The following is a 144,179-nucleotide window of genomic DNA, read 5'->3' on the forward strand; positions in this document are numbered from 1 at the left end:
CATAGCAAGTAAATGATGTTCCTGAAGGTGATCAAATCTTCTGACTTTCCTCGTGAACAATCAGATTACCATACTCTGTGGAAACCAGCCAAAATTACAAATGTTCATGACTTCTGTAATTCTTATAATGATGACATTCATGAGGGGAGATGCATACTAGAGAGGTGCATTTAGATGGAGACATTCTTTATGCACCATTGTTAAATATACCGAATTCCTCCATAAATTAAAGTTTGTCAACACTGTCATGACTTCTAAAATTTTTCAGGAGTTACTGATTCATGAATTTCTTGGATTTGCTGTACTTTTTGTGACTGTACAGCTGCAAGTCACACTACTTCGAGATCCTATAACCTGTTTGGAACATAAAAGATGCTTTCTAGATATAACTGTTGGCTTTCCTTTAACCTTTTAATGAATATTACACCTTTAGAATGTGTTCTGTTTCCCCCAAAAGGACAGATAGAAGAGAAGCTTGCTGAAAGTTTCCACACACAGTACCTAAGCATGGGTGCAAGTATATTTAGATAGTATTTTTATTCTAATGCTTCATGAATAATTGAATTACAGTTTTGCAAGCGTTAATGGAAATGTTCAGTAGTATTTTGCCAAGTTCAAAATATATCTGATGTCTGGTTTGTAGACAAACATCAAAGAAAGAGTATTTGTCATATTTCTTTTCAAAGAGTTTTTTATTTTTTGTTGTTTATTGAGGTTGACATCAACTTAAAGACAATGAAGTTTTCTCAAAAGTTAAATGCTTGGTTTGAAATATTTAAAAAAAAAAGTTCACATTCAGAAAAAAACATTAGTTTAAAAATGTTATTTTTATTTAACAGTTACTACATCCCTTTAAAATGAAAACAAAATAAGAATTTAAGAAATTGATTCTCTCTGACTTCTTGTATTTATTGATTCCCTTGTTGTTATTACTATATTTTACATTTTCATTTATGTGGAATGTGTCTTTTCAGCCAGTTCAAGCATATTCAAATAGAGTTTGAATAAGCTTCTAAAAAACTGGAGTGGCAATAGAGAAACCCACGATATTTTGTTAGAAAAAAATTGTATTCACATGTCTCCTTATATTTGCTATTATCTCCTTTTGTTTTCTATTTACATAATGGGTTTGGATGTAAGAGATAAGACTGTTATGAACATGTGAAATTGTTTTAGCTTGAAGATCTATCTGCTCATCTTGCTGTAAACAGATTACTGTTGTTGATTTCTGTGCTGTTCAAGTGAGTCTGATTGATAGCGATAACACCATGTTTGAAGGCTTCTGGGAACTTTTATAGTCAGATCTCTAGTTCACTCATTTGACAAAAAGTAACAAAGCCTAAACTCTTTTGTTGATATGCTTATATCAGTTACGTTACCAACTAGCTTCCTAAACAGTTCATTCATCTTTTGAATAGTTAGTGATGGGCCAAAAGAAAATAGTTACCTTTTCCCAAATGTTGGATAAACCTAGAACACCATCAAAAATTTGATTTCTGTTAGAATAAAGGCAAACCAGTCTGAAACAACCTGGTGCAGTGATTGGATTCATCTCCATCATTCACGATTAGCAGAATGAGCAGCTCTGTAGCCCCCAACAGGTATTTTTGTAGTTACTCCAGTAGGATCAAATTATAAGAGGTTTGAAGGATAATAAGGTAGTAAATTTGGTTCTTTTTCTTCCAACTTTGTGTGTTAGGTAGCATAAGAAAGATTTAATAAAACATTATAGGAATATCTAATTCAAGGACAATAGAGTCACACTGGAAAATAAGCGAGAAGAATGATGGGTGGACTCTTGGCAGACAGTAATGTAATTGCTGAACAGTTTGGCCTGGGAATAGTATTACATGTGGTCAGAGGAAAAATGGTGGAAATGTGACACCTTGTAACTGTATGAGTGAAAAACATATACAGGGCTATCAACTGGTGGATATTACCCGATGACGTTCAATATGTGGATTTTCTTGATTTAGGTGCTTGTTTTATTCCCCCCTTTTTTTTTTTTTAAGTCTATTTAGACAGTTCATATGATTAACCTTTTCCCTGAAGGCCCTATGAAATATTATTTTTGTTATTAACATAACATCTTGTACACGAGTCCTTTGACAAAATTCCTTGGGGGGGGGGGGGGGAGAAAAAAGAAAATAATGAATTTTTTGCTATAGACTAAGAACGCTAAGAACCTAGGGGGTCCAGTAGCTGCAGTAGTTTTGATATGTTTCTGAATTTGTAAGGTCTGTCTTGCAAGTCAGTCGTAGATTCCATCTGAAATGCAATATTAATGTATTTTCTCTTTATTTGGTGTGGTCCTGTGGTATTTTTGCCATCAGAATGCATTGAAAAGTCATTCAGACTAAACAGCATTAGAGTCTTGTTTACTGCACGTTATCGCATTTTCTTCAGTTTCATAGAATTTCACATGGCAGGGCTTAGCAGGTACTACTTGGGAAGCAGGTATCCTATTTTACATTTTCTCCAATTTGAACTGTCTGGGAGTTTTACTTTCCAATTCCTTACTATTGAAAGGGCTCCAAGAAAGACATTGGGACAGTGTCCTTGATTCGTTTCTTCTCGCTTTCCACGACATCTGATCCTCATGACTTTTATCTTTTAATACATGGCCTTACTTTTGACTAAGCTGTTATGACTCATCTCTAACATGTAAAAGCACGGAGAACATTGTTTGTGGACTATTCTGTGACTGTATGTAATATTAACAACTGAACTCAGTTGCTTAAAAGATCTAGTTCCTAAAATAAATTAGATACAAGAATGAATTATGACTTCCTGAATGCTCTTTTGTGATTTGTCTGCACAGATGACTGGACGTTCCTATGTCCACTTTCACTAAACTGAGGTATTTGTACAAAAAAATGGTATATATTTGCACAGTGAAATGCTATTTGCACATGTATAGTGCTGAAAATTATGTTTTTTCCTTCTCCTAAAACATACTGGGGAATAAAACTCCAAGGATATGGCAAGGGGTAAAAATAAATTTTCATTTATACTATTTATATAATAATTTTAGTTGTATGTTTATATGTTGTTATATAGTTCCACAATATATACTACAATTTTATTTAATAATGCATTCAGGATTAAACACTAGGTTCAGATTGTGCTGAACAATTATAAAATAATTTCCTTAAAAGTAGTGATAGACAAGTACTACACAGTTATTATTTGAAAAGAAGTACTGTAATGCAAATCAAAATAATGGTCTTATTTGACATTTTCTGATATGTTTAAGGAGTGAGGGAGCTGTGTGTATTTGTTTTTTCTTTCTGGAAACAAAACAGAGATTCTTATTGAGTTATATTTAAATGTGTTGGCTGGACTTGTTCAACCAAAATCTTGTTATTAACAAAGAGGTAAAACCCAGCTGTATTACAGCCTATTTTATCTTCTGTCCTAATACATACTCAGTTAAATATGTAGCATGTCAATAGTCTCAGTGTTACCGCAGGCAGAAAACACTATTGGAAGAGTGCCTTTTGGCTATTTATGTATTTAATGGACAAATTTTCTTTGTTTGCTTCTTCCTATTACATGTTGTTGAAGAGCAAATGGAGATTAGGAAGGAAGGAAGAAAGAATTAGGTCCCTTTCACTAGATAATCATAAAGAAGATCCGTTGCTTTTATGGCCTGTATGACTTTTACAAAGCTTTGTAATGCTGATCATCTAAGATGTTTCTTAATATTCTCAGAATTATTTTCTATTCAGGTATATAGAAATTCCTTGGTTAGTGAAAGTATTATTGAGTGAAATTACGAAAAATCCATAATCTTCATAGTTTCTTAATAGATCAAATAGTTTAACTTGATATCAAGTCAATAAAAATTTTGTCTCCATTGCACCAAAATAGCTTTCATAATGGCACTGCATTCAGCTTTCAACTTCATTGGACTTAATCACTCCATTAAGGAGAAGAAATATCAAATAAGAATGCAGCATTGAACTTTTGGAGGAGCTAATATATTTTCAGTATATGTTGATTTTATGCTAGTAAGAAGTTAAGAGAGACAGAGAAGGGATGATCCTTTAGATATACTTCTTCCATAATAAATAAGTAAATACAACCATATACCATCCTGCTTTTCCTCTGAAATTATTTCATCTCAGCAATGTTTCACAATCACTGTGCTTTTTTACCAAATAGATTTGCATAATCTGAAGATTGAAAGAAAGAAAAGACATCTTCAAATGTCTTGGGATACCTACTTTGCTTTGTGATAGCTAAAGTATGATTTCTGTTACAGTTGGCTAGTTACTCAGGTTTCTTTTTAGTAGACTTTTCCAAGCTATCAGAAAACTCAGTAAATGGGGAGTGGGTGGGCGTGTGTGCGCGTGCTATTTTTTCTGACACTTTGTCAGCCTTCAGCCTGATGGCTTTAAAGGAGATTAGTGTACCCTCAGATGGCTGCAAGACAACACATGGTAGTTTGTCATCAAATGATTTGTCTTTGGAAAAGGCTAGTGCTTAAAAATGTTTGTTTAAATATCTTTTTAGACTTTATCCATTGAAGTTACAGATCACCTCTGATGATACAATCATGATTCAAAATGGAGAACTATAGAACAAATAAACTCAGTTTTTTAGATGAATTTTCTGTGTTTGGGTGGACTACATGTACCAGCATGTCTTTACAATAGGGTAATTCCAGTTGAGACAATTTTGTTTGTCTTTCTAGAACAGAATATCATTAGTTCAGCTCAAAAATAAAACAAAATTTCCTTTAAAATGACAAGTGTAGGAAGTAGCACTTTTGAGCAAGCAAATAGGTCTGTAACTTGATCCTCTTCCGGTGAGCACAAGCACTTCAGACCGTGTTAAATGTATGGAGAATACTGCAGCATAGAAGTACTGTTGGCTATGCTGTCATTGGAGAAATTTCATGTTCTCTTCAAGCCTGGAATTCATGGCCAGAACAGGCAGGCAAGCATTAACATAGTTGTAAAAACTGGTTTATTTCTTAAAAATAAATACAAAAATATAAATATAAAACATTGGCAGATAGAATTTGATGAAATGAAGTTGCACAAACTTTTTTTTTTTTTAAACCAGCTGCATATTACACTTATTAACACCACGTGTACATTTTGTTTTAATTTTAATGTACAGAACAGGACATACTGGGTTTTTTCTTCTTTGCCATCTTAAAAGCTGCACTTGCGGGGATAGGACATGTACCTAACAGAAGCGGCTTGTACATGAGGTTGCTGAAGGGATTATCACCCTGTTCAAATTTCTGAAGGTAAGATATTATTTATTTTACTTACTAAAATGAACAACACTGAATTTCCATAGCTTTGGGTCTTGGAAGGTGGTTAAATAAAATGCTGTATACATTCCAAGTGGCATCCTACTAGAAAGAATGAATGACATTAATGGACAAATTTTAAATAAATTTTAAAAGGAAACCATTGTGCTGAGTGGCAGGAAAATATTCCTGAATATTAAATACTGTTGAGTGCAGAAGGTGTCTGTAAAATTACTTCCGCTCAAAGGAAACAAAAATGTAGTCTACTGTAGGTTAAGAAGTGTCTTTGTCACTTTCTCCTCCACCATACATTTCAGCTAGCTTATTAAACCGAGGGCCCCATTCTCGCAGGTAATCATAGTTTTGGTCTCCTTCAGTAGTAGCTGACTCTAATGAGCTCAAGGATTCAGCTATTGAATCATTCCCTTCATAGGCATAGGTTGCAAGCGAGTCATACGGCGGTGCAGAAGGATCAGTATCATGCTCTTTTAGCCTTTGGTTAATGAAATCTCGGACATCTGTATTATCTGGTACTGAAGGAGTCCTCCGTGGTATAAATAGTGTTTCAGGGATAATGTCTCGTCGAAGCTTCTTATCTTCAATAGCTGCAGGATTCCTCAGTGTGCCAATATCAAAGGCTTGGGTGTCTTCCTCTCCACCACCTTCATCATTATAACTCACAATGTTGTCTCTGATGTCCTCTTTAGAGAGGATCAAAGGCTCCTTCTTTCGTTGCCTCTTCAGAGCAGCAAACAGCACCACAATAACTTAGAGAGAAACAAAGAATGGGTAAAGATCTCTCTCTCTAACAATTTCTTAGTAGCAAATCCACTAGGTACAAGAGCTACATTTCACCAGTTTGTTTCTGTCTGATAAATGGATAAACACATCTATCTGTATTATGGTGGCACAATAAGGTCTATATCAAAAAGTGCTATTTTGCACACACATTGTGTGCTTTGTTTTATAGAACCATAAGCTTGTCTACATGTTCCTTCTGTAACTTCAATGAGTTTTAAAATAGCCAGGCCTATTCTGAAGATCCTTTCCCTTTTTTTAAGCTCAAAGTATACTGTTAAAAACTGATTTGAGGTGAATTACAGGTTATTATGTGATATTCTGAAAACCATAAAATGGATGTTTTATAAAATTTAAATTTTTTTTATTACGGCACAGAAACCTCTGAATAGGCAGTGCTTTAATCTAGTAAAAATACTATTTACTGGCATCTTCTGATTGAAATATATACTGCATGCTGACTTCAGATAGTTATTTAAATAAAAAAGAGACATTCCCTCAAAAAATATTAAAATGAAAGACATGAATTTTGATTATGCTCTTCCTTCTCTCTGATCTGTTTTGGACAACTTGATGAAAGAACAACAATGAGCTTCTGGTTTCACAGTGATAGTTTTAACAGTCTGAAACTGGAATTCTTATTTACAATGTCCAATTCACAGGCACACAGGTTTTGCCCATTTTCTTTTTTTCTCTTTTTTTCTTCAAGTTGCAGTTAAATTCTTCTCACAAAATCCATGATCATTAATTTTCCCAACTTGCAGTTTTGTAAAATGAGTCAGGCCTGAAGCATTTGTTCATGGCAGGAAAGATGCCTTTCTTTTTCTTACCTAGCAGGATAATGATGCAGAGGAGAATGGCAACCAGTGCCCCTGTGCTGAGTCCAGCAGGGAGAAGCAAGGCCTCAGCATTGCAGGACTGCATGTTCCCCCGGCTGTCACAGGCACACACTCGAATGGTCAGGGTGCCAGTGCTGCTCTGGATCGGGTAGTCGTTGTCTGATATCACCACTGGTAGAAGGTAAGTACTTATTTCATGTCGACTAAAGCCATTCCTTCTTGTCAAAATTCTGGCAGTGTTATCTAGATTGATTGAAATATACTGTTGTAGAGTATACGAATATAAAATGTATATTTACAGTACATGCAAACCATCAGCATTTTGAAACTGTTCCTGATATCATAGTGATATCTCTTTTCCTAACAACATTCCCACTTGATCAGAAAGCTATTTATAAGGTTATATGTACATCTGGCCTGCTCCTCTGTGCTTCTGCATCACCTTTGAGTGTGATTTGAAAAGAGGATTTCTCAAAGCTTAAAATGTTTTATATATTAATGCATCCAGTGCATGGCACAGTTCCAGTTCAGGGCTGAATTCCTGAAATGAAGTGGCCAATTGAGAAAAAATAACCTTCCACTTCACACTGTTCAACAAGAACTCTGTTCTGAAAGATTATTTCTATGGATCTTCTCTGACAACACCCATAGGAATGCTACCTGCAAACTCAGTATGAGATTTTCCACACCAAAACACTTTCAATATATTGTAAAACAATGAATTATGTACCTTGGCACATGGAGTATATTTTTGGGGGTAAAAATTGTCTTAGGAATTCAGAAAATGTGAAAGATGGTAGGTATTCCTGCACCATTTTGAGAAGTGAATTTACTAATCTCTATTTGCAGTAGACAAATCTTAATTGTATGCAGTACACTTCAGTATCAAAACCTGTTCACTGAGGGGCTAGAGGGCAGGAAAGGAAGAGAAGGAATGAACAGGGAGAGAGTATTTCTTCTAGGGCCACAATACTAGAGTGTGAGCCAACACCTGAATTGTTAACTTTTTAGTCCAAAAGAGAGAAAATACATATTGTCTTCATTAGAAGGAAAAATTCATTTTCATCATACTTGTGGATCTCTTGAGGTAAGTCATTAGCTACCTTGCCAGCCAACTTCAGGCTGAATTAAAGCAATCCATGTGCAAAAAGAATTACAGATAGAAAAGAAATAGCTAGGTCTGTACCTCTATACACTCAGGACGTAGGCATCTTTGTTTAAAATGTGAATTTTATTTTTTTCATACCTTCCACAATGTGAAACACAAAGTTTTCCTTTATTGGATACTTCATTGGTTTGGGGTATTTGGATGCTATTTGTTTTCACTCAACACCAAAACCAGTGTCTGACATCTTTAAATTACTGTTGCTGGGGATTTTAGAAAGTACCCAAAGTATTTCAATCCTTCAGTTTCCCTACTGTTAAAATCTTTTTCTGCTGTTTTTTGCAGCCTGTTGTTTCCTGAAATCTTCAGCAGGAAAAGAGGATTGCTCCTATTGCCTTTATGCCTTTAACACATTTGAAGGCCGACACCATGTCCTCCCTCATTTATTTCCTCTGAAATCTAGAGGCCTCTCAGTTAGTCATACTGATAATGAGGGACAAAATGGATGCATAGTCCCCTTCCCCCAACAGAACCTTCTGAAAATTTTCTCTGATAAAGAAAGATTGACAAAGGATCAAAAGAAAAGCCAAAGTGGCTATGTGCTCAGAACCATTATTTTCATTAATGGTCAGAAAGAAGAAAAACGGAAGACTGCAGAAATCAGAACTATGCAACAGAAGACTGAAGAGAAAAATCTGAACTTGTGAGCTGAAGCCATCTTTGAAATCTTTTTTATTCCTTCAGTCAAGCATTTTATCTGGCTCTTCATACGAAACCAACACTTTTACTGATTTTCTTTATAACTTCTTTTATCACATTTTTGCCATGCTAATTTTTGCCATGCTAATTTTTGCCTTCCTTACACAGATAAAAATGTAGAAATGTATAAGTCCTAAACCACAGACATTCAGACAAAATTATTATTCTTGCTAGCAGCAGCCTTAACAGCTTCTCTATATATTGATCGACATCAAAAGCAGATATGTACTTCAGGAATGTACGCCAGACAGCAAAAATAAAACTCTTTCTATGAAACAGGCATGAATTTTACCTTCATTATCCTGAACAGTGAAGTTAGGGTTAACAGCAGCTAAACTGAAGAAAAATTTTTGTCCACCAAGAGGGTCATCTTTATCTACTGCACTTATGGTTTGAATAAGCTGCAGGGAAAAAAGCAAGCAAACAAACAACAAAAAAACCCAAATACACCTAGGTTTTTGATACAGCTGTGTCATTAAGAATACTAGAAGTTAGTTAGACAGCTTCATATTCAAACTATACACATATTGACTTAACACTTAATCTGTAGGTCATATTAACTGAACAAATGTTAAACAAGTATTTATAAAATCAAAATTTTTCTATTTATTAGTATACCAAAATACCCCAGTAAGATTCCTGAGATGAAAAATGCCAGTTGGATTATAAATATATTTCAACTCTTGTAAAACATTGTAGCAGACTTTACAGATGCACCACCTCAGAGTGGGATGAGATTCTGATGTCACAATTCTCAGAGTAAGATGCATCAGGTCAGATCAATACTTGGATTGATTGCTTTCTGCAATGACTACAAGAAATTTGGGTATTTTGGGGGAAGTAATGGCAAGCCCTTTATCAGCACGGATCTGTCAGGGGCGTGTGCGTGTGTGTGGGGGTTTTTTTTCACTGAAATTTCTATCAAAATGTCATTTCCCAAACAAAATGCATTTTTTGGCATGTTTATTGCTTTATTTCAGAGTGGTTTATTTTTATACCATAGCAATAAAAACTGTACCTATGGCTGAATTTTTGTACAAGCAGGCATGAATGTTCAGTTATGTTCTTACGTTTAACTTGTAAAAAATAGGTTAATCTTTAGCATAGGTAATTTTTATTATTCATTTCTAACCATCATTTTAAATTGCGGTGTTTTTTCAAGCATGGAATTACATCCAATTTTTGACACTACTTATTCCCTGTGTCATACTTGTTAAACCCTGCTTGTTTTTCCTCTTCCAGTTCTTCCAAATGCAGCCATTTCTCTTCATATCACAGCTTTTGTCAGGGTTGATCATCTTCAACATCAATAATTGCAATGTACTCCTGTTTGCCTTAAGAAATGCATGATTAACTCCCAACTTCTTTCTGTCCATCCAGAATACAGCAACGAATTTCTTCATGAGGCAAGAGCTGGATTTCTTTTAATACAGCAGCTTGCTTGCTTTCTCAACTGGAGTTTTGTGTTTCTCTAAATTTGTTTTCTCATATAAACCTCTAATAACTTAGTAGATGAAAAAAATCCCAGATAATACACGCAAAGAATACTACCTGGGTTGAAATAAAGAACCTCTTAATCATTTAGTGAGCAATTAGTAAATAAGTATTCAGAGATTTTTGCAAAATTAAGTCAAGAAAACAGTAGTCCATTTTACTTCGTAACTTAAGACGATGAATGCAGTCAGTGAAAATCAACTCCTCCGCTTCTGAGTGCCCATACAGTTTAAAAGGAGTATGTAGAATCTTTTTGTAGCCTAAAGTCTTTTACAGTTTACAGGAATTGTTCACCTAGTATGGCACTGCCAACCAGTATCCCTTATCAGAACAACAGACAGCAAGAAAAGAACTCCTATTAATTCTTCCATCCCTCATTTGTTGTAGCAATTAAAGTTCTCTGGGAACTTGTCTGTTCAAATAATGACCAAGTTTAACCTTATGAAATATTTTGGAGGCAAATTCAGCTAACTTGCTTGCATTATGGATTAAAAAAACTTGCTTGTGTTTTTTGTTGCAAGCATAATTTAGATATGAAAATGTAAGGATAATTCAAAAATGTCAGCAAACATTTGATTGACTAAATATTATACAGTGTCAGTTTATTTGCTGATACATTTCATTAAAAGGCAAAGTTTTAAGGACGATCTTAGTGAAAATATTTAGATACATTGTGACATTTACAGCACCTCTAAATTCAATTGTAAAAATACATCAAAAACAAAAGCACTATTTGCTTTGCTATTCCTAATTAGAACCTAAACTTTTAAAATGTAGATTTATTTTGCAAATGAGGATATTACTGGAAATTCGCACTGGAAGTGTATTACTAGCTCCTTTTCAAATAAGGCCACATACACATTCCAATAGACCAAGTACTCATCTACTGTTTGAGTATGGAAAGTTCTCCCTGCAGTGTCAGTGGTGCACTCGAGTTCCTCCTGTATGTTGTCACAAGGAACATGCTATTCACCAGATTGGGAGCTCAGTGTGGGTGAAGTTTATTTAGAGTTGGTTTTTGGTCTTTGGAGTGAGCAGCATCTTTCTGTTAATTTTTTGAAGCTCTGCATGATCACTTGTGCACTTTCAAGGCCTGTACATGAAGCAAGCTTCAGACAACACATACAAACACAACATAAAAACGAGCAAGGGGGAAAGCAGATTCCTCTTGCATTGCTGAGAAGCAATAAAAGTAGAGATGTAGTCAATTATATAGGTTGTTTTGGTGATTTCTTTGCTAGCCTATTCCACCTTTCTTGAAGACAATTATAGCAGCATCACAGGTTTGGATATTGTAAGGTATATTTGACTTCCTGATGACTTGAGCAAAAAGAGTTTTGCCAAGCTGACTCAAGCAAAAAGAGTTATCATAGCTTCTGTTTGAGAGAAGGTTGAGATCTGGAACGTGGATTTTTTAAATTTTATTTTTTTAGGTTTTTTTAATTATTTTTTTTCAAAATAGCTCTGATTTACTTGTTTCCTGCACTCTCCTTTATTTCACTGCTTCTGATCAAAATGAAGGTGAGGAGACAATGAGGATCCCAGTGTGGTACAGGAAATGGCAGACAGTAAACTTTGCGTTATAGGTCATCTACAATGCAGTGTTAGAGTAGGGCAAGGTGGTGAACAACCAAAGAGAAATAAAAGAAAACTAATCAATTTCCCATTTAAACATCACAATATACTTGCACCACGTGCAGGTGCCCATGTGCTGTCAGCACCAGCAGCAGTGAGGCGCTGCTCGGGCGTCGCCTGTCCGGAGCAGCGGGTGCTGCCGGTGCCGGACACAGCCGGTCCCAGCCGGCTCCACTGGCCCCAGCGCAGGGCAGAGCTGAGCCCCGCAGCCACGGGGGGGCGCCTCCGGGAAAGCCTGGGTAAGGAAGGGCACAACGCTGCCCAGCAGCCAGGGCTGAGGGGAACCGGGTGAGAAATAGCCCTGCGAGCCCCGAGGGCAGAGCGGGAGGAGGGCAGGAGGGGCTCCAGGCGCCCAGCAAAGATGCCCCTGCGGCACCGGGAGGGACCTCGGTGGAGTCGGGGTTTCCCTGCAGCCCTGGAGAGGACCCCATGCTGCAGGAGATTTATCCTGGATGACTGCAGCCTATGGGGAATACCCACACTGGAGTTGGGAAAAGCGTGAGGAGGAAGTGGCAGAGAAGAGAAGGTAGAGGAATCAGCAGCTGTTGTTTTTTTCTCGCCGTCCTGTTGAGTGGCTGGGGCGGCACCTAGCTGCTGTCCAAGGTCAACTCATGCCTTCTTTTTCTTTTGGCAGGTCATTTACAAAGGGAGAAGAAGGGGCCCATCTTCTGACCATTACTATAGTAAAAATGAATATGTATAAAAACCATACTCAGCTTCCATGTACAATCTCTCTAAAGCAGGACTGAATTCTGCTTTCAACACTGATTCCTGTCTTTTACCTTAAAGGATCTTTGGAAGTTGGGCTGCTGAGCTGGCAGATGTTTGGCAGCTGGGAGCTGACAAAACCAGTGGGAATCCGTCTGCCCAGATGCCCAGCTCCTGACTGTTTTCACCTAGGGGTGGAGGACAGCTGAACTTTGTGCACAGGACTATAGCAGTCTGAGAATTTCTCTCCTTCTTTCCCTCTACTCCTACTGTGTCAGCCTTGTACAGTTCACATGAATGTCTATGTCCCTTTATGTCATCACACCAAGACTGTCCTCATTTTGGGGGGGTCAAAAGAACAACAACCATCAAAATGACACACATGTCTATATATTACAGTGTGTGTCTATATATGTAAGTGTCTATATATGTGTGTATATTCTATATTTACTTCTATACAAATTACGTAAATGGAAATTTCAAGGGGAAATGAAACTGGAAAACTATAATATTCATTAAAATGTTTGTCAGTAGGAGATAGGAAATATTTAAATGAATACCACAGAATTCATGAATGGTGAAATATTATAATAGTTTCAGTGATCTAACAGAAGATTTAAATTTGATCACAGATCAAACATAATTATGAAAAGGTGAAAGGAAAAAAAAGTATCATAAATGTGGGAGGAATCAAACCTAGAGCACCATGTTCAGTATGGATTGGTTAGATTCAATCTCAGGAGAGACTGAATTCCAAAATAAGTCTTATTTAAGATCTACCAGTAAGCAAGAAGAATATAATTACATTCAAATGGACTATTCATGTTATGTTTCATTGCAATTCTTTCTTTTCCTGTGGATTTTTTTTTTTTTAACAATCATATGCAACATAGATTTTCTTAAAAAAAACAAAACGTTTATAGCCTTTTTAGTAAACTTGGCACTTTTTTTCTGATAAAGGAGACACTACTGAGCTCTGTAACAATTTGAATAAACATTTATGGATACATAAACTTAACTTAGGTTTTCATTTTGGTCTTAAATGATTAGTGTGGGTTTTTTCAACTTTTTAACTGATGGCTTTTTCTGAGTGCAAACAGAAAACCAGCATAATGCGAAAATAACTTTTATATTTACTTCTAAATTATACTGACCTGAATATTCTGGATAGCTCAGAAAAATTAGAGCTCCTCGAAATATGTCTATATGATAATATAATTTTCTATTGAACATTTCGTGTTCCCTCTATAGTCAGTCACCTGGACAGAGTAAGATTTGTGGATTAATGCATTTATTTTTTTACCCAGAATACTTTTCACAAAACTGGAAGAGGAAAATTCAGTGCTTTTAATGTTCCAATTCTTAATCCACATCTCGTATTGAAAATTATTAAATATTATTTTAGAATTTATAGAAGACACTGCAACTGTCAAAAGTTCTAGATGTTTAGCCAGTGATTTCTATTTACCTAACAGCTTGAATTCTCTTGTAACTGTCATACCAGACAAATGCCTTTGCTTACTACCGTTATGTATCTTATGCTTTATAAACTTGGGCCTGTTCTAATTTCCAGCTGATATTACTTTAGAAAGAAGAATGGCAACCTGAATGTAAAATTTGTAATACAACCTTAATGCCATGCCTGTAGGACTCAGACAGTTAAGATAAGCTGGCACTTCTCCCACATTCGCTTCAAAGGTGCTGAAATGATTGCACTGAGGTACTACTGCTACCATTTTAAAGGATTTGTTATTGGCTGACTGTACTCTTGGACATGCTGTGCTGTAATAGGAAAAAGGTTTTTTAACAGTTCTAATAAGCAGGTGGCTATTAGGAACTAGATAATAAGCAGCACAGCCATTACACTTAAATTGAAGTACACATTCTGTAGCCTCTAAGAGGCAAAACAAAGTATTATGTTACCAGTTCAAAAAAAGTGCGTTTTCTTTTCACAAGTTTTTGGTGCTATAATAAAAGATGTCTAACATTAAAAAAAAGGTGTGACATGTAAATGTATGTAATCACCATTAGCATGGATTGAAATATATCTGAATTATGTTATTTGATAGTTATTGAAAATATAGATCAAACATTTTATAGTTGCATGTAACATTTTACTTGGTGAAGATAATAGCAAAACTAATTATGACCATGTCTCTTGGACGTACCTAGTCAGGATTTAACAGTAGTACAGGGTTAGGTAAAGGAAAGTGGTAATTCACACCCCGATGCTGTTGTAATATATTGATATTTCACTCTAAGCCTCACCTACAGAGCTACTTTGCTTTCATTTTTAACCTTCAATACCTTCAAAAGCTATTTCGGACATGATTACTCCCAAGTGACAGGCATGATCTACAGTTGAATGCCATAGAAAAACTGGATAATGGGAAGTGTTTATCAAAGGCATACCTGTCCAGCTCTTGCATTTTCACAGACAAAAGTATCATAGAATACTGCAAACTCTGGGGCATTGTCATTAACATCCAAAATTCTTACGTAGACAGGAACACGAGTAGCATCTTTGGGGTTGTCTGACAGAAGAGAAAAAGAAAGAGTTTATTTTCCTATTAAAAGTTTTCTGGTTTCTTACAAATTTCATGAGCAATAGTCATAGAATCATAGAATGGTTAGGGTTAGAAAGGATCTTAAGATCATCTGGTTCCAACCCCCCCTGCTATGGGCAGGGAAGTCATGCAAGATTAGGTATGAAACAGATCAAAATATAGCATACAAACTGATATCAGGTAAGAATCAGACCTCCTGAAAAGTAAGATGTTTTGCTTAGGGTAAAAAGTAAATTAAAAGTATTGATATCTAGTGAGCAATTAAAATTTGTACATGAAAATAGGGAGTACAACTGTTAATGATCTATGCAAATATAGTATATGAAAAGTATGCCCACTACTATAATGACATATTCGGTTATTTGGTTATTTGGCTCAAGAGTATTATTCTGCTGTAAGGTTTTTATTTTAAAATTATTTGTGATTTGTTTTGTTTTACACAGAAAAGATGTTACTGACTTTGTGCATTGTGCTGGTTTTGGCTGAGGAAGAGTTCATTTAAACCACAACATGCATATATGTTTCGAAAAATTTTCAAGCCTGACTTTCCTCTCTTGTGCTTTAGTAAGGAAAGAGAAATTACATCAAAGCCAATGAAACCATCCCCCAAATAATGTGGTAAAGAATTTATTAGAGTCAGAGTTTTTATGTTTAAATTACCTTAAAAAATATGACTGTAGATTTTCAGACCTTAGGTTAAGAAACAAGAATAGTAACCTCCCCCCCCTTGCCAAATGACAAACCCCTATTATTATTTAAATGAGTTCTCATTAGTATATGTTAATTCAGGAATACAAGTGTCCCTGTTCTCATTTGCTGATCTAGTTGCCATGTCAGGTTTTGGGCACTGTTTTTCATAGCCTTTTGCATTTTTATACTAACTTTCCAAACGAAGTTCTATTTGTAACACTACTTTCCCATTGTGTCATGGTTTACAGGTAATATTTTTAAAGTTTTAAAGACCTAAATCTTCCCATTCACATTTTTCTCTAAAACTAACATACCTCTTTGGAGATTGCCAGCCACTCCAAGAAGGTCCAAAATGTAAATTTGTTCAAAGTATCCCAACAAGGAAATATGTTTAGCACTGTGATATAATCATACAAGGATACTAAGTTTTTTCATTATATAAATACTTCTGAAAAGTATTTGTAGAATGTTGGACAGCACTGTGAAGGATTGTAAATTCAGGACAGTGCATAGCAAAGAAAAAAAAAAAGGAAAAGGCTTAAAAAAGCAAAAATACACCTGTTGGGTGTGCTCAGTACAACCAGCCTATTAGTCTGGGCTGTAGAAATGGGAACAGGCAGGCTAAGAGAGGTTAATTGCCTGGACACAACGTTCCATTTAGTTCCCTGCAGTGTAGGTCTTGCCAGCCCTGTTTCACTGCTGATGAGCACTCTCTTCTTTTTTTTTTTTCTGTTTTTTGACCAATACAGAATTAACCCTAAAAACCCCCAGTGTCTCTGAAAGCAAACGATCCTCACTAGCTGATTTAAAAAATCAGAGCTTTGTCCCTTAGAAAATTTTCTGTTGGGTGATTATTATTAGTTAATAATGTAGCAGGCTTAGGAGGATCTCTGCTTTTCTATTTGTACTTTTAACATGAAAATATTCCAAGAAATGCTACAGCGTTGGGATCGAATTGAGCATAACTTATCAGATGTATTGATTGCAAGAGCTGTAAGCGTAGATACCATAGGAAGAGATAGTGAAATTATTTATAAGAAAATAAGGAAAGCAATAGAGACAAATACGTGGATGATCATCCTGACCTCTGCTACCTTAAGAGCAAAATCATGTCATTGTGCTCAAAGAAAAGTAAGAAAACATAATTATTTAATTGGGTAACTTTTCAGAATGAACTTGAACATTAAAAATCGGTGTTGGATGTAGGTGAGAAACACAACAAGGAGACAGCTGTTGTTATCTATGCCCAATTTACTTTCCCAGAATATCTAATAGAAAGGGGCAGGAGGGAAGGAAGCGAGTGTTTTTCTCATGAAGTCACAGCTGTAACTTTGCAGGCTAAGGAAAACTGAAAGGAAGAAGAGACCAAATTGGCTTACTGATCTCAGCTGCTATAACGCTAAGATTGTGCCATTGTGATATCTCACGGTCAAGTGGCTTAGAAGTATAGATGGACCCATTTCCAGAATGAATATTAAATATCCTGTCAAGGTCAGTGTGACGATCCAGAGAAAACCTAAATATGGATAAAGAAAGAAAAAGTATTGTCAAAATGATAGAAAATGGAAGAAAGCATACATCAATACAGTTTTTAGGTTCTATGTATTACATTACAAAGGTTAGTTTTGAGAACGCATATATTTAGTTTCTATAAACACTTATGAAAATTCTCAAGGTTAGTTCCACAGAATAAGGAATAAAAATTGCAAGAATTTAATAAATATACAATGTATCTGAGCTTTTATAGACATAAGAGAATCATAAAAAAAGTCAGAATTTCAATATAACAATTACAGGATTTTTTAAACCTGAAAGGAAAATTGTCTTTGATGTTTCTTCAGACTGAGACTGACAGCTAATTTATGAGCTTTTCAAAATTACTGTTATAAGCTCAGCTTCTGCACTTTAGAATGTATTAATTTGCTAGAGCTCGAGTTAAAAAAAAATCAAGTTAAATAAAGTTCACATGCAGAACTTTCAGGAATACAGCTATGTCAAAGGACACTCTGCGTTGCTATAGTTGCTGTACTTCCACAGGCAAATCTTCTACTAATACAATATGGCAGAATGTATTTTTCTTTCTTTTTTTTCCATTTTTTCTTTTTTTTTCTTTTTTTTACTAATATTTAACACCACCTTCAAAGTTAGGATTGAACCTTTGATGTGGAATTTAATGTAGGATTCTGGCAGAATTGGGCCAAATTAGAAAAAATGTCTGCTAGTACACTTTTACAGTGCAATAGATACACTTGATCATATTTCCATGAACTTTTATGAGTGATGTAAACAGTTCATGAAGTGTATCTGGTTTTATTTACAGTACTTAACTAAATTGAGACAAATGAAAAAATCTATAATATGAAAATAATGTCTGTAACATTTTGGTGGGTTTTGTTTGCTCACTCCACCATGTACAATAACGTAAATATGTAAAACAAACAAAATGTCAACAAATTAGTGCAACAGAAAGCTGTTTGCACTCAATTTATAGAAAGCCAAACTTAGAGTTTTAATAAACAGAAACTAATATTTTAAAGTAAACAGAAAACCAGAAATAAAACCACAAACCTGAATCAATTTTACAACCTGAAGCCACAGTATTTTTTTTAATAGCAGTATTAAAGTATTAGACAAGCTTCCCTAATTTCAAAATATGACAATTTTCAAAATCCTTTTGTTTAAATGTTAGCTGTTAATTTCTGGGGTAAACAGGTAGTACTTTAGTATTGATATCGTTAACAAGTAAAATACTGTAAATACTTATTCTAAGTAATTATTGTTTGAATGAATATACAAGGTTGTTTTGCAAGTTGAGGAATAGAGAAAATACTAAAGAGAATTTGATCTGTGCTATGCAAATTGCTTTAAAGTTCTTGTCTTCAACTCGATAGCATTAAATGAAAGCTAAAGAAATGACTGTAATATGAAGAGCCTTATCAAATATATCTTTTATTTTTTTCTTCACGCAAATTAAATCTAGGTTCAGTGGTCCCTTTCACTTTTTAAAAATTTCTTTGCCCTTATTATTGGTTTGCCTCACCTGCCTCTTCTAAACTTTCTATAGGAGAATGAAAAGAAACATAGACAAAACATAGGAAAATTACATAAAATAATCTTTAGGTTGCTACTCTGTGTAAATAATAATGATGATACCTGCCACATGTATCATCACTACTCGATTCATCAAGTTATGTCAGAAACAAATTAAGCTAATGCTCCAAGTTTGTTATTTTTCCAGTCACGATTTAGAAAATACAACTACTGAAACTGTCAGTTGTCTCATGCAATTAGAGTGGGTAAAGATGTAATTCTAAGTTATTTTTATATTCTTCAATTTCAGAGGCTTGATGTTGTCTCCTATCTTTTCCATACACACAAATCACCACAGGAGAAAATTAGATTCAGTTTCATTTCCTAATCCAGTTTTACCAGCTGTGCCTCATTAAGAAATATGTGGCAATTGACTTTAGAGTCAGTAAATAAGGTTGTTTTGCCAGAATGTAATTTTTGTACTTTGTTCGGTATTTCAAGACAACACATGTCCAACTTGGACAGTGTTGCTTACCTGTTTCTTAAGGCTTATATATATAGCAAAACAAACACACACCCACCACCTTCTCCCTCCCCCAAAATATAGCTTACTACATTCAGCTAGATGCACTGTAGCATGTAGCATCTAGTAGTAGTAGAAATAAATTAAAAGATATTAATCTTTCAATGTTTAATTTCTTACTGGAGTATTACCTTATTGGACTTGAGGCTGAATCAGGATCCCGTGCCATTACTGTTCCTATTATTGTCCCCAACTCAATATCTTCATGAACCTCAAAGAGGTAAGAAGATCTGCTGAAAATGGGAGGTTCATCTACATCTTCAACAGAGATTTTCACAATAGTTGTATCTTTGAAAGGCCCAAGATAATAGAAACGTGGATCCACATGGGTATTCTCAGCTTCTACTTTCAAGGTATAAAGTCGTCTTGTCTCATAGTCCAGTGGCTAAAAATGAAGATGATAAAATTCATTAAATTACATTACATATTGACAGACGTTGACTTATATACATAATGGAAACTGAAAAGGACTCAAGCTTTGTCAGATACAGTTTAAATTTTCCACAGCAGAGGGATAACTTTCTCTAGTGAAAAATTTCCAATGTTTTTAGAGGAAGTTCCTTTTCCTAAATATTATTGAATTATTATAGCACCACCAACAAAAAGATTTTTCAGTGCAAATCTACCAATTATTTAGTTAATTTTTCAGTTGTTTCACAAGAATATGGGTTTGAAATGATCATATAAGCATTTAATATACTTGAAATATAGACTTAGAAATACTGACATTTCAGAACAAGGTAATTAATACTAATATTTCCCAGGAAATACTATAAACTCTTGGATACACAAAATGGCCTGAGTATCCTTATTGTCAAACAAATGTAGCTGGCCTTAAATATCAGCAATGTTTTAGGTTTCTTTTAAGGAGGGGAAGGTGTGTCAAAGTTCTCAATATCTAGAGAAACAGTAAAAGCTTAATATTTTTCCTTTTTGTTTAATTTAATGAATCCAACATCAGGGATTTTTTTTTTTTTTTTTTTTCGAAATAGATTTGACATTTTTGTCAGCAGTTCCTTTCTAAAATGGAAGAAGGAAAGGTTCAGGATTATAATTAGAAACCATTTTCAGTAGAAAAGAACCTTTATTCCTTCAAACTTTTCTGTCATAGATGAAAAGTGTTAGCTAATTAATGATACTGAGGAAATGAGCAAGCTGAGAATTTACCTTTTTGACACAAAGAAGACTTCCTGAACTCCCCCAAAATCTCAGGGAGATAACAAACGTGGTTTTCATTCACCAAAATGGGTGGTAGGAGACTTGGGGTTTTTTCTGGCTAACTGCTTTAAAATACAAATTAATGTTCATGAAAGATACCAGAAATTTAAATATTCAACTTAAAAGCAGAAAGATGCAGCCGAGTGAAAGAATGAGTTTCCCCATTGCCTCCAATATTTTCTTTTCAATAGTATTTAGAGCAGAAGGGAGAATATCTACGAATATAACAGAAATGCAACACAGTGCTGCTATTTAACCTAGATCTGAGACTATCGGTACGTTTATAAAGTGCAGCATGCTGCTGTTAAGGGATGCTGGTGTCAAGCCTATAAGAAAGAAGCCATGTTAGTCCTCCTTTATTCTAATCAGCTGGCTTAATTTGCCAGAAGGTGTGCCATGAAGATGTAAACTTGCTACGAGTACATTCACATCCAGTTTGGACACATGTTCAGGCTATCCTGCAAAACATAGATTATACAGGTATTCCAACATATCACCAGTAATTAACAGAACTGTCCCAAATACATGCAATTGTGGCAAAGCAATAATTTTGGCTGTGAGAACTTGTTCAGGAAAACTTGTACAGAAAAAGCTCTATTGCAGCAGGTATTAAATTCAGACTTAGTAATCTACGGGCTCAGTAAAGGAACACTAGCTGTAGTTGTTCACCACTGAAAACATAATCAGTGTGGGGAAATAATTAAAAAATATTTGCATAAATGAACAAACTGAGCATATCTTCTTCCTTGCTAGTTAATGCTGTTTTCTGTGCTGTTTGAATAAACTATTTATTTATCAATATGAGAAAGCATCCTGAAAATTGCAAAGTGTGTTAGATTGCTAATGATAAAATGAGAAGATCTTATTCATTAGTATTTTTGGTGACATTTTTGGAGCTGCTGTGTTATAACTTAGGATTTTTTTTTGTGCTTGATCAAGTTATTAGACTGCTTTTTCAAGACTATTGATTCAATATAACAGCAGTGGGGTTTTATTCAGTGTGAAAAATCTGAAGCAAGCAAGCAAGGAGCATCTCAAGGGAAGCCTTTGCAAACTTCTAGGAAAGGAAAAATGATCAGGCCCCAAACTCTGTATTTTAATTCCTTCCCAGATAAGCTGCAATGCTGACTATGAACATAGAAGAAAAGAGAGATTTAAAAGGAACACACTGATCTTTGCAGAACTTACCTTTTCCTTGTTTGCCATATCAGGAGATGTTCAGATATATTTTATAGTAGTGTTTAATTCGCTGTTCTGTGCTTAAGGAGATTTGTTTTAAAAGCTAATATAAACAGTATTTTATGTTAGAAAAACTGCCTGAACTCTTCAGAAACACATCTCAAAATCCGCAAAAGAAGGACTGAGGGACTTCTAGAAAGGAAATTCATTTGAGAAATTGTTGAGGAGCAGGTGAATTGCATTTCTAAGTGTGAAATCTTACACCTCTGGAAGTGCTTTGACATGCAAGACTGAGGGCAAAGCTAAAGCTAGCCCTGAAACAGGGACACCGTCATTTATTCACTGCTGGCATGTTAACCAGCTGACATGTTGGAAACAGGAGCAAAACAATATAGCTTGCTACTCCACTTCTGTGAGTGTGTTTGTGTTCTGGCATACATTGGTAACCTCACTTGATGAGAATATCCTAGATAAGGAAAACGTCATACAGTGTGAGTGAACTTCATATTGCTTGCTGAAGAAAATAAGTTACATGAATAGTAAAGAAGTGTATTTGAAATCAGAGAGATAATTAGTACCAACACATTTGGGATGGGCCATTTTTTACGTACTTTTCTGGCAATAATGCTTTAAACCTATGCTGCATCTCAGATATTGTTACCGCCTGTTACAGTTCATCTTAAAAGGAAATAGTACCTCACTGGTGGGGGATGCTTGCAAACATTAAGCCGTAGAACATGTCATCTTATGATCTAAACACTTTTTTTACAATGAACATTTGTGGCATAACGTTGACACAAAAATCATTTAGTGAATGTTGTTAACAGACACCTTTCTCACAGTTATGATGCCTTCCTGTGTATCCTTTTGTGTCACAATATCAAACATATCTGTTCCATCGCCATCTATTATTCTGTACTCTACTTCTGCATTTTTTCCAGTGTCTGCATCTGTGGCTTTGACGCTGCCAATGACTGTCCCAACTGGGGAGGACTCAGGGATGCGGAGGTGGATAGTACCTAGCAAAGAGACAAAGAACCACTCAGGAGCCCCATAGGTTAAGTAACATTGTGTCACATAGTAGCTGATAACATATTGTTGTGTATCTTTTATTCTAGAGAACTTTTCATTTAATACTGGGGGGTGGGCAAAATGTAAAGCAGAGAACAATGCAGAAGAAAACTTTAGGTAAAAGATTGAAAACAAAACCATAGGAAAACAAATTAATTGAAAAATAGTATTGAAAAGGACCTCTATTCTATCTCGAAGAAGAATCAGCTAGGTCTGTACTCTGCTGGTCTATGTCATCCCTGAAACATAATCTGAAAAGACTGCTCTCTGTTCTTTTCAGGCTTCACTTGCCTTTTTCCCCTTAATATCTAAGGTATTTGGTTACCTTCGGGATACATCTATATAGGTCTATACATTTATATTTGGGATACAATAGATTTTACATCTATTTTATCATGGAAGCAATACAAAAAACAGAATCCCCTTCTCTGGCCAAGTCTAAGCAGCAGACTGACATTTCAGCTTTCAAGTTTAGATAGTCAGATACAATATTAAATAAATTTGAATGACATCTTAATGCAGGATAGGTTTTTGAAAATCCACAAGCAGACAGTATGCCTATACTTGTTAAACCAGTTAATTCATACTTAAATAAGGCTTATGAATATTGCAATTTTGGTTTTGTGCTACTTTTCTAGCTCAGTTGTACCCTTTATTGTGGTGTCATAGAGCTGATAAAAAACATAGGAATAAAACTGTCACCATTCAGACATGCTGCAATAAATTGAAATAAGTATCTTACCATACATTTTAGTATTCTATGTCCTAGCCTTACTGTGAAAACTGTAAATAAGGGTTGAGATCTTTGGTCCCATCTGTCAGAACATACTGTAGGAAAACACGTGGGACACATTATGCACTATGAAGAACTGTCAGAAAAAGATTTTTAAATGGATGCAGATACACCTGTCATTAGAAAGATGAAAGTTAAGTCATCAAAGCTCTATCGAAAAACATTTTCTTCTCTATCCTTAGTTAACTGTTCCAAGATTTGCTGTTTTACTTAGAGACTTCCTAAGGTAAGTAAGGTGAGTTAGAAACACAGTAAAACACAAAACACAAAAGTGGAAGTAGTAAAGGCCAGCAACCACAACAGAAAAAAGTTGAACAGGCTGCCCAAAAGGCAGCACATTCGTAAGTCACTACAAATAAGAAGTACAGAAAAGTACATAAAGCGAGTCCTTAGTTTTGTGCAATCAGGAAGAATCATAGGCAGATAGCAGTGGCAAGGCAGAATGGGAAGACCACTGGCAACATGATCTTGTAATATCTTCAGGAAAGCACAGGTAAGTCATGTGAAGATTATAAGTGTCTCTCAACAGACTATATTACAAACAGGCTACAGAGTGACGTAGGAACTGTTTTTGTTTTGGAGAATACTCGCTGAAAAAAACCCCTATTATTTGTTGGAACATTGAGACTTTTTCTCCTTCTACAGAACAGTTTTTTTCTGTTTCATTATGCTATAGTTTGCCAACACTAACAAATCAAAAACAAAAACCACCAAAACCAAAACCAGAAACAAAAACCAACCAAAAACCCAAAGCCCCAACAAAATTAAAAATAAACCCAAACCCCACATTCACATTTGTAATTAAATGTTGAATGAAAAATATTGAAATTTCATTTCTTCATACAATTTTACTTAGGCAGCTTTTGACATCAAACTGATATACTTTATGGCCACATATACTCCACATTCTAATTATATGATTGATTTTTTTTTCTCAGTTACATTTTGATGTTTCAGTCGAGTGATTTATCTTGCATTTGCTCTGACATTTTCATTACCTTTCTCTAATACCTAAATCTGTGTACTTTGCTATGTTAGTGTATAATCTGTCTGTAATCGCCTGATGGTTAAAAAAAACCCAAAGCAAAACCAGAAGAAAAACCCCTCTGTTCCCATTTAGTATTTATTCAGTACTGTGAGCCTATGATGAAAGACCACTTTTTTTCCCAATTAATATTTATACGTTAAAATTAATTTTATGGTGTGTAACATTCCCCACATTTTCTTCTGGATTGTTTAAAACTACATCCCTAAGCTATGCTTTTGTGGACACTGCTTTGACTCTAACTGCAATAACCAGCTCTACGAAGTGGTAAGGGCTCATATCTTGAATTACTAACAAGGCAGTTGAAACAGAGAGTGAAAATAACCAGAAACCTATAATCTGAAAGATAATTTTATAACTAATCTATCCATTTATAGAAATCTTCACTATAGAAATCTTCACCATAAGTATGACTTTGTTTTATTATTTTTGTCACTGAAGATATTTAATGCGTTGACGAAGTATTGGATGCAGTGCAGCTTTAGACACTGTATCGGAACACAAACTATACCAAACTATAATTATTCTTGCAAAACTCTGCTGTCCACCCTTTTTCTCTCACTTCTTCCTCAAAGAGAGTAATTGTTTGCATTTACTCCAGTGAGAAATGTTCTTTCGTTTGTCTGTCAGGAATAAAAATGGGAGGAATCAAGGAAAGGAAAAGATTTTCCATATCCTGAGGGGAGTGAAAATCAGCTGGAAGATTAAAGTCTATGCACTTGTGTCTGGAAATACTTCAGTCAGTCATAAAGAATGAAAAAGTAATCTTATTCATGTTTATCCTTCTTCCCATTTACCCTTGAATAGGCATACAACATAAAGGTGAATATTTTTATAGAGTAAAACAGGCTATAGTTTCACAGAAGATCCAAGTTGCTATAACTCAGATGCACTGAGTTTCAGTCAGAGTCAGGCTCTGAAGTCTGTAAACAACTTTTTCCATTTTCCATTTTTTCCATTTATCATTGGCCAACACCATTTACTTACTTCTGACAACACCTGGAATATTACAGTTGAAACAAAGATCCAATATCTGCTACATCAGATCCTTATCGGCCTCAAATATGACGTTGGACTGCCAGATAAGTCATGTAAAATTGGTCTAGAAAGTTGATTCTATCATTCTAAGTATTAATTTAACGCACTGTTTAAGAAACAAGAAAAAAGGCCAAGCCCAGATGGGAGTACCAGCATTCCTTGCCTCTACGGCACTCAAATTACCATAATCCTCTATATGCAAAGGGAACAAGACAAATTGTGAATCAAAAAGTTGTGGAAATACCGAGAACATAAAATAACAAATTACCAATAAATTCCATCTTGAATAGGGTCTGTGTGGAAACACACAAACTGTAAGTATTTAATTGTTCATGACTTTGATATGAAATCATGTGGTGATAAACACAATATATATTAACTACGACGCCAAAATGAACAAAATTGCATACTGCATTTGTGCTCTAAAGAGCATGTAAAAATCAGAATAATTTGAAGCTGGTTTTTTTATTTTGAGCCTGAAGAGTGATCATCAGTAACTAGTGGATTCAGTAGTTATACAGAAGAAAAAATAGTTGGTGTGGATACTTTAAATACTTTAGTTATTAACTATGTCCAAACCACCAGCAAAAGGCTTCAAATGTATTTAAAATGCTTAACCTTTAACAAGCTCGATGTGACACAGTTTAAAATTTCCATTTTCCATAGAGACCAAGATTGTTTTTATATTTTAATTTGAGGATACACAGTCTTGATAGCTGTACTATCAGAGGCTAAAAAGCATTATAAAAAGCATTATAAAAAGCATTGGTAAACTGAAGCCGTAAAAAAAAAAAAAAAAAGTTAAATGCCTCTTACTTTGGGAAATTTTCTATTAGGTTTTGTAGCACTGTAACTGAAAAAGTACAAATCTGCCTGATTCCCTTCAAGCAATTTCTTTTTCCACGTTCTTCATGATTAAATATTTAAGCAGATACTACAATTCAAACATTTTTGAATATTTAGAATTACTACATGTTTTATTTTCCAGTGGGGGCGTGTGTAGGATTTAAGCAATAGGTAAGGAAAAAGAACATTGCTCTAATGCTCTTACAAGTCCACCTACCACTCCCTCCCATAGTACTAGAAAGTATTTCAGGTTTCCTGCAGTTATATTTGACCATGTAACTAACAAGCAAATGCTGTAACATTTAATATACTGCTTTAATAATAGTGAATAAATCAGTACATAAGCCTTTAGTTCATGTGTGCCCCATAATCTAGATTTACTCTAAATTAAACCAGATGGTGATTGCTTAACTCTTTAGTTTGAAGCTCTTACAGTGCAAGGCAACTATTAAATGCAGCTTACTCTGAGGGAATCGAGGTGGATTGTCGTTGACATCAGTCAAAGTGATGTTGACAGTGGTGGTCCCTGATAATCCACCCATCTGGCCTCCCATGTCCTTTGCCTGGATAACTACTTGATATTGCTCCCTGTTCTCTCTGTTCATGTTTGGCAAAGCAGTCCTGATGATGCCTTAAATAAATAAATAATAATAAAAATGTTAACAATCTCTTTATTTTTGATGTGCAGCAATCTGATGCATCTTTTTTGTATTAGTCTGTGAAATATATTTATAATAAATATATTTATAAAAAATATAAAATATTTACATTTTAAAGTACAGATTTCTGTTCATAAGCTTTATAAATAGCCTTCAGTACAGACTATCTCTTTGTTAAACAAATTTGCTCTACATCACAGCTCCTTTCCAGTTTACATTTCATGCTAAAAATGATTCAAGATATTTATGCACAAGTTTTATGAGTAGAAAGAACACCTTTTATTAACCTAAGTAGAACCATTAAGAAAAAAAGAACATTTTCTAGGACACAAACCTTTATTCTTGCCTTTATCAGAAATGTTGCTACTTAGATCCTAAGCTATCAACAGTATCACTGTAAAGTTATTTATAATTCATAATGTCAGCTGTAATAACTGAAGTTTTTGTATTTATTATAAGAATTATAGATTATGAGAAAAAAACAAGAAAGATTGTTTCATTTCAGTTAGGTTTTTTTAAATAATTTTTTTAGATGATATAAGATTTTTAAAATGAAAAAAAGTCAACAGTTTCTGCTAATGGAAATAATGACAATTTTCCTGACCTGTTTCTGGTTCCACAGAGAAATATGGCTGTCCCTGAAGTATGCTGTAAATTACTCTGGCGCTGTTTCCATATGAAGGGTCATCAGCATCAGTAGCTGTAACTTGCACCACGGAAGTACCTGAAACATCCAAAGACAGCTTAGTTTCACATGGTACTAGGTGGAGGTCCAAGAGCATAATTTTCCATTCAAGCAGACCACAAAGAAAATTTCTAATAATGTTGATTGGACTTCTCAAACATATTTACCTATAGTTGACTTCAGTACATTCTTCTCTATTTCCTACATAAATTGAATCTAAACTTCCCTAATCCCACAAGTGTGCACAAATACAGGCAGGGCAGAGACTGGATTACAAGCGTTCTTGAGGAGAAGACCTTGGGAGTGTTTATCAATAAGAAGCTCAACATGGACCACCAGTGTGCACCTGCATCCCAGGAAGCCAACCTCATCCCGGACTGCAGGTTGAAGGAGGTGATCATGCCCCTGTACTCCACTCCCATGAGACCCCACCTGGAGTACTGTGTTCAGCTCTGGGGCCCCCGAAAAAATGACATGGACCTGCTCAAGTGAGTCCAGAGGAGGGCCATGAAGATGATCAGAGGGCTGGAGCACCTCTCCTGTGAAGACAGGCTGAGAGAGTTGGGTTGTTCAGCCTGGAGAAGAGAAGGCTCAGGGGAGACCTTGTAACAGTCTTCCAATACCTAAAAGGGGCCTAAGGAATGCCGGAGATGGACTTTTTACAAGGGCATGTAGTGATAGGACAAGGGGGAATGGCTTTAATCTAAAAGATTTAGATTAGATGTAAGAAAGAAATTCTTTACTGTGTGGGTGGTGAGACACTGGAACAAGTTGCCCAGAGAATTTGTGGCTGCCCCATCCGTGAAGTGTTCAAGGCCCGGCTGGATGAGGCTTTGAGTAACCTGGTCTAGTGGAAGGTGTCCTTGCCCATGGAAGGGGAGCTGGAACTAGATGATCTTTAAGGTCCTTGCCAACCCAAACTATTCTATGATTCTATGAAAATAAATCTTAAACAATTGTATTTGCTATGTAATAAGATGTGTGTAATAGTTACTGTTGCCTTAGTCATAACACACATTAATTAGTGCAGTACACATACACATGAAACAGAACAAATCATATCAGCTGTCCTCTCTAGCTGCAGTGAGTGTGGCTGCATATACTTCCAATAAAATCGATCACACACTTCTTAAAACTGTGTGATCCTTTTCCCTTTAAAGTCTGTGTGAAAAGATTTGGGCTCTTTAATTCCATCACTCACACAGCATGGTTTACTCAGTGGGTTGTCCTCAGGGTAATGTGTATCCCATTACCCAAAAGCAGCAAGGATGAAATATACTTTTAATGTTGCCTCAGCTCTCTGGCTTTTGCTTCCACCAGTCAGGTACCTGGTAGGAAAAGTGCAAGGACAACACTAGACTTCTGCATTTCATTCAGGAAGCAGAAGTCACCACTTTCATCTTGGCTGTTGCTCGTAAGAGGAAGAGAAACATGCTTTCTAGGCTTACACTGAGGGATGAGTGATTCCTAGGAAAAAACTGACTGAAACCACACAAAGAAGCTAACAGGAGGAGTATATCAGTATATAAGTTATGTTGTGCACATCAACTGTCAAACCATCAGCTTGCCTTGCTTTGCTTCAGTTCACTGAAGTCACTGAATATGCTAAATACTATAAATACACTGATCTAATCAGAAACTCTGACCGGAAATCTGAAGACACTGAATATGATCAGTCTTATTGGGGTTTAACAGCTGCAGCATCAGTGTGACTTAGCATGCACTACCAGGTACGGGTGTCGCTCTGTCTTTTACATAGGCACAGGTTGCTTCTGATGAAGTTTGTAAGAGTCTAGTCTGAACTCTATAGGACTGCATAAAGGAGACAGTGACGTGGACAATCTGAAACATATAACAGCATTACAGCAGCTATGTTATTAGTAAGACCTATGAATTCTCTAATTTTCTACTTGTATACTTGCGAATTTATTATACAGTAAACTAGAACTATACAGTGATGAACTAGACCCAGAAATAAACAGTCATTTGTCAGATTATTGTAGTTCTCAGAAGGCGTATTTTAACATAATTTTAATTATAATGTTTGAATATCCCTAGGGTCTGGTACTATAATAGTAATTAATGTATTTGGCCCTTTTTAATGTGTTCTTAGCAAGCGTCTTTGAACACCATACAACTATTAATGACTTTGACCTTACAATGTAGACAAATTGATAAGAATCACTGAAGATAATTAACTAGAAAAAGAATCCACAGAATATCCATTGTAAAGCAGAATTTGAAACTTACATTTCCTTTTCCTTACTCCCAATTGAGTTATGTGATATTTAACTAGAGCATGTACCCTCCATAGTAAATTATCCATACAAATAACAAGTTGAATTAATAGAAATTTTCTGCTCTTTCTATTGGAAAAGAGAGGAAATAATAACACATTCTCTCCCTAAAATAAACTGTTTAATGCAGCACAATAACAGAGAAGAAGTGGAAAGGGCTCAATTTTCAGAGAAATCGGTGTCAGAAAGGTCTTTAGCTATATGGTACTCCTGTAACTTTGAAAAGAATAACTGGAAGCAAGTACGTCAGTGGATATTTCCAATTCTTTTATGATGTTCCTTTTAAAGAAAAAGTGTTTAATCTTGAGTTGGTGGTTTGTGTTTTTTTTCGGTTGGTTGGGATTTATTTCCTTTTTTGTCTCCTCTCCTGATGGTAGGATTTGGGTGCAGAGCAAAATCAGAGTTTGTAAAAAATCTAAAAAGTGTAATACAATATTTTGAGTTTTCAAAACCTGTCATTGATATTATAAAATCATAAGTCAGAAAATGCAAAGGATTTGGTGATATAACTGTAAAAGGAAAAAAAAATCTTTGTTTATAGGAAAAAAGAAGGAAGTACTATAAGATAAATGCTATGGCAGAGAGGACTAAGGATTGGGAATTCGTGGAATAGCACCAATGAGGGACTGTACAAAAAACCCTATGGAGAAATCAAGCAATAGTAGCTCTAAATGCTGTCTAAAGAGAAAGGCAAAAAGATATCCACAGGTAGAGATGACATGCTAACTGTAGGACACCCAACCTGTAACTCACATGTAAACCCAGAGGGAGATTACATTTTATGAAGCATATATTGATATCACTAAGTCAGAAGCAGAAGAGACCAGCGAGGGAGTATGACACATAGCAGAAACAACACTGAGGATATGGGATGCAATAAAGATAAGGAATGATTAGAAATACATAGGCTACAAGAGATGAATAGAGAAACAGCAACAAATCAAAGAAAGTATGTGACGATTGAAAAAAAAAAGAAGAAAATAAAAAGAGGTCTAAATAGCAGGAAGTTCTGAAAGCTTGTCTAAAAGATACCAATAGGCAAAATCCATGGGAAAAGCTGTATGGAGGAAAATAGGCTGATCTGCAGTACTGAAAATAAACCTTCAAATGAGCAGAAACAGATAGGTGAAGAATATGATGGACGGAAGATTTCTGTTAAAACCATAAGAATATTCTGAGTTATAAACTTTGAAAAAAAGGAAAAGAAAAAAGTAAAAGAAAATATCCAGTAATCATACAAAGACTTCAGGAGAACAGGATGTCTTTGAGGATACTGATCCAGGTGCAAGATCCTAAAGTTGGCCCATTTACCTCTGCCTTTACTATGATTAATGAGCAGGAGGAAAAAGATGAACAAGACCACAAAGAATTAATGGGCCTTCCTCAAAACACTGGATTTGACAGTAGAAATAGCCGCATTCTCAGGTATCCATCTGACTAATACCACAGCTTGAGGAAGAAATCAAGAATTCTGGTTGAGGTCTGAAAAAGGCTGGTGTACAGCTACATCATGATTTGGTAACTCAAGGATGGGTGCAGATGGAGTAGATAAAGACTTAATAGTCTCTCACCTCCTGGCCCCCTTTTAGTGCCTTATAGTACAGGGCATTGTAGGATGAAGCAAACCCTGTAGTCCGAGGGGTGCACAGATTTCAACTTTTTCAAGCTGATGTGCTTCTTGCACATTTTTGCTACTTGTGCACTGCGTTTGATGCTTTTGGTGAAGAAAGAAGGAGAAAATTAGGAAATAAAAGCCTTCATTTATGAATTAGTAATGAAATACTGGTGATTAAAAGTTTATCAATTTAACAGGTTATTAAGTAACAGAGATGTGGTATACTGATGAATGATATGTGCAATCTTGCTGAAAACATGAGAAAACCAGTATCTCTCAACTCCAGCTCTTATCTGCATTATACACTGTGACTCTAAAAGCAATGAGGCATACAAGTGAACTTACATAGTAAGATACACTACATGGCTGTCTTCTTTCTGGTATTCAGGTAAGTGCATACAGAACATATCACTGTGGTTGAAGTACAAACGTGTATAAATAGACAACACAGTTGCAAACATGCAGAATGGCTGTTTTATTGACACTTCTTAAAATAGAGATAAGAAGGGACCCATAAGGATCATCAAGTCCAACTTCCTGCTCCTTGCTGGATTACCTAAAACTAAAGCATATTACTAAGAGCATCATCCAGACACTCCCTGAACTCTTGACAGGTTTGGAGCCATGACCACTTCCCTGGGGAGCCTGTCCCAGTGACTGTGTACCCTCACTTCCCCTGATGCAGCTTCATTCAATTTCCTCATGTCCTATCATAGTTCACTAGAGAGAGAAGATCAGCACCTCTTCCTTCACTGACTCCCTTAAGGAAATTGTAGATTTTAATGAGGTCACCTCTCAGCCTTCCTTCTTCAAGCTGAATAAACCAAGTGACCTCAGCTGCTCCTTGTAAGTCTTGCCTTCAAGACCTTTCACCACCTTGGTTGCCCTCCTCTGAACACACTTATAGTGTGATGCCTTTCTTACACTGAGGTACCTAAAACTGCACATAGAACTCAAGGTGAGGCCACACCAGCGCAGTGTAGAGTGGGACAATCGCTTCCCTCATCCAGCTAGCTACGCTGTGCTTGATGCATCCCAGGACATGGTTGGCCCTTTTGGCTGCCAGGGTGCACGGTTGACTCAAATTCAAGTTGTCATCAATCCAAACCACTGGGTCTCTTTCCATAAGGCTACTCTCCCAATTTGTTTGCACAACCAGGAATATTCCATCCCAGGTGGAAAATCTTTCACTTGCTGTGGTTAAATTTCATATGATTGGTGACTGCCAGCTCTCTACCTTGTATGTTAAGACCTCTCTCCCCTTGAGGAGCCCAGCTCCTCCTAGTTTAGTATCATTGGCAAACTTACTTAATGTAATTTGACTCCTGCATACAAAACATTTCTGAAAACATTAAAGAGCACTGGCTTTAAAATTGAGCCCTGGGGACCCCCATTGGTGACTAGCCCTGAAATAACCTCATTTATTATAACACTTCGAGCCTGACTCATCAGCCAATTGCTCACTCAGTGTATTATGGACTTGCCTAGCTGTGTGCTGGACAGTTTATCCACAATTTTATCAGGCAACGAAGTGAGACAGGCCTGTAATTACCAGGGTCTTCCTTCTTTCCTTTCTTGAAAACTGTGACATTTGTATTCTTTCAGTCAACTGGGACCTCTTCAGACTTCCAAGACTGAAGAAGACTCCCAAATTTCTAATGAATTCTATTTGCCTCAAAAGTTCTATGCAGTGGGTGCTTTTAGAACGTTTCTCCCCTTCTCCATTTAGCCTTTAGTTTTGAGATTACAGAGTAGATTTTTTTAAGTTGGAAAATTCAATCAGAAATGAATCAACTTTGAGGAATATCTTTTAAAATCATGTCATCCACTCATGGACCACAGATGAACATATGGCTCTAGGGATCAGCCATAAAACTAAAAGCCAATTCTACCTATGAGATAGTTAGTAGTCTAGCAGCTGAATTACCACATTTGTCAAATCCAGGAACATGGTAGATTTTAACCTAGTTACAATTCTCTAAATCGTGGTAATTTTATTGACAGAACAGTCTATTTGTTTCAGCACAACTATTTGGGTAAGATACAGAGTTGCTACTGTAAATGCATCCAAGATTTTTTATTTTTTTTTCTCAAGTATCGTCCTGGGTTCAGCTGAAACAGTTCTTTTTCTCCTTCCTGTGGCTGGTGCCATGCTGTGTTTCAGCTTTAGTCTGAGAACAATGCTGATAAGAAACCAATATTTTAGATATTGCTAGGTAATGCTCACTCTGATCAAGGACTTTTCAGTCTCTCATGCTCTGACAGTGAGGAGGGGCACAAGAAGACGGGAGGAAGCAGAGACTGGACACCTGACCCAAACTAGCCAAAGGGGTATTCCATACCACAGCATGTCATGCCCAGTATATAAACTGGGGGGAGTTACCCGGAAGGCCCAGATTGCTGCTCAGGTTGGGCTGGGTATCAGATGGCAGGTGGTGAGCAATTGTATCGTGCATCACTCATCACTGCTGTTTATTGTTTTTTGTTTTGGTTTTTTTTTTCCCTTTCCTTTTTAGTTTTATATTCTCTCTCCTTGTTATTTCCCTATCATTATTATTAGTAGCAGTAGTAGTAGTTTTGTATTATGCTTAAATTACCAGACTGTTCTTATCTCAACCCGTGTGGTTTATATTCTCATGATTCTCCTTCCCATCCTGCCCAGAGATGGGGAGGAAGGAGGGAGTAAGCGAGTGGCAGCATGGTTCTGAGTTACCAGCTGGGCTTAAACAATGACAACTATCAGTGTACTTTTTGGGATATTTTGCACTTTCAAATTTTTATGATATATGTGGATGTACAGATACTCTGGAACCTCGCATCCTGAGTATTTCAGAATCACTGAAATAATGTATTGGATATTTGAGAACACTTAAGAAAAAGATGATCTTTCCGGAACTGAGACTGACAAAAGTAGGAATAAACAGATCATAACTGAATGTTATAAAATAGCATAGTATTTAATGAACACACTGAATCATTTTCATAAAATCTTTCCTTGAATATTTTAAGCAATGCCTTCTGGTGTTTATAGAAAGAACATAAGAATTAAAGTGGAAGCTTTAAGACATCTTTTTTCAACCCTATTGTAATCTTGCCATATGCTTCTCTAGAAAATGTAGCAATGGTCTTTCAACATGCTCTGCCTGAAGCTATATACATATATGGAAATGCATGATTCTAGAGAACTGATCAGTAAATTAAATAAATCAGTATTAAATTTTGTCTATTTTGGAACAGTAAAGAAAGAAGACTTTTCAGTTCTTCTCTTTATGTGGACTAGTTCGATGGGATTCCAGTATGGCCCTATGCAATCATTTCTCCCTCAATCTTTTTTTTTTTTTAATTTTTTATTTTTATTTTTCCTTTATGCTAAAGCTTGCTTGCTGAATGTTCGGACTTTTAAAATTATTCAATCACAAACTAAAAGCAGACTGAATATCTTATGAAGAATAGAAACACGCATTGCTGCACAGCTTGCTGGGACCATTCCCTTTCAGTAATTATGTATTTTCTTGCTCTTTTAACACTTTCAAAAACCCATGAAACTAAGTACTAAAACTTCAACACCTGTACATATAAAACTCTTTGATCTAGTTCAAGCAGTGACAGTAATTAAAATTGTAATAATGGCCAAAAGATGTATTGAAGATAGTGTGTGTTTTCTGAATATTTAGAACTTAGTATTATATCTACAGTTATACAATGAATAAATGAATATTTTTAGAAATAAACTCTATATGTTTTTAAGCTTTTTAAAATTCTTGCTAAAGAATTGCATGCACTAATTAGTAACAGTTCATATTCCAAAATGCCATTGTTTATGAATCTGACAAGCTGGCATGATCTAGGCCAGAACTTTGTAGTTAAGAACTGAAAATACATTGAAAACAGAAGAAAGATTAACTCAAGCAGCTGTTTAAGATCTGTGAAGCTGCCATTCATGAGTGAGTTAAGGGAGGAACTGAAAGTGCGAGAGGATTTGTCCATACACTAAAAAACTGAAAGCAAAGAGAATAAAGAGGCTGTTTACTTTCAGGCAGTGTATCAACAGCACATGACTAAACATGTAACTCCCTCACCCACAGAAAGTGAAAGCGGAGACAGCTCTCCATTCAGTATTTAGCACTGGGGACCTCCAGTGAACATGAAAGAAAAAAATTATTGAGCTTTCAACACACTAATTTAGTGATCTTATTTTAACAGTTCTTCAGGAGGAGGGTAATTCACCAGTGACTACTTTCTATTTATATTTATGTTTGAAATCACTGTAAATTAGTAATTTAAATAGTCCAAGTAGAAATAGATCTTAAATCACAGAAATGTCTTTCTGGATGCAATTCCAATATTTGAACAAACAAATCACATGAAAAATACTTCACCCATCAGGCAGAATTCTGAGCATGACTGACTTTTCAGAGGATGGAGAAACTATTCATCCAGCAACACAGCACATATATGCCTCAGTATAAAGCACTCACCCACTACTGACATTTCAGGAACACTAGCACTGTAAATTTCTTCTGGAAATGTTGGTTCATTGTCGTTGATGTCATGGATTTTGATGACAAACTCAGATTCAGGTTCCACTGGTCTCAGAGTTCTTCTATTAATAGCCTGGGCACGGAGGGTGTAAAAGGCTTTCTCTTCTCTGTCAATTCTCCGAGTAGCATGAATGTCACCTGTTTTCTCATCAATTATAAAAAGAGTACCAGCCCCATCTCCTGACAAAATGTATTTTAGGGATCCATCTCCCTTGTCCTGGTCAGAATGAAGCTGAAAAGGAAGAAAAATTAGACCATTTTATTTAGAAGTAGTTTATTTGTTTTTAAAATAATTATTCTAAATAATATTAAATATTAAATAATTCTGTGTACAACAAACATGTTTAATACCAACAAAGCACAGTAATCTCCAGTCCCCATTGACTGGCAGTCATGATGACATACTGAAGCATTTGTTTTCTAACAGCTCCAAGAATCTTTTGACTTGACTATTGTGGCAGATTTCAGCTTTGCAGCACCACCTGTTCTCTGCTAAGAAACCTTTGCACCACAATTCTTAAAGATTTTTATGTTAATACTGGCCTTTTTCTTCCTTGAAGAGATCCTATTAAAAATTCCCAACCTGCTGTGCTAGTTGTAAATTACTAAGTAGATAAAGAACATGACAGAATACGTGACAATTAAGGAAAATAGAACAACTGGTTCGATGTCATACTAATTTAAAAAAAATAGAAATATTTCATATGATTTCTATTTCTCCTAAATTGGAGAACATTTCATATCAAGTTATTATCATTTTCACTCCATCAACTAATGTAGGTAGCCTGAAGGAAAGAAACAAATTTATTAAGCATTCAGTATCAATTTAATATTCATTATGTAAGTAATATAAAGCTTAACTTCATCTCTTAATGACCTGTAGTACTGACTGATTTTAGTACACCCATAACAAAAAAGAAAAATCAGTATTACATTGCTTTGTTCAGTACAGTAATGCGGTTGGCTCATTTGATTTGATTTTGCATACACTTACCAGAATTTCTTTTGGAAAGTTCCTTCCAATTTCATTAATTGCATAATTAACTGAAAGAATTTGGCATTCAGATTTATTTTCAGCAAGAAATGTATACTTTTTTATTTTGGGGTTCAGCAGAAGTTCCAAATCAAGTAGAAGCTTTGATTACAAAAATGAAGTGCAAATATACTTTTTAAAAATCACAGTCAAAAAATATCAGAATGTTCTAAAAAGTTTGACAGAACTAGGGTAATTTTTTCTTTTCTAAAAATATTTATTTGAACACACATTAACAATATCAGTTAGAACTACATCAAGATCATACTTAGTCATGTAAAGGGTTTTTGTTAATTTAAGCTCACATTTCATATTATGAAAAACATTATACACGTAGCTTAGTATAAATATCCCCCATTGCATTTGGTTATGGAAATATTCCTCTTTTTTGTTTATGGTGCCCTCGTATTGCCTTCCATAGCATCCGGTTTAAGTCAGTATCAGAGGTAGAATATTCAAATACTAGGGTTTTGTGTGTGGCTTTCCTTGCCTTTTGTGCTGAAACCAAACACACAGTGGACTGGTGGGATAAGATGAAGGCAAACAGTAAACAGTTCCTGCTATGCAACATTTTCAGACATGGAGTGTTTCCCACACACTTGCAATATGTAGAACAAAAGGAGCTCGTGGAATCTTGGATCGAAGCATTTTTGGTAGAAATTTAGAAAGCTATCATGGTTCTGAACTTTGATTTTCTATATAAAAAAATTTTCTTTCAGTTCAGAAATAAACCTTGTAAATATTTACCAAAGAATGACAAACTTTACTTACATTACATATGTGTATTTTTACTTTACAAAATAAGCATTTTCTAAATCTTTATTTCATTCTATAATAAATAGGAAGCTCCACCAAAAAATGAAGAGTAGGAAAGCAGATGTTAAGAGGAATCTTTCGCAAATACATCTTATTTTTATTTTGCCTTCTGTTTTGCTGAATTCAAATTGAATGTTTCAAACCATTCTTACTCCTTTTTTGCAAATTTTTACTGTGAACTTTAACCCCTCATGCTCTTCTTTTGATGGCCCATTAAAAAGTTGTGACTTTTCACCTTCTTAAGTAACATTCTTTTTAGAGGACTGGACAGGATCTTGCAGGCTGCAGCCCATTCTGTAATGTCATTTAGTGTAACTAGTTCTCAAAAGATTTCAAGTGTTTTCTTCTCCAGAGAGGAGACACGACCTTATCTTCAAACATGTTGTGGTACCAGAGCTTACTAGTGGTCCATGACCACTAGATACAGTATTTTTACAGCAGAATGATGAAGAGCAGTTGTAGGAGGCTGCTCCTCCTTAGAAATGTGTGCTAGAAATACAAAATAAAAGACTGTTTGAGCAAGAAAGACTGGGGAGAGGGAGGGCAGAAGGGAGTCAGGCAGAGAAAATCTTTAAATTAAATTCAGTTTTCCCATATGCTTTCCAAAGACAGATCTGGTATTATAAATGCTTATAAAAGTTGATGATAGTACATTGAGGCTGCAATGTCTGTTCTTTTATTCAGAAATCAGTTAGCAGAGTCTGGAAAAATCCATTCTAATAAGTTCTCTATCTCCGCAATAGCATAACCCCATGCAAACATTTCCCAGGGATAGTATCTGGCCAAATTTAACTCATGAATCATGCATGGAAATTGTTTTGGAGAGTGATACTTAGCAAAAGCATGCCAGGAACTTGTAAAAAATATTTAGCAATCCCAATAACCATATTCTGGTGCCTGAGAATGCTGCTTGGCACTGGAAGCACAAGCACAGCGTAGTGATCAGAACTAAACCAGAAAATGAAGAAAACCCCTACACCACATATATATGAAGCTTTCAAACAACTATATTTAGATCCAAATCTGGATTTGGATCTAAATATTTTAGCATACTTATTTGTCTAATATGTAAGCTACCATCAATGTTAATGGTTTTCTATTGCTCCTCCTGTAGCTAGGTGTGTGTCAAAAATTCTTGCTAAGCTGATTTGGAAGTTTACTTACTAAGTAAAAAATTCTTACTAAGCTGATTTTTTACGCTACTCACCTCTTACCTCCACCAAATTTAAACTTTATAGCTTTTTTCCCACCTATATTAGCCAAAAGACTAGAAAAGGAGCTGAATAGAGGATTTTGAGACATCCACATAAAGGCTTTTAGGGAGCTGGTAGTTGCATTTCAGAGTGACATATTTATAAGAAATATCAACCTGCATAGTTTAGAAGAATACTTTAAGCTATAACACTTTACATTTTCTAAAGAATGTTGGTAATTTCACTTTGGATTGGTAATCCAATTTGAAATTTATGTCTACACTTATCAGTCCATAGTTGTTGTAGAAAAATTTCAAATTCAGAATGACATTTCAGAAGGTCTTATGGGTGACCAGGAAATTAAAAGCTATATATACAACAAACAAGGCTTCCAGAGATAATTAAAGGAGTGAAAATGTGGCTTATGTGTAAATTAGGAAAAATAATACCTCTTATTTAATTTCTTAGCTCTTCATGCAATCCAGATGTTGTTAGAGGACTTAAGATGGCTAAAGACCAAGTGCTTGACAGCCTTTAACACTGAATCTTTACCCAGTTCTGAAATGCATGAGCAATGTGTTGATCAGCACTGCAAAGTTTTGTCATTTTACCCAAGTATTAAAAAAAGAAAATTCTGCAAAATATTTCTCTGCTACTTTTAGTATAAAGTGTTTCCTATAGTTATTTTGGCTAATGGGCATCTGTGATTCATGTCAGCCAAGCCGAGAAATGGAGAGACATCTGTTTCATTTAGAAATTTTATTGCACAAAATGATCAGCTGTGAAGATGCGGTTTTGTTTTCATATCTGTCACTGGTATTTTGCAAACTCCTGTTTCAGTGAATTTTTTGCTGTTCTTCCACAGAAACACTTCCCTTTTCAGCTGTCAGTGAAACATACTTTATATATAATTTTTCTCACTGTATAAAAAACCAGGGCATCTGTTGGTTTTATTATATATAGCCCCATTTCATCTTACAGGAATTGCAATTACTGTGAAACACAATTTTGCGTATTTGTACATCTACCTAAATTGGTGGAACAAACTTTTAAATTGAGAAAGATTTCACACACATGAAAAAAGAACGTATTGTAAATCATCGGATATTATTAATTTTGCTGTTAAACAGAAGATAGTTAATATTTAGAGAGAGTAACAAAACGGATTGTTATGTGAATGCTTAAAAAAGTAACCGAGTTACCAATCCAAGAAAGAAAAACATGTTTTAAATGATGGATTTCTTTTTTCCTTAATTACAAGAAAAACACAGTTTATTAATATATATTACCTTACTCTTAAAGGTAAATGCAACCAAAAATAAAATGAGTTAATGAAAAGATGCCACAATCAAATTCAGCTCAGTATCTTTTTAGATCTGTAAAAGATCTTTGTGAAACATCTTTCAGAAGTCTTTAGATGAATAACATAATAATTCTGCTTTGAAAATTACAATGCATGGATTCTATGTTAATTGAGTTCCAGTGATCCAAATCAAACCTGCCTATTACAGCAGTGTGGGTTTTCTTCCCTCCACACACTTTGAATTCCACCACAGTCTGAAATCTCCTAATTGAATATGAAGGTCATGGACCTTTTTCCAATAGCATAAAAAGTGTTAACCCTATTTTCATGAAAAAGCCAGAAGATGCCACTGCGAAAAACAAAGAGCAGATTAGTTTAGCCAGATACATTTTAACATACAAACTACTTCTGGAATTTGAAATTATTTATGACAATGACAGAGGAAGACTTTAAGATTTGTCACATTCCATTCAAATTCCATTTGAATTTCAGATTCAGAAGTCCCTCTATGAATTTTCAGTGAGTGATATTCAGATAACTAGAGACCAGAATATGACTATATTAACAAACCAGCCTTTAGTTTGAATTCTTACTGTGGGCATTAATACCGTTCAAGATTATTTTTATCTTAACTTGTTATGCTATAATGTATAGGAGAACTTACAATCATAGAATCATAGAATGGTTAGGGTTGGAAAGGACCTTAAGATCATTTAGTTCCAACCCCCGTGTCATGGACAGGGACGCCTCACACTAGACCATGTCGCCCAAGGGCCTGTCCAACCTGGCAGAGTTTACAGTTTTCTATACTCTTTTCCAAATGACAGACTATTCCAATATTACCTCACTAAATACATTTTTACTCTCCTACTTTATAAAAGTAATTTTTATTTGTAAAATCTAGAAAACGGGATTCTACTTTCTTCTGCAATGTATTTGTCAACATTTCAATTTAATCCAAGTATCACAGAAACAATGAGACCTCAGTACGCTCCTGAATTACTCTTTTAGATTTTATTCAAACAAGTCCTTAATTTCTCCTAATTCTGACGACAAATTTCAGGGAAAATTGTAACCTATTAGCTCTTTTCTAAGTAATCGTATTAGCCATGTGATGCCAAAATATACATGTGGAAGCATTCACAATTTCACTCTGAGTTTTCTAGAACACACGTAATATTAGCAGATTCAACAGGATACTTTGTAAAATGATAGTCTCTCTAAATATAATCTCAACAGTGAGCAGATTTACCTGAAATTAGCAGAAAATAGTTGATACAGAATTCCCACAATGGACATTTTAATTTTAAGCATCATGAACTGAACTATTAAATGATGCAGTTTAACATTAGCAACTCTTATTTTAAAAGATCGTCAAAATAGCTCATATCCTGTGCCATATTCTCTTTGTTGCCAGATTTAACCATTATAGCTTTGAGTCAGATATTACCCACCAAAGAGATTAACTTATTTCAATTTATCCTTTAGGTAACATTTAAAGAAAATTTCTTCAGTGATGCAAGATTTTGCACTAAGTTTTAATGAGACATGTCACACATTTAATTTTCTCACCCAATTATGTTGTCGCTTTGCCAGTCCTGTGTTATTGTGTGTTATTTAAAAGAGGAGACAGGTGAAAAGGAAAAAGGCACATTTCAAAAGGAAAACTTTGTGAGACTTTGAAAGATAAAGGGAGAGCAAACCAAAATGGAACCATAGCAAGCAATGCAAGATGAGGAGACCTCTGAAATTCTTTTGCTTGCTGAGAAGAAGCAACAAACAGAAATTAAAGAATCCAGTCTGCAGTGCATTTTCAAATTATATTAGTTTACTTTAAATTGATTCATTATCCAAAGGAAAGATAAAAATCATTGTTACCATTTGTACTAAGAAACATTACAGTAGTTCCTTGCTGTTCAAGATTTTTGTTTGTTCCTACCAGTGTTTTAAAATAGTAAGAGATAAATAAAAATTAGTAATAATTTTAGGATTTCTTTCCACACCCCTGATGAAGCAATATCTATCACAGGATTAGAAATATTATTTTCCCAGCTCCCTAAAAACTTCACTACTAAGTGATATCATCTTCAAGATTCTCAATTTCCACAAAATAATCATACAGTAAAGGTACTTTTTCATCACTAGACTTGCATCTTTCGTCCATTATTGTAGCTTTTTCTAAAGGCTTCACAATCTGGAGAAGGTAGATGGTCCTGTCACTGACAAAATGTTCTAGGAGTTCAGCTGAGAAAGGCAGTTTCTTTTTTTACAACACATCATACGAGCAACAAAGAATCTTTTATAGATTCACTGAGTCAACGTTCCAATAACCAAACTCCCTCCTCAAGCCAAGGTCTTTAGCTGATGTTCAGAGAGCTAGACCAAGAAAGTTTCAGCTTCATTAGACTGTTGCAGCTTCTACACCAGAAGGCATACAAGCATTGAGCTAGCATGATCTAGAGACTAATTGAATTTCATACACCAAGGAGTTCTTGCATGAGCCAATATGCATGCTCTCTTCCAGTTTTAATGTAATAAACACAGTCCATACATTAGGTGGAGACAGAAAGTAGAGAAGCGCAATGAAACTGAAGGATTAAGTAGTTTCCAGAACAGTATCTCTATTCCACCAAGGATTGGCCTAGAAAGTCTAATAAGATAAACCAATACATATCTTTCATTTACTGAATTCAGAACAGCTCTTATGTATTCAAAAGCTTTGGGTTTTGTCTGTTTAGCTTTTGGTTTTTTTAAAGGAAAAGTCACCACTAATCCTCATGTTCTCTGCATTAATGGCAACAAAGAGCTAATTAAGAAGCAATTTTAGGTAATTTCTTTTTTGTTAAAAAGATATTTTTTTTTTAATTATAGCTTATATATGTTTTCCTAAAGTATCTGTGTTATTAACAAAATAACCATTAAAACAGCATTAGTTTTTTATATATCCTAATTTACAATTTTATTTATCCTAATTTACAATTTGCACTATAGATAAAAAGCATTACATACTTTGTTTAAACAAATGCAGAACGCCATTAAGAATAGTGATGCTTAATTCATTTTGCCTGATGCTGGAGGCCATTTAAAAACACGTTAAATAAGATCATCTTGGTTTCCATCTGAAATTGCCGTAACATATAGATTGGTAAGAGCTGTGAAGATTTTCTGCCTTTATTATGTGTGCATTTCCCTTCATGAATATTCTAAACTATATATATATCTCTTTGGAAGAGATCTACTTGGAGGAAACAGCAAATATACCAGAGAAAACTGAATGACAATGTTTTCTAACCAGGAATTGGAAAATGCCAGCTAAGGTGAGGGTATATATATATTAGAATTCAGGAATAAAAACCATTAAGGGGATATTTAAATGATCTCCAAAACAGTGATATCCATGATAATATAGTATTATTGGAAAATTTAATCCCAAGGAAGGGAAGAAAAGAGAGAGAGGAGACATATTTTTCGTACTTCTCAGGAAAGTAATGATGAATCTGAAATGATGCTATACCTAATATTGTAAGATTTCAAACAATGAGGGATGAAGATATCTTCAATAAATCTTGGCTTCATCTATATTACGGTGACATCAGTGGGGCTATTCATGTAATAGATGCATATTCCAGAAGCAATGTATTGATATCTTAAAACCCTACAGAGGTAGTCAAGATTTAAAGGTAGATCTGTGAGAGAGGTGGAATATGTGTAAACCCTTAAATGTAACTCACATTTTTATTTGCCCATCAATCTTCTCTCTCTTTTTAGTAAATTATGAAATCCATTATTCTAGAGAATAGTATTATCAAGAAAAATCCTATCTACATATCAATTACTAACAAAAGAAGTTATAGTTTCAATCATTATATACAATTACATTACAGAATGGTTGAGGATTGTAGGGACCTCTGCAGATCACCTGTCCAACCCACCCCTGCTCAAGCAGGGCCACCTAGACCCTGTTGGCCAGGACCACATCTAGACAGCTTTTGAAGATCTCTAATGATGGAGGCTCAACAAGCTCTTTGGACAACCTGTGCCAGTGCTCAGTCACTCTCACAGGACAAAAGTGTTCCCTGATTTTCAGAGGGAACCTCCTGCATTCAGTTTGTGCCCACTGTCTCTTGTCCTGTCACTGGGCACGACTGAAAAGAGTCTGGCTCTGTCCCCTTTGCACCCTTCCTTCAGGTATTTGTAAAGATTGATATGATCCCCTCTAGGAAAAAGAGTTCCAGCTCTCTCAGCCTTCCTCATATGTGAGGTGCTCCAGTCCCTAAATAATGCTGAAGGCCCTTTGCTGGAGTCTCTCTCCACTATATCCATGTCTCTCTTGTACTGGGGTGTCCAGCACTGGACACAGCACTCCAAGAGTGGCCTCACCAGTGCTGAGCAGAGGGGAAGGATCCCCTTCCTTGACCTGCTGGAAATACTCCACCTAATGCAGCCAGTAGCCTTCTTTGCAGCAAAGGCACCTTGCTGGCTCATGTTCAGCCTGGTGGCTAGCAGAACCACCAGGGCCTTTTCTGCCACGCTGCTTTCCAGTTGGTCAGCCCCCAGCATATACTGGTGCCTGGGATTGTGCTTCCCTGGATGCAGGACTTTGCACTTCACCTTATCCTTCATGATGTTCCTTTCAGCCCATTTCTCTAGCCTGCTGAGGTCCCTCTAGATGGCAGCATGACCCTCAGGCATTATCAGCCACTCCCAGTTTCGTGTCATTTGCAAACTTGCTCTGCCCTAATGAACCTGGTCCAGTGGAGGGTGTCCTGGAAAGGGCTGGGGGGATTTACCTGCAGTGGCACCTTGTAGGCATCTTATGGACACCTCAATTACATAGAGAATTACAATTACATAGTGAAATTTAAGTGAATTTAATAACTTTTATATTAAGACTAGGTAGGTAGCTATGATTAAAATTTAAACTTCTCCTACCATAGCAGCATATTTTATTCCTCTATCAGACTGCAAAATACCAAAATAATCAGAGTTGGATATAAATTTTGGCTCAAATCATAGAGTATTACATGTTATGTGTACACATATAACACAGCATCATCAGATTAGTGAACTGTATTCCTCAACTACTTTTACAGGAGGCATAAAGCCCATCCTGATCTTTGCTGCTATAAATTAAGAACCATACTCCATTGTAACTTCTTTCCTGTGCAATATTCAAAAATCTGCTCTGTGTACTACATCACTGATGAAAAATTATTTCTAACTTATGTGAACTCTGGTAATCAGCTGATAGGCCTGATCAGTGTTACCATAAAACTTCTATGACTTTGCTGGTATTTGTAAGACATCAGAAGCATGCTTCTCCTAATCTCCCTTTTCCTAATTTCCAATAAAATATACTATATTGGTTATGCTGTTGGTGTTTGGGTTTTCTTTGTTGTTTGGGTTTTCTTGGTTTTTTTTGTTTGTTTGTTTTATTTTTTTATATCTCCTTAGTTTGGAGATTTATCCTGATTTATCATTTTTACCAAAAATTCCTATTCTTTTATATTTGTCTACAGAACCACAGAGAGGTTTTGCCTTTTCTATTTTTTTTTTTTTTTTTGAGAATTAAGCCAGTTCCTGAAGCTTTAGTTCTTGCCTTGTGCACTAGTAGCTCCTACTTTTTTCTTTTGGAAGTAAAAAAAATTGTACACCATTCCTAGAAAAACTTCCTAATTCTCTTTTATGGCACACAGTCTTACATGGCACTTAAAATAGTATTTCTTGCTCCTTCAATTACTTTGTTTTCTGTAGCATGTCATTATCCCTTTCTAGCAAATACAGCAGTATTACTGAAATCTCTACCATTATTCTTAAATGTTAAGCCTTGGTTAATCCCATGCAGCTCTTTTCAGCGTCACACTGCTCAGTAGTCCTCTAGCTATTGCATTTATTTTACCTAGCTTTTGCTAGACGACATGCCATTCCTGACACATAGACAATGGTCTGTCACATAATGCGACCTAACCAAAGAGATAATTAACCAATCATTTTCCTTATCTTCCAACTGTATTATTTATCTAGCAAATTCATTACCCTTTTTGAATGATCGAAGACATCTTTCTGAGTGCTAAAGGTGTTTTTAAGTCCTCTGAGGAATCTTCTCCACTGGCCTCCTGAGTAGCATCACTATGTAAAAATATGGTCATACTCTTGCACAGTACCTCTTACAGGTGACAGATATTTTCAAAGGACAGAAGGAGTGTTCCGTGAAATTTTGCAAGTGAAAAAAACAATATCAGTTTACAAAAGTCCTGTATCTTTTCTGGCTCTGTTCCATCATAGGTGCTATTTGGCTATACCCATTTAGCCTCTCCTGAAGATCATATATTCTATTTGTCACATTAATTTAGTGTTTCACAAGTACTTCCACTTCATTAAAAGTTTTCTTAAATTTTAGTAACATGGCCTGGAACACTGCATAACCCTGTCTGTCTTCTCTGTTTCCTTCCTCAAAATAGATTTTCCTCAAAATGACATTTCTTTAAATTCCTACTTTTTAAAATACAAAATTTAAATAGAACTCTCTTCTTTTTTTCTTCCTGTTTACTTCACCTCTCACACAGTTGCATTAGTCAGTTTTCTTACCATTAAAATTTAAAATATCAATTTCATTTTTATCATTTAGTAATAAGCTAGATAATTTATAACCATGATTGCCTAAGTAGTAATAGTTTCTGATTATTATATTCATGTTAAAGTAATATTTCTTAAATAATTCTACTTCTTAGAGATCCCATTTGTAGTGGAATTAGCAATCATAAAGATGGAGACTCAGAAATTTTAATTTATACATATTTTATATCAAATGCCATATCTCAGAAAAGGGTACTCAAAAGTTCTCTTTGGAAGATGGGGTTCTTAATATAGAAGTAAGAAATCTTTATTGCTACTTCATGTCTCTGCATATCAGGTCTAATTTATTCTACTAATCACTATATTGTAGCATATGTACTTCTAAATTATATGTCAAAAAACTATTAAAACTTTTTAGGAAGAAAACCCAGAAAAGCATTTTCATAAAATAAAACAGTTTCTAAACTAAATGGGAGGAAAGATAGGTTGCTTCTTTACTCAGCTGGTTTTGGATGAGGAAGAGTTTTCAAGGCCAGGTTGGCTGGGGCTTTGAGCAACCTGGTCTAGTGGAAGGTGTCCCTGCCCATGGCAGGGGGTTTGGAACTAGATGATCTTTAAGGTCCCTTCCAACCCAAACAATTCTATGATTCTATGATTCTGTTCTGCATGTTCATCTCTGCTGTATCATGCATCCACTTTACAAAATACTCAGAATGGCAATCTTTCAAGTTCTTCTGCAAAGTAAGTTTGTTTTGTTTGGTTGGTTGTTGTTTAGGTTTTTTTGCTGCCGGTTTCATGCTAAAATATTTCAAATCATCAAGTCCAACCTCAAGTCCTGTTGTCTTAAAAAAAGACATTTGCTTGAGAACTATTAAGAAAGGACAGCTATTCTTTGAGAAAAATAAATAAAAATATCAGAAGTCACCAAAATATTAAGAATGAAGGACAGTATGATTACTTCAGACTTTACATCAAGAGGAAACTTAATATATTCATGTCTTCCCGCTACTGCTTTGAGATATATATTTAGGCAAGTTGAAAGGAAAGGCAGGCTTGAAGGAATAAAAGTTCAGAAGCAGAGAGAGCACCTCTACTATTCCTAAATAAAAATGACCCAAGAAAAGTTAATTCAGTGTTGGTCTGTATTGCCTGTAAAGCAATAATGCTAAATCCAGCTAGCATACCTGAACTGAAGACTATAGACATAGGAAATAGAAGAAAGGCACAGAGTATTAATGTAATCCAAATGAAGAAGGAAGGCTTTTCTGCAAGTAGGAAAAGGGTAATGGAATTGATGCACAGAATTGCAATTGAACACTGAGGTTTTCTTCCATTTTTACATAACTGGAAGTATCCAAAATTTTTTCCCACAGAAATTTTGTTTGCCCAGCCATCTGAGTCTTACCGTAATCTTTGAAACTCCATAGTTTTCAAAAGCACGATATCATGAATATTCCAGAACATAACATTTCTTCTTTCAGCTCATATTTTCCATGTACATGCTTGCATGCAATCTATTTAGACATGCCTTTTAGCATGCCAAGCCACCTAATTGCTTATTATTGCCTTTATAAGTTGTTGGGTGTGTTTAGACATGTAACGTACCGTGCACCTGCATTTCAGGCAACTGGATGGTTCGCGAATTGAATCTTCACGTCTGAGAACAGGACACCTTCTGTTCTCAGACTTGAAGTGTGTATGAACTCATTTATGGTTGCACATCTAAAATTGCTAAAGACTGAAATATTGTCAAATTAGAGGGTAATTTTTCCTCAGTAGTCCGATCCTCCTTTAACACTCTCAACTAAATAGCTATTAAAAGACTCGAGAAGCAGAAATAATTTAGTGTGAGGAAGTAACACTGATGAGTTGGACAATGATGTTTGTTTACTACTGCAAACAAATCCTACTCTGTATAGTTACTTAGTCCCTCAAACCAGAAGGCATTGAAGGGTTTGAAAGAACTTGCCATTACAGCCTTTTTGGTTCAGCTTATTTTTAATTATCTTCAGAGTCAAACCCACTCTTATAAATATAAGGAAAATCTTCCAGCAGGAGGACATTTTGAAAAGGTAAACATAAACTTTTAACTTCTTAGAACTCTCTCCCTCATGGGTATTTTGTTGCAAGTCACCGATTTTCTCTCACTATTACCCCTGGCTCTTCCTTGTTATATGTGTATATAGGATATTTAGAAGGACATTTGATTGAAAAAAAAAAATAAATGGAGAGAAAAAAAAGCCCTTAAAGCATCAGCCTTTGAACTGCTGCTGAAACTATTGGCTATTTATACATTTATCATTTTAAAAAAGGTGTAGGTCAAACATTTCTAAAGCTCTCTTTTCTACCATGTTTTTTAATTCCTTGAATGAATGAATGAATGCACTGTGATGAAGCAAACTCTATTTTTCCTGATCTGTGGCTTTGAATATAAGTAACTTCAGTTTTATCTGTTCTTTCTTTTTTGGAAGATCTTTTCGTGACAATCAATCAGGCACAATTTTAAAATTGAAAGAAAAATTGAACTGAAAGGAACTGGGGAGTTCAGAGTAAACTACTTCCCTGATTCTTGTACTATTTTGAAGCATGATGCCATTTTAAGAGCAATGCATAATCGGGTACAACCTCCGAGTTTGGAAACCACCCAAGAGAGACATAACTCTTCTCTTTGAAGGCAGCAAAATGCATCTTACTGGTGATTTTACACCTCTTGGAAGGATGCCCATAGCTTAGACTATCTTCCCTCTAAATCTTCCCGACAACTGATCAACAGTATTGCAGTTTGTTCTTGCACAGAGTGGAATTGTCTCTTTTAGAAATCAGTTTCAAAATGGCAAATTGCTGTTATTAGGGGATTATTAGGTGAAAAACAACCCCAAACACATTTTAAAATAGTTTTCTCAGAGACTGAAAATGGCAGTGGCAGAAAACCTATCCTAGTAACTAGTAGGACCATACTGAACTTTCAGTATCATCACTTAAAATTCTCATCAAATTGATAAATGGCTTGCACTCAAGTAACAATGTGAAAAAAAAGCTAATTTAATTTTCAACTGATTAATAACTCTGTTTAGCAGAATTTAATGTTTCAAGCCTTATTTCCTCTACTTTGTAGCCTCTACAAGAAATAGCATGTAGTTTTAATTTGTTTTCCTTAAGGACAAAAGAGAATAATGATTAAAACCACCTCATGTTTTTCAGGATCTACTGCATCTTCCATGCTTTGAATTTCAATTAAAGACCGTTAATAGTGTTAAACTTATGTTTAACAGTGTTAAACTCATTTAATATAATACTTAAGGTCATATAGAGGCCAAGGAGAAATAAGAACAGAATATCAAATTATTATTTGCTTGAAAGCTGAGCAAATATAACTTTTAGAGATGATATCCCACTTCATTCACTATAACTCGTCCAGTTATTATTACTTTTAATATTATGCAAAGTATGTATGAAACTGTACCACAGAAGTGAAAAAAGTCCTGGACTTAGTGTTTAACTTCATGCTGTTGTCTACAAGCAGATTTACATGTGTCTACCTAAGACAGATATGTCTACCTGAGCAATTTAGTGTCTTGCAGTTATTTTTCATGTGGTTTGCCTTACTTCTCTATTTTGGAGTCTTGTACTCTCAGAGCATGGGTTCTGTATTCTTGAGACCATGGTTCACTTCGTTCACCAGGGCATCACTTGCCATGTGACTCAAGGTCGTCTGGCAATTAGGTAGGTATGGAGATACATGATATGAACCTGGAACAGGCACTGATTTCATTGCCAGTGAAGATTTGGTGCAGATACAAACCTGGAACTGAGGAGAGATGACAATGGACCCTACACGATTCAGTGTGAATCAAGCAGAAGCCACTTTATTGTTCCCACGATCCCTTTATATATAGAGTTTTCTATCTCTACATGCGGTCACACGCCCTTTGATTGGTAAGAGCCCTCTTGCACGAGGCAATCACGCGGCTCGGTAAGTGTCCTTATTGGATCACCTAATTCCTGGTGTTCTTCCCATGTATCCGACTGCAGATGTTTTCTTCCTCTTATCTTCTTCTTGGTATGCAGCTACGTGTTTAGAAGAAGCTCTCTGATGGCTGGTTCACATCCTCTTATCTTCTTCTTGGTATCGGCTGCATGCTTAGAAGAGGCCCTCATATGGCTGGCTCATCACATGTCCACTGTCCTCCAAATACAACCCCACATGGAACCATGGCATTTCCCCTCTTTCACCATACCAGTTGTTAAAGAAGGCATATCCATTTGTTTAAAACTAGATTAGCACTCTTAGCCAGAGTTTTTCCCTAGCAGCACCCATGCAGGCATTGGCAACCTCTGAGCTCTCTTCCTTGTGTCCAACTTACACAGTAATAAAAACATGCAACACACTGCCTTTCAGTTCTGTCAAAACAGATATTCTCTGCTAAGATAGTTTGGATGACACCACTGTTAGACTTTTTCATCTTTTTTGGTTTACTGTTTTCATTTTTCTATCCTTGCCTATATTCTTCCTTCCCTTCTTCCTTTCTTTCCAATGTGTGCTATAGCGCAGAAACATAGAATCATGGAATGGTCTGTGTTGGAGGGGACCTTAAATATCATGTAGTTCCAAACCCCCTGCCATGGTCGCAACATTCTGCTAGACCATGTTGTTCATAGCTCCAGCCAACCTGGCCTTGAACACTGCCAGGGAGCGGGCATCCAGAACTTCTAAGGGCAACCTGTTCCAGTGTCTCACCAACCTCACAGTAAAAAATTTCTTTCTTTTATCTAATCTACATCTACACTTCTGCAGCTTAATGCCATTCCCCCTTGTCTTATCACTGCTGGGTCTTATAAAAAGTCCCTCTCCAGATTTCTTGTATGCCCCCTTTAGGTACTGGAAGGCTGCTATAAGGTCTCCCCCAAGCCTTCCAGTCTCCAAGCTGAACAAGCCCTTCTCTCTCAGCTTGTCTCCATAGCAGAGGTGCTCCAACCCTCTAATCGTCTTGGTGGCCCTCCTCTGGACTTGCTTGAGCAGGTCCACATCCCTCTTGTGTTGGGGGCCCCAGAGCTGAACGCAGTACTGCAGGTGGGGTCTCACCAGAGCAGAGTAGAGGGGGACAATCACTTCTTTCGACCTGCTGGTCATGCTTCTTTTGATGCAGCCCAGGATGCAACTGGTTTTCTGGACTGCTCGCACCCACTGAGCTTCTCATCAACCAACACCCTCAAGTCCTTCTTCTCAGGACTACTGTCAATCCAGTCTCTTCCAAGCCTGTATTTTTTCTTGGGATGGCCCCAGTGCAGGACCTTCCACTTGACCTTGTTGAACTTCATGAGATTTGCACTGGCCCACCTCTCAAGCCTTTCAAGGTCCCTTGAATTACATCCCTTCCCTCCAGCTTGGTGTTGTCAACAAATTTGCCGAGGGCACACTCAATCCCATTGTCCATGTCACTGACAAAGATGTTGAACAGTGCCAGTCCCAATACCAACACCTGAGGAACACCACTCACCACTGGTCTCCACTTGGACATTGAGCTGTTAACCACAGCTGTCTGAGTGCAACCATCCAGCCAATTCCTTATTCATCAAGCGGTCCAGCCATCAAATCCATGCTTCTCCAGTTTAGGGACAAGGACGTTGTCTGGGACAGTGTCAAATGCTTTGCACATCCAGGTAGGTGATGTCAGTCACTCTTCCTTATCCACCAATGCTGTAACCATGTTGTAGAAGGCCACCAAATTTGTTAGGTGTGAACTGACCTTAGTGAAACCATATTGGCTGTCACCAATCACCTCCTTATTGTCCATGTGCCTTAGCATAGTTTCCAGGAGGATCTGCTCCAGGATCTTCCTGGACACTGAGATGAGACTGACCAGTCTTCAGTTCCCCAAGTCTTCCTTTTCTACTTTTTTTAAAATAGGGGTTACATTTCCCCTTTTCCAGTCAGTGGGAACTTCACTGGACTGCCACAGCTTCTCAAATATGATGTATAATGTCCTGGCAACTTCATCAGCCAGTTCCCTCAGGACCCATGGGTGCATCTTATCAGGTCCCATTGACTTGTGCACCTTTAAGTTCCTTAGATGGTCTTGAACCTGATATTCTCCTACTGCAGGTTGTTCTTCATTCTCCCAGTCACTGCGTTTGCCTTCTGTGATTTGGTATCTCCTTTAATACATCACTTGCCAGTTTGAGCTACCAGTATCTGATGAAGCTCCACTAGTTTTATGAAACATGTCTATTGCAATGTTAAGTGTTTCTGGTTGGATGAACGTCCTCTGGTTGGATGAACGTTGGATAAAGTCCTATTGACTGTATCATTTTTGAGAAAAAGCACAATCCCAAAGCAGTCTGCCTGCTTCGTCTGCGAGGACAGATTTTAAGCAGAGAAGCATTCAATACATCCATCATTTCTCCTTAAAAGAACAAATACTGACACTGAACTCTCTGAGTGAGGCAAGTTCCACTTGGAATGTCTTGGAACATCTACCCTCATCTCTGTTGGATATGTCCTTAACCCAGTAATCCATTCCAGTGCTATTTTACTGTGAAGCACTGGAGTTTCACTGGAGTTTCTGTTCTTCTTCACCCCTTCCAGTAAAGATTTGTCAGTCTAAAGAGGCAACTGGGAATTCTCACTTGGGTGTTTTGTTTACAGTGCCTGGCACATATGAGCAAAATTACCATCAGATAATTTGGACATTGGGGATTGGGGTTCATCCCCTTAAGCAGTTGGCTTGAGTATGCCTTGTGTATGCCTTACCCAAATTACTTAACTCCTCTTCCCTTGTTTCCAGACAATACTTTTAAGAAGCTCATATGCATATCTGTCCAAGTCTGGGAATCCACAGCCTTCAAACAAATACGTCTGGCTTTGGATTCATGGTGGCTTCTTCAGTCTTCACTAAAAGACTGGTGGATACTACAAAGCCTTTGCATTCCTCAACAACTGTTAATTCTGTCTTCTGCCATCCAGCAAAAACCAGTGTCTTGTAGGTATACATCCAGTACTGTAGCTAACAAATAATTCATTCTTTATGCGAATAAAAACTTACTATTCAGCCAGATCAGCTCTTTGCCACCAACCAGTACCTTCTGCTGCTGTTTAATGAAGCAAGAGGTCAGAAACTCCAAAATACACTGAGGTTTCCAAAGAAATAGTCCATTTGCAAAAATAAATTATAAACCCTCTACTCTAAAATTTCAATTTAGAGTAATTGATAAATCTAATGAGTTATAAACTCCCTACTAAGCTGTATTCCAAAAGAGTTTGAGAAAGAATTTCATCTCAGAGCTCACTGAGAATCAGTGAGCCTCCTGGACAATCTTACAGAAAGCTTTTAATGCCTCTGTTATGGAAGAACAATGGTTGTTCTCATGTTTGGAGAAGCCATTGTAGCTCCTGTGTTCTGGACTACAAGAAAAGGTAGGAAGGAACCAGTCCTTCAAAAAGAAAAGAAATTGAATCATATTTCTTGATCTGTGCTAAAATATCTACAAGCAATGGACCTCCAAAAGCCAGCTTCCATATCCTTGCCAAAAATTGGTGCGTTAAATAACCCTCTTCACAGCCTATGTGTTAAGTCTTGCTGAGAAAGACATGAATTTCTAAATGTTGCTGTTCCTCAAGTGTCAATTTCACCCCAGTGCAGTAACTTCAATGAGTGAAGATTTTTGAAGATGATACACAAGCTGTGAACAGCTTGCTTTCTGCATTCAGTAGAGTTACACCAAAAAATAAATAAAATTAAAATCCCAAAAGGACACCATTAAAGGACAAGCTGTCCTCTTTCACCTTTGCAGCTGAGTCCTAGACACAGCAGATCACAATTCATTTATTCAATTTGCAGAGTATCTTCACTCCCTTTCCCATTCTCCTTTATTGATCCCTGCCACAGGAATCTGCTCTAGCTGAAAATTCGACCTCTACAGAACTTCAGAGCCACAGAGCTGATTTCATTCTCCTGAAAGGGAAAGCATTTTATGCTTCTTCACACTAAATATTAAGCCTGTGTATGAGTACTTTCAATTAAAAATCCTACTCTTTAGTCTTTCATGATACCAAAGGTCTTTACAAAATAAAGAGTTATGATAGAAACACTCTTCAGGAATCAAAGTACAGAAGTTTTTAAAAGGGTTTGGTAAGTCTTCATCTGACCACTACAACAGGAAGACTTCCCTAGGATAGGGGTTTTTTTTTGTGTGCCCCACTTGATGGTGAACCCTCTGAAATCAAGACAGCATAGTCTTTTGTATTACCCTTTCCAAACAAGTATTTTTCATAGCTGCTTCATCAGAAAGAAAAGTCCAGTCAGAATTCCTGCCCAGTATAGTTTCTGGCTTTCATTTCTCGCAGGAAATTATTTGTTTAATCTTTCTTTAAAATTGACTGTTTCTCCAACAGCAACAACTCTATGCACGTCTGATCTTAGCTAATCTTTATCCTTGTATGTTGACAGAACATGGACTTTCAGGAAAATGCATCTTTTTACCTCTGATGTTGCTAAATTCTATCTAAAATATTTATAATTGGAATATGGACTATATGAAGCAATACTAAGCAACACATGCAAAAATTCATATAAATTTACATGCAGGGGTTTTTTTTTTGAGATACTAAAAACTACTGCATTGTAACTAAGAACTTCAGTCTCTCAGAGTACTGAAAAATTCATGTCAGATGACCCTTTGATGATGCAATAAAACTACTAGGATAAAAATTTCTGGAAAATGTCACTATCTATCTCAGAAAGCAAACTGGAAAGAAAAGTATCTGCAAGAATGAAACAAATGGCCAGATCTGGTGAAATTATAAGGAAGAAAAATAAATTTTAATGTGGATGAAGAATTTATTTGTAAATTTAATTTTGAATGACTACAGATTGAGACGTTGTTAGTACACAATAGTGGTTACTTTAGGTGACAACTATTAGAGTATAAATTTTAGATTTAAAAGATATTGTTTTCTGGATATATCTAAAATAAAATGAAGTTTTTCTGAACAAGTTTGAAAATGTGTAACTCTTTGTAATTGCCCCACTTTATTTGAAAAATAATAAATGGGCTTTGAAACTATATACCTCAAATAAGAATAAAATGGCTTTTCTGATATGAGGCTTAAGCTTCTTTTTGAACATCCCTGCATTGTTTCTCTGAAATTGAGAAAAGTTCTTTTTCTCAGAATTACTGTCTTCTAGTATATTTTTGCAAAGATAGCTCAAAAATAAACTGTGTAACACATATATAGGTCTGGTTTCCCATGCTATTTTTATGGCTTCAACCTTTACTAGAAACTACAGTTGCAATTATTATTTGAAGTTCTGCATATATAAAATTCACTCATATTGTTTTGATTTCTATCCTCAGGATCCTGTGTATTACATAAAGGAAAGGATGACCATCCTCCTTTCTTATAATAGTAAAAATAATAAATACTGACCTGAAGAAACCAGTGAATGCCCATAATCAGTCAATATGTACAGTGCCACCATTTCACAAGCATGGTTGACTTAAACAAGGAACTCTTCAGCTATTATGAGATTACCTATTCCATTCATTCATTGAACCTCATTTCCATCATATTATTCTAGATAACAACTTCAAGTCAACTTAAAGAGTGAATAAATTAATGCATAAATTACATAGTAAATTGTAGATACTGGTTTCAAGAGTAATGTGATATTCAACAATTTCTAAACTCCCTTGCTCAAATTAAAACTTTTTTTGTTCTAAGCAGAGAAAAAAAGGTGAAAGCGTAGTCTTGATTACTCCTCAAGTTTCTTTATTTGCCATTTTATCTATCTTTACTTATCACTTCCCATTTGCAGACACTTATTTTCTCTCAAAGTAGTTCTGTGTTTATCAACATCCCTCTCTCTTTTTCTAATGCAGATGAGTTAGCCTATAAAAATGTTAACCATTTTCTCTCTAAAGAGTCTTCCTTCACTTATCATGAGTGGAAGAAAATTACTAAGTAACAACACTCACACTTTATGACTTGGGATCATAAATATTCAAAAATAATGCAAGAAGAAAAAGCAATCAGCAGGTTTTTAAAGGAGCCTAAGTTATTTGAATTTCAGGGTGCCCTGCAAAACTATTTATTTCCTGGGACTTCTGGAAGCAATATGCTTCCAAATACAATAACATTGTGTTTTGGTACAGTCACATGTCTCATTTTATAGGCAAGGTCAATTTTCATAAGCTATCAATCTGGACTAGATACATTGGAACACTTGGGAGGCATGACTTTACAATTGCTAAGTGTATGAAATAAATATAAGGATTATTTGCAAGGCTTTGGAAATGGTTATATCATTTAAATGCTGGTGCTAAAATTACAGACAAAGCAACGAATAAAAAGTGGAAACAAAAAGGCGGTTTACTCCTTCATAAGCTTGCACTCTTCAATTTTTACTTAGTACTTAAATCTTCTAAATTTCAATATGCATTTCCTTTCTCAATCCCCACAACATTCTTAGTCCTTTCAGGAAACATAATTGCTGGGCTGCATCAAAAGATGCTGGGCTGCATCAAGAGGATCATGACCTGTAAGTCAAGGGAGGTGATTCTCCCCCTCTGCTCTGGTGAGACCTCACCTGCAGTACTGTGTTCAGCTCTGGGGCACTCAACGCAAAAGGGATGTGGACCTGCCCAAGCAAGTCCAGAGGAGGGCCACAAAGATGATCAGAGGGCTGAAGAACCTCGCTATGAAGACAGGTTGAGAGAGGTGGGATTGTTCAGCCTGAAGACTAGAAGGCTCAGGGGAGACCTTATAGCAGCCTTCCAGTACCTAAAGGTGACCTACAAGAAGTCTGGAGAGGGACTTTTTACAAGGGCATGTAGAGATAGGACAAGTGGAATGTTTTTAAACTGAAAGAAGGTAGATTTAGATTAGACATTAGGAAGAAATTCTTTATCGCGAAGGTGGTGAGGCACTGGAGCAGGTTGCCCAGAGAAGTTCTGGATGCCTCATCCCTGGAAGTGTTGAAGGCCAGGTTGACTGGGGCTTTGAGCAACATGGTCTTGTTCAGTATGTCCCTGCCCATGGCAGGAGGGTTGGAACTAGATGATATTTAAGGCCCCTTCCAACCCTAACTGTTCTATGATTTTATAATATAATAATATAAACATAACATAACATATAACATAACAATCCCATGCACCAGTACATGCTGGGGCCCAAATGGATGGAAAGCAGTTTTGCAGAAGAACCTTGGAGTCCTTGTAGACAGCAAGCATGAATCAGCAATTTGCCCTTGCAGCAAATAAGGTCAACAGCACCCTGGACTCCATTAGGAAAAGCATCACCAGGAGATCAAGAGAGATGATCCTTCCTCTCTGCTCTGCCCTAGTGAGACACATCTGGAGTGCTGTGTCCAACTCTGAGTCCAGCAAAAGGCCACTAAGTTGATTAAGGGACTGGAGCATTTTTCATAGTCTTCATTGATTTCATTCAAATATTTCCGAGTAAATTTAACTAACAATATTAATTTCATGATTGTAGCACAACAAGCGAAATATATATATATTGTCTGGAAATTTGCTTCTTACGCATTAGAATAAAACATAGAAACAAGGGTTCTCTAGAAAGATTAAGTAAATTTGACAATTATACAGAAATCTTAATGAGAAACTTACCTTGCCTACATACTGATAATCAGATCCTGTATATTCCTCTAAAAGAAAAAACTGGTTCCACATCCAGCCTCGCTTCTGGCGGTGAATTGTTTTTCCATCAATCCTGGATGCATGTGCTCCAAAGCTTTTAGGTCTGAGATCAGAAGTCCTTCTGAACAGCATTTCTGTGTGGCAGGGATGTGGCAGCCACATCCAGAGCAGTAGAAGTAGCAGGACTTGCTGTATTGTCATAGTTCTCCACTGCTGAACTTCTTCAAGCTGGTCAGTAATGGAGTCTACAGTTTTGTTTTCTGAACTTGCTTTTGATGTCTCTAGTTGCTGATGCAGCCAAGCAGTTTCCAGCAACTCATTTCTGAACTGTATGAAGTAACCAACTCCTGAAATTAAACAGAGAAGAGACAATGTAAGTTGAAATGCATTCACTCCCTAGTGTCCAACATCCCTGCTGCTGTATCCTCCAAATACAACACATTATGACATAGAATGCAACCTGGTTAGGAATATAAAGGTTATCCAGATAGGCAGAACACTGCAAATATGTTAGGTAGCTGCTGCCAAAACACCTCCTAAGAAAAAGTAACAGTGCCAAGAGATGATCAACTATTTCCCTATTAAAAACTTTCAATTTAGAAACTTCTAGGAGTGTTCTTTATATAGACTGTGGATTTAATATTGCTGAAACTTGCACATTAAATACTGCTCCCTTTGCTTCAAATGTTTTCCACCTGATTTGATTTACATGAATTCCAGTGTTTTATTAACCTTACTATCAAGAGAACTGAAAAGCCAACACAAAGTCATTTTAGAAATTATGAAATGGTAAAACACCAGTTCTTCGGGGTATTTTAAATGGTGAAAGACAACATCATATGCATCAGAAGTAACACAGCATGACAAGAAGGAAACTATTAAATACAAAAACTTCTTGAGATGATCTTGCAATATGGAGTGATGCAAAGCCTTAAAAAGTAGGAAGTGTTTAAAAAATGAGGGCATTTTTTTGCAAGTATCCTCAATTTTGGATAGTACTGAAATTAATCTCATTGTGGGAAATGCTATTGCAGAGAAAAGGCAAGCCTCCCCTAACTCATTTTTGTTTTGTCTCCACTTTTTTTTCTTTTTTGTTTTGTCTTCTTTTTTTTTTTCCTTCTGATAGAACCATGAGATGTTATTTCAGCAAGACAAATTTAGCCAAGTTCTCTTCACTTCTGTCCCAGATCATTTGGTAATGTTTTGATTCTGTATGGCAGGGATGTAATCATGAAAACCTCATTTGTCATCTTAGTAGGGTATACTTTCTGTAAGTTTTAATCAGAGTTGTTTGGATTTATTTCTTTTAGCATGTCCACAGAAAACAAAATGCATGGATGGTGGTGGCAGTTCCTTGTATGTTTTTCCACATGTGGCACAAAACTCAAGTAGTAAAAAGCTTGGGTTGTTTTTTTCGCTTCTTTTCTGATTTTGATAGATAAGTAACATTGTACACAGCAATCCCATCTGTCTCCTGCTTTCAATAACATTATGTATAGCTCACTATCATCTTAAATATTTTTGATTTTTCAAAGTAGAGCTATGTAAAACTTCGGGTTTTTTGAAAAGGAGACATATTTTCTTTGTAGCTTTTTTTTTTCCCCACTTTCTTATTGCTATCAGTATATATCTTCCATTATTCACATATTATTATTTGATGTAGAAGTGTTGTTAAATTCCTCTTGGGAAATAATGCTTCAGTATTAGGAGTTGTTATTGAATTTCCTTCATGTTAAATTAGGTCAGCAGAATGAAAACTCAGATGAAATTTGTTAAAGTTACAAAAGCAGCTAATGCACATGGACTTCGCAAGCATGGCTGCATAATGGATGTACGTACCACTAAGGTCTTTTCCCTCCGTTGAGACTCCTGGTGAAATTCAGCTTCCTGCTTTAGATGCAATGATTTTTATAGTAATCTACACTAAAGCAATGAAACATTTACCTTTAAAAATAAGATAGCAAACAAGGAAAAAACAGACTGAAGTAATAACAATTAAATAAAAAGCACTGGAATAAAGAAAATGTTTAAAGAGAATTAGATGAAGGAAACCTTTTAATATTTAACAGCAGAAAATAGACAGAAGTCCCAGTTCTGTAATACATTGCATATTTGGTTCTCTACTACCCTGCCAGAGCTGGAACAGTCAGTGGAGGAAGATAAATTTATTATTTTATTTTAATTCTCTGGAAAACTAATTGGAAAAAATGTCTAAATTTTGGTGAAAATCTTATCTTAGAAGAGGGTCTGAGAACTCAGCGGAATTCTAATATTTTTGCTGGCTTCAAGTAAGTTTTTTTTTAAAGAACTGAAATAATTTTAAAGAGGTTAAATAGTTTTAAATGAAACTACTTCACCAGTTGTTCTCATCAAATCTCTCTCTACTACTTCTTCCAGAAGAGCACTTCTCAACTTTTTCCCACAATAGAAAAGAAAAAAAGAAAATCACTAATGTATTTTTTTAATTAAAGCTTTCTTTTTTTTTTTTAATTAAAGCATATCAGATATGTGCAACGTTCCATATTTCTGTCCTTCTAAATAATATAAAACTTACTACAGAGGAATACTGTGCTCAACTTTGCTCTAGTTTATATAAAATTTTGTTTTGGAATTATTTTTACTAAATTTTCTTGGTTCGATCTCTAGTAGGGAGGAAATGGATCAATCATCACTGAAGCTATTAATCATGACACCATTAGCTTTCAGCTAACAATTTTAAGACAATTAGGCCATTCTCCTTTTCCACAGCTTAATCACTTCTGCATCTCTCAGAACTTAGAAGAAAACGTTTTATCGCATCTGCAACTGTATTCATGTGATTTCAAATGTAATTTTTGCAAAATTTGGAAAATACATTTTGCTTACTCAGTAATGCAACCCCTATAGTAATACTAAACCATATTCATACCTTTGAAACTCATGAGATTTAACTGACATCTAAGATGGGCCAGGAGCGCCTCTAACTGATGGACTTCTCCTCAGACTTCCATTTACTGGTTGCTCCATGAGGAGTTCTTTCTTTTGCAAACTATTTCCTCCTTTTGGCTGTCTTTCTACATTAATTTATAGCTTCTTTTGGAAGTCAGCAGAACTAAATTTAAAACGAATAGATAAAGTAAGGAAAAAATCAAAAGCTTGTATATATATATATATGGTGGGGTTTTTTTACTCCAGAAATGTTATTAAACTCCTGTCTTGTGAAGAGCAGATTTGAACTGCAAAAAATTTTACTTGGGATAGCTGCCATTTATGAATTTTGTCCTGTATTTAACCTTGGTCAAACTTGAACTGAATTTTAATTGCATAACATTTGAAAAAGCTTGTTTAAAGAAAGATACTTATGCACTGCCATTTCTGTTTTCGCCATTTCTGTTTCAGTTGGGAGCTATTATCCATTTACATCTCTAATCTTGTCTTTCAGTCCTTTTTGCTATGTTTGCACAAAAGAAAGATATTTCTGGAACTGAAGATGATTCATGACAAATTAGGTTAAACTACATTGGAATTTTATGAGGAGAACAATCTTTAATTTTATTATAATGGAAGACACAAGCATATTTTGTTGTTGTTTTGTTCTTGCTCTGCAGAGGTGACACCAATAGAGCTATTCTTATCTAGAGCCACAGTGAAAAACTCCTCTTATTTTCTGCTCCATTTCTTAAAATCTTTGGTCCCTTTCCAACCTCAGCATAAAGCTGCTACCACAGGCTGCAGAGCCTCTTTCACAGTGTCTACAGCCATTAGCCATACGACACAATTGCTATCATTTTGGTTGCCTCCTTGTAGGAGGTAACTTGGTAACGTGCCTCTATATCTCATTAGAACTCTGTCTCCTGGCTTATGATGTATTACATGAAATTAAACAATCTGTCTAGGTTTTGAAAAAATAAGAACTATTTAACAATAAAAATAGAAGTAGGAAGGCAGCTAAGTGCAGAAAAAGCTGAGTTTTCAATAAGCCTGAGAAGAATCTCCAGCTCAGCTAATTTAGTTCTTTTGACATATTTGCCATCTCTTTATCAAGACCAGGAATAAAGTTATAATGATTTAGAGCATAGTATGATGAACAAGTTCTTTAAACAGACATCTCTGCAAGAGACTCTTAGTGAAAACACTACAAAATATTTCCCTCTGTAAGTGTAACTTACAGGTGTAAATTATCTGTTAAGAGAAAAAGACAATAACAAAAGACAATAATAATTTTTATAAAGATTTTTAAGTCTACTTGAAGCAAACTAATGAGATCTTTCAAACTATAAATTCTTTATGGATATTCTAATCTCATCATTCCTTGTATCATAGGTTTATGTTCCTTGCTTTATATATTATATCCCAATGAAGTTGTCTAAAGCTGTTCATAATTTAATTACCTAGTTCTGAACTAGGGAGATAATTGGCAAATTGTAAGCTGCTTATTTCATAGCCTCCAGTGGAACACTTACACACTGCAGTGACCACGCTTTGAGTTATTAAATTATAACATGAATTTGCAAAGTAGTCAGCTATACCTTTGAACTTTAGAACTTGGTCATTTTTATGAAGTCCTGCAACCTCGGATCCACTTAGGAATCTGAATTACGTATGTACAGTTTGATGCTAAACTAAAAAAAAAAAAAAAAAGCAACTCATTTCAGGAATTATGTATTTTAATTAGTAATACTAAATCATATTTTACAATCATCAAAACTACTTCACTCAAATAAGAGTTTTTCATACTATTTTCATAGTTCATTGGAGAAAAGACTGAAAAACAAGCAGAGGAAACAGAGGAAAGGGAAATACTGAGAATTATAACTTTTCCGACGAAAGTTAAGTAATATTTTGGGCAACAGAGAGATTACATAGGAACATACTTTATGTCTTATTTTTAAGCATATTTATATAGTACAAATCCCAATTGTTTTTACAAAAACAAGTTAACATGCGCTATACTGATTTCAAAGTGAAAGGTTAAAGATTCAGTCTACCTTCCACTGGTAGTTCACAAATGTGATACCCAAAGAAATGGATAAAATAACCCCAACCAGACACTAAACTGAGGAGGAAGAAAACATTAACACCTCACTCTTCTCAGCTCCCCTGCAGTGGGGAACATTGTCCTCCTCCCCATACGGGTCTTTAGATCTCTCACCACAACCCTTCCATGTCCTTTTTAAGGAAGACTGATACCCTCAGTCTTAAGACATAGCAGGACACTGAAAGCGTGAGCAAAACAGAGAAAAGGCAACAACTACAAAAGCACCAGAATTAAAATTCAAAGTATTCCCCAAAAATAAATGAAATGTGCAGGATATTATTTTTAAAAAAGTCAAAAGGTCATAATAGGTTGCACAACATAGGAATAAACTACCTAGGCACTGTTCTGGAGAAAATTGAGGAATAGGAGTATAATAGTTCTGAAACATTCTCAACATGGTGGATTTCTTTCCACTCATCTTTAAAAAAAATAAAAGGGGAAAATGAGATATGTGAGCAGGAATATTATTCTTAAGAAGTATAAAACAATCCTCCCTCTCCACTAATTTCAAATCCTCTGTCCAGGTTTGAACATCACAGAACCAACATGTAGATAATCAGAAATTAGGCTAACATCGAAACGTTTAGGAAAAAAGTGCAATTTTTGAGGAAAGAACAACTACATCTATTTACTTACTCTACATGAAGAAAAAAAGATGAAGAAGGTGGTAAGACTGGTTTTCAGAAACACTGCTGAAAATAAGAAATTATTCTCAATGCACACCATAGTTAAAGCAACTGATTTCAATCACAACAATGATGATTTAGGTTATGCATTAAGAAAAACTTCCTGTACATTTGCTGTGGTAGTCAGCAGCCAAAAGGAGATGTGACTTAAGGTTTGGAAGAGCCGTCTGAACAAACTGCAGTCTGGCTGCCTGCAGCTCATGTGACCAGAGGGTTTCTCAACATCTGCTAAATCTTCAACCTGAAAATGCTATCCCATCTTTTTCCCTGCCATTATTTCTCCTCATCATGTCTTCCTACATCCAATGTCACTGTTACCAGTGGCCATCCTGTTCTCCTGTATATGAATATCTATTTATTCATTACAGCTCAACCCAACCCCATCCTTTTCCATTTATCTGATTTCATCTCAAAAGCATCTGCAGATTTACTGTTGTGGGTTGAAAGTGACTTAAATTCTCTTGCTTGCCAGCCAGCATAGCATGGTTTTCCACAACAGATAATACAGTCCTAGCCACACAGTTCCCACCCATTTTATGAGGTCTGTCCTATTCCTCTGAGTCTCCCTCTGTGAGATTTTGGAGTTGCATTTCTCCCATCAATTGTCTGCTATATTCTCCCAGATAAAGAGTGAATTTAGCTCTTTCCTACTCTAACTTGAATTCACCCCAGGTACCCCATGCTAAATGATTATCCCCTTTGTGCTTAGCCCATGTCCACGCAGCCTTCTAAAACATCCATATTCCATTATTTAATTTTTTTTTTTATGAAGAAGGTAGTCCTCTACTTTATTTATTGAAAAAACAATAGAAATCCCACTATAGCTAACAGTATTTGATTATACTTTTCCCTTTCTTTCTTTGCTTATTTAATAAAAAAATAAAAAAACCAACCAACCAACCAAACAAAAAAACCCAAAAAACACAACAACAAAAACCACCCCCCAAAACACCTCTCACAATTAAACAATCAAACAAACAACTGTTCTGATATCCAGCGTGCATGCTAGGGGAAGGGGAGAAGAAAGTGATGGTAGAGAGGAGGACAGTGATTGCTTCTGATGGGAAGCAGCAAAAAAACAAGTTTCAGAATATTTTCTTCTCTGAAGAAGTATGAAATAGGAGGGGGAAAGTGATCTATCAGAGAAAGTAATTTTCATCTCTGTAACATTTGAATTTAGACACAAGAGCATATGCTAAAGAGATTTTGTTAACACCCCATTTTGTTTTTTCTCATTCATTACCTTCCATCTTTGACAGACCAAGATTTTTCTGGAAAAGATCAGAAAATTCTGTCTCAATATTGCCAAAAGCCCAAACCAAGAGATCATTGAATACCTAGACCTGGGGACTTTATATTCTTTCTCCCTGTACTGAAGGGTTTTCCCAAACAGGGTGAATTGCAACGAATAATGCCAAAGAGTTACGAAAAAGACATTCTTTTCCTTCAGGGCAGGTGGAATTTTAAATCTGCTAGTCTTTGCAACCCAATGCTTTCACCTGCCTGCAAACTGTAAGCCTTATTAGAGAAACAGAATAAGCACAGAAGTGTGCCAAATATCTAAAAACTCACCATAACCTCATCAGGAGTTTTTGTCTTCAGCTGAGCCTGAAACCTCACAGCTTCAGAGAGCAGAGGCAGTTCACTAAAGCATAAAGAATTGGGGCATTGAGAGACCGTGCCTGCTTAGAAAACTGTGTAATTTAATAAAGTGTTCATTGATGTCTACACAGTGGCTCCTCAAACTTGTGTTAGTGCCTGTGCCTGCAGCATGGATAGTCACATTCCTGCTAATTAGATGATAGTAGAAGGATTATGTACTTTCTTAGCAGACAGGAAGAAATGGAAACAACCATTTCTCATGGAAACTCACAGTTGAAATGTAAGAGAGGGTCATATTTTAAGAACGTTTGTTAAAGCATATGACTGTATCTCTCACATTTATAAGAATAAAGTATTGAAAAATGCTCTTTAATATTCACCATAAACATTATATTTGACATTAAAAAAATAAATCTCAAATTACAAGAAGGTATATTTGAAATGCATTTGAAATTTTTAACTATAAATATTTCTTAAAGTGCTTGGAGTTTCACCTTGGTTTCAATGCCTTTATAATTATTTTAGCGTATTAAAAAGTGCTGCTATGGCTCTTTGTATCGTTATATGTAGCAAAGTAAAAGTCCCTTTATGGGGTGACTGCAGTTTGTTGGGCCAGGATGATCTGAAATTATGAAAAAAGACAAAATAAAAACAACAACTGCCAAAAAAAAAAAAAAAAAAAATCATAATTTCTTCACCATTAGTGAGTCAGAATTATAGAGCCCCCTTTATAAATTTTCTTATAAGTTATTTTAAAAGTTAAACCAGGACCAGGAACCTGTTAAGAATATACTATATATATGTACAGTGTATAGTAATCTGTAACCTGTTTTGCCTAACATTATACCATCTACAGTGCACTGCAAAAAGATGAAATATATCAGGTATTAAAATTAGGCAATATAAGATTCGATATTGCCTATGCAACGTGAAACTATCAGCTGTAGGAGATATGCATGATGATAAAAGCTAATTAGATCACATCCTACCTTTTCCCAAATGGTACTTGCTTTAAAAGAGTACACAGCGGGCTAAAGCTGACATCTTTTCAAAATCAGGTTTACACCATGGTTAAGTATAAAGACCTGCAATTCACATCTTTAAAAAATCACTTTTTGCCTATCTTAGTAATGAGAAGGCTGTGTCTTGACTAGTTTTGAAGAGATACCTGTTTTTAAGTAGCATATCACCCTTACAAGGCATGACATATGGGCACAATAAACTGGTGATGGATGTGGGTCAGGTCAAAACTTTGGAAGTAAGGAAATTTCCTCTTAAGAATGCTTCTGTGTACTGTAAAACTCCACCAGCACCGTAATTATACTGACTCTCAGAGAGCTCTTCACACTTGGTAAGCATCCTTTATACATATACTGGCACTGCTGTGTAAGAACATAGAGGTAGACACATTGATCAGATAGATGAAATCATGCATAATCTGACTATGGACTCCACACTTGAATCAAGACTCTTCTGAATGCCTCCCACAATAGCTTTATAGTGCTCGCTTTATATAAGCTCTATTACTGCCTCAGTCTTCAAGGTAAGAGAGATTAGGCCAACGCAATAGATTCTATTGGATTACCAATTTTAGCTGGAAAAGCCAGATCAACTTGTGGATTTCAGAAATATTCTCTGAGAAAATCTGATGATATTTAAGAATATGTTTGTATAGTGCAACTTTTCTGAACTTGTCTTTTGAGGTTGCTGTTGTCCTGGGTTCAGCTATAGCAGTCATTTTTCTCCTGCTTAGTAGCTGGTGCAGTGCTGTGTTTTTTAACTTTCAGCCTGGGAACAACGCTGATAACACCGATGTTTTTAGTTGTTGCTAAGTAATGTTTATTCCAACCAAGGACTTTCTCAGTCTCATGCTTTGCCAGGGAGGAGGGGAAGCCGGGAGGAAGCAGAGACAGGACACCTGACCCAAACTAGCCAAAGGGGTATTCCATACCACAGCACGTCATGCCCAGTATATAAACCGGGGGGAGTTACCCGGAAGGCCCAGATCACTGCTCGGGTCGGGCTGGGTATCGGTCGGCGGGTGGTGAGCAATTGTATCCTCTCCCCTTGTTATTTCACTAATCGTTATTATCATTGGTGGTAGCAGTAGTGGTTTTGTGTTATACCTTAGTTGCGGGACTGCTCTTATCTCAACCCGTGGGAGTTACATTCTTCCCGTTCTCCTCCCCATCCCTCCGGGAGCGGGGGGAGGAAGAAAGGGGGGGGGGGGGGGGAGTGAGCGAGCGGCTGTGTGGTTCTGAGTTACCGGCTGGGCTCAAACCACGACAGCTGTTTATACAGAGATGTACATGTTGGTTTCCTGTTTTCTATATGCTGTATTTTAATGGTCACATTTTTTGATGTCGACCGTAGCATCTGTGAAAATGCTAATAATATAGGACTATTACAGAGATAGCCTGTAGACAGTTATTGAATTTTTGATGAAGGCCAGTAAGGACGTGCCTACTTGTCCTGTTCAGATGTCATCTATGTAGAACACTGCTTGACAAAACAAATACTTAAAAATTATTATTTCAGTAAAAAAAATATTTACTGAAGAACACTTCCACTCCCCATCTCAATAATGCTAAGAGGAACTCTTCCCAACAAGAACACGCCTCCGGAGAAATAGGTCACCGAATTTTACAGTGCTTTTTCCCATAATGATGTAACACATTTCACACACTGTGATGTATGCTTTTCTGATAAATACATGGGTGGAAATCAGCAACCACCTTGAACTGGAATGAACTTGCACAGGTAATTGGTGAAAAGCTACATCTAGCTTCCAGAGGAGACATTTTTTCATTTTTTTCAAAGCAGCCATTCCATCTCTGATCTTTCACTCTTGATTTTCAAGGAAAACTGACAAAATACCTTTCAAAGATAAACCTGGAACAGAACTTCAAAACTCAGCTGGAAGCCAAAAACAATGGACTCAAATGAGTTTCTGGTTTTATTGAACTGTATAGTACATCTCTCTTCCCTTCCAACCTCTATATGTCTGCAGGTTATAAACTACCTAACTCTCCTGTTCCTTTGAGAGCTAAGTAGTATCTTTTTCTTTTTTCTTTTCTTTTTTTTTTTTTTTTTTTTAATTTTCAGCACCTTTTTCATTCTATTTCACTGGTGAAAATTATAAATATGTATATATGTTTTTCTTTACAGGGTTCATGTAGTTGATAGGTTCTAATTAAAATTAGATAAATTGTCCTCAAATTCTGTTTGGTCTTAAAGTCCATTTTTTCTATTTCAGATATAAAAAAGGGACACTATGCCTGAAAGAATTTAATTTTTTTCCAAATACAAACAGGCTAGTAAAATATTTTGACTTTATTAAAAAAGATGTATTTCATCTGTAAGTCCTTGGATCATTACTATTACAGCAACACTGGCAGTCATTGTAGCATTCATTACTGCTTCATCCAAGATGCAGAGAAGGAATATACCCTTTTCTATTATTCTACAGAACACAAAAATAAAATATTATTCTATTATTCTAGTCTGCTATTCTAGACTGTATGAATTAAAATCTCAGGCAAAGACAAAGTGGTCATCTGAGATTGCAGAGCAAGTGTGTGACAGGCAGGGAAGCAAACTGCATCTTTTGAAATCTCAAGGTACAATAGAGAGTGGTCTTTTATTCATCCTTTTCTGAGAAGCTCCTATTCTGTTTCCTGTACTTATTTACCCTGTTTCAATCCTGTTTGATGAGGTCATCAAGGTTGTGAATAGTAATAGACTTCCTATACTAGCCAAGTGAAATCATTCAGCTGCTCAGTGAGTGGGGGGATGTGGTAAACAAGAAAAAAAAAGTAAGCTTCTCCTACCTCTAGGATAAAGTATGCTCTGAAGAGCTATAAATACAGTGAAATTATTGTAGCTGTATGAATCAAGTAATAGAACATTGACATAATTGAGTGTGAGCTAATGAGCAACTAGAAAACGGAATAACAAGCAGAATTTCCTTAGTCCGTAGGAAGACTAACGATGTTTTATGGAAGTTAATCTATGGTATTAGGTGAGAGATGTACAGACCAAGATGTTACTTTCAAAAATGAATAAAAGTAATTTTAAAAAAGATGCTGGCTGTCATTAAAGTTTGTGAGGCTACATATGAGAAGATGAGGTTGGTAACCTATTAAAACATAAATGCCAAGGACTGATAAATAATAGGAGAATGAATGATACAGTGTATAAGGAACCCTTAGAGATATACAGGAGAGACATTGTTCTCCAGAAAGAAGTTGCTGAAAACTAGTATCACTGAAATAGTAAAAGTTTCATATGTACAGGTGACCAAAAACTGTCTATATCTGCTTTGCTGCCCCAAATGAAGAAACCTATGTGTCAGATGAAGTATTGAGTGCAGTTGTTTGGGTAAGCATGAGCAGGCTTTGCCTTCAAGAGATGTGAGATATGAGGCAAATTTAGGACAACATTTGTAATTAGTGCATGAGCAGTTGTATTTTGAAGGTCTAAGCATGGTTCGCAGTTTCTGGAGAATGAATAAACAATGCACATATTGTCAATCAGGACAAAGTAAAGAGTGAGAGGAAAAAAAGATGAGAAAATCAGGACCCTCGACTTCTTAATCTTCTCTTCCACCCTCAAACCTTGCTTAGCAGCAAGTAACGAAGTAGCAACATCCATGGTGTACAGCATAAAGATATTCCTGAGTAATGACATTTGCAAGTAGAGTGATCAGGTAGCAAGCAAGAAAGTAGCTCTGACTCAGGGTACAATTTAAAAGGAATTATTATCCCTACAGATGTGATATTAAATTTTCTCTCAGTTTGTCCTATGTCATCACATTAAGCCCATTAAAAATTTTTAATACAGGAAAGGAGGTTTTGTTTAAAGGGTGGGAGGGGGTTTTCCCCTAACATATTTTCTCTCCAAATTGTGACTTTGTTAACTCAAAAATCATTCACAAATTCAATACAGATGGCAGCTAACCAAGCAGAGATGTTAACCAAGACCATTCCTCTCCAGAAGACTGTTCCGATCACCAAGTCTTTCGACCTCTCACAGCCCCTCTCACTGAAATTATTCAACACTGTAGTCTTTTTCATAGTTGATGAAACATAGAAAAAAAGGTGAGAATGACAGCTGCCCAGCAGTCATGCCATTCAAGAATGTCTCAGAGGAAGAAAAAACAAAGCCAGACAGAATATCGTGTTATAGCTGTTGCTAATCTGCATTCTGGCAGTCTCTCACTGCTCTTGCCTTCTGCTCACAATGCCAATTAGTATTTCTAGGAACCACGCAAAAAAAATAAAACCATGCTTTCATCAGTAATTTCCAAGGTGCTAACACATTCTGAAAACATACTGTGAGACTTGCAAGACCTATTTTTTTCATGTAACAATCACAAAAGTCCAATTGCCCATGAATTTCAGGCTAACATCATTGTACTATTTAGGGTCTTGAAAACTTCAGTGGTCTAAATTTGTGTACACCTTAGCAGGCTGGCCATGATCCATCTGACAGAAAAAAATGTTCTCCTTCTTTTCCCTCTCCCCAAAGACCACTGGTATTGCTCTGAAATAATCATCCAACAGACTGTATTAAACTGTTTCACTGTACCTAACAGAATACGACCTGCATTGCCTACCAATTTTAGGTTTTTAGGTTTGGGGTTTTTTATTTATTTTTCTTTCCTTTTTTTTTTTTTTTTGTCAGAATGACATAGAGTACCATCTCCACAGTAAATGAACTTTATTTTGTAACATTCTCGAGTAAAAAGAATGAGGTTTCAGTATCATTTGCAGATAACTCAAGAAATTCTATACACAATTTGTTTGCAGTAGACAATTGAGAAAATGAAAGGACATTTCTATTTTGTGAGATTTTAGTATTTGTAAACAATGATTGGAAGGTGAGGATTACTTTGGTAACAGATGTTCCCTTTTTGTTCTTACAAGCTTTTGGCCAAGCAGTCTTCTAAGTTGGAACACTGAAATACAGCAAATTGGCAATCGGCAGGTAATATACAGCAGCTACAGTGCCTATCAGTGTATTATTTAAAGCTAGCATTTGCTGGAGAGTTTTCATCCTTTTCACTCAGAAGAAATGAGAAATTCTCCTTTTGGACAAAATAAAAAAAAAAAAAAGATTGAAGGAAAGGAAAAATATAGTCATATAAGCAAAGCAATAGTGTGCAATTATTTTTAAAAATCATCAGGAAGTAGGATAACATAAAAAGGTAAAGATAAAAAAAAGGTGGAGAAGTACAGATACACTTATATTATTTGACAGATTTTAATGTTACACCAGTTTCTTTCTCAGATGAATTCTGTGAGATAACCTCAATTTCATGAAAGGTTTTGGAATCAGGATTACAAAAGGAGAGCTCTTCAGACAGTAACAGTTTTATCACAAGTGCTACCTGAGAGGTGGTGGACAGCTTGTAAAGTTTTAAGTTACCCAGTTTGAGTGCAGTTACTTGTTTGTTTTGTTTCTACTTATGTATGCATGTGTGTATGCGTAAACTTTGCATAGAGATACTTACTCAGCAAAGCATATAATATTCCCACTGCTATATAAAGATAGAAAAGTTTCTGTTCTGAAGGGAAACTAAGAGAAAACTAAAAATATTCAAAACTTTGTTTTGCTTTTAAATTTATATTTTAGTCTTAATGCTGTTCAATATTCTGTTTTAAGTACACCCGCTGGGTTTTTTCTTTTTCTTTTTTTTTTTTCTGTAGCACTACAGTCACAAATTTGTTTTACATGGCTGTTGGAAACCTGTGTGTACAACCAATATTAACTGTTCAACCAATAATGACCAGCCCTCCACAGCCTTTGTGTTGCATCCAGTGAGATTATCTTTTGCCTAACAGCTCTCTTTAATCCAAACTGAAAATGCAAATCTGGAAAAGCATCTACTATGTAGAATCCTTTCTTGTCCTCACCACATCCAAAGTGACAATGAGTCTTCCTATTTCACTCAAATGATTCTCCACCTACACCCATAAGAGCCAGAAAACAATATACAAACATTGTATACATTGTAACAATTAGCTAGCTAGCAAACAACTAAAACAGGCTGCAAGACGATTTAAGAATACTGTATTACAATAGCAAGGTAACTGTCAGGGTTAAAGTGAAAATGGATTCATATATTAGAGGTTTATCCAATTCCTTCTTTTCTTAAACTAACAGATAATTAAAATTATATATTTCCACAAATACAGTTAGCTACAAAATCAATAATCTTTCTGCCAGATTTTGGTGTAGGGTTACACCTCAATGATTTATAGCAATATACCTGATCTATTATTAATTCTGTGGGTTTACCTAAGTAAAGAAATTATTTTATAATTATTTTATAATGCAAGCAGAATTTATGAGATTTTCCAACTTGTATTTTGAATCTAAGATTAATAAATTACTACTGTAATCTGAAACCAATTGTTTATAATTTAATTATAACTGCAATTCAATTAGGAGTTAAAGCATACTTCTGTGTGAAAAATACTCTTTATTTGTATTTAATTTTGCTGAATAATTATTGTCCAAGAGAAATACCAGACACTTAGATTATTGGATTTTTTTATATCTGTCAATTATTATCATTTTAGAAAGAAACAAAAAAAACCTGTTATATGTACAGCTAATAATTTAATTATTAGGGTTTTTTTAAACAGGAGTCTTTTTTTTTAAACTGAAAACAAATTATTAGTGGTTAATGATGTATTGATTGTCAAAGTTTACAGGCTAAAAACCAATTTTTTCTACAAAAAGTTTTAAATTGTTTTTACAGCGGCTCATTCCTACCTTGTGCTGTATCATATACATTTTAACATAATTTCAAAATGAGTGATTCTGTTTTAGGCAATGTATACACATTTTTTCTCTATAGAATATTCTTCTGTAAATTTACCAAAGGTCTAAAAGAGCAAGTGAAGAGAAATCTCTTTTGTAAAGATCACAAACAGGTAATCACGAGGAGACTGCAGAAAAATAATTTTCTAATTCCAAGAGTCAACAGTGTACTCAAACAAAGTGTCTATTCAGTGATAAACAGACTTCCACCTCATCCTATCCTCATAAGTGAAAAAATAATTATGTAAATACCACCTAGTTCCCTGAGAAAACTGCCCTGAACAAAGGTGTTATTCTTAGGACAGCTGGAATTTGATAGCTCTCCCATATTTAAAGGCAAATCCCTTCAGCTATGCATATGTGAAATACATATAGATACATGTGGCATATAGCTAAGATACTTTACATAGAATTTTTTTGACACTATTACTTTAGTAATAGCTTTAGTTAATGACAGACAAAATATTTCTGCAAAACAATCAATACGTTAAAATACTCAGCCATGGCAAAAATAAATTCAACTTAATCCAACTAGATGCATAACAATAATAAACTAGAATGCCTCAATTCATTTCACCATTGCACTGATTTTGCCTAGGATAGAGTTAATTTTTTTCACAGTAGCTCATATGGTTTTGTATTTATACAAAAGCCGTGTTTCATATTTATAACCAAAATGGTGTTCATAACACAGGGATGTTTTAGCCCTTGCTGAGCAGTGCTTAGAGTTAAGGCCTTTCTGTTTTTCATACACACACTTCCCCCAGCGAGTAGGCTGGGGGATGCACAAGAAGTTGGGAGGGGGCACAGCTGGGATAGCTGACCCCAACTGACCAAAGGGGTATCATACATTGGATGATGTGTTCAGCAATAAAAGCTGAGGAAAGGAGGAGGAAGGGGCGACATTCAGAGTTATGGTATTTATCTTCTCAAGTAACTGTAAACGTGTGATGGAGTCCTGCTTTCCTGGGGATGGCTGAACACCTGCCTGCTGAAGGGAAGTAGTGAGTGAATTCCTTATTTTGCTTTGCTTGTAAGCACAACTTTCGCTTTCCCTATTAAACTGTCTTTATGAGCTTTCTCAATTTTATCCTCCCCTTTCACTTCCCCAACTCACTGCAAGGAGATTGCGGAACAGCTGTGTGGTGCTTAGCTGCCTACCAAGGTTAACCCACAACATCCATCAGGATTTTTTTTTGGGGAGTGGGGGGTCGGTGGGGGGTGGTGTTTTTTGGTGGGTATTTTTTGTTTGTTTGTTGGTTTGGTTTTTCAGTTGGTTGGTTGGTTGGGTTTTTTTTTTTTCAGATAGGTATCTAAAAAATATGTAATCTTTCAGGATACCAAGAACCAGATAACCTGTACTTTTTTACCAACCAACTCCTGCTAATCAATTGCAAAGAGGGAAGCACTGTAGAAGATCACAGAACTGTTCGTAATAGACTTTCCTTACCACTCTTTGGCTGCAAAGTCATCACAAAAATCTCAATCTTATATCTTCTAATACACTACCATCTAAAAGCTGTCTAGGAAATAAATCCACAAAGATACAGATAGAAGAGTACACATACAGATACAGTACATTCTGATACCTTCTGCAAAAAAATATTCTGGGAAGTGACAATATAGGAAATGTTGACCATCTGCAATAAAATCACTCCTGGGGAAGCAAATCCATTTCCATCAAAAGCGTACCATGACTTAACTAGTAACTAAAGAACTACTGTATTATCTAGTGTGCCTTGATGTTTTTACAGAACAGCATCCAGCTTCTCACTTTTGGAAGGCTTATGTCAGGCTGAACCTCTGTCATACTGCTACAAATAGTATTTGTTGCACCTGCCAAGAAAAATGCATGGACCCAATACTAGTGTCAGTGTGGGAAGATGCAATGCTGAACATTTAAAGCTTCCTATTCTCATTTTTACAGTAAACCAACTACTTACAAGAAGTTTAGGACTTTACAAGAAGTTTTAGACAAACATAGGAGAAAGGCTCTATGACGTCCTACATCCATTCATTATGGTCCAAAAGAACAGTGGTTCCAAACTGCAAGTAAAAGTGATTCTTAACAGGTTGTAAAGGTCATATAAAATAAATGGTAATACATCAAATCAACTCTTTTTTTCTTATGGCTCCTTCTGTTCACTTTTGTATTTTTCACCCAGTATCATTCATGAGTTACATGCTCTAGCCTATATTGTGAACATGGATATTCATTGGGATGTTCACAGCTATACCTTCTTTTCCTAACCTTCCCATACCTTCTTTTCACTTTATCCCTGGTGCTTCGTTTAGCCCTTTTCCAAACACTTGTTTGAGAAAGGCAGGCTAGCATAAGAATCTAATGTCAATGAAAGTGTTATATTTATGTTACTACCAGAATGTCAAGGATCTTTTCTCAGTTTCAGCAGCAAAAAGCCAGCTACTTCAGTGACTGAAGTGTGCTTGCTGAAGATATTCACTGGTGTCACTCAGAACACAATGTGACATATATATTTAAAGTGTATATTATCATATTTAAAGAATGGGGATTAAAACTATGGGGATTTTTTCCAAAGTGATGAGAAGCACAGAACTACGATGCTATGAAAAAATACATATGCACACATTAGCAAAACTTTGAGAAAGTGTCAAGCAATGATTTCCTCCCTCTCCTTTAAACACTATTATAAAGTAAAATAGAGATAGCATCTCTAATAGCTGTTATATGAGTCAAGATCAAAGAATTCAAGTATAAATTTTTATGTGACTATGAACAAACCTTCCAATTTGCAATGTCTTCATCACATTACTCAGTGCAATTCTTACAAAAGACAGCTGTATGAAAGGGGCGGGGGGGGGAGGGGGAGGGAAGTCACCACAATGAATACACCAGCTCTAGAAGACAGGTAGTTGTTTAAAAATATGGCCAGCCACCAGATATGGTATAAAGTAATTTTCACACTCTTGAAAGTTTTGCACCTTTCTGGCAACTTGTGAGGTAAGACATCAAACAAAACCAGACAATATGGTTAGCAAGAAGTCATATCACAGAGCACTTAGATCACAGCAGCAGCACTACTGATGCCATTTCCATCTTCTGTCCTGACAGGTGCTGCATGTGTGTCCCTTCTTCTGGTCTGCAACTGGAAAACAGCCTCTTCAAAGCCTCCCTGCCTCAGTGTTTTGGCAAATCCTGTTCTGCAACTTTTTCCAATTAATTTGGTAAATTTCTCCCCCAAAAGCTCTATTTATGCAAACTGCTGAGGTCTGCTACAAATGTTCATACATGCCAAGGTATGCAAGTTTTGTCCCCAGTATCAACCTTTGTAACAGCCTCTTACTCTTTTCATTAGCAAGTTTGTTTTATTCATTATCTTTTAGAGAACCTTCTCATTAGGAAACAAATATCAGTTCTATAGAATAATATTCTGGAAATAAATTCATGACTTATGGTGTCACCTGGACTGCTTTGTCTTCCTTATTTAGGGGGACATTTTTCATTGAGCTATTAGATAAAGATGAATTCTTTCTTATGGGACTTGAATGGAAATAAGGAAGATTCAGTTACTAACTTAGTAAAAAGGATTTTAAAGGAAGATAAAACATGGGTATACTAACATAAACCTGTAATTTAGGAAGGCGAAGGAGAAGAAAAAGAACACATGACAGCAAGTCAGAAAGGATGAAGGTACTGTATTCGTCATCTATCAAACATCTTTAACATTTGTACATTAATAGAAAAAATGCTGTAGCAAACTTAGACAATCTTGAAGTCTTTTGTTTTAAAAGTTGAAAATCATATAATAAGCATAATATAGAGCTGGTGAAGTATGCCATAGGACTGGAAGATTATGTACAGGAAAGACAGAAAGACCAAAGGATGGGGTAGTTTTTTTAAAGAAACTATATGGCACAAACAAAAGCTTTTTTAGTGCAAAAGTGGGATAGGAAAGTAAAGAACACACTTTGGCTAAGCCACTGTCACTACATTCAAAATATAGAGAAGCAAGCACGTAAAAAATATAAAATATATTGTATTGCTAAATATAATTATATAAAGGAATGGCAGGCAAAGAAAGGGGTAAAATGGACAGAGTCGAGGCACAAAATGAGAAGTCAGACACATCGAGGGTGAAATAATTCTGTCAGAGCAAGATTAAAAACTTTGGTTCAATGATCAGCAGAAAAATAGTGCTGTTGCAGATAGAATTATGGAAGTTCGAGAATGCAGTGTCTTTTTTTAGCAACATTGTTCCTAAAAGTAAATTTAGGGCAGGTAGCTAATACAATTAATATTGGAAACAAGATGTTATGATCTCAACATTAAATAGGAAAAAGTTAGGATAAAGATTAATTGAAGAACTTAGATGAGAATGGCCAGCCTTTGCAATCCTATTAGCTGTGTAACAAGCCAGTTTTGCAACCAAGATCCATGAGACATCAGAGAAATCCATAAACAATTCCTCGGTGGGAGGTGATGTGAACTCCTGAAGGGGAAAGAATGACGCTGGATAAGGTGTGCAGCTATGAGCAAGGCAACTCAGTTATGTTAAGTTAGACTCTTTCTTCAGCGACAAGACATTCAGAAAACCCAGCAACCCAGTACTGGTGTGTTCATGGGTAGATAAAATAAAACCACCTCAGCATGGGAATCAGGTGTGCTTCAGGACCACACACTTTTCACTGCAAATTACAGGTATTTAAAGCACTGGGGCCTAATGAATTTAATAATGAATTTACTAGTTTTTTACTACTAGTAAGAAACATGAATTGGCTGAAGCAGTTTCAGAATAATTATTAATTCTCTTATTTAAAAATACATTTTCCACTCCAATTCCACTCTAAATTCTTTCTATAACTGAATAATTATCATGCCTTGTGGACAGAGAAAAATCAGTAAATGTCAACTATCTTAATGCTAGTGAGGCAAACGGATCACTGAATATGAATTAACAGCATCATCTGGATCCAAAAAAATAAATTATAAGGAGGATATATAAGGAGAATTACTACCTGTAAGAAAAACACAGTGTATCTTCTCAGGCAACACCAGAAGGGCTTAGCTAAAACAATAAACCAGTTTTTGAACACCACACCTTAAAAGAGGTGTGAAGAAATGAGGGTAAAAGAGGAGTTATTGTGACTATCCTGGCACAAGTGAACAAACTAGTGCCATTAGGTCATAACAGAAAAGCAGATGAGAGGGCAGAACAAGTTACAATTTTCAAATATGACTTCTGTAAAAGAGACGGGATAATCTGTTATCCATATCTACTGAACACAGGAAGAAGTAATGGTTGAGAAGATTTGTAGCTAGAGAAAAAAACAAACAAACAAAACCCAATACAAAACCCAGCCCAGCGAATGATTTTTTTTTTATAACTGTAATGATAATTACATCTACAGACAGAACTAGCACACATTTACATAGCACAATTCATCTCTTAAGACCGTCTTGGAGATCAACTTCCCTTTCCACATTTATCCATCCTTAATCTTGTAAGTGCTATACCCAGAAGACCAACCCTGAACTTTATTTTATTTACACTGAAAAAAAGTAATAAAAGGCTATTATATAATATATACTTCCAGATCTTTCACTTCCACATAGTAACTGAGCAAAGTAGGACCAAATTATTTGAGGCAATCTTAATCATACAGACCCTATTTTGTGAAATAAAAAATAATAAAAATGTCTGCTAACCTAGATTCAACATAAAATAAGTAATATTTGCAGGCTGGCTTCCACAGCCCTCTAGGGATTAGAAATAATTTGAAAAACTAAATGCCTACCCATACTTTGTTTAGCAGCAGCTCACCGTACATTTTCTTTTTTAGAGTTGTCACTTTAGACTCTGGATTTTCAGAAGTACCTTTTAACATCACTGGAAACAAGAAACATAGCCCAAGGGCCCAAACACACAGTGGTTAATGCTGTGTCTTCAAGAGAGGGAAGATGGAATAATTTCAAGTATGCTGAAGAAATGCTGTCTGAGAGGAAAAATAGTATGAAAACTGTAATCACGTTGCTATTAAGGATGACCTGTCTCCAATATAATGTTTTGATTCTTTTAGATATTTCAGCCATTGCAGATAGCACTTAGCTCTAATGTGATATGTCATTTATCATGAAACTTAAAATGTTATATTTCCAAAGTGATTTTGGTGGAAAGAGGCAGAGCAAACAAATCATATTTTTTAACGTAGATAAAAATTCTAAAAAAAAAAACCAAAAAACCAAAAACAAACAAACAAACAAAAAAATCAACATTTTTTTAAATTAGTATACTGCTTCTTCATCAGCCTTGGAAGGCCCCAAGGAAGTTATATTCCTCTTCCTACTTACAGACTAAGTAGAGGGAATATAGGTAGTGTGTGTGTGGGGGGGTGTTCATTATTTATAAGGCCTGAAGCTCTCCAGTGATGTTGAAGCCCTTGCTGTTCTGCAAACAACGAGGCAGCGCTCAAACAGATAGAAGGACAGCGCTTAAGCACAAACACTGTTGCAATTTAAAACCCCCCAGTACTTCATAAACCCATTAATAGCTAATAAGGGTATATGATAAAACCTGACTTTACCATTATTTAAATTTTCATAAATAATATCCACTGTATACCGAAAACTATCCAGGAACTACAGCTGTACAGCATGAACACTGTTGATAGCACTGAATATCCTTAAAAGGTCCAATGCATACCATAAAATCCATGGTTTAAAACAAGTAGGAGACTGAAGAAACACAAGAAGTAAAACCTGTTTGTAAGAATATGCGAAGTATCATAAAGTATCCAAGAAGTATCTGGATGTGTGTACTGATACCTAGACATAGTCTGGCTTTGTAAGTAACTGGTTTTATTTCCTACTCAAATTAGGCCTATCAAAGCTTAACCAATTTTTGTGCATCTTAGTGATACAGCCTAGGAAGATCATACCTGAAAGAGGTGTCACAGTACTTGGCCACCCACTAGAACAGAAATTTTCTATGCTTAGCCAGAATTCATATATTTTGTTTCAGTAAGTTCTATGTTTCAGCTACATAATAAAATTTCTCACAGAGGACTTCAAGCTCCTTTTACCCTGTCACAGTGAACCCCAGTCTTGTTCACAAAAAACAGGATTTCGAAGTATTCAACTTATATTTTTCTGTATTACATCATACAGATGAAAGTCAAACACTCCAGTTTGAAGTAAAAAGCAAAGAATGTAAGAAGTATGCCCTAAGCAAAGTACTTCATGTGTAAAAGGAACACCAAAATACCAGCACAGGCACAGCACAGAAAGTAAGTGATCAAGTTCTGAGTAACAGTTGGGCAATGTGGGATGTAAGAAACATTACAAAAGCAACCCTTATAATTCTGGAAAGCTTGTGAAGAGAAAATAAAGGATAACACAACGAACATTAAAATTTTAGGAGTAAAATATGTGGATAAAAAAAGCCCAGAAATGAAAGCTCGTGATTAGATTTCCCTTATAATTTTACCTTATAGTCTTCTGTTTTTATTTACTAATTCTAAAATACTTGGCAGTGTTTGACTTACAACTCTGTAGCCTTTTTACTGAGATAGCATATTGGTATTTTATTAAATACATAATTCTATATATTGCTTTGGATGTGAACATTTCTGCTTAATGCACCCTGAAGCAAAAGTGCAATTAAGCACTTCCCAGGTGATAAGAATGATCAGCTCAGTGTAGGTTCTCATTTTGCACTTCTCTTCCAGGACAAGCTCTGATCACATGTATTGTATATATAATTCATTCATTCCAACTGTCCTCCACATTTCACTACTAAAGCAGAATGCTCATCTTGGTCTTTAAATCAATTAAACCAACTACCTGACAAATACTTACTGGAAAAATAATTCTAAGAATTATGTAGGGAATGAACATTACACTTTTATTAAAATCTGGGTGAAAACCAATAAAATGTCTGAAAAAATTAGAAGTCCTGAACACAATACTGCTAAGCACAAACTGAGACAGACGACGTTGATGGTTAACATCAAGTTCTTCTCAGAAATACAGAGGCATTTTATTCTTATTTTCTGTTAAGAAACTAAAGTCTCAGAACAAGGCACAATCTTGGTTAAGGACTAAGTTGGCCAAAGCACATGAGGGTGATGACTGTGTATATATCTGCACACTTTGTTTAAAAACATTTTAAACATATTGTTTAAAACAATTTAAATGTACTAAAATTTATACAGATGATCAAATCCTGTCAATGCTAATAGAAATTAAACACAAGCTTAAGTAATTGACAAAATGCTGGGGTCTCCCATGCATGAAAGCACATTAACAACATACCACGGCCCTCAAACTTCTGTAGTTTAGTACATCCTCCAAGATCGCAATACATTGTAGGAGGTGACTTTTAACCTTCCCTGAAGGCAAACTCTTTCCCTCTAATTAGGAAGATGGCATCAGAAATCTACAGACAGTGAGGAGCTTCTGCAGTGCTGTCCAGCCCTGCATCTTCTGGTTCTTCAAATGCATGGCTCTTATGCATGAACAAGTACACAATATTTCAAGCATGGCCTAATTGACAAGCACCTGACTGCTGTTGTTAACCAAAATGCCTTTCAGAGGAAGTATGAAAACACACAGAAAGAATCATTCTAAATTAACTCTTATTTACCCTCCCTTGGGATCATTTTTTTTTTAATAAGGAGTAATAAAGATCCTCGTATGGTCTGTTCAAAGTGCAAAAACTGTCAAGTTCTTGTAGATCGCAACCGCAACTAACAGAAAATAAAGCAGGAGAGCTGATCTTTGTTACCATTCCTTTCTCATGTAAATCAGCTGTCACAAACTCTGAGGAGCTAGGAAAGAGCTGTAACCTGGTCTAACACTACCATAAAACCACTGGAATTTGTGGAGATTTTTTCTTTAAACTGAGGAGAATTTGACTGAATTCCGTTGAACAGAGACAGTTCTAGAGACACAAGGGTTTAGTTTCTCTGAAAATTTTTCTTTCCTGCACAAGACATTGCAAGACTATTGCTGAATTACTGTTAAACCAGGGGAAAAAAATGATATAACATCTGTTAAGGCAGGACTTTTTGCTCCCATTTTTAATGAACTATGATTTCTTTTGTGTTTTGTTTCCTGAATTCTCTTTACAATACTCAAAAGTGACAGCTATCTCCATGTCAGTGTTTCACAGTGTGCTCTGCATCAAAGGAGCTGGATATAAATCCATTGCAGGAAAATACAGTTTTATTTCTGAAGCACATAGACTTCATTACACCAGTGAAATAAAATAAAATTTAAAATTTTGTCTTATTTTTATATTCATACCTCAGAGGCAGTTTAAATTATTTCTACACTATAAAAAGTAGGGAAGGAAAAAAGTGCTTCATTTGCACTGTATACATCGGCTTCTCTGTTCTTCTTCATGAGAAAACAACCAAGTTCACTTTGGCAAAGGAAAGATCTTTTAATCTAATTCCAAAATGTAGATAACCCGAAATATGAGTGTCACTACTCTTATTTTAGCAGGTCTCAATTTCAATAGTATGTCCTCATTTGCCCTAAATACTTTAATCTCTGAAGGACAAAGTCATAGTTACAAATTCATTCAGACTGTTTCTGCAGGTGTCTGAAAAGATGGTAAATCTATGTCCTATATGTAACAACAGCACCCATGGTTGTTGGGATCCTGTACTTTTGTGACCTTTATGACTTGTTTAGACTTTTTCTGGGCATTCAGGCCCTGAAACATGTCAGTTATATATAATCACAGCTGTAGAGTAGGATGAATTTTCTACTTTTACTGCCACAGTCTAGGTGCATGTTGCTTAGACTGGCTTGTAATCACACTAGACATAAATAATTTTGACAGTCAGGAGAACACACTAAATTTATGACTTCCACAGATCAGCAATCAACCAGATATGACAGTCTAACTCCAGAAACAGTATTAAAAAACATTTTTTCTTTTTTATCATCTAGACAAGGTTTGTGACAGGCACTTTTCTATCTCCCCTTTATATACAGGATCTAACAGTTTCCAGCATAAATAATGTATTTACTTACCTACCTAAAAATCTAACTAAATTATGCACACTGGGATTAAAAGAGAAGTGTACTATTCACAGGTGTGATTTGCAGAGAAAGTATACAAGGGATTTGGAAACTGAGATGAAGAAATTCTAGCAATTCCACTTCTTTCAAAAACGTGTTCTGAAATGGTACTATAGAGAGTCCCAGGTGTTCCTGATTATAATCACAAAATCATTAATTTGTTTTCTTTTCACATCCAGAAGCTCCACTGATTATTAAATAGGAATAATCAGTTCAATGGACTGTGTTTCCTCTTCCCTCTCTAACTTCAATGGAGCCATTGATACTTCAGATTATTTCATGTAAAACACTTTCCTAACTATCTACGTTTTCTTTTTACCCCTTAAATTTATTTTACATCCATCTTATCCACATGACACTCTATAAATTCTCTTAATCTCATGTCAGCATAATTTCTAATCAAATCCTTGGCCAAACCAGTATTTCTTCAATCATTGGATACCACTCCTCTTTTGCATACGGCCTCTTCCTTCATTGTCTGAAGGCTGGTGCAGTACGTTCTCATGTGAATTAAGAGATACAAGCTTTAGAACACTTTCTCTTCAAATTTCAAAATTCTTCTGTTCAAATAAGCATTCACTCATTTCCTGAAGTGGTTCAGGTACGTGTATCAGTCAATCCAAGAAACTCTGTTCCTCCACAACATCCACTGACTTATCACAGTTACATTTCTGCTTTTTGCACTGCATAAACACAACCACTATTCATTGGAGACTCTCTCTTCGATAATTTATGACATGCTACATCATCTTTCTGCATATATGCTTGATTTGTTGCCTGTTTCCATTTTTCAGGTGAAGCATGCTGCCTGCCTTACCTATAGCTTTTATAAGTAGATACATTGAAAAAAACCCATGAACCAAAATTTTAAAATCTTTAATATATTTAACAGAGTTCTACTTTTCCCCTCTTAAATAGACTTTCATATATTCTGCACTCAGTTTGCGTTAGATGTAACTACATGAAAATTACAGTGCCATGCATACACAAATGTGCATTCATCCAGAATAAGATGTTAAGAAGATGCAATTTTGGTAAATAACTCTCTAGAAAGCTTTTTAAAACATCATTTTTACAGACCATTCACAGGTTACTTTGAAATGACAGAAAATACTGTTTAATGAATAAATACTGACTATACTTTTCAATGTAAGAAAATTTAAACTCTACCAGCCCTAGAAATTGTAGTTATAGAAAACATCTCTGTTAGGCTTAGAAAGATCATAGAATGATATAGAAACTTATTTTATATGGATTGAAAAAGCTACAAATGATATTTTGGATTTATTATTGTGTGTCATAATACCATAACTTTATACAAATACTATTTAGAGTCATGCTTTAAGCTTCACACCTTTCTATCAAAAAGACTATGTCACATATTTAGGTTGGTCTTCCTTGTAAGGGAATACCATGTTAGTTACTGGAATGGGCAATTGTAATTCTTTCTTTAATTAATTCCCCATCCACTTTAGTCTTGTAGGCAAAGTGTACTATAGAAGGCACCAAAAGGTACAGAAAGAGAGAGAAGCATTCGAGTATGTTAGGTGTCAAGATACTTCTACTGGGATCGGAAGAAAAATTCTAACAATCACATCATCACATACATGCACAAAACTGTTTAAATTCTGTATCTTATTACCTTAATGTTATGATTCGTCTTTCCATTCCTGTTGATAGGCAATGGATCTTTATCTCTACCCAACCCAGCTAACCCTAATCAGAGAACTCACACAGTCTCTAACCATCCAAAAGGAATGCTTCAGCTGTTGACTGATTTATCGCAGTCAGGAGGTGGTGCAGCATACAACTGTACGCTCAGATCGCGACTGCTTATCATAAATCGCATTCAAGTTTAATATATATTTTAAAACATATCTTGTTTTAACATCCTTATATTTTTATTTTCTGTATAAGTCTGGAAAGCATGTAAAATACAACAAGGCGGTATTGACCATGTGTACAGGAAGTTATGGAAGTATCTGACATTGCAAGAGTATTCAGCTGGAATACTACTTCAATTTTAAAGACAAGATTTTAACAGTGTTCTCCTTTGGTACTCAATTTGATTCATAGTATTTCCTCCTGCAGCTAGGAGGATATACTATCAAAAATACTGTATTTTTATGTGTGTGCGTGTCTTTTGTGGCTATAGTACAGGACTGAAATTCAAAATTCCAGTCTGTTTTCTAGCCCTGAGGTATTAGCACTTTTAATTTTTATAAGCTTGCATACTCCTTGTCTGAAAAAGGGTGTTATTATAACTCACAAAGCTATAATTTGCAATTGATCTTTAATGACTAAAAAATATTTGGATGTTATTTGGACCAGACTACAGTAAATGTCTTTAAAAAAAAATTAAAAACCATCCTTTCTTTTGAAAGAATGAGAAAACTGGCTTCAGTAAAAGCAGGACTGACATCTTGATTTTCTTTCCAGCTATTGACAGGGAGTAGTATTTTTGCATCTAGAAACTTCAGCATGACTGGAAGTCAGAGATAAATAAGTAAACAAATACGGACTATCACATGGGAAACTCTTTAGGAAATTGAGCGAGAATGTGATCTGTACCGATTGCAGGTATCTACGAGCATTATCTTCAAAAACTCAGGTATTAAACTAGTATTCATTTAGTGCAGAAACAAAACCACTCATCTTGCTGAATCCCAATGAAAACATCAGGAAAATAAACAGCATTCCTGTGCTGTTATTGCTTTGTTGGATGCAGGCTAGCATGAATTTTCCCACTCCAAAACTAGAAAATAAAATGAAAAACAAGAATGCTAGCTTTCTTGGCTTTCTGTTAAACATTACAGAATGTTGAAGTGAATATTGCCTTGAGCTAGCTAAGTATAAAGTATTCTACAGAGATTTAACACACTAATATAATAAAAATCTATTGACAATTACCTCAAACTAGTTAAGTATTTAAGTATTCTACAGAGATCTAATGCATTACAGACTAAATATCTATTTCTATGTGGCAATTATGGTAAATTTTTGTAAGATTTCTCAAATCAATATTTATAGTATGCACTTGAAAAGATTAAAAAAAGGTAAGAAGATGAAGCAGCAACCAGAGGGAGCTTTGTCCTATGCATGACTTGGTTTGCTACTTTACAGTCACTATAAAAATTCAGACATATATACCTATCACCAAAGCAAGATATTTTGCTGGTAGGCATAGAAACTGCGCTAGAAAAGAGGGTACCTCCTGGTTTCGTTATCCTTTTGCCACAAGATGGCACTAAAAGATTAAAAGTATCTGCATTCCTAGATTCCCATCTGAAAAAATGAACAAACTTTTCAGGAAATGTTATCAACATTTGACTTTCTATTTGGTTAGCAAGTTATGAACATCATTCTGCTTACTTTGACAAACTGCTGAAATGTGGAGACTTACCAGAGTTAATGAATGTGGAGAGAATAAATGTTTTACTAAAGCTTAAGTTTCCTACAAATTGCAATGAACAAGCAATGAGCATTTAGAATGATATATTTCGTTTTAGAACAGGGGAGTGCAAAGAACATGTGCAAATGTATGAATAAAAACTAAGCAGACACAAGACAAAGTGACTCTAAACCCATCAACAATTTTTAGTCTTCCCTAAAGAAAAATTTATCAAAGTTCCACAACTTATACATTAAGAATTATTCTTTTATGCCACTTCATTTTACCTCCCAATTGCAATGAAAAAAAAAGTTGATCTCAAATTTAGTGAACTCTTAAAAGAGCTGTGTGGTATAGAAGGTGAGAAATTGTGTTTCCAGCTTATAGGATCTCTCACTGTCAAATGAAAGCTCTTCTATTCCCACCACAAAACCTCATCCTTCTCAAAGAATAGTACTGTATGATAGGAACAGGTCAGAGTGTGCTAACTGCACGAAGCCAAAACAAAACTTCAAAGGCTTCTGGGGGACGAAAATTTTCTAATCATAATTACTTCACTGGCAATTATGTCATGTACTACACTTCATTTATCTGTTAAAAAATACAACAGAAACATTTGAAAAGTATTCACAGCCTTCAGCCAGAAAGAAACTCAGCATCTCAGAATATAAACCTACTAAAATTCACCAGCAAATTTCTTTAAGTCACTGTAACTGTTTCCTTTAAAGAGAAAAGGCCCTAAACAATGTCAAGATTATAAAAGAACTGTATTTGTGTCAGCATTATCAAGATCTTCATTGCCAGTATTTCTGATTGCACAGAAACATAGCAAGTTATCTTCAAGCATTTTTTTCTGCACTTCATTTTAGCTCATATATTTTAAAGCACTAATGGATTACCCTTGAGAAGTCAGTGCTTGATTACGCATTAGAATCATTGAGATGAATTCTGTTTACTGAAATAGAACTGAATTTAATTCTTTAAAATATTCTTTTTGGGTTTGCAGTCATTACGCCTTTATGACACCACATTTTTTTCATGTTACTGTCCCGATAACCAATTGTCCAGTTTTAATCCACTATAATGATAATGTCTTCTAAACTAGCCCAGGAATCCTCTTTTTTAGTGCTGAGGTATCATGATTTTACTTGTGTGCTCTTTTTTAGTGAAAAGATGGATTTTAATATTCTAGAGCTAGAAATGGACTCTAACCGGCATACCCAGAGTCACATCACTGAAATTACATGATAGTCATGTATACCTGCAAGACGAGACTGTCTGGATGCTTTTCCAGAGACTGAGCTGGAACCATTTAACTGGCAGCTATGGGACTGATCCACCTAACGCTGTTATAATTCCATTAGACCTGGCTTTCACAGATGGTCCAAATGGCAAAACACCTCCAACCCTATGTACATAAGCACTTACTGGTTGGATTTTGATGGCTGCAGCCATGGAGGAAGGTGGGTATTTCCTCTTCTGAATGTACATAAACCAAAATCTAGCAAGAAGGCATTGCTGTGTTAACACAGGTTTTTGGTCCTGTGATTTAGAAAGTTGAACTACCTTGAGCTTTACCATTTGTGTTTAACTCCAACTAAGTGGGTGTTGTTATAAATGGAAACCTGAAAGATTCACTTGTAAATGGCTATTTGTAAGATCTGTTCTAGAAGACTAGTATAACAAGTATAATTTAAACCCCTGGATGTATTTAATAGTAATTACAGTGTTAAGTTTAAAAAAAACCTTTGCATTTCAGAACTTCACTAATTGATTTCTCCTCCACCGTCACAAACTTCTAGGTATCCAATTTAGAATAGCTCAAGCCCAGTGACCTTTCTAACTCACACCACAGATTTCAAAATTCTCTTGGAGATTTATGCTCATCAAAACTTTAATGGCATTGTTGCTACAATACACTAGGTCTCAGCTAATCTTTCTTTTCTAATTGTCATTACTCTGACCTCAAATAAAAAGCTAGAGGAAACCAAGCCACAATTAGGATATATTCGCTAATAGCACATGTGTTTCAGAGTGGGTTCAGATACCTTGCAAGTCAAGGATAAAAACAGAAATCATAGAATTGTAGAATGGTTTTGGTTCGAAGGGACCTTAAAGATCACCTAGTTCCAACCCCCCTATCATGGGCAGGGACACCTTCCACTGGATCAGATTGATAGTTTTGTCTTAGTTTTCCGTTCTGTACATATATTCCACACACATATTTAAATTTTAGAAATGAGATCAGTTTCTTCTGATCATCAGAATGATTAAACACTGTCTAAATAGTATAAATGAATTTAAAAATAATACATTTCCACCTTAAAAAACATTTTCTCAAATTAATCAGTCAAATCAGGTACTACTTCATTTGAAACCACTTAAGAAGAGAAATTTGAAGGAATCGTATAAGCAATGCAAAAATATATATTTTATGAAGAATACTGTTACAGAGGAAAATCCATTTGTCCATATTTGTACATCTGCCATTCAGATGTAACTACCAGGAAAAAATAGATCTAGTAACACATAATACATATGCTTTTAAGATCTTAGGAACAAACTGTCAATAAAATGCCCCCAAGTATTAAGTCACGGAGAGAACCAAATATATCTAGTATGCCTAGGGCTCAGTTTACCCATTTCAACCAAGATTTCAGCTCCAGTGATACCTTGGCCATACTTTTACACAAGGGAAAGAACACATCTCAGCACACTAATGACAGAAAAAACTTTGTCCAACAGAGAGAAAAGAATCATGCTTCCCTAGAATGATACTCAGGATAGTGTTCTATGTCCTGCTCTTTTACGGACACTACAGATTTCTGCCAAAAGCTTGTGGAAACTATTCCAATGAGAAGCAGAATAGGAGACAAAAATACTATTTAAAACTCCGCCTTGGGAAGTGGAAAGCAGCAGGGAACTGGGATGTATGTATGCTTAAGCAGATCTCAGACTTTTGTGTTATAATGCTGTCTTGCCTCCCTAGTCTTAGAAAGGAACATTTTTTTTTTTATATATAGCTGAAAAAAGACTGGGTATACCCAGTAACTCATTCATAAATTGACGTCTACATTATTATTTACCATTTAATACAGGACTATTTTGATTAAAGACTGCTGATAAAATGGTTGACTGCTGTTGATCACTGCTGAAACTCCCCTTATTCTATGACAGAGATCTTTTAGATTCTGATGTTTATAGATCTTAATGTTATGGGGGGGGGTGTTTTCTTCTTGTTTTGGGTTTTTGTTTTTTTTTTTTTTTTGTCGTTGCTTTAGATTATGTGTTTAACTATAATCCATTACTAGGTGACCCTAGGGTTGGTTAGCATGATTAATTAGTTTTGGTTTGATTTTTAGCAGAAAGTCAGGAGAGCAGGCTAATAGCCCTACATAGCTTTCTTTGCAGGATAAAGATTATAATGAAAGAAAAAAAAAAAAAAATACAACAGTACTGACATGTAAAAATGATAGAATCATAGGATGGTTTGGGTTGGAAAGACCTTTAAAGATCATCTAGTTCTAACGCCCTTGCCATGTTAGACCAGGTTGCTCAAAGCCCCAGCCAACCTGGCCTTGAAAACTTTCAGGGATGAGACAGCCACAACTTCTCTGGGAAACCTGTTCCAGTGCCTCACCAACCTCACAGTAAAGAATTTCTTTTTAATGTCTAATCTAAACCTACCTTCTTTCAGTTTAAAGCTATTCCCCCTTGTCCTATCATGTCCTTGTAAAAAGTCCCTCTCCAGCATTCTTGCAGGCTCCCTTTAGGTATTGGAAGACTGTTACAAAGTCTCCCTTGAGACTTCTTTTTTGCAGGTTGAACAAGCCCAACTGTCTCATCCTGTCTTCATAAGAAATGCTCCAGCCCTCCTTTCCCTACTAAATGAAAAAAAAATAAAAATAGAAGTCTTCTATACTGATAATGAAAATATGACCTATAGCATGATGTAATTTTTTTCTGAAAGGTTATTTGCATAATTTGTTATTAAAAATTACCCTTACAGGTGGAAAGAAAATAAAAGCTGAAATATTGTCAGCCTCCTGCTTCAATTCAACATGGTTTAGGATTTTTTTGTTTTAAACACATTCTGTTGGAGGGCGAGGGGTTTGTGCTTTGTTTCTGTTTTGGTTTTGTTTTGGGGTTTTTATTTATTCTATTTTTGGGGTGTATTTTTTTGCAATTATTTCTAACTGACAGTCTGGTACTGAAAATCCAGGTCATCCTCTGAGTACCCTGAACATCAAAAACCAAACAAAACCACTCCAAAACCACATTATTTTAAGAATTGAATGTTGTTCAAATAATTAGCATATGTACACTTCTAGGGAATGTATTAAAATCTTCAATGCAGAGAAATCAATCAAATTTAAGTCTACTTTTAACTAATTTTCAGGTGACACACAGATAAAATATATCTACAGGTCTTCAAGGAATCTTATCTATCATGAAACAGAGATGAACCTGAACAGAAACTTTTAGATTCATACCCTGTTTGATATGTTTAGGCTCAGATATTTCTCTAACAAAGAATGAAACATGAAAACATGGTTATAAGTGCATGTATTTTTAAAAAATAGAGAAAACCATCTGACGATTGGAAGAAGCCATTTTCTTTTTAATTCAAATTAAATATAGTAATACTATCCACAGCTTTCAAGCAAGACTAAAAGAAGGTTGGGTACACATTTCTCCACCAAAAACATTGAAAGATATATGGAGAAAAGATGACAGTACAGTCCCAATTCATAACTGAAGCCCATATGCCTCTCAAAGCCGTATCTGACACCATTTCAAAGTCTAGTGAAGGACAGTATTGTTAAAAGAACATTATGAGAATGATAACTATATCAAGAAAAAAAACCAAAAACTATGCCTAATAAACCATGTGACAGAGTCAGGGAAATTTCAACATCATGAAATAGGAAATGGTCTCTTTTTTTCCCACCTTTCATAATCTATTTTCAAAAGGGTGTCCAGATCCCTTTTTAGGAGACTTCATCTGCGGTAGTGGTACCAGCACAAAGACCTCTGCAGGATTCCAGGAGCCTTGGACCTAAGGATTCCACTACCCCAGGACAGGGGACAGAGGCAGGGATGCTAACACTGTGAACACAGCAACATTACTGATACTGACCATGTCTTGTATCTTGGACATTCTGTGCATTTTTGGTTCCAATTCCACTCACCATACAAAAGGCATAGGAAAAAGTGGCAGGTGACTATTTGTAAGAGAAAGGAATTTATACATTTATGGGATATTTTTTCTTAGAAATCTTAGAAGCAGGATAAACTTGTCCATCCTTCCTCTGTTGTGAACACTGCCTCAAATAATTAATTACCAGTACTTTAGGTTCCTACCTCTTTTCTCACCCTCATTTACAAACTCAAAGATTTCGTGCACGTATTTTGCCTATTGTGTAAAATATGAAACATTTTCAAGAAATTCTACATACAAAACTCTCTTGATTCTAGTGGAAGTAAAAATCAGGTGTGGACCTGTGATACTCAGAGGAACCAATGACAGAATGCATAGCATCTAAGTTTCCTAGACAGAGGCATATCTGTTTTATTTGTACTTACTATTAGGATAGCATAACAATTAATAAGATAACCTTTTCATTCATTAAACAGGCGTAAATAGCATGTGAACTACTAAAGTGTGGTAGACACAAGCACACAGTAACAGTTCAGTCACATATTTTTATGTTAATTTTGAGAAAAAAATTAACAGTCCCATTGGACACTGCATTTTGAGCCTTGATTATAGAACTGAAAATTACATTAATATCTATACTTTATGTCTTAAAAAACCAGGATATTATAGCATTCCAGAGTTCATGAGGATTGCATGCATTTTTAAGGATCATGATATGACTTGGCTAAGTGATGGTGTGTCTTGTTCTTTATGCTGTAATGCGAAGCACTGAATACAATAAATCCAATCTGTTATGCGGCAGGTGATGGAGTATTAACAGAAAAATCATAAACCATACATATATGTCTCACATATTATGCACTTCCTCTAAGAAAATATTTTGTAGAGGTTTTTTTTATTTCTGTTAAACACAGAAGAACCTAGTTCTAGCTTCTGAGGAACAGAATTCTGGAAATACCTATTTTCAATTAATTTTTGAATTGTTATCTTTACAGGAACACACACACACATCCTCTCTTCTTTATATGATTTCCTACTGTTTGAAATATGACTCAAAGTTCACTTTGAGTTACAATTAAGAGATACCATAATGAAGTTACAAATAAATTAAAAAATTATGTGAAGAATGATGTGTATGTGGGAACAATATTAAAAAGGACACCTGTCATGTTGCTTTTCATTATACCCAGTTAATTTTCTAAGTCTTTGTATTCCCCTGATGCAGCCTCTTGGTACAGAGATAGTACTTCACACTTCCAACCAGCAGACTTGAGTTTATATCCCAGATCAGATGCCCTGTGCCAGTACAAGCTTGGGAGTACCTCTGAGATACTGCTAGAGCTTTATGCCTCCTGTTCACGCTTCTTTATCAAAAAAGTGATAGATAGAATCTATGCCATATATGTTAGTAAAGGCAAGAAATGGTAGTGGGAGCTTAAAGAAAAAGTGCAGTAATAAAAAGCTGATATAAATTTAAGGAGAAATTCTATTCTGCTTGCTAGAATGCAACCCCTGTACATGACAAAGGTTTTCCCTGGTTTGCCCCTACTGCACACACACACTTGAAGTAACTGGCTCTGACATTTCATAATCAGGAAGACTGCATATACAAAGAAATGTGTATAACGCTTCAATTGGCAGATTTTTGGCAGATCCTCCACATACTAAAAATTAGACTGATAAGCTGGTAAACACAACCTATAAGCTCAATAGCTCTTTGCTTGGGTAGTGTTCCGGTTTCCCACCAGATGCAAACAGAACAAAGGCAAAACCAGTGCTCAGTTTACTTGTGTTTTTTCTGTGTGTAGTAGTACAGCCTGATAACTGTAATGCACTCAGCTCCCAGAGATGAGGATTCTTTTCTATTACTCTGTTGTAGAGCTTCTAACCAACAGAAACAGGCAAGTTAGGGAAGCCACCATGTCAAGGACTCAAAGCTGAAGAGCTGTAAATCTAGGGAGGAAAAAGGAAGCAACCTTCAACATAGGAGTTCCTCTAGGCCTGAAGAGAGATTTAAGGAACATTTAGTTCAAGACAGAATTCAGAAAACATTGTTTCTTCCTTGTTTCTTGCTTTCAAGTTTTTCCAAAAGTTGGATGGTAGAGGAAGTATGTTTTGGGGTTGTGTGGGGGTTTTTTTTGGTTTTGTTTTCATTTGTTTGGGGTTTTTTTTGGGGTTTAGGGTTTTGCTGGGATTTTTTTTTTTTTTTTTTTTGGTGGTGGTAGTTTGTTTGGTTTGTTTATGATTTTTAGTTTGTTTTCAAAGAGCAGATGTTTGAGGGTGCAGCAGGATGGGCAGCATGTGCATTGTATAGTCAACCAAGGTTTCAGTGAACTGTACCTTTAGTCTGTATGAGCTTTTATTGATAGTTGCATACTATTCAGAGTAATTGGAAATGCGCTATGGTATGGCACCCTTATGTGAAGTCACCCTTCATAATGTTTTACTTTGGCATATTTAAACTGCTCATAAGAAAGGAAGTTTTATTTCTGAGTTTCAGTTTTCCTCCTTTGTAATAAATGATGCATCAACTAGTATGTTACTAAAAAGCCCATCGCCATTTCAACGGTAATACAAAATATATATTTATGTGGTTCACTTAAAGCACTCACAAAAGGTTCTTTAAGCTCTTATATACTGCCCAAATTATAACCAGTGTTTTCCTTCCATTTCTGTCTATCACGTAATACTAAAGAATGAACTGTACAACAGATTTTTGCAAATCTATGAACAATGACTTATTGTGAAGTCCGATTACAACTGGTTTCAAGTCATAATAATGACTTAATTAAAAATAATATTAAGTCAGAAACTTCTCCCCATTGCTACCATTCAACAATATTTCAACCTGAATTTGACCCCCTGCACTAATGCTGCAACCTAGTGGTGTGACAAGGTATAAAATTACACTACTTTGCCCTGGCTGTAAATATGGTTAACCATAGAAACTAAATGTAAATATGGTAATGTAAATATGTAAATGTAAATATGGTTACAGCCATAGAAACTAAATCACCTGCACAGAATTATCCAGATGTGACAGGTTCTCTTTCACTCACTCCTTCCTTGAGAAATCTTGTTGAGATCAGGAAATTACTTTCTCAGAATCAGAGGTAGACATTATTTTCAAATTAATCTTTTCTGCCTTTTGCATTTAATGAGTTAACAAGGAAAAAATAACTCATATTACTTAGCTGAAATTTGTATACAAGTGTGCTTGTATAGATGTGTATCTTATGAATATCTATCTTTCTACACTTAGTTAATGATGAGCTCATTTGCTTTGACATGTAACTCTATTTTAATGCATTTTTCAACTACAACTAGGCACAGAAAGGAACAGTAACCACAGTGTCTACTGTGAGCACATTTCAGTATTTCACCAGTTTCTTCACAGATCCTTTGTTTATTGAGAACATGCAAGTACAAAGTTTTAGTATATCTACATTCATTTACTCGAATACAAAGCAACAAGACTATTTATATATATAAGGTCTTAAGTACAGTCCCTTTCAGATATATTTTTCCATTTACTTTTCCACAAACTATTACAAAGCATTATAAAACATAAATTGTTGGTAAAGCAAGCAATCAGGATGTATTTTCCAATGCTACCCAAAGTAACAAAAAATATCAAATCCTCATCAGTAGATTCAACTTCAAATACCTGTATTATAATCAACATTCCTCAAACATTACAAAGTTCCTATTTAAGTGTACAAAATCATCTTGACACCAAACGAAGAAAACATGGACATAAAGCTAAACTAAAATTAACAGAAACTGCTACAGCAATGACCTCTTCATTCATACTTCTATTTAATAAAGTATTTAGAAATATGAAAAGATTCCCTCAGACACAAACTAGATTACCAGTTTATAATGTAAGAAGTACTCCTCTCTTGATCTAAGCCCATATTGACTCCAAGAAAGCTGTTTTTCAACTTTTGAGAAAGATAGATAGCTTGTCTTTTCAACTTGCCTTTCCCAGTTCTCTAAGTTCATTCTTTCATCTTCTCTAAAATAGCAGACTACTATTACATTCAAAAAGTAACCAATTAACATAAAAGTTTGAGTACGTGGAAAATCAATAAATGCTTGTACCAGACTCATAATGTTCCTAGTAAATGGCAGGTTTTAAAAGGATTTAGAGATTCAGAAGAATGTTCCTGTCTTCCACTCCCTGCTTTCCCCCTCCAGTAATATCACCATGTAAATGTAAAGCCTACTTGCTTAAAAAAAAAAAAAAAAAAAACCACAAAAAACCCCGTAATTTTTTCCAAACCTGCTTCCTTACACTGTGCACGCATTCACACGCTCATATATGCACATGCACACACAACAAGTTGTATAATTCAAAAAATACCTTAAAAGCAACGGGTGTGCAGTTGGGCTAATACAGAGGCTTTTACTGAAATGAAAGACGAAGATTACAGGCAATAGCTCCATTTGTGTGGAAGCAACAGAGATGATAGGTCAGTTTTAATAGCTGGTTGCTATTTATCACTGATTGCACGTGCAGATATATTCTCTTAAACTGAAGGACTGTTAGATTTTTACAGCTGCAACTAGTATCATGTACAGTATTAGCCAATTGCAAATTTCTAATGCACCTGACAATGCCATCAATAGTAGTTGGGAACACGGATTTAGCCTTGCATTGTGCTGCATTAATTTAATAGCACATCAAATATGGATTTTATTGCAGCAGTGACAATAAATGCTCACACTGGTGCAGATTAAATTTTTCCTCCTTCCACCTTTTCCCTTCTCTCCCCACCCCCCTTTTACTGAAATGTCAAACCTGGCAATATTTTTCCCATTTGTGTGTATATAGCTATGCACAGATATTTGAAATATCGCCTGTATGCACCCTTCTATGCCTCTCCACAGGGATTTCCTTCATAAGAAGCATTTGCCCTGAGTGTGTATAATTATTCTGAAATTCAATTCAGGGCAGAACAAATAGCAGTGAAAGCTGTAACAGACTTGCACAGATACACAGAAAGTGAGGGCACATATGTAATGTTTCATGCTATGTTCATAACAGACTATGAAACGTGGGTTTTTTCAATTCCAGTGGTATTGTTCCCCCCCCTACTGAATTTGCAAGAACTGAATACAGATGAGAACTGCTGCTCAAAAGCTAGCCTGTGTACTAGGAGGGAAAAAAACCCCATATAGATATACATATATTTAAAAAAAAATGTTTAGTGTTTCAATCTTGAATAAATATGATACCGGTTTACTTTGAGGAGACAACACACAGCAGTTACTTCCTATCCCTTGCCTCATTACTTCCGAAGCATATTTATAAAATGTAAAAAGTTGTATATAGCAGAACAATTCTATGCTTTGATTAAACACCATACCATTCATGCTATAATAATGATAATAACAACAGCAGCAACTACAAAAAGCTTAAGAAAATAAAATTAAGAAAGGCTCCTACCTTATATTCTTTTATTCTGCTTCTGAGAAAGTGAAGTAGTATCCACCCCAACCAAACTGAAAAACGAGCTATTGGGGTCCTTTTTTTTTTTTTTTTTTTGCTTGTTTTCTCCAGTTATTTTCTAAGACTGATCCTACTTGGATCTAACTCAGGCTTTTTCTCCCAGCATCACTTAACTCTGGACAGCCGGGAACCAAAGCTAAGAGGGAGCTCTCCCCCTGACTGGCTTTCATTCGGAGCTCCTGATTAGGGAGAAAAAAAGACACACCACCACCACCACCACCACCACCACCACCACCACCACCACCACACCACACACACACACACAGCATGCCCAGACACGCACACTCGCACACATACACACACTCTCCCTCCAAGTACGAGAGCGGGAGAGCGAGCACACGCTGCTGATGAAGCCGCAGCACTTACCCTGGGAAGGCTGGAGACTAGGGAAGCGCAGGCTTTTCCAAGCACACAGTGATTTGCAAGTGAATGCGGTGGGAGGGTACAGCAAACGGAGAGGTTTTTGTTAAAGCCTGTCGTCCTCCCTTCTCTGGCAGAATGGTTCTGTGGTTTTGAAGTCTAAGGTAATCAGCCTCATCTGCTTAGCTTGTCATAATAACAAATACTGAAAGCACCACCACTTTTTGTGGTGTGTTTTTCTTGATCAAATATAACCACTTTCCTATACGACCAGTGATCTTACAGCAATGTTCATGTAATCTATATATAGATGTATTAAAAAAAAAATTAGCATGGTGCCAAGTTAAATTACAACCTCAGACTGCTCAGATGAAACCATCCAGTAGTTATTTTCTTCACTGAACTGCCTGTGCTATTAGATTACATTTTGCCTCGTGCTTCACCAGTTTTACGATTAATGTAAAACAAGACAGGTTCATATAATATTAGGTATTCACATTTTCCAGAGGTTATCTGAAAAAAAAGTCAGTGTCAATACTAATCCCTCATTAATATTTTTTTCCCCAGTTGATACTTGTGATGCCCATTTTTATTTTATTTCACTTGCTGTATTTGTACTTCACATTTGGCAATGTGTTTTCATAATCTGTGTTGGTTTCATGTTTCTAATACAGCAAATTGGACTTAGCACAATCCTTCTTGGATCATATCAAGTCCAATCCTTTCATTGTGATACTGTAGAGGGTTATGTGTACATTAGTTGGGAGAGATTTAACAAAGTCACATAAGATTAAACCAATGGATGTCAGTATTGCTCCATCTAAAAAGCGTCATAAGGGACTTTCTCTGGTTGTAAAAAAGTCTTCCTAAGAAAAATAAAAAGAAAGCTAAATTTTCTTACGACAGGGTCTGAAAAATGTATTTGAGAGTCAGAAAGAAAGCAACAATGAAAAATATTTCCTTATTAGAAAATCTAATACAGGAATAGATAGATAACTGGCTGTTGTTAGGCTGTTAAGTGGGGACTATTTTGCTGGTTTTCAGCTGTGAACTATCAGCCAAAAAGACAATTGAAAAAGAAAGGCAAGAACCTTATTGTGCCTGGTATGACTTCCTAATGTAACCAACTGCTGTCATGCTGTCATTTCCCCAGATCTGTAGCCATCAGTAGGAACAGAAATGACCACCACCTAAGCACAACTTTTTGGCAGATGAGCAAGTCAGCATTTAAGTAACATGCTGTACTAGCACGTGAACACATCACCTGGAGGTAGAAGCAAAGCAGCAAAATGCCAGAGGGTGGGGAGAATCTCTTTTTACTACTGTATATGAAATGATTTAGAGTTGAAAAATTTATCTACCGTGATAGATTTTTACTCTTTCAAGGAAAGACAATGAAGTTCATTAGCTTTGGATGTCCTTGGGCACATAAATACATAATGCAATGCATTGCACATCTGTAAAAAAAAAATTCCGCTGCTTTCCTTCTCCATTTCCCATTGTCATATCAATATAAAAAATTAGAATTTCCATGTGTCCATCTGCTCCTGGTTTCCAGAGACTTTCATTCTCAGTCCTTTCACAGGAAAGAAGGAGACTGCAAAATCTAACTCAAGCTTCCTAATCTCTGCTACCACTTGACTTAACGGTGTGTAAAGATACATTCACAGTTCCCAGTGATCCATGTGGAACTGACAATTTTGAGACATCTCTGCTATCTTCCAAGTTTACCCATTTATTTGTGCAAAACTGGAAGGATAAAATTCTCTTATTTTGGGCAAATCATTTCACATTGATCTGAAGGTAAAGATCATGGAACTTTCTTTTCTGGCTGTACCAACTGTGCTTCTGCCTCCTGAAATATTAGATCTAGGGTTGGGCCCAATAGTAGAAAGCTAAAGATTGTCTTAGAATGAAAGTTGCGCTTTCAATATGGTAATACACAAATTACATTATAATGAAAGGAGACACAAATATGTGGAAATGTATATACATGGCTGGTAAGTAGCTCTTTGAAGCTGGACTGCTTTTTGGATTATGAACAAAATATTGAGTGTTGAAAATTAAGGTAAAAACTTCAGTTTCTTTTAACATTGTCTTCTGTTATTTAAGTTGCAACCATGAAGTCAGAAATAATTTGTGTATATATATATATATACAAAAGCCTATTCTACATATGCGCATGCACATGCACACACCTAAGCCAAATTCTCTAGTGAAAAAAAAAATCTAGTGGAATTATTCAGGAACAAGAAGTTCGAAGTAAGTGAATGTGTGCTTACTCCATTTTCTGCAGAGTATTTTGGTATATTTCAGCTAGGTTTTTATTCAGCTAGAATGAACCAGTCTTATCCTAGAGATACATTAATTTATTCAGGCATAGTTATTGCAAGATACACTTGCACCTTTAAATTGGACCAACTTTGGGAGTTAAGGTTTAACTCTAGAAAAGACATACTTTGTCATTAACTCCTGTTCCTGTTGATCTGGTCAACTATTTAAAAGCCAGTATTTATTTATACTGATAGCATATGAATATCTAAGACAAAACAGGCATACAACCATGTACTTATTCATATACATGACAGTAACTTTAAAACAAGGTTGTATCATAACCTATTTTTAACACTGTCTAATACTTCTCATTAGAAGAGTCCTTTTATAGTTGCTTATAAATTTACCAAACAAATTATTTAGGATTGAATTTTCTATGCTGATGGTCTGCCTCAGGCAGAAATAGTTTAAAAACATTTCAGACAAAATGATACCAAGATTTCAGAGAATGAGGAAAAAGTATAGAGCTGGAATATTGTCACAGGATTAAAACAACTTTCATGCTTTGAAGGCAGAATGTGAAACTCCACAGGGTACAGCTGGCCTTTGAGTCACAGAAGCTTACCAATGGGGACAGATCAGGTCAAGGAGCATTAAAATAAAGGAAGAGTGGTAGAAGCAGAAGGAGAGGAGGCTGGCAAAGGGGAAAAAAAAAAAAAACCCAACCTATTTCTTATAAAGAAGAAAGAAGGAAGAAACAGTGGCAGTCAAGGGTAAAGACATAAATTCATGGAGACTGAACAAGAAAACTTGGGATGGGAAAAGAAAAATACATAAAAATAAAAATAGGAATCACCAAGATAAACAGTCAGAGTTACATATCTTACCTGGGACTGTGGGGTTGCTTTTTGCCATCTCTGTCTTCATGGTAGGCAGCTTTATCCTCTGAAATGATAGGTCTAGCATGACACCTACTCATACTACAGTAGAGATGGTTTCCTTGATTTCATTTCTGGTTGCAAACTTGGCAGAGATCCCAGAAGCCAGCAGTTGCATTTGTAGGAAGACGATGAAGTGTAAGAAGGACGAGGAAAAAAAAAATCCAGAATTAGATCCCATTTTCCTAAATATCAGTATTGGCAAATGTCTGTCAAACCTATTGGAATTCTCTCCACTCAGTGTTGGCCCACATGGAGGAAGAGAGCACATTAGTTCCTTTATGAGCTCATGAAATAGAGATCAATGTGGTGTTTTTAAAGACTCCAAAACAAGCAGTACAAGATCTGTATGGAACCTGATGATCCCATTTCTCTTAGTTTTATTCCATGTTCGATATATTTTTAACCTCTGTGAACTTGTACACCAAAACCTAACAATAAAACCCAAGAACTCCAGAATTAACAAAGGCCATCTATGCATAATAAAATCCACAGAATTATAGTGCATATATGAAAAAAAAACCAAATTATTACACAAACCTTGTGATTACTTTCCATCTCCCTTCACCGAATCACAAAAGTACCCTTCCTCATTGCACAAGATGGACTGGTCTATGGGTAAGTCACAGCATGGCATCAGTTGTCTAGCAAAGATTGTCTTTCATAGTGTAGAAGCCAGAAAATTTGTAGTGAATGAAGCTGAATGGAGGGGAAAATATAAGTTTTCACAATGAAAGCATTCTCCCTTGAACTAGACCTTATCTAATTCTCTGCCAGCTATGCCTATATGGTGCTGAGCGTGTCACTTGAACTAGATTTCTTTCATGGGTGTTTTCCCATTATATCCTATTATTTTTAAGTTTCTGACTGAAGAGCCAGGTCTGATACAAAGAGACGCTGAACACTCACATTTTCAGCACATACTGTGCTATAATAAGAGAAAAAAATTGTAAAAATTAAGTGGTGCTCTGTGTCTTGTCACTAAGTCAGCTTGTACTTTTTACCATGGTCTCTCTCTATGCCTCAATTTCTATTCTATGGAAAAAGGTAAACATCGTGGCTCCATGTAAGATACTTACTGAGAGGATAAGCTAATGTTTGGAGAACATTCAGCTATTATAGTATTAATCACTCCAAAAGTCATGAAGAAAGTTATACAAAAGCAGGGTTTGAAAAGTGTAGGAGGATTAGCTGTTAATGCCTGAGGTTCATGCTGCCATCTAGAGGGACCTCAGCAGGCTGGAGTAATGGGCTGAAAGGAATACCATGAAGGGTAAGGTGAAGTGCAGAGTCCTGAACTTCACTGGGGAGGAACAGTCTCAGGCATCAGTATATGCTGGGGGCTGACCAACTGGAAAGCAGCGTGACAGAAAAGGCCCTGGTGGTTCTGCTAGCCACCAGGCTGAACATGAGCCGGCAAGGTGCCTTTGCTGCAAAGAAGGCTACTGGCTGCATTAGGTGAAGTATTTCCAGCAGGTCAAGGAAGGGGATCCTTCCCCTCTGCTCAGCACTGGTGAGGCCACTCCTGGAGTGCTGTGTCCAGTGCTGGACACCTCAGTACAAGAGAGACATGGATATAGTGGAGAGAGACTCCAGCAAAGGGCTTTAAGCATGATTTAGGGACTAGAGCACCTCACATACGTGGAAAGGTTGAGCGAGCTGTAACTCTTTACCCTAGAGGAGAGAAGGCTCAGGGGGGATCTTATCAATCTTTACAAATACCTGAAGGAAAGGTGCAAAGGGGACAGAGCCAGATTCTTTTCAGTGGTGCCCAGTGACAGGACCAGAGGCACAAACTGAATGCAGGAGGTTCTCTCTGAAAATCAGGGAACACTTTTGTCCTGTGAGGGTGACTCAACACTGGCATTGTTTGCCCAGAGGGTTTGTGGAGCCTCCATCATTAGAGATCTTCAAAAGCTGTCTAGACATGGTCCTGGGCAACTGGGTCTAGGTGGCCCTGCTTGAGCAGGGGTGGGTTGGATAAGATGACCTACAGAGGTCTCTTACAACCACAACCATTCTGTGAGAGCTTAGAGACAAAAATACAACAGATCCCACACAGATGGATTTTTTCCAAAAAGAAGAAATGAAGGATGGACAACACAACATAAAAAGGTGACTAAGTGAAAACAAACAAACCAACCAACCCAACAACAAAAATACCCCAACCAACCAAACAGGGAAAGAGTAACGATAAATAGTAAAGAGAGGTGGTGGTAATATGGGAAAAGAGGATCCCATGCCAAACAGCCTAGGTGCTGTGGAGAAACACATAGATAATACTAGGAACAAAAGCCTGTTCACGAAGGAAGGAAGAGCAAAATACTTCACAGTACATATATTAAGAAAAAAAATTCAACAGAGCACTACCCAGTCTAAAAATGTTTCTCTTCTAAAAGTAGCATCATCACTCCTTTCCATTCAGCAATGCTCATACCAGCTGCAGCTCCTGCTCTGACAATAACACCACTTCCTGTAACTCTCCATGCAGTCACAGCAATGCTTTGCAGTGCCCTGACTGCTGTTCTAGATCATAGAATCATAGAATAGTTAGGGTTGGAAAGGGCCTTAAGATCATCTAGTTCCACCCCACCTGCCTTTGATCTATCATAATGGAAAAAACCCAAGGAAGTTGGTCGAGCTCTTTGAATTTCTGGCAGTTCTTTTTAACCTAAACACATACAGTTTTCCAACTATTGAAAGCCGTAAGTATGTAGCTGCCTCTAAGAATCAACTACCCATTCTTTCATTTATTGCAGTTATTCCAGAGTGCACACATCCTGCTATCTGCTAAACACCTTTTGTTTTTATAAATCATCTGCCCTCCTGTTCCTGTATCAATGTTCAAAATTCCTCTAGCAGTGTTCAAATGTTCTGATGCTACAAGAGAATTTCAGTATAGTAAACTTAAAAAGTTTACAGTTACCTAGAAAATATCCATAAACATGGTATAAATGGAATGTAATTCGTACAAAAGACTAAACACACAAAAGATGAAATTACTAAGAAGGATGTCAATAAAACGTCTATATGCTATATAAAGTTGTCTATAGTTTATCTAATGATTATTGAAAAAGAATTAAACAACCATAAAGACAAATCTTTGTGGATTATTGGTAGCATTCTTCAAATCACCTATCATGGTTTTAGCAGCATGAACAGAGAGGGCGCTTTTTGGAAATAATGATGTCTTAATACAACCAAACAGAAGCCTTTAGATAGCACGGGTATCCTCTGATTTGGATAAAACATATTATTTCTGCATAATACTACAAAAATAAATATAACAAAGTATCTTTACTTGACTTCACTAAAAGTATTCTGTGGTTTTCCCCTTTTCAATTCAGTCAGTTGTTTGTTATTTTTTCCTTAGTACTGGCTTAAACATTGTTAAAGTTCACTTGCAGATAGAAGTCATTACACCGTGTAAACACAACACTGCTATGCAAGATGTCTTTAGTAATAGTAATGTGAAAGTTACCAGATTTCTCTTTTTCTTGGTCTTTTCATTTCTTAGTTTCCATTCAGTGACAACTGCGCCAAAAAAGTTACAAACAATTCCAACAACTTGTGGTTTGATTCCCATCTAACATTAATATGTTTCTCTGCATTCACAAGTAAGTAGTATTTTTATAAATTGGGATTATTTAAATGTTTGCTTTAGCTGCATGGTTTTAATTTTACTATTGTATACCAATGCTGTTATACCTATATCTGTCTCTGCAGGTTATTCAGGAGGTTTAGTGCCATCCCATCACACTTAAATAAGAATGTGCATGGCGGTCGGTCTCTTCTCCCAAGTGACAAGTGATAGGACAAGAGGTAATGGCCTCAAGATGTGCCAAGGAAGGCTTAGGTTGGATATTAGGAAAAATTTCTTCACCAAAAGGGTAGTCAAGCATTGGAACAAGCTGCCCAGGGAAGCGGTGGAATCACCGTCACTGAAAGTGTTCAAAAAAAGCGTAGATGAGGCCCTCAGTGAGATGGTTTAGTGGTGGTCTTGACAGTTAATGGTTGGACTTGATTTTAAAGGTCTTCTCCAACCTAATTGATTCTATGATTCTATGTGTATGCAATTGCAAATAAATGAACAAATACACAAGAAATCCCTCTTCCCTTGATAACATACCTGGAAGAACACAGATTAAATGTACCGGTTTTGCATTTGGCAAATGAGATGGCGATGTGTTAAGAACAGCTAAACTGCTAAACAGCTTTAGATCAACTGCTCACACTTGAAAGAAACTATATTTCTGCAGAGAACAAAATCAAATTAAGCATAATTTTTTAGTTTAAATAATACCAGGAATTACATTTGTAGACAAAAGCAGACAGTAAAGCATAACCCAGCTCAGCCATAGGACAGGGTTTAAACTTAAACAGAGGAAGTTCAGGTTAGATATAAGGAAGAAGTTCTTCCCTGTGAGGGTGGTGAGGCACTGGAACAGGTTGCCCAAAGGAATGGCGAATGCTCCATTCCTGGCAGTGTTCAAGGCCAGGCTGGACAGAGTCTTGGGTGACATGGTCTAGTGTGAAGCATCCCTGCCCATGGCAATAGATTTGGAACTAGATGATCTTAAGGTCCTTTCCAACCCTAACCACTCTATAATTCTATGAATATTTTAATCTATTCTAGATAATCTGGGAAATAATTCAGTCTACTCTTTACAATAGGTTGAGGAGGGATTTCACTATGCAATTTCTTACTCAGTACCATAACTGCTAGATAAAACCATGAGTTTCAGACTATATACTTAAAATACATGCATTTAAACACTATAGAAGCAATAAGACCAAACCTTGGATCTTTACTAAAAAGCAAATGATATTAACAACATACAAATCAAATACTTCCAGATTCTGGTTAGAGCTATTTAATGCAAGATTTTTTAGAGGCATCACACACAAATCCACAACATACTTATGCATACAAAATATTTTGTGAATACAAACTGACCAATACATAGTCCAATATCCAGATGTAAGGACTGAGAGATTGGCAGTAAATTCACCTACTTCACCTCCTGTTGAAGTTTAGATAGCCAAAAGTAGAAAGAGATAAAAACTTAGCTAGATAATTGGTATGAACAGCAAATATGATTTTCTCTTAATTTTTAGAAGCAAAGGTTGAATCCTTTCAATTATTACCATCATTATTGAAGGTTCAATTTTATATTTAAAGACTTAAATATTTTATGTGATCAATGGTATTAGCATGAATTCCAGAAATGCCATATTGAAAGGCAAAAGATTTTGGCAAAAATCCAAGCAACAAGAATTTGCACATATATCAAGAATAAATCAAATTGGGATGTTGTAGAACTTCAATGAAATTATTTTTTAAAAATTGCCAGATAATTCACTGAGACTCTGCATCTGTGCTAAACCAACATAGCTGCTATTGCACACAGCATTTTTTGTTTGTTTGCTTGTGTGTTTGGGTTTTTTATTTGGTTTTTTTTTTGTTTGTTTGTTTCGGTTTTTTGGTTTTTGTCTCCTCAGAGCAGCATGTCTTAAACTTCCTCAGGTGAACAAATATCTGCTACGGGAATAGCAATGTCTTTCTCTGCAAAAGGGAGAAAAAGACAAAGTCAAGCTACCCATTACAGTTTGCAAAACCATCATCAGAACTGTTTGTTTTCTAACCTCTGTATTCACCTGTTTTACATATTTTACTTCCTCCCCTCCCACCCCCCCAAATAAATTTAGTCAAATCAGCAGCTCCTTTATTCCAAAGACAAGACCAAAGACAGATCTGTCAGGAGACTTTTAGGGATTTCTGTGTGAAATAGCACCCTAGATTAGAGTTCATGCTTTTAACGTTTCAGTGGGGTGACACAGAACTGCAGGCTGGAGAAGAGTGACTTCTTTACCCAGCAGGAAAGACTTCAGAGTACAGGTATATGCTCGACTCTAACCCCAGGGGTAAATTATCTGAAGTCAACAGGAATTCACCTGTTGACTTCATCCAAGTTTGGATGACAGTATTGCTTTCTGTATTGAAAGAAGAATCCTTCTGAAGTGTCACCGAAAGAATGTCTCATTTTCAAGACTGTCTGTCCTTTACTGATTCCAGCTAAAAGATCAGCATCTACATTGTGTGCAGAAATTTAATCATTAAGCTTTCTGGAAAAGAAAAATGTTGTCAACAGACAAATTTTAGCCAAATTACAGCATATTAAATTGCAATTCAAAATCACGTGAAAGCTATAGGCAAGTCTCATTTTAGAAATGGATGTAATCAGAATAGGCAAACTACATAACTGAGGCCATGACTATGCAGGTACTTTATACTAAAATTTAGTCAATGTTTAATATGAGAAACCTTCATCATTTAATGTCGAGTTAATGGTTTACATAAAGTCACTTTATGGCCTTAGACAACTGCTCAATAAGTACCCACATCATAACTATGCACAAATAAAAATCACTATCAGTACTAATTAAAGTGGCAACCTTATTGGCAGACTCAACAGAAAAGGAAAGGAGATTTGCTTAGGTGACAGCGTAATATCTGATGCCAAAATAAAATTGGATGAACAAATGTTGGCACAGAAAACTGCCTATCAAATCAGAGGAGTTTAAACTTTATAAACAAATAAATAAATAAATATGTTATGTTTGGTTGTCCCTAAAGAAAATGAAAGCTAATATACACAGCATGTTTCTTCCTTACTGGTTTGCATGGCTTAGTCATAATAAGACAAGGGAAAATTCTTGCGAATAAAATAACAAGACGCAGTTAAACCTATGCTTTAAGATCACTGTATATTACTTTCGCACACAGCTTTATGCAAAATTGTACAGTTTCAGGCATAAGCAAAAATGAAAGTGTTATTTTTGTGTTTTGGTAGGTATTTTGATAACAACAGATGTGAATTGTTTTCTTTTCATTACTACTTGAAGCTTAGGAATTGACACTTTGATATTATTCCAAAAGTAGATGTAAAACTTTTCTGGGCTCTACATACATATTTTTTACCACAGTGGTATTTCCAACTATTCCTCATCCTTTGAAAAAAGCACTGATACATAAAAGCAAATATTCTGAATAACATATATTATCTTTCTAGAACATAGTCCTCTTCTACAAAATATTTTTATGCAGGAGTCAGGAAATTACCTAAAAGATCTAGGTAGTGAATTTACTTTCACGCTCTGACCCTACTTTATTCCATCACGATAGAACCATAGAATAGTTACGTTTTGATAGGACCTTAAGATTACCTAATTCCAACCCCCCTGCCATGGGCAGGGATGCCTCACACTAGACCATGTCACCCAAGACTCATCCAACCTGGCCCTGAACATGCCCTCATGGCAAGAATAGTAACATAAACCTCTAAACCTCTAAATTACTTGAGTCATTTAATGCTTTCTCTTTTTGTTTAAAAATGTCACAATGTAGCATAAAATGAATTTTGCATACAGCTTTCTAAAAGACCACAAAATTTTAGCCTTGTGCCAGTAGCATTAAAAAAAACCCAAACAAACGAAAACCAAAAAAAACCCCAAACAAACAAAAAAAAAACCCCAAAAAACAAAGCAACAAAAGCAAAACCCCAAACCAAAAATAACTACTTAAGGAAGACGCAAACAGCCAACAGCCTTTTATAGCTTACCTTCAAACTGGACATCAGCCGAGAAGCTTGGGTACACTCTTTTGTTAGGTCATTTGTTGTGCTACATTCCCATCCCTAAGAAAACAAGTATTTGAGACCTCCAAGTTCTGGCATTTTTAAATTATACTTCTATGCAGTAGAACATGAAGTTATAAGGTATAATGAAGGCCTACGGGAGACTATTAGCAAAAGTATTTTTAGGACCTAGCAAATAGGTTTTAATATTCATTTTGTCATAAATGCCATATGCAGAATTAGTAATAAAGAGATACAGATGGAGTAACAGGATCGTGAAAAACAGAATCATTGTACAACACTTTTAACATACTATGGCCCTTGATTAATTTTTGCTTTTAAGTAAAAAAAAGGGAAATTTCTTTAAATGTAGGTCTCAGGACAGTTAAGTTGAGCAGAAAATGTGGTGCACTCAAGGAGATTACCATGATACCTCCTAGGTTTCACTGTGAAGAAATGAACACTCCTGAGTTTTTCAAAAACTGGCTTAATTTAAATGAGTAAAAAAATTTAAAGTTTAACACTAAACTGAAAGCTGTGAGATGCACATCACTCACAATCAATGGGTTTGCTACAGAAAACAAAAGTGAGTAGGAAGCAGCTGATAACAGCAGAAAATTCCTTCTGTAGGTATTCTATAATAGCTTGTAAACCGTAGACTGTCCAGTCTACCGGCAACTACACATGGCAAGTTCTAGAGATAATCACCCCTACTCATTTCTATCATCAATGTCTTTCATGAATTTTGGCCAATTGCTTAGCTATGTTCATCACTATGATGGAGATATTAATTACAGAATGAATATATTTCACCTTCAATTTGTAAATTGCTCATGCAAAGCTTACAGTTTCCTTGCATTTCTTCTGCATAATTAATCACTCGATTTCTCAGCTGACAAGTATTTTTCCATTGGAACTCATGCAATGCTGGCTAATTTTGTCTAGAAACATATTATATTGTATTTTTTCCCCCTAATTGGGTGAGTCTAGCTTTTAACCAATTAAACTTTTGTTACCAGCTATATATATCCACAGATTCCTAACTGCATTCCACAAAATATTCTCAGAAATATAATGGGAAATAATGCCTCTGTTGTCATTAAATAACGTGACATAACTTCAGTAAATACTGCCAAATAATAATTTTATTTATTTATTTTTTATTCATCGGCTTTCCCAAGAACTGTAAGAAGTGTCCTGCTAATGTTTGTACCATGTTATTAGGAAGCAACTGAATGTTAACAGTAACAGCAATAAACAATAATGATTTACAATGAGTATACATTTTCTAGAAAGGGTATTAAAATACTTAATAATGTTATAAGAATATTTTGAGATTTTTGGTTTGTTGGAGCAGGAAGAACAATTCTAAGGTTTGCAGTAAATTTGACAAAGTCACCACCCCCATTGAAATGTCAAAAGATTTTCCCCAGAGTCCAGGAATGTTTCCAGAACAATCTTTCACTCTACAGTGAGAAACTATACTGAGGGAGATGGAAACAGTGCCTGCAGAGAGCGGCAGTTAACTTTTCATTGTGTCAAGAAACATATAGGTAGAAAATACTGGCCAAAAAAAAAAAAAAATCAAACCAAAACATTCTAGCCTGCAGAGTTGAGTTCACTGCAAAGTTAGGATTAGACAAACCTGCTATGGATCACCAGAAAGGAAAAAAGAAATCCAAATAAGACAACTGTTCTGTTCATTAGAGACATGCTGCTTTTCTCAAAATGGCATTCTTTCTGGGTCAGGCTAACAGAAAGTAAGGTTTTCTGGAGAAAGCAGTATGCCTTGTTGCTCTAACTTTCATATTGTGCAGGCAAGGTACAATTATGTTATTTCATAACAGCATGCTATATTTCAAAGACATTTTGGATTTAAATCCCTATTTCTCACTTTAAGTAGTTGCAGATACAAAAGACGGAAATTAACCTTTTTTATAATACCCAGAATATCAAAAGCAGCACTCTTAGATTACAGTCATATTCTGAAGTTTCTGTCCTTTTAGAGTCAGTATTTTTTATTTTCAAGGTATACATTAGAAATGTCCCTTCAGATTCTGCGAAAGTAACAACTGAGAGATGCAAAACCATTGTGTTTTATTAAATGATGACAGATATTGCTAGAGTTAACCTTGTAGGCTAATCTCCTTCATATGACAGAGGTACATTTGGGTCATGTACCTACTGACTTTCCTTCTGATATGCTGAGAACATACATGTAAGTAAATAGCCATATCAAGATCTACTCCGTTTCATTTTTTGGTTTTCTGTGCATTTCTAATATAGTATATTAAAAAGTCCCCAAACGACCTGTCATGGTTTAAGCCCAGCCGGTAACTCACAACCACTCAGCCGCTTGCTCACTCCTCCCCTTTCCACCCCCCCTGGCTCCTGGCAGGATGGGGAGGAGAATCAAAAGAATGTAAACCCCTTGGGTTGAGAGAAGAACAGTCCAGTAACTAAGGTATAATACAAAACTACTACTACTACCACTAATAATAATAATGATAAGCGAAATAACAAAGGGAGAGAATATAAAACTAAAAAGGGAAGGGAAAAAAAAAATAAACACAAGTGATGCACAATACAATTGCTCACTACTTGCTGACCAACACCCAGCTCAACCTGAGCAGCAATCTAGGCCTTCTGGGTGACTCCCCCCAGGTTATATACTGGGCATGACATGCTGTGGTATGGAATACTCCTTTGCCTAATTTGTGTCAGTGTCCTGTCCCTCTGCCTCCTCTCGGCTTCTTGTGTCCCTCCTCACTGGCAGAGCATGAAAGAATGAAAAGTCTTTAATGAGGGTAAGCATTACTTAGCAACTACTAAAACATTAGTGTGTTATCAGCATTGTTCTCAGACTAAAGCCAAAAACACAGCACTGCACCAGCTACTAAGGAGGAGAAAAATAGCTGTTATAGCTGAACCCAGGACAGTATCTACCCCTTATTCCATACCATTTACGTCATGCTCAGGCCCCACATTTTTCAATATACTGTCGCTTTTTGTCTCTTGGAATATACATATATTTTTATTTATATATGTGCATGTATATAGACACACACAGAGACAAATATCATTCCTTAGTCCGTGGACCATCCCTATAACATTCGCTGAGTTCACTCAGCCCATGACATCAGGCTTCATCTGTCGTAACAGTCTTTCAGGGCAGGAGAAATGGCGTGTTATATGATTGTTGCTTACTGACAACACTGCTGAACTCATCTGGTCACTGATGAGCTCATCTGGTTTCATCAGAGTACTTTAAAGATTTCAAAAATGAACCTTGACCATACTGTGATGGAAAGAAAAATTAAACAGTACTTCATTTTAACAGTAATTTATGTAGCATATTTTAATGATTTCAAAATGTACTGGTCTCAGCTTTATTTGTAAACTCTGATATTTGCATTTAGCTTTATTTTCAAGCTAGAAAACAGCCATTAACATTCCTTGTCTTTGAATAGGGCTTCACAAAACCAGCTGCAAGCTAACCTTTACAAAAGGCTATTTCACTGTCTACTTAGCTTGAGTATGCACAGCTCTATTCCATGGATTAGTCTATTTCCGAAGAACCACCATCCAATCTCTGCTTCAAAAATTCTGCTGAATTTGTATTTACCTGGAGAAAAGAAGAGCAAAGAGGGATAAAGAGGGAAACTATAGTACAATAGATGTATTTGTTAAAACAGTGCTAAACTTTGGCACGTTAACCAAATTTAGGGAATATCTTTATCTAAATCATACACTGAATTCAAAACCAAAGCATTTCTAGTCTAACCAAGTGTGCAGAAATCTTTCTATCTCTCACCAGCAGTGCATACGCAAATCAATAAGTAACCAGGGAGCACAGGCTTATTTCTTGTGCGTGAATGAATGAACCACTCAGGACAACGGCACAGTGCTTCTAATTTTAGTTGCTGTTACTTTTACATGTGAATCACAATCGAGAGAGCTTCTGCATGGCAAAAGAACTTATAAAACCATTTTGGTTAAACTATTATAGCTGTGATATTTTCTGTAACAATAATTCTCATTACTATTCCCAGAGCCCCAAATTACTAGAGAGTCATACAGGATACCAGCAGGCCCATAAAATAGATTAGGGCTAGGTAACATATGCCCCAAAACCTCTTCTTCCATTTCAGAGTAACGTGAAAGAAGTCTACTAATATGGCTAAGTATCTGTTACACCAGGGCGTTCTACAGGAAACCAGTACAGACACTGTATCTCTTATTTTCTGTTTAACAGGATGTATGGTGTGTATTTTTTTCTCAGTAATGGAAGAGGAAGCAAGCGTGACAGTGACCATGATATTTATTTACTTTTTTAACTCTTATTATGGTTTGTTCTTATCCTTCTCTTACCAGTTAATGAAAGAGTGGGGAATTAAAAAAATACTGGGTCAGGATGATTATGCATGCAGCAGTAAATAATTTCTGGTTTAAAAACTGAACCAAATCAGGATGCAGTAAAGAACTGAAGATAAGCACACACTACAGTGCATTTTGAGATGTACTCTCATCTTGAGATGAAAATATAGCTTTTCAACAGCCGAAAAGACATAGTTTTGACTGAAGTAAACCTTTTAGGTGAATGACAAAGTGGAAGATGAAGTAGTTTCCGAATAAGGTATTCTTTTTTTAATCAAGGAAAACATGGCTAGCTGCATATACAGTTTGTCTTAAACTGTTCAGAGGAGATTTGCCAGCATTTTGAAGGTATTTCTCTACTCTTTTAAGTCATTTAGATACCTATGCACATATCACATTTTGTGCTGTGTATCACTGTGGCAGTTTACAAAAGAAATCACAGTAATGCACAAGCTCTTCTAAAGGTTCTATTTCTTGATACATTAAGAAAACCTGCATAAAGTAAGATAGTTACTTATATACACGCACTTACATACACATACAATCCATGAAATTTCATGTAGAAAAACATTACATTAGTACACATATATTAAAACACCCCTATTAGTGTTAGCAGATTTTGGGGTCGTGGAGTGGGAAGCTGTATGATCTGCGTGTCACATGAAAATAAACAAATAAGACCCTACAGGAATTAATGATACACAGGTTATGCAACAGGTGATTAATACTGAATCATTCTTATTCCAGGAAAAAATAATAGCCTATGCATCAAAACTAAAGGGGAGTGTAAGGCACCTAGCAAACAATGACAATGGGAGTGTATACCTCTAGTGACACAAGAGATGCTGCCAGAAATTTTTCTTTGTGTTACAACATTTGTATCATCTCTCTGTGAATGCACACTAAGTATAATTTAGCTTAAAATGTCAACTCACAGGAAGAAACAATTGCACTGGAAATTAGCCTCCTACAAACTTATAAGATTCCCACCAACTCAGAGAACTATTTTTTTTTTTTATGTACACGATCCTTATAATTTTCAATATTTATGTCAGTGTGACATCTATGTCTTCAGTTTTTTGACTCTCTGAAACCAGGTTCTCCCACTAATCATGTATCATTTTAGCCCATGAACATCATTTATTTCAGCTCTGAGGATAAATTCCAAACAGAATGAATGACCGAAAGAAAGAACTATATTCTTTCCCTTGACAGATGCACAGTTTTACTTAAGGAGCATTAAAAAGTAAAGAGATCTTGAATATTTATCTCAGTCTACTTTAGTAGACTGAGCCATTAGTTACAAAAAGCTTTAATGCTATTAGAACAACCAAGATGAAGTAGAAAGGTGGCACCTATATTGTTTGTTATTTTGGTTTCACAATTTCAAAGAACACTTATTCCAGAAATAAATACAGCACTTTGTCTGGGGGGAAAAGAAATATTAAAAAGAAAAATCTTCAAAACACAATTGACAGGAGGCATTATTAGGGTATCCATTCAGTACTGACTGAAAAAAAAAACCCCATCAACTATTTGGCTGCCCAGGAGACATCTTCAAACTGATAATACTAGCATGCATTTTATTTTTCAAGTTGAATTTTTCTGGTAAATATATAAAAGAAATATAATAGTTAAATAAAACCTGAAGAGGTTAGGACACTCGTATACACCACCAGCCATTACTTGTTGCTAACCATTGCCTGGATTTGTACAGCATAGTGTTAGGTTACCATCTACAGCAGACAGGGTATTGATATTAAAGAGGCATTAATGATCATGTGCAATGTGAGAAAGATGATATTTGAACCTGGGTTTCATTATTAAAAAAGATCAAAAGGATATTTCACCTCTCCCACAGGCAAAACTTGGTTTAATTTAGTCAAAGACAAAATTTTTTGAGTGGGATGTAATTTATAAAAAGTCATCAAGTTCCTACCTGTGGAAACAGCAACATTTTTCATTAGGACAGCACAAATTTTTTTCATTCTGTTCTGTTGTGGGTTTTTTTGGTTGTGGTTTTTTTTTTTTTTTTGTTTGTTTGTTTTTGAATCATGAAATTACTCTATTTAAATTATTGATATATGCAATTTCAGTATGATTTCTTCATTTAATTTTTTGTTACTTAGAGGCCTGCTCCTGACAAGTCCAATACTGTACATCTTAAGAACCATCTGATTATTTCTGTTTTTCTGAAAATATTCTGAAAATAGTGACAGGGAATAAGAATACTCACAGCTATCTGTGATTTAGTTGGTGACTATCTTCTGTATCCATGGTACACAGTTGTTCATAGTCTGGTTGGACAAGTCATTGGCTCCTATATTAGAAGCTTCTTGGGAAGATTGATGTCACAGTTCAGCTTCTTTTCAAACTACCAGTGCACTCTAGGCTGTTTAAAGTCCCTTAAGACACATATTCTAGAATTTAGAGAAAAAAATATAACACGGAAATAAAACCAGTAACAGCAAGTTATTCATATTTAATAATGCAGAACTCTGTAACCAAAAGGGAAAATATTTATGCTGTTACTGGCACCTTCCCTTCTCTCGTTCTTCCTTTTTCAAACGAGAAATATCTGGGCACATCAGAGCTACTGTACATTGCTCAAAATAAGAAGAAAAGGAAAATGCGGCAGAATGGGAAGTTGATACCAACCAAATCCAAGGTTACAAGACAGTTGTCATAGGGTAAATAAGAGTATTGAAAACCTGTTATTTTCATTTATTGTCCTGCTCCGACCCTTGGCCTACTACACTTTCTATTATTGTCAGTCAGATATCTAGTTAGCTGTATGTCACCTCCATTTTTGTCCCAATCTGGCAAGAGGAGAACCCAAGAGTTACCAACATAGAACAGATGTATAGCTCTGTAGAAGCGATTTCTCAAAATTAACTGTACTGCTCTGCACTGCAGAAGGTAATTTTCTGAATTATACCAACCAACTCAAAGAGATACTGTGGAGGAGCTGATTGGAGCTGGTATTAAGTAGGAAGGAAATAAACCAGAACAGTTTAAAGTCACCAATTTTCACCCCACTCTGAATTCCTTCTCCTTCTCAATGTTCTACTCTTACATTGTCAGCTACTGTTAACCACCCTTGAAGAGGAATCTGAAGTGAACTTCTCTTTTCCTGCCTCACTTCATCTTTCTCCTCCCTACAGACACACAAGTTTCTCATCAATTTTAATTTTTTAAGCTTTCCAGTGATCCTTTTGTTCTCATTTACTTCTGGTCTCAAACTTTCCTTCATATTTTATCACCTCAAACCTTCTACTATGTGCTCATTCACAACACATACATGCATAAATTTATCCCACTTAAGTCTCTTCAGTTGTTACATCTTTCAGTTTATACATTCCCAGACTTTCTTTCTTTCGTGAAATAGTTCTTTCTAGTAAGTTATTCATTAACAAAAATTATTATAAATTTCAGTATTAGCTCTTGTAAAAAAAAAAAAAAATCATCATCTTGCTTCTGACTTACGTTAGAGGGCCACACGGTGCAGTTAATTTCTTACCTAACTTATCTTGGAAAACCATAAAAATCTTGTACTCTCTTGTTAACCTTCTGCATTTGGAAAAGCACATTAAATAATGCTGTTTAACAAGTACACAGCTATACAGTGCTTCACATAAAAATTGTATGTAATACATCAGAGAAAATTATTACAAGAAACTTTACAATTATATGAGTGTTTGCCTCTTCTTTTCCAAAGTAATTGTTTGCAAGAATATGACACCTTGCATTTTGTATCTGCATGATCTACACAGCTCACCTGAAATGCTTGTTCAACACTGTAAACCAGAGAATTTAATCACCCAGCACATATGTACATTTTCTAGAAATTAAATACATTACTTTTACACACAGGGTTATTGAATAGTTGCTTAAACTTTACACAGTAAGCTAATAAGGAAAATGCAAGGTCATGGTAATAGTAAAACTATTGCAGAAGTGCTGAGTCATCTATGAAGGCCAAGGAAGATGTCAACAAAACAAATTTTCCATTCTACCAAGTTGTTTCACTATATTTCACTAAACTTCTGAAAATAAAGCCCAAGTTTTTAAGTGTTGCTGAATTTCATTTTGCTGAGTTAATTTTCAAAACCTTTGTCTCTGTAACTCCAGTTACTAAGAAAACCTTGTTCTCTTGTGAAAGATTCATTCTAATCTCAGGACAAAATAAGGAAAAGCAAATCCAAAGCAACAAATAAAAATACAAAGAAGTGTTCCACAGATTTTTTTTTTTCTTCATATTAAAGTCAATGTCAAAAAAAATCCAATAAAAAATTTAAAATCAGAAAGAGGAAAGTTATCAAAATGGGTAGCAGCACATGAAGAAAATTTCCTTTTGAAAGGAGAACAAGTGGAAATCTACCCTGGATGAAACTTGCAAAGATTTGGAAGATATACACTATAAACTCACCAAGAAAATCATCTAAACACACAGCATCCAGCAATTATTCAAGCTGTTTCAATCAGGTGCTCGTTTTTCTAATGACGATACAGTTTTACTGCAAATCCAAACAACAAACTTTCTTTTAGAATTCACAGTCCCAAATGTTACGCTGATGCAGCGCAACAACGATTTTAGTGAGGCACAGGTTAAGGGACTCTCAATGTCATCCATGGGGTCTGAGGCAAACCTCACTGTACCCCTTCCTTAAATGAAACTACCCAGAGATAGCCAAGGACTTTCAATCCTCTGTACTGTTTTATTGAAATGTAACCTGGAATAGTGGAACTTGTTTAAGCAGGGAAGATTCAGCTCTGCTGCAAGAGGCAAATAAAAGTTTTGGAAACAGGCCTTGAGACTCTAGCTCTGATTTCAGCACAATGCAGTGTAGCAGCATGTCTACTGTAATTGCTGAACACGCAAATGCCGTCCTTCACAGGAATGTGCAACTTAACACTAGGCTGGAGGAAAAAAATAGTCTGCTGAAAAGTAATTACTGGAAAGCAAAGGAAGCAACATTAATAAGTAGGAGAAATCCTGTGGTGGTTTTTTTTTATTGACTGTATATCTAATCTCCAAAATTAGGTAACTAACATGGTCATCTCAAATAATTTTAAAAGAATAATTTAAAGATATGGTATCTAATTAAAACTGCAATATTTTATTAGCTAGCCAAATGCATTACAGTGTTCAGTATATCTAGCTTTGAATAGACCTCATGTAAAGTAGGTAAAAGAAGCATATTTCAGATAGCTCCAAGTATCTGAGGAAAGGATTTAGATAGAAAGTACTGAAGTAAAAAACCTTGATGAGACATTTTTTCACTATTATGCTGCAATACATTGAAACCCAGAAACACGCAGCTAATAACCTGGAGAGAGATGACAGAAAGAGAACTAAATGAAGGAGTTTAAAGGTCCATGGAAACTGATCTACTGGTCCACTATGGATATCTAAAGAACTACAAGCTGTTAACAATAAAATCCCTTTGAAAATGTGTATTATTCCCTCTAAAATCTTCTGACAGTTGTTCTGAGTTTTTGTTGCTATGAGATACACATTTGCACTTTGCTGTTCATATTTTTTTTTCCAACAGCTGCAGTACTCTTAAGAAATTGAAATACTTTAAAATAATAAAAGCACAGCAACATTTTTTTCTGTCTGCTCACCACGTGTCAGTTATCTTGAAATGACCAAGAATACTATTGCATCAGCCAAACAGCATCCTTTTAGATAAGGACTGTAAAAATCTGGTATGTTACGCTGAAACTGTTATGCAAAAATTTGCTGCAAATTTGCTTCTAGTGCATTTTTATGTGTGCTGTTCTAGGATTAATTTGTCTACAAGAAGAAAACAAAACCCAACAAGCGAAAATAATTCCTAAGATTAAAAAAAAAAAAAATCTAGCATACCTGGCAAGACCCAGTGGCTGGATTTAAGACAAAAACAAACCCCGAAAACCACCAAAACAAAATATTAAGTGGTCAATTGAGTTAGGCAATGAAAAATCTACCAAAGATATTGGTAAGATCCCTACACCTCGCAATTTTTGCGTTCACTATTGTGACAGTCAAGAGCTCCTTTTTGCGTGTGTGTCCCAAAACAACTCAACAGACAGAAGGAGCTGAGGGAGGCTGAGTGCCTGATCACGGTGAGCAGGGACCAAGCTCCACGAATGCGGAGGATGGTTTCCCGTGTTGTCTGCCCTGAGGCCGCGAACACCAACTGCCCCGGCAGGAACCTGCCCGAAGACAGCGGCACAGCCACTGCGGCTGCCCGGCACCTTGCCTACGCCCCTCAGGGCACAGCGGGAACTGGGGCTGGGGCTCACCAGAGACCCCTGGCACCGGCTGGAACCTTCCAGAACAGCTCACGGCGCGTGTGCGGGCAGGAAATGAATTTGTGCCTGTGCGAGGAGTCCAATAGACCCTGACCTGATAAACAGGGATCCGGACCGTAGCTGAGTGCTTCTCCAGTCTGTACTGAAGTGACTAAAAGGACGGTAGTTTAAAGGATTATAATTCAAAGAATTTCAACTCGCTGATCGAGAAGAGAGCGTTGGATTCATGGGGTGGTGAGCCTATTTCTTTGGTTTATTTCCTTCTTTCTTTTCCCCTTTCTTCCTCCACTTTGGTTCTTTTGTTCCTCCTGACGCAGTTATAGGGAAGTTTACAATAAAAATAATTCTGTTTTGTTTTCCAACTCCTGGAGGGCCTATGGTTTCTCCCGTGAACAGCACAGAGTGTGGTAAAAGATCAGCTCCCCCCAGCACCCGAAGCCCCTCCTGCCCTCCTCCCGCTCTGCCCTCGGGACTCACAGGGCTGTTTCTCACCCGGCTCCCCTCGGTCCTGGCTGCTGGGCAGCGTTTTGCCCTTCCTTACCCAGGCTTTCCCCGAGGCGCCCGCCCGTGGCTGAGGGGCTTCAGCTCTGCCCTGCGCTGGGGCCGGTGGGGCCGGCTGGGACCGGCTGTGTCGGATGGGGCAGTACCGGCCGCTCCGCAGAGGAGACGCCTGCCACGGTGCTGCTGCTGGTGCTGCACATGGGCACCTGCACAGGGTACAGCATGGTAGGCAGCAGTACTGTAAGCAGCATGTCAGGTCAAGTTCTTTGACAGTAAACCCAGCTCTGAAGTCTTCATCTCTTAACGCCACGTGCCTGAGCCTTTGTGCAGCCTGATCTAGTTGGACCTGCCGTGAGCACAGGTTGGACTGGTAGACTTCCAGAGGTCTTGGAGACAGAAGTTTCAGGTCAGGGTATTTATTTACACGTTATACATACTAGTTTTGGAATGCCTGCTTGCAGCAGTAAGTGACACTAGAAATAATTCTATGAAATGAATAATTTGACGGTCAGGACACTTCTAACCTGGCAAACACAGGATTTGGGAGCAATGTCAAGTACCATTGAAGTTTTGAAAGAACCCAAAATTCTTCTCTTGTTTGTAGATTTGAAACTCATACTGAACTATCAATAGGAAATATATGATAGTGTAGACAGAAGTAAGTTTATTCTTCTGTAAAATGGAGTAAAATAAATAGATTACTGGTCTCAACATGAGTGACATTTCAAGAGACTCAAAAGCTTAGCAACCCTGGAGGAGAGAGCTTTAGCTTATTCCTAGTCTGCTTTCAGATAAATTTGAGATTCCTAATGAACTTTTGACTCAAACTGCATCAGCATAACTTTAGGATTTTCCCAGCAGTTTTACTAACTTCGTTGGCAGTGTTTTCATTTACAAGAGACACTTAAATGCTTTTCTCGGTCAGTTTACAGTGGTAGAGCATTGTTTAGGGACATGTCATTCAGTGACATCTTATGTGTAAGAGTCTGACCAAAACGAAAACCAAGTCTTTTAGTTGTGCAGCTAAAGAAATTTTCAGAGGAGATCACTTTCCTTGTCTGTGTTAGACAATGCCCTGCATGAAATTCTCACTGTTACCAGTGCTAATCTAGATATGCTTTCTTTGAAATGATATAAACATTCAGCAGTCTGAAAAAAAGGTGAAAGGCTTTAATGCTTTCTCTCAAATAGCGGCTTCAAATGGCACTGTTTTTAACAAAGTTCCCTTCAAAAGTAACAACTTTCCTTTTTTAACAATAATAAATAGTGATTTGTTTCATAATGGTAGTCTAAATGAAGCTGATGAATTACAGCATTGAACTTCTGCAGAGCACAAAGGTCAACTGAAAGCTGCTATCAGCCAAGAAAACACACAGTTGCACATCCTGGTTTGGAGCTATGTGAATAGTGATATGCATGGGGCAATATAAAGGTTGACATTGAAGTACCCAGAGTCTCACAAAGCTCACAAAGCTTCATGAATTTTGGCCACATAAATCTAAAGCTTTAGCTAATAATAAAATAATTTTCTCTTTTTTTTTTTTGGGGTAATGGCCGTTAATTCATCCTATGGCCTCAGACATAACCTCCCCACTGACCCCCATCTCTCCATGCAGATGTTTCAATTAGGCACTTTCAAAACTAAGAGCTATTGCATTGATTTCTGAAAGAACTATGCAGAAACTAAATACAGTACCTTCCTCTGTTCATAGCAAGAAATTAGAACCCTTTATAGCTAAGAATAGGATATCCTTTTATGTTTCAATTGTAGTGTACAGAAAAAGAAACCCCACCAACACCCCACACCAAAATAAAGTTGAAAACCCAAAAAAGCATGTTTTAAGTGGTTAGATGAAGTAACATGGCAACTGTGATTATGCCTTAGAAAGGAACCTGAAAAATAAAGCTAAGTTTCTCGAAGTTACTATGGCAGAAAAATAACAAACTAAAACTGCAGTGTTACTGTTTAGCCTGTTCAGCCTTCAAGCCCTGGTAGACATCCAATTTTACGTCACAATGTGTTCCACATGTGAATGGAAAAGACCCCGCCCAGAAACACACATGAGAATAAGACGACAAAACTGAACAAATCTCAGTGGTTCTGATCTAGGCAATATTTAGCTTCTGAAACACCACTCACAATTAAAATGCAAGTTGAATCTGCAAAGGTAATCAAATTAGAAAGATGGGAATTAATTAAGTTCTGGCAATGAGAATCCAGGATTTTCTCATGATAAGCTGGGCAAGACTTTACTTAATCAAATGTCACAGTGACATTGGTAATACTGATCTTTTTGCCCAGCTGCCTTACTGAATGTTAGTTTTAAAGGAGAATCAAAGTTGAAAATGTTGAGAGGGGATTACCTGAACATTGAATACCTTATGCATGTCAGCTTCTAATAATTAAGTATTCTAGTGACAGTTTTAGGGAGTTGTAAAGTCTAATTTCTATCTTCCTAAGGTTACCAGTCCTCATCCCTTCACAAAGATCTTAAATGTCTCTATTGTTAAGTTAGTTTTTCTGCTGCAAGGATGAAGAATTAACTTTCTTTCCCTTTCTAGATGCTTCCCTCTCTCTAAAATACTGATGCCTCTATTGTCTCTCAATAGTTCCCCCATGATTTCCTCATTACTTACTTTTCTTCCTTGTTTCTTTTAAATCACAAGCCCTTCCTCATCTAGTGAAAGGGAAAAAAACCCAAAACAAACAAAACCCTCACACCTTTTGTATCATTTTGAAACCTTACCTTTAAGTTTCCACAGTTCTGGAAAAAAAAAACTCAGCCAAACTTCCTCTTGGCTCACCTTATAGACGCTTTCAATTCTCTATTGTCACATTTCTGTCCCAACTGATAAGGCCACTCTTGGTTTCAGAGTCGTTTTTCAGGCCATGTTTCCCTCTTAACAGCCCAGATAGTTCAATTCTCAGTAGTCTGACTCTTTTACCCACACTTCAAGAATTTAAATTAAAAGCAGTTTCAAACTGCAGGGTTTTTTTCCTACTTTTTAGTGATTGTTTTCCATGCAAAACATTTCTGATCTCCCCCCCCCAGGTAATTTAATTAAATTAATGGCATTTTTATGGTGAAATCTCTGAAACTGTTACTACTGCTATAGTAGGCAATATTGAGCAATACATACTCAGACAATTCCCACTCTTACACCTATTTTGGGTAGGATGTTTCGTATGTATCCAGTGCTGACTGTCAGAATACAGTGCGTACACCTGAAATATTTGTCCCCAAAATGATCAATGAGCACACTTGCATTTGTGCCAATATTAATGCTTTGATGCTACCTTTACTGAAATACTAATCATTAATGTTTTCATGTTTAAAGACAGATCCACCTACAACATTTAATTAAAAAATAAAAGTTTAATTTGGATTTTAATTCTTTTACATTCAGAGGTCCTGTCCAGGGACAAAAAACTTCTAGGCTGAGTTTGGAATTAATCTAAGGGAAAGGCAAAGAGAAAACTCTGTTAGGCAGTAGAACATGTAAAACAGTGGGCTCCTTCACTAATTGCACAATGCAGGAGGAGACTAGTACTTAGTGAATCTGTAAACTATTGTGGAGGAGGTGGTTCACAATTACATTAAATAATCAAGTGTTTTGTTATGAAGTTTATGTGAAATATTTTGAGAAAACAGTAGAGCAGCAACCCACTGAATTAGTAACGGTTTCTAAAAATTTAAGCAACTTGTGTTGGCAGTATCTTTCTGTCCTGGTTTCAGCTGTAACAGTTATCTTTTTTTTTTCTTCCTAGTAGCTGGTGCAGTGCTGTGTTTTGGTCTAAACCATGACGCTTTCAAAACTCTTAATGAGTCTTAATGAATTAGGTGTGTTGATCTACTATTATGATAAAGTTTTCAGTGATACTTAGGACACTTAAATAAAAAAAAATTCCTTTCATCTTTACACAAACTCATCAGGTTGTAGCAGACCAGAAAGATACAAGGAGCTAGAAGTTAGAGATCTAAAAGGAGCCAGTTTACTTCATGCAGGCAAACAAGGGCTATTTGGTTTTCAACTGCCATTTGTGTTTTGATCAGAAATAGGTTGAGATGTATATAACAGGCCTGATTCTTTCCCTTCCCATCATGCTTTCCCTCTTAAGTAAATAATTAATACAGTTCAGCTAAATAACAACAGAAAAAGAAACCAGCAGCAGGTACTTTATGAATTGTTACATAAGAACTATTTCTTTCCATATATTATGTATTTCTGTACTAGTTTTTTTTTTCCCCAAAAAATATGTCCTAGATATATGGCAGTTGTGCACAAGCTGAGAATATTTGGAACCTGCGAGTAGTACTTTGAAGGCTTGATGTGACTATAGTTCATGAAAGTATTTCCTTTCTGTGATGACCAAAACATTACTTCCGAACTGTAAGAAATTGCTATGGCATTGTCAATTATATTTCTTAACTTGTGGCCTTTCATCAGTACATTAGTCTGCTAAAATAAAGACACATCCACAACTGTAGTTAATGAGTTAATGTGGGTGTTGAAGAGTGGATGCATTAAGACATGAGATGGACTTTAGGAGAAGCAGTGTAGCCAGTCACTTGGGCAACAAAATAACCTTACACTGATGCTTGTTTTGCCCATGCTATAGCCTTTCAAACCCAGAATGGCAGCAAATTTTGTCCCCATTAAAGGGTAAGCCTGTCATGATGGCCACTCATAAGTTGATGTGGTCATTTCTAACACTTGGCACTTCCTGTATCCATCCTGTCAGCAGGAACAGGGGTTGCTATCCCTCTCCATTTTTCATCCATTATTCATGATGTCTTGTCAACAATGTAATAAGACTCTGGCATAGCACCCTGGACGAATGGAGTTCAGTTTTGGCTACACAACTTTTGGTCAAGCAGCCTTCATTCACTCCATCTCTGCAGTGCTCATCTCTGATTTTGTACAAAAACTGACTAAAACTAAAGCCTTTGCCTCTTAATTCTGCGTTAATTTTTTTAATTGCCTGTAGTAGTTGCTGGTGTAACAGCTACTATTTCTTGCAACAGTAGCAGAGAAAAGAAGCAAAAAGAGGAAAATTCTTTCTAAATGAGGTTTTGGACTTTCAAGCAAATTGTATGACTGTTATAACCTAGGAGAGGCAAGCTTTCCAGGGCAAGCTTATATTCTGATTACAAAGCTTTAAGGAGTTTCTGATGTCATAAAAATCCTCCTAAAAACTGCCTTCGATAGAATCATTTACTATTTATCACTGAAAGGGAACTTACTAACAGCACTGTGACAATGCATTCAATGTTCTGTTCTGCATGTGACTAAGCGAATTAAAGAATAACATGTTACACATTAGCCAGATCCCTGAACTAGCTTTGTTCTTACCATCAGTATTTCTCTATTCTATAGTATAAAAAAAAAAATAATTTGGAAATACTTTAATTGAATTGTATTTGTAGTTTCCAGGTGAGAGTGAAATGCTGGTTAGCAAGAAAGAATTCCCTTTGGAATAGGTATGTGAGTGTTTGTAAAGGAAAAGACCTTGAAAACAATCAACAGAAGGAAGGCAACTTTGGAAAAATATTTTAAATAAAATATTTAAAAAATTTTGGAAAAATATTTTAACACATTAGTAATGTTATGGATGGATACAGGAAGTTAGAAATAAATATAACTTTTAGACTACCCACAAAGAGCATAATTGAATATATCTGCCACTGCAGATTGTAACAGGAAGCAATCTACTAGAAAATTCTGATTATTTTTGATTTTTTCGTATGGGAACCTGCTGAGGTAAGTAAGCTTTTGACTATTTGGAAGATGGTGAAAATTTCTAATAAAAGCTTGTCGACTAGGTTTTAGTGAAGACATTTAACCAACATTAAATGAATACTAGTAGGAATTAGAGTAACAACTTTGTTCTTTGTGGGTAAGCAGCAGGATGCAAGTGTCCTAGTTTTCAAATGAGTGATATGAAGTGAGTTGATGTTTACCTTCCCAGGCTGTGAAATACACACTTCAGTGAGGACCAATGTTACTAAAACAGGAAATGGGGAATGTGTTACAATGTAACAGGGTTTGGTTTTTTTGTTTTGAGAGAACAAGACCACTCAAGATAACATGTTAACTTTATGAAGACTCAAATTCTGAATTGAGAAATTACAGAACTAATGTTTGGGGTGTGGCCTGGTTTATATTTAGTTTCTCCATTTCATATTACTTAAATGATCCACAATAGCCAGATTTTCTTCTAAGTTTGTGAGCATAGAACACTTGCAACTGTGCCCCGAGAGAAAGTTGTTGAAAAGTCAGCTTTCTGTTGCCCAATGAAAGTGTAAGAAAGATCTTGATAATTTGGGCGTAGATAGGGAAGTATGAGAAAGATAACATTGAACAGTTTTTTCTTTTAACTGAATAGGTCTGTTTAGTTTGTGACTCTTTTTCTTTATTTTATCTATCACTATTGATTTACATATTGCAAATATTATCATAAAGAGATTTTTTTCCAAGTAGATATTGAGTATTACTGGTCTTGCTAAGAAATAAAACATGAAGCTAACAACTAGGTCTTCTATATCTCTGCGTATCCTTCTATATCCCTTCCCCATCCCTGGAAGTGTTCAAGGCCAGGCTGGATGGGGCTTTGAGCAACCTGGTCTAGCGGAAGGTGTCCCTGCCCATGGCAGGGGGCTGGAACTAAATGGCCTTTAAGGTCCCTTCCAACTCAAACCATTCCATGAATCTATAATTCTATGATTCTATGTTCTAAGCTTACAAAATCATCAAATCTCAAGTAGGAATTAATATCTGTTCCTGATTACATACAGAAATGAAACCTTGAAGCTTGACTGACAAGATGCTAGATTTGTTTCCAGTGTACACGTACACATGCATATATAGAAGTACTTGTCTAACTAGCACATTAATAGCTGTATTTCATATGACAGCATAGATGCTGACATTGTCTGATATGTAGTTGAAACCTATACTCATCATGTGAAATATGAATATCATTATTGGGAATACCATGCATTTTTAAATTACCCAAATAGTATTTCTGAAATGGTGTTATGATTTTCAGGTGAATTCTGAGTAATTTCAGAATGAGCTAAAAAAGTCAGCTTTCTCAGACATTTTAGGTTAATGATGCTGAATTATTTGCTTATTGGGACATACTAGGATTTCTCACTACGATAAGTGTTGTGCTCTGCTTGTTTTGTATAAACTGTGTAACACTATCAAGTCTAATACATAGGAAGATTTATCAAAATTAATAAAATTGGGATGTATAGTCTGGAAAAATTGCTTTCGTACTAGATAGCAGATTCAGTGTATTAGGGAAAGAGAAAAATGTTTTCTTTCTCTCCTTTATGATAAACATCATATATAGCCTGCTTGCTTTGCAAAATTCCCTCCAACTTTCATTTGAGTATACTATATGGACTTAAAACATTTGCAACAAAACGGTCATTAGTTTCAAAAAATCTTTTTTTGTTACAGGGCAGTTACTCAGTTCAAAGTTGAAAGATCAGTTAATAATAAAATATAATTCTTCAATTCGGTTTCCGTACCAAAAGACTTGAACTTGTAAAACAAAGCCTTCGGAAGCTAGAGATACCCATGCCCATACTACTTACATTCAGTTTAGCTTTTTACATGCTGGTAAACCTTACGACAGTTTTTAAGTGACACAATCATATTTTCTACAGAAACTCTTCTTCTTTCAATGGGTAGATAGTATACTGAATGGAAAGGATAAACTGAATTTGAATGATGTCCTTTTTCAACACTGGTTATTCAGTCCCTTTATAAACAGGAGGGTTTTTTTGTTTTGCTTTGGGTTTTTTTTTCTGGTTTTTGTTTTTATTTAATGTCTGCAGTGTTTCCTACAGCAGAAACAAAAAAGCAGCCTTTTCTTAAAGACTGCATTCATGTGTCATCTTCTTGTCTTAGTCCCTCTGCATCCTGCAGCTTCTTTGACAAATAAAGGCACTTGTGCTTTTCTGAATTAAGGGTACAATTGGAGATGCTTTGAATTCTGAGTTTCTAACTGTGCAGCTTAAACAGTCTCTTGTTTTAGCATGCCAAACAATACATAAACCAGGCTATCTAGATGTTAAAGTGTTCTGCAGGAGATGCATGCATTCTAATAATGAGGAAAAATCAAACTGATTAATAAGCACAGCTTAGTCCTACACAGTTCAAATGACAATCTGGAGACCCATTACCATGTGGCCTGCTGCTTTTTCCATGAAAGAGATGAGGAAAACCTGTTTACTTAGTAGCTACCCATAGCTTGGCAATGCGAGTATGTTGCTGCTACTAAGAGGATGGATCAGTAGCTAGTACAGTTCTCGTAGACACTGGCTTTATCCCTGAACTGCTGTGGTGTCCTGATGCTTCCCCCCCTTGCACCTCTTTCCCTATTGCACAAAGGAGAGGCGTGCAGGCTGATGCTAATGCCAAGGAAAGGAAAGATGGCAAGTGCTCATGCCAGATAAGCAGATGAAAAAATGAAGAAAAAAGCAACAGGAGGACACATCCAGCCCAAAAAATTGCCAGTTTTGCCTTATATTTCCAGCAATGAAGCCGAAGCTGAACAAAAAGAAAGTACAAACAAGTTGTTCAAAGCTTGCTTTTCAACTTGGAGTATAATGTAGTACTAAACAACTACATTAAGTTCAGAGATGAAAGTACTTCCTCTTCTGGACTGGATATTCCAAAGCTCTGCAAATGCAAATTAAAATACACGGATCCGTGTTCATACACATCAGATCTCAATTTTGGTGGTGGTGTTTTGTATTTTTTTAAGAGATTTCCTTTCTTTTCTATCTCATTTCCCAGTGTAAATAGCTGCTCTGATCTTTCATTAGTATAATTTCAGAGTATCCTCTGTTCCCTGCATAGAATCACAGAATAATTTGGATTGGAAGGGACCTTCAAAGGTTATCTAGTCCAACCCCCCTGGAATGAGCAGGGACACCTTCAGCTAGATCAGATTGCTCAGAAACACATGCAGCCTGGCCTTGAATGTCCCCAGGGATGGCTCATCCACCACCTCTTTAGGCAACCTGTTCCAGGATTTCACCATCCTCATTGTTAAAAAAACCCAAACAATCTCTTCCTCATGTCTAGCCTGAATCTCCCCTTTTTTTAGTTTAAGCCTATTAGCCCTTGTCCTATCACAACAGGCCCTGCTAAAAAGTCTCTCCCCATCTTTCATATAGGCCCCTTTTAAGAACTGAAAGGCTGCAGTAGGGTCTCCTTGGAGTCTTCTCTTCTTTGCACTGAACAACCCAAACCTTCTCAGTCTTTCTCATAGGAGAGGTGATCCATCCCTCTCATCATTTTTGTGGCCTTCCTCTGGACCATCTCCCAGCAAGTCCTTATCTTTCCTGTACTGAAGACTCCAGGGCTGGATACAGTATGCCAGGTGGAGTCTCATGAGAGCAGAGGGTCAGAATCATGTCCCTCAACCTGCTGGCCACACTTCTGTGGATTCAGCCTGGGAGATTCTGGGCTGTGAATGCATATTGCTGGCTCATGTCCAGGTTTTTGTTCACCAATACTCCCAAGTCCTTCTCTTCAGGGGTACTCACAATCCCTTCATCCCCCAGCCAGTATTGGTACGAGGGATTGGCCCAGCCCAGGTGCAGGACCTTGCACTTGGCCTTGTTCAATCTCATGAGGCTCACATGGGTCCGCTTCTTGAGCTTGTCCAAGTTCCTCTGGATGGCATCCCATCTCTCAGGTGTGTTAGCTGCACCACTCAGCGTGGTGTCATCTGCATCATGCATCACATCTCCACTGTACATAATTTGAACACAATTTTTAAATTCCTCAGCGGATATTTATGTTTTCAGCATTTTAACTTGGAGAATTCACAGAAGAACCTTTTTTCCTTAAAAGTTTTTTAAACATCAAGAACATTTATACATTGATATATTTTTATTTCAATTTTTTTATGCAGATGGTATGAGAAGTATTTGTGAGGGTAAGCAAGTCATTTAGTCTGAGCTACAGGAAATATTTCATACAATCCTCTACAGAGGGAGGGGATGGGGTTTTTTCATACATCTGTAATAAAAGGGAAGGCAAATGTGGTAGAGTGGTTATAAGTTGTTACGTAATAGTCTTTTCAGTTTAGACAGTCACAGGATTGGATCTCTTCAGTCAGAAGATGTAACGGACGTTTTGTACAATTCAGCGAAAGGGAGTAACCACTGAGCTAGCAGATATAACCACCATACTGCCTTACCATATGTTTTCAGTGTGAAGTATGCTATTAGTGTGTCCTAAATCTATAAATTTTTGGAGATAGGAGGGAATGAGGGAAACTGCAACATACAGTAAATCCATGATAAAAATACTTTAAAAGTGAAATTGTTATGTATACTATGTTGTTCACATAGCATCATCATTTGTTCGCTCACTGTGAAAATAACTTGACAGTGCAGTAGTTGAATGCTTTTCCCTACGCAATTTCGAAGCTGTATACAGGTGTCATGGTTTAAGCCCAACCAGTAACTCAGAACCACGCAGCTGCTCGCTCACTCCTGCCCTTCTTCCTCCCCCTGGTCCTGGAGGGATGGGGAGGAGAATCGAAAGAATATAACTCCCACGGGTTGTGGTAAGAATAGTCCAGTAACTAAGGTATAATACAGAACTACTACTGCTACCACCAATGATAATAATGGTAAGGAAAATAACAAAGGGAGAGAATACAGTTGCTCACCACCTGCTGACCGATACACATCCTGACCCGAGCAGCGATCTGGCCCTTCCAGGTAGCTCCCCCCAGTTTATGTACTGGGCATGATGTGCTGTGGTATGGAAAACGCCTTTGGCTAGTTTGGGTCAGGTGTCCTGTCTCTGCTTCCTTGCAGCTTCCCGTGCCCCTCCTTTCTGGCAGAGCATGAGGCTGAGAAAGTCCTTGGTCAGAGTAAACATTACTTAGCAACAACTAAAACCATCGATGTGTTACTAGCGCTGTTCCCAGGCTAAAGTTGAAAACATGGCACTGCACCAGCTACTTAGAAGGAGAAAAAATGACTGCTACTGCTGAACCCAGGGCAACAGGTAGGAATCTTCTTAGATTAAAAATTTGACTAGGAATGATGTGGCTGATTTTTCAGCTGAAAAGTCAATGAATAAATACTACACTAAACATGTGTGATACATTAAGTTTTCCTGTCTAAGAGGAAGCTGAATGATTAAATAGTATCTTGCCTCAGATAGAAAACAGTTATATTGCAGTATTTTATAGAATAATGTGTAATGAATAATGCATCTACATATTGTAGCTTTAACATAAAAAAGTCATGCTGTCATGATCAGTAACCTGGAAAATATGTCTTAAAATAATTGCAAATCTACAGAGTATCGTTAGTACTAAATAAGTAGGCCTCAAAACATTAACATCATTATCCACAAGTGACCTCTCAAATCAAGAAGTGGAATTTGATTTGGTTTTCTTCTCTGTATTAACACGTTCTGCAAAAGTACTAGGCAATTCCAGTTACCTTTACCAACTATATAAGCTGTAGTGCATCAACTGTTACAGTAAGCATAGTTCAAAACAGAACTGAAGTAAAAAGCTACAGCAGAAACTAGACTTCAGAATTCTTTTCCACCTTGTAATATTCTGTGTAGAAAGAATTTGTTTTAGGCTGATTGAATGTCTCGTTATCAATTCACACTGCAGATACATTTTGCAACTGAGTCTGCAGAAGTGTTTCATGCTGTTGAATGTAAAGTGGTTTTATAGGCTTTAAGAAATTTAAATCAGAATATAATATCACAGATATATAAAAAGTTTAATTTCAGATTTAAAAACTAAATTCCTTTCCATGTTTACCTAAATGTCTCATTCTCCTTCCAAAAAAAGAAAGAAATAAAAAAGGAAGAAACTAGGGTTGTCTTCCAGTGAAAATGAATTATTCAGACAATGATCACAAATGCAAAAAACAGCATACCAACTCTGGAGGTTTTTCCAGTTTTGGGCACACTGGTCCTCATCAGTCCAGGGGTTCTCATATAAAAATCTGGCTCATCACCCATGTGTGATAGCCTCACACATCAAGCAGCCATCTCAGATTTATTGATTATTGTGGCCTGGAAGCATACTTGGAGGATGTAAAGAAAACACAAGACAAACAGCTGCTTTTCCTTAAACAAATAAAGCAAGATTCATTCCATGCTTACCTTTTATTTCTTTACCTTTTGTTTCTGAAGCTGACAATAGAAAATCAACTATTTTCCCAAATTGTTTTTATGTAATATGATGGTTTCTGTTATGCTGATTTCCTGAGCAAAACATTTAGAGCAAAATCAGAGGTGCAATAAACTAGGCCTGTGGAAGCAATTGATTTGGAATACAGAAACAGGTGTAAAAAAAGAGAGGTCATCATGTTCATCTGTATTAGACTGAAAATAATTCTACAAAGAAATCTAGGATACCAAGTGTATATTACTCCTCCAGGGGATGGTCAATAGCTATTATCTCGTTCCATTTCTTTTTCTAAATGTAACGTCAGTTGCTTTCCTCACTTTCACTGAAATACGTAATATATGTATGTGTGCACTGCAATGCGAGAGGGGAAGAAGAGAAAAGAATTCTAAATATAAAATGAAAATATTTCACACAGGGGTGTACTCTTCAGTGTCAGTGATGCAACATATTTCTAAATTTGTCTACGTTTGACTTAAGGTACATCGTATAGTATGTCATCTACAGGCTGAGAAAGTTGGGGCTGTTCAGCCTGGAGAAGAGAAGGCTGCGTGGAGACCTCATAGCAGCCTTCCAGTATCTGAAGGGGGTCTACAAGGATGCTGGGGAGGGACTCTTCATTAGGGACTGTAGTGGTAGGACAAGGGGTAATGGCTTCAAGCTTAAACAGGGGAAGTTTAGGTTACATATAAGGAAGAAGTTCTTTACAGTGAGGGTGGTGAAACACTGGAATGGGTTGCCCAAGGAACTTGTGAATGCTCTATCCCTGGCAGTGTTCAAGGCCAGGTTGGACAGAGCCTTAGGAAGCATGGTTTAGTGCGAGGTGTCCCTGGCAGGGGACAGGGGGAGTTGGAACTAGATGATCTTAAGGTCCTTTCCAACCCTAACTATTCTATGGTTCTATGAATTGTGCAAGGTACTTGGCACTGTCCTGCATGACATCCTTGTCTCTAAACTGGAGAGGCATGGGTTTGGTGGACGGTCACATGGATAAGGAATTGGCTGGATGGTCACACTCTGAGGGTTGCAGTCAGCAGCTCAATGTCCAAACGGAGATCACTGATGAGCGGTATTCCTCAGCAGTTGGTATTGGGACTGATCCTGTTCAACATCTTTCAGTGACGTGGACAATGAGATTGAGCGTGCCCTCAGCAAGTTTACTGACAACACTAAGCTGTCTGGTGCAGTCTGCACCCTGGAGGGAAGGGATACCATCCAAAGGGACCTTGACAGGCTTGGGAGGTGGGCCACGGGAAACCTCATGAAGTTCAACAAGGCCAAGTACAAGGTCCTATACCTAGGTATGGGCAATCCCAAACACAAATGCAGGCTGGGCAGAGAATGGATTGAGAGCAGACATGAGGAGAAGGGCTTGGGAGTACTGGTGGATGAGAAGCTCAGCATGACCCAGCAATATGCGCTTGCAGCCCAGAAAGGCAATTGTGTCCCAGGCTGCATCAAAAGAAGTGTGGCCAGCAGGTTGGGGAAGGTGATTCTCTTCCTCTATTCTGCTCTTGTGAGATGCCACCTGGAGTAGTGTGTTCAGCTGTGGGGCACCCAGAACAAGGATGTGGACCTGTTTGAGTGAGTCCAGAGGAGGGTCATGATGATGTTCAGAGGGCTGAAGCACCTCTCCTCTGAAGACAGGTTGAGAGAGTTGGGCTTGTTCAGCCTGGAGAAGGCTTTGGGGAGATGTTATAGCAGCCTGCCAGTACCTAAGGGGCCTACAAGAAAGCTGTAGAGGGACTTTTGACAAGGGCATTACTTCATGAAAGTGTATAGTACAACATAAGAAAACAGAATATTTGTTTCTTTTTCCCAAACCCATTCCTATGTCAACAGGTTAAAAAAGGTCAAGGAAAATATCAGTATGTTGATAAACAGTGTTGTGTGCTTTTGCTTGCTATTTCTATGGCCTTTTTACTTTTTCCTTTATTTGTCGGAAAGCAGGTACTTGTACAGACTAATTAATCAGAAGAGTTAATGGCTATATTAAGTATAGCAGTTTTGTTACTTTCCATTTTAAGATGCGCACGTATAGAAATTAATATATTTTAAGACTATTTTCACATTCGAGGTTTCCTTTGGGCTGAGTTAAAATTATCTGAACAGGACTAGCAAAGTAAAACTCAAACTTTAGACATCGTTAGTGACCCCTACAACAGCTTCAGGTTCCTGTATGATACATGTGCTGGGCTTATGGGGCTTTTATAAGTAATAGGAGAGAGTAGCATTTTGTTTTCTTAGAAAACAATACAAAGAAAAATTATCTTGTTTCCACATTCTTTCTTCTGCTATCTCAGCAGTTTTCCCAAATTTTTCTCATTCCATTTTATTTCATCACCAAGAAAAAAAAGAGGATGATGAATATCAGCTGAGTCATACATTGGAACTTCTAAGTACAGATCAGTACCTGAGAAAAACCTTGAGTTTTCCATGAAATGTACAGCTGTAGGAACTGCTATTTAGGAAACCCACCAAATTTTCAATTACATCAAAGGAGTTCACAGCATTCTACTCAATGCAGAACAAAGAAATGGCTTACATAGGAGACAGCCATTCACTCAGCCCAATTTATGACTTAAGAAATCATTCCTAATCCAATCCACACTAAAATTACTGCTCGATGAATCACATCATGCCTTAGTCAACTTACATCCTGGCAGAAGGCCCCTTCCAGAAGTTAAGTATATTTTTGTCATCTCACGTCCTGTTCTCTCTATATCATCCTTTACAATGTGAAGGATAAGAATGTCAGCCTGGAAAAGGCAGAGGAGAAAGTTACAGTTTCCCATAGAAAGATAATGTATGCAGTTGCCCATTCACTGTTCCAAAGTGGTACCAATACAGGTAATGTCTTTACGGGAGACATGAAAATTTTAATGGAGCCATAGTCTTTCAAGGACATACAGGTAGTTATCAAATATTCCAGATTTCCTTACATGTCCCCCACGGTGTGTGTACATGGTGGTGATGGAAGTTCAATAGCAGATGAAAAAAGCAAAGACCCCCAAAAATAACCTTCACAGTCCTACTTTCTCTTTCATTTGGTATCTCAGTAGTTTTTCCAAATGTTTCTCATTCCATTTTATTTCATCACCAAGAAAAAAAGATGATGATGAATATCAGCTGAGTAATACATTGGAACTTCTAAGTACAGAGCAGTACATGAGTAAAACCTTCTCTTTCATCCTAAGAGAAACATACCTTGTTTTCTCTCTGTGTAATAATTCTGCACTTGGGTCCCAACAATCCCATGCAATGCTCTAAGGTTGGGGAAGAGTGACTGAAAACCTGCCTGGTGGAAAAGGAGGTGTTAGTTGTCAGTGGGCTGAACATCATGAGCCAGCTGCATGCCCAGGTGGCCAAGAAGGCCAATAGCATCCTGGCTTGTATCAGAAATAGTTTGGCCAGCAGGACTAGGGAAGTGATCATCTCCCTGTACTTGGCACTAGTGAGGCCGCACCTCAAATACTGGTTTCAGTTTTTGGCCCATCACTAGACATTGAGGTGCTGGAGCATGTCCAAAGAAGGGCAACGAGCTGGTGAAGGGTTTGGAGCACAAGTCCTGTGAGGACAAGCTAAGGCAACTGTGGTTGTTTAGCCTGGAGAAAAGGAGGCTTAGGGGAGACCTTATCTCTCTGTACAACTACCTGAAAGGAGGTTGTAGCAAAGTGGGTGTCTCTTTTCCCAAGTAACAAGCAATGGAAGAAGAGGAAACTATCTCGAGTTTCACCAGGGGAGGTTTAGATTGGATATGAAGAAAAATTTCTTAACCGAAAGGGTGTTCAATCATTGGAGCAGGCTGCCCGGGGAAGTGGTGGAATCGCCTTCCATGGAAGTATTTAAAAGATACGTAGATGTGACGCTTAGGGACATGGTTTAGTGGTGGGCTTGGCAGTGCTAATGGTTTGACTCTGTGATCTTAAAGGTCTTTTCCAACCCAAACGATTCTATGAGTCTGTGATTTAAGGACCTTTTTCATACATATTTATCAGAAGTTCAAAGGATGTTGATGTAATACTCATTTTCCAGGTGAAAAATTGAGACAGAGGCATTAAATAAATGATGTATTGTTTTCATTGTATTTTTATTGTATCTTTTCACATTATCCATTTGTCTTATTTCTTTCTGTAAACTAACTTTTTTTAATATAATCTCCCAAATGAAAAGGTTTAACTGTGGGCCACAGTGTTGCACAAACATTGTTTTATTTACTGAGAGGTTTGGTGTATTTTGGGCCTTTGGTGACATCTGTAGATGTCATCTTGGTCTCCTTTTGTTATCTTCCTGCATTTTATCCCACTGGGATGACATGGAATCTATCACCCTGCTATCCTGATGACAAAGCAGTTCATCTTAAGTGCTCAGAATAATCTTTGTAAACTATTTAAACTAATCTGTCTGATTTTGCCTGAAATGAATTATGGATCACTCCCTGTGCATCTGGAAAATGCGTTATCGTATGCCTACTTGATGCCACAGAGCTGTTGGGACAATTTAAGATTGCTGGTTTTGGTGGAGACTGTGTGTTTAGTTTGCTCATACTTTTACATTTTGTCTTGTTAAAATGATTGAGTCAGCAGAGTGAGACAGCTGTCTTGTTTCTGTTAATCATCCTCGCAGGGTCAGGGTCAGCAAGGCTTTTCCACAAGAACCCTGGTCGCCTTGAAGACATTTCTGTAGTGCAGAGTACCATTGTAGCAATCATGCCTACAGCCTGAGCATAGCCAACCTACATGATCTGAAAGGTTTTCTGAGAGACTGATTGCAGAAAATAGTGCTCAAGAGCAGTGTTTGGGAAGCTGTATGCATCTCACATGAGAAAGAATATAATAGGAGTAGGAGTGGTAAGTCTTGACTTCTGGACAAGCACAGAGTTCTCTGAAGATCCAAGCATTGATAAAGAAAATGAGGCAGTCATTTTTAGCAAGCGTATCATCCTTCTGAGGAAGGATGTTGTCTGCATTTGTTATAAATAGCTAATGATTAACAAATAATTTGCACTATGAAAAATACTTAGTTTTCCATTTCTATTTTTTAACACAAGTTTACATTTTAAAAATATTTTCCCACTAGTCTGGCAAGAAGGCAGCAATGTGTGACACTGCCACCAGAGCACCTTCCTTCAAGTGCCTGTATTGGGAATAAAACTGCGTAACCTGATAAAACATTATCATATGATAAAAATCACTTAACATGATAATACAGTAAGGTTTTTGTGCTTTAAAACATTAGCATTCTGGCTTGTTTGAACGATTCTCATTTAAGGAAGAATTCAGATTTTGCTTTCATGAAAGAAGATCACTTATAAGCTAGAGAGAAAGCACTGTCACTGTGTGAAAACATTACATATGTGATTGACATATGCCCTCACTGAACTAACAAGTTTATTTTACTAGTATTAAGTCCATTCTACTGCCTATTAGCAAACTGGATTTTTCTTTTTTTTGTTACTCAATTACTTGATCCCTTGCAAATCTTTATTGTATAGCTAATTTTGCTCTTCCCATTTAGTCTTTTCATATATTAGGAGATGCTACAACATTTCCAAGAATGTAAAGCAAATTGCAAACATGGCATTACTTAACATTACTTGTCAAATACATCTTCAAAACTGTGAATCAAAACAGCGGAGTGCCTGACCAAAGGGGCACTTACTGTGTCAACCAAATACTTTCAGTGCAGGTTTGCAAGAAAAAACCTTGTGCTTTCTCTCTAACTTGGACCACATACCAAAAAAAAAAAAAAAAAAAAAGATTTTTTCATTCTCTGAATAAATATTATAACTATTAATAAACATTTTAGAAAGGCAGCAGTTGTGTGTGGCAATGAAAATGATACTGGATTAATACAGTTAACAACTTCTGTCAGACAGTGATGTAGATCTGACTATGCATTTTTCATTAGCATATTCGACGGGAAAAATTCACAGCGCTTTTTGCCTCTGCAAGAGTTCATTCTTTCATGGACCTGTTGTTGAAGTCTGTTAATGGATGGTGCACATGAACAATGACAACAGGGGAACAAAGAATGTCAAGTAATGTCAACATTACACAGTTCAGGTAATACTTAAAAATGCAAACTTAGTTAAATGGAAGAAATTAATTTTGTATTTTAGGAATTAGATTCAATTGTCTGATAAAATTTTCATGGTTTTTACTAAGAATTTCAATTCATCTTTGACCTGCTAAAACTGCCTGATTTATCTTCTTCCTGAATCAGGAAGAAATAGCACTTTCTTCTTATAAAGTAGTCTATAAAATTTTTAACTTCAAAAATCAGCAGCCTAGAATAGTCTGTGATCTGAGCCAAACCAGATATTGATGGATGGATTTCCCCAGAGATTATGCAATTTTCCATTATCTCCTGCTTGGTTGTCTTATGTCAAAGCACAGATGAACTACGTACACCTATCCGTGAACACAGAAAACTATTACAGAGATCTACCCATGCAGCTGTTCCTTAGCTACCAATCCCCTGTAGCATTGCTTAGCAGAGAAAGGTTTGGCTTGTCGTTCCAGCCGGTTGTTAAGATGGCAAAGAGAAAGAAAGTTTTACCTGAAAACTAGCATACAATATAACTCAAAACTAAATGTGCAGACTTAACTTTTACATTTAATTACATATTCAAACCTGCTTTCTTTTGTTTTTCAAGAACACTTAAGTTTGAATAATCTGGTTGCATACAGTGTATATTTTCCCAATGATCAGCCTGATTTCCGCCCCCCCCCCTTAAAAATGAGCTCATAGTAAGTATCTATCATAAATTACAGTATTCTGTTGATTGTTACTACTTCAGGTAGAATGGCTGTTGTGTGAGGGCATATGGTATCTGTGATATTTTAAAGTTGTATCAAGGACACCTCAGCACAGGTAAACTTTTTTTTTTGTTTGTTTGTGTTTTATGTGAGTATAAATCATGCATATTTAACATTATTTAAAGCGGAACAAAATCAGATGCTTGCTTCTTCATACCTACCAAGCTGTATATTTTTTAATAATTTATGCTCTGGTCTGTGTTGAAGAGTCACCCGTACTATGTTGGAAGGGCATTATGAAGCTTTAGCTACTGCTACCTTTTTTCTACTTCCAGTCAGTTAAAATGAAAAGTGTTTCATGGGATTTATTACTGTTTTAATACACACAGGAACTTCTGGAATTGAACCTACATAAATACTTAGAATGAAAAGCATTAGAAGAAGAGTATCACAAAACTCAAAGCAGAGAAATTTAACTGAAGCCCACTTCCACTATATTTCTTACTTTTCATGACATCTGGATGATCTCTCTGTGGGGCAGGTCATACTGTACTAAGCATGTAAGTAACACATGGTATTTCATCATTTTATATTCTTACTATAGCAAAAGTATTGAGAGCCAGTAAAACAATGATATTGGAAAAGGGATCTCTATAGTCTTTATTTCCCTCTAATTTTTCTTCTGTTATCACCTCTCACATCACTGTTTCCTATTTATATTCTCTCTCTTTTCTGCTTTGTTCTCATTTTCTGTTTGTTGGCCCCTAATATACTTTGATCAACTGTGCTGTTGTAAAACTTCAAAATATTTGCAAAGACCAGTTGAAAGGAAAACAGATGTTCAAAACCTTGCTCATAAACAGACAAATTAAGACAGTGTTCAAGGTTGTTTCTCCATAGTATTTTCCTTTGAGGCATTTCCTATGGTTTGGAAACACCAGATCAGTTATGAGGGTGAAGTATCACAAACTCTGATGCAAGCATCAGCTAAAGACACAGTGTATTCCTCCAGAAAAAATTCATCAAAATGTTTTCTTTGATGAAAATCCTGGAGAAACATCTTGAAGATATCAAATGCGCAAGAAAATAACACTGAACACCCAAACATGTAAAAAGATTGTGGTGGAAATGCTAATTATGAGAAATTACAGAATGCATTTTTCAGTATCCTAGCCAAACTCCAGTTTGAGTTTGATGCCAGCTAAATCCATTGGTCGCACAAATGAAAAACATGACAATTAAAATCTGTTTAGAACTACAGAAAGTATAAACTTGATTTTTCAAGAAACTTGAAAGCAAGTGTAAACAGATTTTTTTCCCTCTACTTTCAAACTGAACGCTGACTTAGCTGTATGTTATTGATAATAAGCCTCAGTCTTTGCCAATGGAAAATGACAGATGCTTCAGAAGATGAAACACAGCCCTTCAGCTCAGTGTAAACCAACACAAAACACAGAAGTGGAAGAAGTGACAACCCGAATTCTTTCATTGTTGGGGGCTATCTTATACCTGTGTAACTTCCTGGTCCACCTTAGCTCTTCCTAAAGTAAAAAGGACCTCTTTATTTGGAAGGACGCTTGTTATATAAATAGAAAATGGCAGCTGAACTGAGAATTAAAAATTTAGTACCTAAAGACTGTAACTTAGCTGAAACTGAAGTTAGATATCCCTGGATTGTATTGTTTTGTTTTGTTCCCTCCCCACCCCTATTCCTTACAGATCTAACAGAATTCACAACTCAAACCCCCAAGAAGGAGCTAAGAAGAAACCACACATTAATTTTTAAAATCTCCTTGACACTATATCCACCTTCTTCCACAGTCTGCTTTAAAACCTGATACTAACTCCACTTCATCCTGTTTTTCCTGTGTCCTCTGTTTGAAGGAGGGAGATAAACATGGCTCTAGATTCCTCAATGTATTCCATCAAGTGTTTTTACTTAAAAGTAATGAAACTGTTGGGAATCTCTACAGGCAGTTCCTCATACAGTGTCCTCATACAGCACAAACAAGTGAAGACAACACAGCAATGTAACTGCAGACTAAGGGAAAGCTTAATTAACAGAACTAGCCGTGACTACAGCTTAATTTTCACAAGCTTTCCCTTTACTCACTCCCCAATAACACTGCTAGCTTACACATCTGATGATTTATTCCTAGTAGCACCCCAAATTCTGTGCAGCCGCAGCTGCATGATGAACTCTCGTCAGCTCACAAATCTACTTTGCCATGGGAACTTTCAAGTGTTATATTGACTTGGTGAATCTGGTGATGGAACACATGGCTGTGGTACACAAGCAGACACTGCAGTTGAAACAAATGGTTGTGACATCATACCCTGAAGGAATGACCAAATAATATCTAACCTACAGTAAGCAGTTAGGTGTTGCCTTATATCTTACAGCAGTCTCCCCCAAAATTGCTGCAACAATTTCACTCACTCTATGAAAGCCTTATTAAATGCTACACACACACATAGATGTATAAAACTTAGAGAAAAATAGTTCAATGGAAAGTGTTTAGTGAGGAGAGCCCAGAACCATGAATCACCAGAAATGAGAAGGAATTGAAGGAGGAGGAGAGAAAAAAAGGAAATTTCATCTTACTTACCCTCCTTTTTTCAGCTGTTAGACATATATTTTCACAGTTTAAAAGTTTCCGTGAACTATTTCAGCAAAATTAGGTTCTTAGAGAAATTCGAAAAAAAAGCAGGCAAGTAGGCAGGAATCAATGTTTTGTGGATTGTGACAGAGGAGCTTGCCTACCTGCTTTCTGTCTGTTGTTTAATATCTTGAGTATGGCCCTAAGGGAACAACATAGGCTAGGATTTATTAATAGTCCTTCTTACATTGTTACTAAGTAATCATTTAGAATACAGAAATGATGGACATGGACACAATGTTCCTTTTTTCCCTTGAGATAACTTAATTCTTCTGTCTTTGAACTCCCATAGGAAATTCTTCTGTTGACTTCAGTGGGACTAAAAGTAAGCCACAAATCTATGATGGTACTCTGATTTAGTCCTTGACACACCTAACACTGGCATGTGAAGACAAAAAAAATTTTTTTAAGTGAGAAAGCGTGCAGGAAATCATACATTCTTTTATCTCTGTAGTAAACAAAAGTCAATCAAATGGTTTAGCACTGCTGTAATCAGCTTAAATTAAAAGAAAAATCTCAATATACCAATAAAAGTAATGGCTCCAGATCACGTAGCAACACCTTGCATTTCTCAAATGATAAAAATTATTTAATCAGAATATGAACTATTATCTTGAACCAGGAAATGAGCCCTGAGATACTGCCCAACAGTTTTCTATACCTACACCTACCCCAGCTAAAGTTAATTCTGTATCACAGCCAACTGCAATAATTAAATAGTCACAATAAAAAATTGCAAGTGCATCTATAGCTGGAGAGTCATAGAGTGGAAGATGGGCATTTTCTGCTGTAAATCCGGTTAACCGGTTTCCCTGTATGTGTAAATCTAACATGCTTAGTGTGGGTGGGCACAAAAAGATTTTATGAGCTACTTTATTGAGCGCATATGGTCTCTAGGTGAATAAAGTTCCTTAAGTTTTGCACAGTCTTGGGAGAGACTGCTTTAAAATAGCAACTCTAGATCCTTATGTTGAACAGTGAGCCATTTGAAGTAGGTAAAAGAAAACTGTAAGCATAAAGTTCCTTAAGTTTTGCACAGTCTTGGGAGAGACTGCTTTAAAATGGCAACTCTAGATCCTTATGTTGAACAGTGAGCCATTTAAAGTAGGTAAAAGAAAACTGTAAGCATAAAGCTGTATCAGCTTGTGTGATGGAGATTTTCTCTGAGTCTTAAGCAACTCAACCAGGGATTTGGAAGCCTCTCCTATAATGGCTCTTTCAAAAAATTGCAGAAGGCTGTTTTCTAGCAAAATGCAGTTTTGGGAAGAAGCTATTATTTCTGTGCTTAGTAGTTAGGATCCTCAAGTAGACATCTAATTCCTCTCTCAAAATGAAGCAATTCAAATCTCTGAAGAAAAATCTGCAACTCACTGCCAGACTAGGTTTCTTAAGCCTTACACTATTCTGTTAGATCAAGGTTCTCTAAACATTTACATGAAAAATGCCTAGTTCCTATATTCTGGGTTAGTCACAAATCCGTAAAAGAGCTGTCCAGTCCTGTCTGTATTCATCAGAAAAACTTGTTTTCTGAGAGCTTGAAAGTAAGTCATGACGTTACATAGTCAGACTGAAAGCAACTCTGAAAAGAATTGTGTTTTGAGACTCAAGTGCCTCAGCTCTACCCAAAACTCTTTTTACTTTCATGCTGCTTAGTAAACATCAAGTGTTCAAGAGTCCAATTTTTCTTCGTGTTCTGAGACTTCATTACATTGCAATCTGGTCTTGCAGTCAGAGCACCTGAACTCCCATGAATGTTGCCAGATAATTCTTGAAAGGAAATTTCAAATACAAAAAATACTTACTTGCAGAATGGACAGGATGGATTTTATTCTTATTTTTCTCTGTGCTAAGAACATTA

The 144,179-nt window shown here is 36.3% G+C and overlaps 1 protein-coding gene across 6 annotated transcripts; it reads right to left on the minus strand.

The window, feature by feature from the left end:
• Nucleotides 1-4,956: 4,956 nt before the first annotated feature.
• On the minus strand, nt 4,957-98,899 carry CDH10 (cadherin 10). Of its 6 annotated transcripts, none has more exons than XM_030496577.1 (12): nt 98,681-98,899; nt 59,014-59,390; nt 36,402-36,696; nt 27,931-28,050; nt 27,131-27,298; nt 22,706-22,893; nt 19,609-19,862; nt 17,244-17,380; nt 15,020-15,141; nt 9,063-9,171; nt 6,898-7,149; nt 4,957-6,036 (listed from the first exon to the last, which is right to left on the minus strand). In XM_030496577.1, exons 2-12 carry the CDS (start codon nt 59,242-59,244, stop codon nt 5,543-5,545), a joined length of 2,370 nt encoding a protein of 789 aa, XP_030352437.1. In that variant the 5' UTR covers nt 59,245-59,390; nt 98,681-98,899; the 3' UTR covers nt 4,957-5,542. The 6 variants fall into 6 exon arrangements, with proteins under 6 accessions (XP_030352437.1, XP_030352456.1, XP_030352429.1 ...); XM_030496596.1 differs by having other exon boundaries at nt 22,715-22,893; nt 98,252-98,693; XM_030496569.1 differs by having other exon boundaries at nt 98,252-98,693.
• Between the last annotated feature and the right edge of the window lie 45,280 nt (nt 98,900-144,179).

Source organism: Strigops habroptila, chromosome 1 (assembly GCF_004027225.2).
Source record: "Strigops habroptila isolate Jane chromosome 1, bStrHab1.2.pri, whole genome shotgun sequence".
In the NCBI taxonomy this organism is placed as follows: Eukaryota; Metazoa; Chordata; class Aves; order Psittaciformes; family Psittacidae; genus Strigops; species Strigops habroptila.

Bases quoted from the DNA above. Each gene is read 5' to 3' on its own strand.
- CDH10 (XM_030496577.1), bottom strand. From the start codon at position 59,244: ATGACAATACAGCAAGTCCTGCTACTTCTACTGCTCTGGATGTGGCTG. The intron at 19,863-22,705 runs GTGTCTGTTAAC...CTTCATTTTTAG, and splicing joins GCATCATAACTGTGAGAAAG to CCACTGGACTATGAGACAAG. The intron at 15,142-17,243 runs GTAAGCCAATTT...CTCTTCTGTCAG, and splicing joins CGTTATAGCAGCTGAGATCA to ACAACCCCAAAGATGCTACT.